The 144,179-nt window shown below is 31.5% G+C and overlaps 11 protein-coding genes, 2 long non-coding RNA genes and 3 pseudogenes across 18 annotated transcripts; 5 read left to right on the top strand and 11 right to left on the bottom strand.

The window, feature by feature from the left end:
• Nucleotides 1-1,795: 1,795 nt before the first annotated feature.
• LOC131171818 (putative receptor protein kinase ZmPK1) lies at nucleotides 1,796-4,285 on the top strand (annotated as a pseudogene).
• A 14,968-nt stretch (nucleotides 4,286-19,253) lies between these two features.
• LOC110650482 (cuscuta receptor 1-like) lies at nucleotides 19,254-26,807 on the bottom strand. The gene is made up of 7 exons (XM_058133025.1): nucleotides 26,511-26,807; nucleotides 24,180-26,062; nucleotides 23,876-23,989; nucleotides 23,238-23,354; nucleotides 20,508-20,578; nucleotides 19,760-19,957; nucleotides 19,254-19,527 (listed from the first exon to the last, which is right to left on the bottom strand). Exons 1-7 carry the CDS (start codon nucleotides 26,575-26,577, stop codon nucleotides 19,254-19,256), a joined length of 2,724 nt encoding a protein of 907 aa, XP_057989008.1. The 5' UTR covers nucleotides 26,578-26,807.
• On the bottom strand, nucleotides 26,774-29,735 carry LOC110665967 (cuscuta receptor 1-like). The gene is made up of 7 exons (XM_058133026.1): nucleotides 29,381-29,735; nucleotides 28,973-29,131; nucleotides 28,707-28,853; nucleotides 27,766-27,840; nucleotides 27,253-27,408; nucleotides 26,972-27,112; nucleotides 26,774-26,802 (listed from the first exon to the last, which is right to left on the bottom strand). The coding sequence occupies exons 1-7, from the start codon at nucleotides 29,733-29,735 to the stop codon at nucleotides 26,774-26,776; spliced, it is 1,062 nt and encodes a 353-aa protein (XP_057989009.1).
• Nucleotides 29,736-42,450: 12,715 nt separating this feature from the next.
• LOC131171819 (cuscuta receptor 1-like) lies at nucleotides 42,451-44,814 on the bottom strand (the record flags this gene model as incomplete). Its single annotated transcript, XM_058131798.1, has 1 exon — nucleotides 42,451-44,814. A coding segment is annotated over one exon (2,049 nt), but the record flags the coding sequence as incomplete, so codon positions are not given.
• A 364-nt stretch (nucleotides 44,815-45,178) lies between these two features.
• On the bottom strand, nucleotides 45,179-48,145 carry LOC110652923 (receptor like protein 21-like). Of its 2 annotated transcripts, none has more exons than XM_058131800.1 (7): nucleotides 47,638-48,145; nucleotides 47,198-47,356; nucleotides 46,938-47,078; nucleotides 46,679-46,810; nucleotides 46,414-46,560; nucleotides 45,725-45,871; nucleotides 45,179-45,580 (listed from the first exon to the last, which is right to left on the bottom strand). In XM_058131800.1, the coding sequence occupies exons 1-7, from the start codon at nucleotides 47,993-47,995 to the stop codon at nucleotides 45,402-45,404; spliced, it is 1,263 nt and encodes a 420-aa protein (XP_057987783.1). In that variant the 5' UTR covers nucleotides 47,996-48,145; the 3' UTR covers nucleotides 45,179-45,401. The 2 variants fall into 2 exon arrangements, with proteins under 2 accessions (XP_057987783.1, XP_057987782.1); XM_058131799.1 differs by having other exon boundaries at nucleotides 46,679-46,819; nucleotides 47,638-48,143.
• A 3,194-nt stretch (nucleotides 48,146-51,339) lies between these two features.
• On the bottom strand, nucleotides 51,340-53,722 carry LOC131171820 (cuscuta receptor 1-like). Its single transcript, XM_058131802.1, has one exon. It carries the CDS (start codon nucleotides 53,720-53,722, stop codon nucleotides 51,698-51,700), a length of 2,025 nt encoding a protein of 674 aa, XP_057987785.1. The 3' UTR covers nucleotides 51,340-51,697.
• Nucleotides 52,293-62,998, bottom strand: LOC131169105 (receptor-like protein 9b). 3 transcript variants are annotated; one of them, XM_058131804.1, is made up of 13 exons: nucleotides 62,859-62,998; nucleotides 58,831-62,192; nucleotides 58,313-58,471; nucleotides 58,043-58,189; nucleotides 57,774-57,920; nucleotides 57,494-57,640; nucleotides 57,322-57,396; nucleotides 57,058-57,228; nucleotides 56,614-56,688; nucleotides 56,094-56,249; nucleotides 55,835-55,975; nucleotides 54,312-54,462; nucleotides 52,293-52,430 (listed from the first exon to the last, which is right to left on the bottom strand). In XM_058131804.1, exons 2-12 carry the CDS (start codon nucleotides 59,183-59,185, stop codon nucleotides 54,365-54,367), a joined length of 1,671 nt encoding a protein of 556 aa, XP_057987787.1. In that variant the 5' UTR covers nucleotides 59,186-62,192; nucleotides 62,859-62,998; the 3' UTR covers nucleotides 52,293-52,430; nucleotides 54,312-54,364. The 3 variants fall into 3 exon arrangements, with proteins under 3 accessions (XP_057987787.1, XP_057987788.1, XP_057987786.1); XM_058131805.1 differs by lacking the exon at nucleotides 52,293-52,430 and adding an exon at nucleotides 53,613-53,757 and having other exon boundaries at nucleotides 58,831-62,172; XM_058131803.1 differs by lacking the exon at nucleotides 52,293-52,430 and adding an exon at nucleotides 53,613-53,757.
• A 185-nt stretch (nucleotides 62,999-63,183) lies between these two features.
• LOC131171821 (TPR repeat-containing thioredoxin TDX-like) lies at nucleotides 63,184-68,371 on the top strand (annotated as a pseudogene).
• Nucleotides 68,372-70,942: 2,571 nt separating this feature from the next.
• Nucleotides 70,943-72,765, bottom strand: LOC131172080 (ABC transporter G family member STR-like). Its single transcript, XM_058133027.1, has one exon. The coding sequence runs from the start codon at nucleotides 72,763-72,765 to the stop codon at nucleotides 71,137-71,139; it is 1,629 nt and encodes a 542-aa protein (XP_057989010.1). The 3' UTR covers nucleotides 70,943-71,136.
• An 823-nt stretch (nucleotides 72,766-73,588) lies between these two features.
• LOC131171822 (uncharacterized) lies at nucleotides 73,589-75,185 on the top strand. Its single transcript, XR_009142461.1, has 2 exons — nucleotides 73,589-73,966; nucleotides 74,732-75,185. It is a non-coding gene; the product is annotated as an uncharacterized LOC131171822 (long non-coding RNA).
• Nucleotides 75,186-75,961: 776 nt separating this feature from the next.
• LOC131172081 (uncharacterized) lies at nucleotides 75,962-76,621 on the top strand. The gene has a single exon (XM_058133028.1). The coding sequence runs from the start codon at nucleotides 75,962-75,964 to the stop codon at nucleotides 76,619-76,621; it is 660 nt and encodes a 219-aa protein (XP_057989011.1).
• A 12,066-nt stretch (nucleotides 76,622-88,687) lies between these two features.
• On the top strand, nucleotides 88,688-91,941 carry LOC110652125 (uncharacterized). Of its 2 annotated transcripts, XR_009142463.1 has the most exons (4): nucleotides 88,688-88,850; nucleotides 89,072-89,206; nucleotides 90,616-91,082; nucleotides 91,627-91,941. It is a non-coding gene; the product is annotated as an uncharacterized LOC110652125 (long non-coding RNA). The 2 variants fall into 2 exon arrangements; XR_009142462.1 differs by lacking the exon at nucleotides 90,616-91,082 and having other exon boundaries at nucleotides 88,692-88,850.
• A 373-nt stretch (nucleotides 91,942-92,314) lies between these two features.
• LOC131172082 (cuscuta receptor 1-like) lies at nucleotides 92,315-98,643 on the bottom strand. The gene is made up of 10 exons (XM_058133029.1): nucleotides 98,289-98,643; nucleotides 97,887-98,045; nucleotides 97,699-97,767; nucleotides 97,446-97,586; nucleotides 97,185-97,331; nucleotides 96,195-96,269; nucleotides 95,682-95,837; nucleotides 95,399-95,539; nucleotides 93,194-94,492; nucleotides 92,315-93,011 (listed from the first exon to the last, which is right to left on the bottom strand). Exons 1-10 carry the CDS (start codon nucleotides 98,641-98,643, stop codon nucleotides 92,446-92,448), a joined length of 3,108 nt encoding a protein of 1,035 aa, XP_057989012.1. The 3' UTR covers nucleotides 92,315-92,445.
• A 13,328-nt stretch (nucleotides 98,644-111,971) lies between these two features.
• LOC131171823 (cuscuta receptor 1-like) lies at nucleotides 111,972-118,792 on the bottom strand. 2 transcript variants are annotated; one of them, XM_058131807.1, is made up of 6 exons: nucleotides 118,223-118,792; nucleotides 117,813-117,971; nucleotides 117,553-117,693; nucleotides 117,292-117,438; nucleotides 116,545-116,691; nucleotides 115,451-116,439 (listed from the first exon to the last, which is right to left on the bottom strand). In XM_058131807.1, the coding sequence occupies exons 1-6, from the start codon at nucleotides 118,575-118,577 to the stop codon at nucleotides 116,261-116,263; spliced, it is 1,128 nt and encodes a 375-aa protein (XP_057987790.1). In that variant the 5' UTR covers nucleotides 118,578-118,792; the 3' UTR covers nucleotides 115,451-116,260. The 2 variants fall into 2 exon arrangements, with proteins under 2 accessions (XP_057987789.1, XP_057987790.1); XM_058131806.1 differs by having other exon boundaries at nucleotides 111,972-116,439; nucleotides 117,292-117,693; nucleotides 118,223-118,776.
• A 5,139-nt stretch (nucleotides 118,793-123,931) lies between these two features.
• Nucleotides 123,932-136,369, bottom strand: LOC110661196 (cuscuta receptor 1-like). Its single transcript, XM_058133030.1, has 12 exons — nucleotides 136,295-136,369; nucleotides 135,670-135,721; nucleotides 135,498-135,572; nucleotides 135,246-135,404; nucleotides 134,800-134,874; nucleotides 134,287-134,442; nucleotides 134,020-134,160; nucleotides 132,501-132,650; nucleotides 130,506-131,888; nucleotides 129,991-130,421; nucleotides 129,683-129,797; nucleotides 123,932-124,221 (listed from the first exon to the last, which is right to left on the bottom strand). The coding sequence occupies exons 1-12, from the start codon at nucleotides 136,367-136,369 to the stop codon at nucleotides 123,932-123,934; spliced, it is 3,102 nt and encodes a 1,033-aa protein (XP_057989013.1).
• Nucleotides 136,370-143,972: 7,603 nt separating this feature from the next.
• Nucleotides 143,973-144,179, bottom strand: part of LOC131172083 (receptor-like protein 15) — a 2,210-nt pseudogene continuing 2,003 nt past the window's right edge.

A 144,179-nucleotide genomic window follows, 5' to 3' on the forward strand; every position in this document is an offset into this window, starting at 1 on the left:
AAAAAAGATCGTAAGAGAGGTAGAGTTTAGTCTCAAGGAATAATAAAAAAATTAATCATCACCCTATGAAGATTGATTAGTAGAGTTAACTCTCAAGAAGAGCTTGAAGAGAAGATATAGGTTTTTAAAGCTGAATTTTAATAAATTTCTTGTGCATTTCAATTTTTTCCCTCCATTCTTGTTCTTTAAATTGCTAATTTTCATCTTAGCTTTCAAATTTTTAATTACAATTCAATTCACCCCTCTTGGATTATTTCAAGGGACAACATACATTTTAAATATAATAAATATAAAATTAAAACTATATTTAAATATATATTATATTTAAAATATATTTGGCAATAATTACTATACTTTATATATTTAAAATATTTGAATATTTTATATATTTAAAATATATTTTAAATTTTATGTTAACTATATTTAAAAATTTGGTGAAACAAAATTTAAATATATTGAACAAATTAAAAAAAATGCATAATATGAAAAATGGATTATTATGTAAATGAAAGATAGTTTAAATGCTTTTTTTTTCTTTATATTCTTTTATAAAACTATAATTTATCACTATAGTCTAAATTTTATTTTTCTTGAAATAAAAAATAAAAATTAACGTGATTGACATGTAAAAATAATAATAATATATTATATTGTAGATCTAATATGTATAATTATTAATTATAAAATATATTAACTTATAAAGTTTAAAGGAAGAGAATGAAGAGATTATTTTATTAATAAAATAAAATTTTAAAGATTTAAACGTTTTGATTGAAAATAGAATTAAGAATATTTTAATATTTTATTATAATTAATGATAAATTAATATGTTAATAAAATAAAAAAATGAGAATTAAATAATATAGCAATTAATATTTTTGAATAGGACAAACGTTACGTTGTTTAGCTGATTAGTAGCCTGTTTATATAAAAGTTCTTTACATAATAAAAGAATTTTTTGATAAATTCACTATCACATTATTTATAAACAAATTAAAAAAATTAAATATTTTATAATAATATACTATTTAATTTTTTTAACATTTCTATAATTATAAATAAATATAAATATTATGAAGTATTTGATTAGTTTAATTTATAAATATCATGATAGATTAAATTTACTTATAAAAGAATTAATTAAAAATTCCTTTTTTTTTAGTAGTATAGCAATAGTCATAATATAAATATTGTGACTTCATAGTGTTTTTTTTTTTTTAATAGGAAAAGTTTTTTTAGTGAAAGATATTGAATAAATAATTTGAATTAGTGATTTTGAAAGAGCTATATTTAATTAAAATTTGAGCTATGAATTAAATTCCTAACTTTTTTATATAATTTATTTATAAATTATTTCATTAATTTTTATGATTGAATTCTATCATATGTTTTAAACTCAAAATTTTACAGTTCTAAAATTAATTAGATAGTATTTTTATAAAATTTTTTTAATTTTAAAAAGGAAATTTATTATTATAAAAAAACCCATATTATTTCGTAAATTTTAAAATTATTGAATTATTTATGAAATTATATTTAAATTTAACCAAAATTAAATAGAAAACTAATTAAATCAAGGAATGAAAATCAATTAATCTCTCACTCTAGCCATAGGAAAAAGGCTAAAAAAAAAATTTTATATTAGGGAAAACTAAAATAAAATTTCCCTCTTTTGTTTATTGTTCAAGCACACCAATCCCCTTCATCAATTTCATTCCACAGTACATAAATGCCATTGACAAGGCAGATGAAGCACAATCTTCCTTTTCACATTTTTCACAGAAGTTCTGTACATATGGCTGCTCCTTTCATCTTGATTGTTTTCTGTCTGATTACATCCCCTCCGTCTGCATCTTCATCATCATCAACTCATCATAATGATTATATCACTTTAAATGAAGGATCATCTCTCTCCGTAGAGAGGCCAGATCATGTTTTGATTTCACCTAATGCCATTTTCACAGCTGGTTTTTACCCAGTTGGGGAAAATGCTTATTCCTTTGCTATATGGTTCACTGAACCCTATTGTTCTAACTGTCGCACGGTAGTCTGGATGGCTAACCGAGATGCACCCATTAATGGTAGAAACTCAAAGCTATCTCTGCTTAAAACTGGAAATCTCATATTGACTGATGCTGGTAAATCAGTTGTTTGGGCCTCCAACACTTTCTCACTCTCTTCATCTTCATTGCAGCTTTATGATACTGGTAATCTCGTTCTAATCACTACTACAAACCGCGTCATTCTATGGCAAAGCTTTGATGCACCTACAGATACCCTTCTTCCTCTGCAGCCACTCAACAGAGACTCACTTCTTGTTTCTTCAAGAAGCTTGACAAACTTTTCTTCTGGTTTCTACAAGCTAGCTTTCGATGACGATAATGTTCTTCGTCTTGTTTATGATGGTCCTGAAGTTTCAAGTGCTTTCTGGCCAGCCCATTGGCTTCTGAGCCGGGAAGCTGGGAGATCATCGTACAACAGCAGCAGAATCGCTTTACTTGACGCATTTGGCAATTTTATTTCATCAGATAATTTCACTTTCTTCTCTGCGGATTATGGAGTTCAACTTCAGCGAAGATTGACCCTTGATTTTGATGGTAATCTTCGACTGTACAGCAGAGAGAATGAGAACGGAAGCTGGGTAATTTCATGGCAAGCCTTTGCTCAACCATGCAAGATTCATGCAGCTTGCGGACCTAATAGTGTTTGCAAATATGTTCCTAGCTTTGGTAGGAAATGTTCTTGCCTCCCAGGATATAAAATTAAAAATCCTGCTGATTGGTCTTTAGGATGCGAACCAGAAATTTTGGTTTCTAGTGTTGAAACCGAGGTTATATTCATTCGATTACCTCACGTTGAAATGTATGGTTATGATTTTGGTTACTTTGAGAATTATACTCTGGAGATGTGCAAGGAAGTATGCCTACGAAGATATGATTGCAAAGGTTTCGCATTAAAATACGTCTTCCAGAACCACCTGACAACGTTCCTTATTGTTTCCCGAAGTTACAATTGCTAAATGGATATACTACGCCAAATTTCAGAGGAGATTTTTACTTGAAAGTGCCAAAAACAAGTCCTTACAAAGACTGGTCAGCTAAAGAACTCACTCTAGATTGTCCTGCTGAAGCTACTAAGCAGCTTGAGAGAAGGTATGTTAAAACTGATGGAAACAGGTCAGAAAAATTCTTGCTTGGTTTTGTTACTACAGTTGGGATAGTTGAGATTCTTGCCATGGTTTTGGTGTGGCTTTACTTCATTGTAAGCCGGCAAAAGAGAGATGCAACTTCTGAAGACTACTTTCTTGTTGCTACTGGTTTCAGAAGATTTACCTACTCAGAGCTTAAGGCAGCAACAAGAAATTTCAGTGAAGAAATTGGCAGAGGAGCGACCGGAATTGTCTATAAAGGGATATTAGATGATCAGCGAGTTGCAGCAATCAAACGACTACACGATGCTAGCGAAGGAAAAGCTGAATTTCTAGCAGAAGTAAGCACTGTTGGGAAGCTTAATCACATGAACTTGATAGAGATGTGGGGATACTGTGCAGACGAAAAGCATAGGCTTTTGGTCTACGAGAATATGGAGAAGGGATCCTTAGCTAAAAACCTCTCTTCCATGGAACTTGATTGGAAAAAGAGGTTTAAAATTGCATTGGGCACTGCTAAAGGCCTAGCTTATTTGCATGAAGAATGCTTGGAATGGGTTCTACATTGTGATGTAAAGCCACAGAATATACTTTTGGATGCTAACTATGAGCCTAAGCTATCAGATTTTGGTCTATCTAGGCTACTAAGCAGAGGTCATGAGCTTCACAAATCAAGCTTCTCAATGATAAGAGGAACAAGAGGTTACATGGCTCCAGAGTGGATATTTAATCTGCCCATCACTTCCAAAGTGGACGTCTACAGCTATGGGGTGGTGGTGTTAGAGATGGTGACCGGAAGGAGCCCGTCGATGGCTGATAATGGGGGAGAGGTGGAGCACAAGACGTTGGTCGAATGGGTGAAAGAGAAGAAACATGGAGCTTCTGCAAGGAGTAGTTACTGGGTTGAAGAGATCACAAATCCCGCCACTGGAACGGACTATGATAGGAAGAAATTGGAAGGTCTAATTGGAGTGGCATTGAAGTGCGTGGAGGAAAGCAAAGACGCTAGACCCACCATGAACCAAGTAGTTGAGATGCTTCTAGAGATTGAAAATCATCATTAGGCAAACTGAGAATTTTCTTCTACATTGTATCTACTTTGAATTCAAGATATATGATAGAAATTGATATTCAAAATCGGTAATATCGGCGAGACATTGATCCGTAAGTATGTTTTTCCCTAGCTAATCAACTATTATTATACATATATGTATGTATATATATAACTTCAAACACTTTTTCTTGCGTTTCTTTGTAAAGGCATAATGGAAGACTTTGCTGTTCATGAAAAATGATACCATTTTGATTATGAATGGCTAAATAATAATAATAATAAATTTTGTTTTAATTAAAATCTTTTAATTTCATATATAATTTTAATCTTAAAATTTTTATATATTTTTAATTTTAGTAATAAATTTAATTAAAACAATTAAATTCATCGATTAATAAAAATAATTCTAATCCTTTTGATTTTATTAATTTGTTCAATGATTTTTAATTCAGAAAATTTCGTATTGATAGAGAAGTATTTAATAATTAAGCAATATAAATGAAAAAGCTAAAAAAATTAAATATAAAATGAGTGTAAATAATATAATCAAAGAATCTAATTACAATATTCAAAATAATATGTGTTCATAAAATAAGTGTGTGTATAAGACGGAGAGAAATTAATTAAAATAAAATTTTGATTTGGTAAAATGATATTTTTTATCCTTTGAAAATGATTGCTAAAACTAGTAAAAAATTAAAAGGATTGACCAATATTGACAATGTAGATAAATATTTGAATTATTTTTATCAATTGAATCATCCCATTAAACTAACCACTAAAATTGAAATTAATATGAAAATTTGAGTATTAAATTGATAAAATTAAAAGGCTTAATTAAAATTGAAAAAGTTTACAAAAGGTTATAACTTTTCTAGTTATTTGGCCATTATGAATCTAAGGTAATAGCTCGTTGGTTGAGCACTAGCCTCTTATGTAAGAGATTTTGAGTCTAATCTTTCACAAATCTATATTTATTCTAAATATTTTCAAAGCATAAAAAGATAATGAGCAAAATCATATAAAATATATTATGAATTTACTATAGAAATAAGCATGATATTGAGAGATATTTTGTCGTCACTATAAATTCTACAGGTTGAATTTATTATATGATTCCAATACAAAATTTCACCTTTAACATCCTGTCGAGTTGGTCAAAGTTAATGCTTCAGTCATTGCAACTATGCTACAGTTGATCTCAAAAATTATAGTTTTAATCACAAAAATTTGTAATAATTAAAAAATTAAATATATTAATTATAAATATTTTTGAAATGATTAATTTTTAAAATTTATTTTTATTAACATTAAAATAATAATTTTTTTAAATGATTTTGAATTTCCAATTGCAATAATGTATGAAACTATAATATTTTCTTTTTATTTTGTGGAAGCCTAATTAATGGATTGAGTAAAAACGGATAGGTAGATGAAGAGACTCGAACTTAAGACCTCACCATCATCATTACCCCTACCTTAAAGATGAAGAAAAATCAATCAGACTGCTCTGATTGGGGTGAAACTATAATAATTAATTTTTAATTGTGTAATGAATATTGAGATGTGTCACCAAATCTATATGATTTTAAATGTATATTTCAGTTGGCAATCTCATTTGTCAGTATTTTATAGACCCAGGTTGTATAATAATTTGAGTTGAGCTTCCTAACTTGATCAACTACTTGGCAAATGTTGCACCACTCATCATGTCTTGAACTGCTTGCTTTAATAGAGTCAAGTCTTGTGTGGCCTGCCCAGAAACAATTTTTCTTGCCTTCTTTATAAGGCAAAATAAAGAAATTAGTTTGCTTTGTCTGAGTCAAGTCTTAAGTGGAAGTGTGAATCTAATACATACTGTCTAGCTACACTTTTTCTTGCCTTCTTTAAAAGGCAGAATAAATGACTTCTTGTTCATTGAAAATGATACCATTTTGGTTATGAATCTAAGATAATAGGATTGAACCATTGAGCTAATAGCTCGGTGGTTGAGCACTTGCTTGTTAGCTTGAAATCGGTTGGTTCAATTCGAAATCAAGCAAAAATAATCAATTAATTGAACTGAAAAAATATAAAAACAGAAACATGCTGAGGTAATGAAAGGAATCGAACTGAACTAATTCTATTATTTCAGCTTAGTTTTTCGATTTTGACATTCTCTTTTCACTTTTCTACATTTGCCTCACTTTCTTGGATATTCTCTCAAACCAACTAATTACATACCAAAATAGAAAACCTTTCTTTCAACACATATTCTTTCTCACGAACAGAAAAAATTATAGTATATATTAAGAGCACTAAAAAATAGAATTATTTTAACTATGCATTTTCAAATTCGATTAATTAAAACTAATTCAAATTCTAATATTTTACGAGTAGGGTCTGATTAGCACAAGGTTAGGTTGAATTATTTACAACTCTGATAATCAGTGCAAAGCATTGGAATCAGCATTTTATAATTATGCATATGCCCTCAACATTTTAAAATCACAAAATTATCTCTATATTTTATAAATTATTTTTAATATTTAAGGATAAATTATAATTTTATTATTTCAAAAAATAACTTTCCTTTCAATATTTCTTTTCTATATCCAAATATATATATATATATATTCCTTTTAATCGTTGTATTCTTTTATTTTTCTCCAATTATTTTCTTTCCTCTCATCCAAACATAGTGATTATTTCTTTTTATTCCAAATATGATTATTTTGTGATTACTTTATTAATATGTAGTTTTTGAATAGTTTATCTTATTAAAATATATTTTAATTAATAAAAATAAATTTTTACTATAAAGTTTCACTAAAAATAAATATAAAATATATTTTATATTATAAATATATTTTATATAATAAAAAAATATTTAAATATATAATTTAAATCAATAGACAATTTTGTTAATCAAATAAAATTTTAAGGACTATTTTATTAATTAAATAAAACTTTAGAGATTATGTTATAATTTATCGTTAACTTTCTCGAATCTAATTTAGTCATTTAATTACAATTGTGACAATTAATTATGATTAAGCTATAATACATACAAAATAAAATTTTGACCATAATCATGAATACTCTAAAAATTTTAGATTTTTTTTATCCAATATGCCTTTCTAAAATAATATATATATATATATATATATATATATATATATATATATATATATATATATATATATATATATATGGGGAAAATTTCAGCATAACAGTAGAATACCATTCTATTTCCTTTAGTTGAGCTTCCTACCTTCATCAACCACTTTTTTTTTAAATTTTTTTTTCTTTTTATTAGCTAAAAATATTATTATAATGATAAAAAGAAACCGAAGGTGCAATGACCACCAACTTTTCATCAATTGTTGCACCACTCGTCATATATTAAAATTAGCATAATGCCGATGTATGAATAATTTATAATTTTTATTTTTTTATTTAATTTTTAATCACATTCTAAATAAGATAAATTATTATTATTATTATTATTATTATTATTATTATTATTATTAAATTAATTTTTAATTAAAATTTCTCTCTTATTTAATTTAATTTGAATTAATTTTTATCTGTTATAATAATAAAATTTTAGTTAATTTATGGTGTCAATAATTAAAATACCTATTTAATTCTTTTTATACATATATTAATAATAGTTTCTATAATTACTTCATTAAAATATAATAAAATTACTTTATTCAAACAATAATTTAAATTTCATGAAATTTTTATATATTATCTTATAATTTATAAAAATTAATTTTTTTAGATTACAGAAAATATATTAGATTAGTGAAAAAATAATGTTATTTAAAAAAATATATAAATATAAATTTTTAATATTAATATGATAAAAAATATATTAAATTACTAACAATGAATTGAATTATTTAATTTAATAATAATAAAAATATATAACATTATTATTAATTAAAAATAACATTTTATTATATTATTTTTTAAAAATATTATATGTTTAAATTTTTATAAAGTAAATTTTTTTTATTAATTTGATATATTTTTCATAAAATAATTCTTTCAAAAAATATTATCGTTTTACATAAATTTATGATATAAGATAAATATAGTTCATAAAAATTAAAATTTTAAAATATCATATTTTTTATTAAAATAATAAATGTTAAAATACATATTATTTTTCAAAAGATAGATTCTGTAATTTTAATATTGTAACTTTATTTTTTTAATCATCTTTACTTAAATTCAATTTTTATAACAGTAAAATATTTTATTTATTTAGCCGTTTCAATTCAATAATTATAAGTTAGTTATAATGATGATAATAATAATAATAAGTATTACTTAATTTTAGAAAAATAAAATAAAAAATATTAAATTATTAACATAAAAATTAATACATACTAATTAAAAATAAGTCAAATTTTTATATTTTATTTTTATAACTTTTTATTTAGACTACACTTTTTGTCTTTCAAAATTTTTAACAAAGATTTCACAATAGAAAATATAACAATATAATAATAATATTTATTAAAAATATGAAATAATTAAATATTAATTAAATTATATGAAAGTTGATTATTGATACATACATTTTGCATAGTCATTTAGATTTAATTTCATAGATATTTTATTTGATTATTAGTCACTTTTAGCTAATTTCATTAGTTATTTAGTTAGTTTTTCATAATTGTTAATTTTGGATTAATTTGTAATTTTTACTTTGTTTTGTAGGAAAAATGGTGCTTTTGAAGGACTAAAAAGAAATTTTACTTTTGAGGAGTGATTTCTACAACCAATAAATACAGAAAGCATTTGATTTGACTTATAAATTAATTAATTTTATTTATAAGTAGAAAGTTAAACATATATTAATATTTGATTTGATTTATAAATTAAAAAATATATTTAAAATAAGTAAGAAATTTACTTATGATTTATCTATTTATTTTGAAAGCACTATTTGATTAATAGTAAAAAAATTATATTATTTTAATAATTTTTATAAATATCAATATTATCCTCATTTTAATAATTGCAACACTTAATTACATATCATTTATATAAATTTAAACAATTAAATTACTTTTAAACATATTTTAACTAAACATTTAAAGCTATTATTAAGTAATCTTACAATACAATTAACTACTTATTTTTTTTAATTTAACTTATATATTAAAAAATTTATTTTAAATAAAAAATTAAAAATAAGTAGTAAAATCGAACATGTTCATAATTGACAATAGTGGTAATAATTAATGAGAATTTTTGGGCCCTAGCAGCCTCAAAATCCAATTTTCAAACACTGTCAAGCCCAGGGGCGAAGCTTGGGGCCGCAAAGGAAGTTTGGCCCTCAAATTGTGAAGTTTTGGCGTGTGGATAGCTTTTTTTCTTTCTTCTTCTTCTTCTTCTTCTTTTTTTTTTTTTCGCAAGTTTTAGAGATTTCCTTTTTCATCTTTCTCACACATATGATCACAGGGTGCAACTACTTGGCAATTACTTTCTTCACCTCACCAATGACTTACAGTCAATAAATATAAAAAAATTTGAATAAATTTTTACCTTTTATAATAATAAATTTTTAATTAATTTATAATGTAATTAATTAAAATACCTATTTAATTCTTTTATACATATATTAATAGCAGTTTCCATAACTATTTCATTAAAATTTATAATAAAAGCACTTTATTCAAAAAATAATTTAAATTTTATGAAATTTTTATATTTTATCTTACAATTTTTGTAAATCAATATTTATTTTTGTAAATTACAAAAAATATATTAGATTAATAAGAAAATAATATTACTTTAAATATATATAAACATAATATTTTTTTGTTATTAATATAATAAAAAAATTAAATTACTGATAATGAATTGAATTATTTAATTTTAATAATAATAAAATAGATACATTATTATTAATTAAAAATAACATTTTTATTATATTATTTTTAAAAAAATACTATATTAAAGTGTAACTTTTTTATTAATGTAATATATTTTTATAAAATAATTCTTTTGAAAAAAAAGTCATAACTTTGCATAAATTTATAATATAAAATAAATATATTTCATAAAAATTAAAATTTTAAAATGTTGTCATTTTCTATTAATATAATAAATATTAAAAATACATAATATTTTTCAAAAGATAAATTTCATAATTTTTAATACTGTAACTTTTATTGGTTTTAATCATCTTTATTTGTATCTAAATTTTTGATGCTATCATATTTGTAATTTATTTTTTAAATTTTGCTTCTATATAGAAATATAGTTGAGAAATAATTTATGTATAAAAATATAGATATTTAATTAAAATTTAAAATAATTCTATTAAAAATTAATGATAATAAAATATAGATAATCAAAATATTAATTATAATTACATTCAATATATAATTATAATTAAATAAAATGTTTAAAATTTAAGAAATATTAAATAAGAAATTTATAAAAAAATAATAATTAAAGAAATATTAATTAAATATATTTAAATAAATAAATTTTGAGAAATGATAACTATTGACTTTAAAAGAAATAATAAAAAAAAGTGCAAATAAAAAAATATTTTAGAGTATTTAGGTAAAATGAAAATATTTGATCAGAGAAGAGCGTGTGATGTGTGTTAAATGTCTCTTATGACATATTATATATACACAAATAAATAAAAATCATTTAAATAAAAAATTAATTTATAATTAAAATTATTTAATTAAATAACGATAATAAAAGCATTCAAAATCAAATTTTATAATAATCAAATGTTTCCTATTTATCAGGCCATTTCAATTAAATAGCTATAAGTTCGCAATAATAATAATAATAATAATAATAATAATAATAATAATAATAATAATAATTAATATTGCAAAACTAAATAAAAGAATATTAAATTATTAACATAAAAAATAATATAATTATAAATAAATCAAATCTATATAATTTATTTTTATAATTTTTATGTAGACTACACATTTTTGTCTTTCAAAATTTTTAACATAGATTTCATAATAAAAATATTAATTAAAGATATAAAATAATTTAAAGTTGATCAAATTATGTGATAGTTGATCATAAGATCATAAACTAATGGTCAATTTTCTTTAAACTAATAGCCATCAGTGATCTTTCATTATTATTATTATTATTATTATTATTATTATTGAGGGTAGCATATAGCAAATAATATTTTTAAATAAATGAATTTATAAAAAAAAGTATAAATAATTTTTAAATGTTACATTTAATCATAAAAGGTCTTAATTTTTAAAAATTAAAATTTAAAAATAATAATAATTTAAATCATAAATATTAAGGTAGTATTGTAAATAATAGTGATAATTAAAAGAAAGTAAAAAAATTAAATAATAATTAGTATTTATAAAATGATATAAATAATTTTTAAACATTATATTTAATTACAAAATATCTTAATTTTTAAAAATTAAATTTAAAAAAATAATAATTTAAATTATAAATGTTAAGATAGTATTATAAATAATAATAATAATAATTAAAAATGAATAAAAAAATTAATATAAAAAAGAGTATGTACTAAAGGTGATGCGTGATAAGTTTTTTAATGAAAGTGTTACGTGGCATCTCCTTGAAAATACCACTATACTTTATATATATGTATAGATTTTGTTTCACCGAGTCAAGTCTCCTCCCTCTTTCCTTCTCCTTTTCTAGCCTTTCTCATATGGCAAAATAAATGACCAATGTGAATTATCATCAATGTTGCACATATTTCATGTAAAATAATAATAATGCAATTATAATGAATAAAATTTAATTTAATATAACACATTTTTTCAAAATTCACAATTACTGAGTATGCAGAATCACAAACTCTTAAAATAAAGTGTTATCTTCGTGTTTGAGGCTTGAGATTATGATTGAAAGGTTAAAAATGTATTTTTATAAAATATTCTTTTTAATATTGTTGAAAAAATGGTTTAATTATTTTAGAATTTTATAATTAGAATATATTGAATTTAATTAATTTCAAATCAAATTTTAATATTCATTATATGTATTAAATTCATGTTCTCAACAATAATCTAAATACCATGTTAAATAAATTTTTATGCATTTGATACGTGTTGAAAATATTTTCACACGCCAAAATTTTTTAAAATTATTTAATTTTAACAAACGTCTTTTTTATTTTTATTTTTTTTACAATATTTATTATTTCTCTTGAATTAATTAACGAAGCAATATCCTAACACTTTGAGCTTTTTATGGACCGGGGTTGTATAATAATTTGAGTTGAGCTTCGTAGCTTCATCAAGTAAATGTTCCAACACTCATCGTGTCTTCAACTACTTGCTTTAATATAGTCAAGTAAACAATTTTTCTTGCGTTCTTAATGAGGCAGAATAAATTATTTTATTGTTCATGGAAAATGATGCTGTTTTGAGTGGGAATATAAGATAATAGGATTGAATTGTTGGGCTAATAACTCGATCTTAAGCACGCACTTGTTAGTTTGAAACCGGTTGGTTTGATTAAGAATTAAACAAAAATAAACAATTAATTGAACCTTTTGTCGAGTAAGAAAATCGAGCATGTTTAATATATTAATAAATTTTATTTATATTTTATATATATATTTTTTATATTATTTATTATTTATTAATTTATAATAAAATTATTTATTAATTTATATTTCTATTTATTATTAATTTAATTTATTTCTATTTTAATTTAATTTATTTCTATGTATTATTAATTTTATTATTATTTTATATTAAAATTATGCAAAAATATAAAATCTGAAATACGTTGAGATTATGAAAGGAATCAACCCAAATCAAATCGATTATTTCAGTTTAATTTTTCAATTTTAACCTTCTCTTCTCACTTACCTACATTTTCCCTCACTTTTTTAGATATTCCCTCAAACTAACTAACCCCAAGCTAAAATAAAAAAACCTTCCATTCATATTCTTTCCCACCAACAGGAAAAATTATAGTACATATCTGGAGCACTAAAAAGTAGTATTATTTTGTCCACATATTTTTAATTTTTTTTTAAAAGAAAATAAGACTCATATATTTATAAAAAGAAAGCATGTGGATTTAGAGCAATGTCCAGATCGAGCACTGTCCACAACGACTTAAGGTAACTTTCTTTTAAACTGATAGTTAATGCTCCCATGTCCGTATCTACTTTATTTGTGATTTCCATTCCATCCCTTTAGAATGTGTTTGGATTGAAGGAAGATGAGAGAGGAAATTTTGAGAGGAAAATAGTTCTATTATCCATTCAATTTATGTTTGTTAAGAAGAAAATAGATAAAAAAGAAAATTTTGAAAGGAAAATAAATGTTAGAATCCACTTCCATTTTCTTTTCAAATTGAAAGAAAGTGGGAAAAAATGTTTAAAATTACAAAATTATCTCTATATTTTGTAGATTATTTTTGAATATTTAAGGATAAAATTACAATTTTATTATTTAAAAAAAAAAACTCCTCTTTCAATAATTTTCTTCCTATATCCAAATATAAAAAGAAAAAAAAATAAAAAATATATATATATATATATATATATATATATATATATATTTCCTCTTAATCATTGTATTCTTTAATCTTCCTCTAATTATTTTCTTTCCTCCCATCTAAACAATCTTAATTTCTTTATATATTAAAATAAGAAAAATTACTATTTAAACTCTCTATTTTAATAAAATTAATTATTTAATCTCTTATTTTCAAAAATATATTAGTAGTTGTATTTTTTTTCGTCTACTCTTTAGTCTTTCAGTTTATTAAATAAAGTTTTTTGATTGTCAATATATTTAAAAAAGAGATAAATTACCATTATGAGAACTAAATAGTTCAAGATTTAGAAAATAGTATATAATTGTATTTTTCAAATTCAAATTATAGAAACTGAATGAAAAAATAACCTAACGCCTTTGGGCTTTTTTTTTTTTTTCTTTTCTTTATATTAATAAAAATATTATTATAATGATAAAAAGAAACAAAGGGTGCAACAACCACCAAATTTTCATCACCAGTAGAAGTTATTATAATGAAATATGTTATGCATATTTCATGTAAACTAATGGCCACGCAATTATAATAAATCAAATTTAATTTAATATAATATATTTTTTCAAAATCTAGATTACTAGGATGTAGAATCACAAATATTTAAAATAAAGTGTTTTATCTGTATTTCAACCTTGAGATTACGATGAAAAGGCTTTTTAGAAAATATAATTTTAAATATTATTGAAAAGTTTGTTTAATAATTATTTTAGAATTTTATAATTAAAATATATATTAAATTTAATTTCAAATCAATTTTTATTATTCATTATAATTAATTTATTTAATGAATTGCTTTTAACAATATTAAATAATTCTAACCTCTTGGTCGTGATCCGATAAGCTCCTCTCACTCATCACAATATATATATATATATATATATACAGAGAGAGAGAGAGAGAGAGAGAAGTTGGAATTGTTCAACCATCAAAAGAGGGAAACTCAAGTTGAAACCAGAATGCTAATGGAAATGGGCACTTCCAAGTGATTTTATTAATGGGTAAGGGAAATTCGAGAATACTCACGACAAGAAGTAAATGTGCTGAATAAGGAAAAATTATTAAATAGAATGATTATATGTTGATACTATTATATTTTAACTATTGATCATGGTGGATTTGACTTTGTTTAGAGTGTATGTGTTTTACGTATAATTATTGCATTGAATAAGCCAACCCAAATTTTTGGGATAAAGTCTTTAGTTGAATTGAGTTGTTGCATTGAATAAATTCGTTTTTTGTTCTAACTTGTTAAAATTTCCGCTTGTAGCCATACTATAGAGGAAACCTGCATTGTCGATTAAATTCAGGGTCCATGCTAATTATGCACCTCTCTTGGAGGTGAAGAGAACTTCATTAAAAGTCTAGATCAGAGTATCAGAGTACAAACCATCCCCCAGCTAAGGTAACAGAGCCTTAGCTAACCAATCTGCAAATTTTTCTTGTTTGCACTATCAATTTTACAAAAAGAAACAGATACGAAAAGGGTACAAAACTGGGAGATGATTTTAACACTAGCTTGAATGTCCTTAAGGGTATTGTCTTTGCCGTGAAAAATATATTATAAATGACAAAATAATCAGAATTTAACATTGTCAGGAACTGTGAATTTTCAGGGACGACCACCACATGTTTGATAAAATGCTTCAAAGATTTCATGCACTGAAGTAGCTCAATTTGTACATATTTTCCTTATTCAAATGTTCAGCAGATGGGTTTGCTGATTAGAAAATGACTATACAAAACCAAATGTAAAAATCCCAACATTAAAAGGTCTTCAAACAATTAAACACGCAAGTCTCTTCTAGTTGGATGACTAAATCGCAAAAATTCAAAATTTATGATTGCAATGAAAATAATACAAATTTTAGTGACAATGTTTTCAATTATAGTTCAAATACTATCATTTTGTTGGGGTTTAGAAACTTAATGACATGTATATATTTAAAAATTTGTTAGACACTTAATTTTGGTGATTTTTTTTTCTCCATTATGCATCTATAACATCTTTCTTTCTCTTTATGTGAAGTTGATAAGTTATGAGTGAAAGCAGAGAAGAGAAGAGAATTAGGGAGGGATGAAAGAGATAGATGGGGACATTTCTAGATGTATTGCTTTCCAAATTTCTACTGCCTAATTCACTTTGTTTGAGTGTTTGTTTTTTCCTCCATTTAGTCTCTTATGCTTTGAAGTCAACAAAAAAATGGTAAGAAAAAAATTTTGGGTATCCCTTTGACTTTGATGAAAGTATATGTAATATGACTGCACAATTGGCAATACTCCCCTTCCAGGGTCCAACAATGAGGGCATTGGATCTGTTAGAGCTGTAAGAGTTTCCTTAGAGACTCAAAAGTCAAAGATATTTTGTATATTTACTTTAGTTAGTATAATGTTTGGTGTAAAGGAGTGCAAATGCAGAATTTATGGAGTAAATTCTGAAAAGTAATTCTGCAGTAGGTATGGCTCATGTACTGCTTTTATAATGTGTCTCCTATACAAGGAGCTTTATGTTAATGAAATTGTGTGAGTGCAGATGTTCCATTTCAAAAAACTTATGTTTAGTTCTCTCTTTTTATGCTCAATAATTTAACAGGATCAATAACATAGTGTTAAAAGCTTATGTATCATGATATAAAATATCAAGCACCTATCTGATCATGTAAAAGTTACCATAATATAAGGTCTCGTATAAAGGTGAAGAAATGGCTAATCCGTTCAGGTTGATTGAATTCTTCACCAAAAAGGATGTTCAAAGTATTATCAGGATTAGCTTATGTTTTGTGCTTTATCTTATGTTTTTTTTTTCTCTGCCAGGTTTTTTCACTTAATATGATGCATTTGGAACTGGGTGTATGGGGAAGCGTGATGGCTGGGATTAGCTTATTGGAATGATTTCCATTAGCACTAAAAATATCTGTATCTCTACCATAGTTGTTGAATGATTCAACAGCAGCTGATTAGAATTGAATCCATCTCACACAAGAAATAGGAGGATTTTTGTATCTATTTATTCTAATTGCCATATTTGCTGAATATAATTGTGACTTTATGTCGGTTATGTCAGATGATATGGAACCGTTGTTGACGGTAATAAAACTCATAAATTCTGTTTTAGAGTTTATTTAATAACTTTTACCTTGGCATGCCTATGAAGCACAAAGGTTTACAATTGTCTTTGTTCTGTCAGTCAAACTAATTGAAGTTACAATATGATTGGATCATTTTTATGAAAAAGGGTTATGATGAGGAGCCACCATTAGACTTCAAAATTGATCATGAAGGTATTTGGTCATCATTTGGATGTTTCTCATTCATGTGTTATATCTATTCATTATATTGGCAGATATCCCACCTCTGTGGTTAAATCTTGCTCTTCTTATAGTTGTTTGTGCGTAACAATGGATGGCGAAATAAACAGCATCAATGGCATTCTTAGAAGTACTGCATCGGATTCCTTGCAAACCTATTGTGCAATGTAAGGCCGTATGCAAGCGTTGGTGCCCTCTATTTCCAGCCCCTTATTTCCTTAGTCGCTTCCATAGCCACCAACAAATGATCCCCACTAAAACAAGATTGTTCTCAAACTCTATAAGCAGCTGATGCTCTTGATTCCTCCTTTTTGGAGTTCCACATTGACAAGTTACAAGATGTTAAGAGAGAATATAAGTAAGGGGGAGCCAAGCCTAATTAGCTTAAGCCATTTTGATGGAGACAATCCTGAGCTCAACGATAGAATCGTGCCAACAGCCTTCAACACTCTCAGGATCAGAATCTTACACCCCTCAATATCGAATTCTCTCTCATTTTCTTCCCAAAAGATCACATGGTTGTGGGTTATTGCTATGGCTTACTCTTGTGCACCACAGGTATATTACATCTGCAATCCTACCACCAAGCATTGGGCTGCACTCCCTCCGGTCCTCGCTGCCATGATTTGGTACACGTTGGCTTTGTATGCAATCCCTACTACCAAACAGATAATAAGGGATGTGCCACTTTGCAACACAGCATTCTCCATGGCCGTCAATGGCTAAATCCATCCTACTGGTTCTTCAGACAAGTTCTAGCTATCCATCCTTATGATCCCATCATCTTGTATATTGGTTTGCCTATCTCAGCATACATAGTTCTTTCTTGCAATTTCGCAACTAAAATCTAGGAATTAGTTCTTGAGTGTTCATTTTGGAAGAACAAGACATATATATATATATATACATATATATATATTATGGATTGACTTTAAGCATATGCGGTGGGTGGTACAAATTGTTTGGATGGAAGAGAGAGAGAGAGTCTTGCAATAGGGAATTGTCTGCAAATCTTATGATTTCCTTGCTTCTTTATACCTCTAAATAATGGAGAAAAGCTTCCATTGACAATGGTAGTCTTTTCCTATATAATTCAGTGGAAGTTTAATAAATTGGAATAATAAATAAAAATGAAATTTATTTACATGATTATTAAATATATTAATTAGGTATACTAATAAGCTTTAATTAACTTAGCAGTACTAGAATTGTCTATAGAGTTATGAGGTCTCAAGTTCGAATTCCAATCGAAGCCAATTGTAAAGAAATATATATATATATATATGTAAAATGAATTTAATATTAAACATATAATTTTCCTATATATCAAAATTATTTATAAATAAATTTATTAAATTAATTTAATTAAATTTTATTAATTAACTTATTAATTTACATTTAATTAATATGAGATTGACTGAATCAAAATCATTAATTGAAGATGTGATGAGAAATTATGACAGTTAGAATTCTTGCCGACATATTTTGATTAAATATCGCAAATTATAACTTCTTAATGATATATGTGTCTAGGTAATTCTATAATCCCATCTGAAGAGAACGCAGAAGAGTAACATTGAATTATAGTGTATCGTTTAAACGTTGTACTTTGTGATTGAATTCGAAAGAAAACTGAAAGTGAACTTCTCATTCAAGAAATGAACACCATATAGGAAGCTGCTACAAACTCAACAATCTCTGTTTATAGCTCATCTAACTAACTCACAAAAAGAAGTAGTAAATTATCTATGCAATCAGCTCCAGCTCATTGTTCTGCAACCATCCCACTCAAACTAATAGCATCTAAACACAAAAGGAATATTGTCCTCCTGAAAATAGTAGAAGTTGGTGAGGCTCAACTCTATCATGTAGGACCATGCTCTTCGCAATATGGATTTATGTACAAAATGGCAGCTATGGTCAGCAAAACTATGGCATAAGAAATCACAGAACTCACATAGAAAGCATCCATGTCCATAAAGCCACCATCCTTTATATGATCTTTTTTATCCTCCTTTGAAACTCCTGGCACTATTGATGAAGAAAAGCAAATTCTAGATAATGGAGGTCCGCAAAGGAAAGGGTTCCCCTTATAGCTATTATTCTTGAATGTCGCAAATTGTGCAGCCATCTCAGGTGTCTCGCTAGATAAGTTGTTGTGCTACATTGAAGACAACTAAAAAATTTAGTTGAGAAGCTGAGGGATGTTGCCATTCAAGTTGTTGTGGGAAAGATCCAAGCTCTCAATTTGCTTCAGGTTTGAAAATGATTGCGGAATCAATCCAGTCAACTTGTTATGGGAAAGGTTTAATAGCTGGATTATGTTAAAATTTCCTATTTCAGCTAGAATTTTACTTGTCAGATTGTTGCAGGACAGATCGAGTCCTGATATGAGGTCGAGAATGCTTCTTTGGAAATAACGCAATGCATTCTTTGTTGTAAGCTCCAAACGTTGAGTCCTAGAAGTTATAGAAGGAACAATTAATGCATCTGGACAACTTTTAGCAAGGTTTATGCAAGGGAGGACATGACTAGAAAGATTGTTAATTATTAGAAAGATCAACCGAACTTAAGTGGAATAAGTTGCACAACTGAATTGGTATTCCACCTTCAAGTTTATTATAACCCAAAAGAAGACACGTCAATTCTGAAAAATTGCCAATCCATTCTGGAATCCTTCCAGTGAAATACTTGTGACTAAGATGCAGCACTGTTAATTCAGAACAATTGTAAAATGCATTCATCAATGGTCCTCGTAGCCTATTTTTTGATAGATAAACTTCACAGATCCATGGAGGGCCAAAGTCAGATGGTAAGTTTTTAAAGAAATTATTCTCCGACAGATCCAAGACTTCAAGATAAGTCACATTCCTTATCCAACCAGGGATGCTACCAAAGAGATGATTATCACTCACATCCAACATTAACAACATTGTACAATTAATTATGCTATATGGGATACTTCCAATGAATTGATTGCCATCCAACAATAATTCAATCAATTCTTTACAATTATCTTGTTTTGGGAATATTTGGCCTTGCAAATTGTTATTTGAAAGAATGAGATGACCTAATGAAATGCATCCAACAATCAAGTCTTAGGGTATTATGCCTGATAGTCGATTGCTGGACAAGTCTAATTTTGTCAATTGACTCATTTTGCCAAATGATAAAGGAATACCACCAATGAGACTATTTCTAGACTAAGTGTAGAGAATGTAAACTCGGAAAACGTACTCCAATTTCTGTTGGAATAGAACAACTGAAGCAATTATGAGGCATATATAATTCTGAAAAATGCACATGGGAATGAATTGGCAAGTGGAGAGGCTCCAAAAGAGAACAATTGGCCAAGCAAACAGCGTCTAATTTCATGTTATTCCCAATCAACCAATGAGGAAACTTGCCCTTCTTATTAATATTTGACATATCAACATACCGTAAGTTATGCTGATAGTAAAGGAACTTCGGAAACACTCCACCATGTCCTTGACCTGACAAATTTATGGTCTGTAATTGAAATTTGGGTGTCAAATTAGCCACATCTATGTCTGCATATATTTTATTCCCAAGACAATCCAAGTGCTTGAGCTTTGAATGTTTAAAGAATGGCAAGAGCGAGATTAGGATTTGGAATAGGTTGCTTGAAAGTTGTAATATATGCATGGATGTGAGAGTCCCCAGGGGAGAAAAGGGGATATTTCCAATAAAGCGATTGGAAGATATATCTAATCATTGAAGGGATGTTAAATTTGCTGGACACAAAGGTAATGTGCCACTGACATCATTGCTGCTCATATCTAACTTTTGAAGATGTTTTAACTCGCATAAACCTAAAATTATTTATTTGTGAAAAATATTTGTACAAATCTAAAATGTGCTACCAAATGTCAATGTGTGATTTTATTTGTCATTTCCTTTCCACCGCTTAGACTGTGTTTGTTTTGAAGGAAAATAATTTTATTAGCCATTCAATTTATGTTTGTTTAAGAAGAAAATAGATAGAAAAGAAAAAAAAACTATTTAAATTAAATAAGAAGTTTACTGATAACTTATTTATTTATTTTAAAATTATAATTTGACTAAGTAAAAGATTATATTATTCTAATAATTTTTAAAAATATCAATATTATCTTTATTTTAACAATTACAACACTTAATTGCATATCCTTTTAGGTAATTTTAAATAATTAAATTACCTTTAAACACATTTTAACCAAACATTTAATTAAATTACTTTTATTATTAAGTAATTTTACAACATAATTAACTACTTAATTTTTTTAATTTAACTCATAAATTAAAAAATATATTTTAAACCAAAAATTAAAATTAAGAAGCCAAAGCCCAACGTCTTCATAATTGACGTAGTAGTAACAATTAACGAGAACTTGGGCCTATCAGCCTCAAAAACCCAATTTTCAAACACTGTCAAGCCCAGGGGCGGAGCTAGGGGCTGCAAAGGAAGTTTTTCCTTTTTCATCTTTTTCACACATTTGATCACAGGGTGCAACTACATTGCAATTTCAGCTTAAGCACTTTATGCATTTTGTGCCAAATAGCTTGATACCACTGGTAACAAATTTTTGGTGCATATGGTGCAGAAGGTGAAGTGCTGGTGCAACCACTTATGAGAACCTTGAGAGGGAGCTTTGATTTAGCGAATTTGAAGTTGATAGCTGGTACTAGCAAGCTACTGTTGGTGTACTGGTTAGTTCTCTCATCTTTCTTTCTTCCTTTGACAGTTGAAAATAAGGTGTTAGAACTCTTATTAATTGCTATGAGAATGTTGGTGTTAAATTTGTCAGGGGACTAATCTTATTTAAATAAAACCTCTGACATTGAACTTGTTTAGGACTAATCTTAAATAGAGTATTGCTTTTATTGATAATTCCTCTCTATGTGATATCTTCTGTTTTTATTATTTTCATTTACTTAATTTCTAGAAACACTTTTTATGTTTACTCTGTAGTTTTGTAAGTAATGCCCTGTTGTCTTTGAGTAGCTCATGAGCATCTTGCAGACAATTAGTTCAGAATTTTTTTTTTTTTTGGATTTTTCCATTTGGAGATTATGAATAATAAGTCGCTAAATTGCACAGATTTTTTTATAAGCTAATTTTTATTAAATTTATCTAAATTACATAGTATGCTAATACCTCTTCTTTTGCAGTGTCAAGAAATCTCTAGACTGCAGTGCCACTGAATGTGACTGTGTGAGCTTCATCTTCTCCCAGCCATCAATCAGTAGTCAGGGACTGAGAAGATTCAAATCCAATACTATGCACTCTACAGATATAAAGGAAGAGATTTTTCATCAACGTCTATTCTTTGTTCTTAATTGTAAGCTCAATTCTTTTCACTTAAAATTTTTAGGTTTCTTCAATGTCTTTGATATATTTTTCTTACTATCAGTACCAATTTTTTAAATTTTAACTTAAAATATGTTATAGAAAAATATTATTTTTCACATTGGAAGATGCATTTTCCCTTTATTTCTATTCATAGACGAGCACATTCACAATGGAAGTGTTTTTCTGGTAAGAATTTCTGGTGCTGTGCATGGGAGTTCTTCCATCTTTTCTGGCTGATGATATGTTTTGAACTTAGTGCTGATTTTGGAAGGATATATCTGCTATTGTCATAAATAATTAACTATTTCTCAATTTTGGTGTAGAATGGAGCTTGATATTATCAATGGGTGAGGGGAATTCAGGAATACGGACCACAAGAAGTAAATGGGCTGAATGGGGAACAATTATTACATGCCATTGTTGTACGTTGAAACGATTTTATTTTGACTATTGATCATGGTGGGTTCGACATTGTTTAAAGTGTAAGCGTTATAAAGCTCTTGAACCTTGATTCCCTTTTTCTGGAATTGACCTTCTTGTTTCTCCTCAGTCCACTAAATCCTGGACTAAACCTTTGAGAACTCGCCCACATGCTATTTGGACCTCACTGCCTCCTCCGTGTCCAAAATGGAATGTTGATGGTTCTGCATTGGGAAAGCCAGGAGTATGTGCAATTGGAGGGGTGCTCAGAGATCACTCTGGAAAATTCTTGTGTATTTTCTCATGTCCGGCAGGCTGCAATGATTCGAACGGTGTTGAATTAAAAGCAATCTGTAAAGCTTTAGAGCTGTTGATTTTATTCCCAAACCTACTCACTGGTATTGACTCTGTTATTGTGGAATCTAATTCCCAAAATGCAATTGCTTGGGCACAAATTTCAGGCCTGGTTCCCTGTCGTCCACTATCAACTCTATCACCAATCACCTGTGCCTTCTAAGAAATATCTCATTTTGTCATGTGTTGAGAGAGGCAAAGTCATGTGCAGATATATTGGCAAAACAGGGTCTTAGTAGAACCTCAAACTTCGTTGCACTCTTGTGGCTTCTGGTCTTGGAGTGCGCTCTTTTTTTTTTTTTTTTTTTTTCTGCTCTTTTGTTCTGGTTGTAGTTGGTGTTCCTTAGGTTGGGTGTAAGGGGGGTTGCCTATCGGCAAAGTTTTAGTCAGTAGCCCTTCCACAACCTCTCTCATTTTCATCATCTTAATAAAATTCTACTGCTTATCAAAAACACACACACACACACATATATATGTATAATGATTGCTCCGAATATATTTGTTTTTGTTCTAACTTATTAAAATTTTCATTTCTTCTCATTGTGTGTGTGCATACATAAACTTGAAAGCATTGAATTATAACTTTCCATAAGTTTTGTACACAAAGTGACTACTCATTCATGAAATGAACAGTATACAAAGTCAACAATGTCTGTTTACAGCTCATCTAACTAACTGACAAAAACAAGTAATAAATTATACTCTGCAATCAGTTCCAGCTCAGTATTCTGCAACCATCCTAGCTTACTGAAACTACAACATAAACTCAGCTCACTCATCAAGATTGAATGCTTCTAAAGAACATAGCAGACCCAGACTTCAATAGCATCTAAACAAAAAAGGAATATTGTCTACCAGAAAATAGTAGAAGTTGGTGAGGCTCAACTCTATCATATAGAACCATGCTCTTCGCCAATATGGATTTATGTACAAAATGGCAGATATGGTCAACAACACTATGGCATAAGAAATCAGGAAACTCACATAGAAAGCATCCATGTCCATAAAGCCATCATCTCTTTTATGATCTTTTTTATCCTTCGCTGAAACTCCTGGCATTGATGAAGCAAAGCAACTTTTGGACAATGGAGGTCCACAAAGGAAAGGGTTTCCCTCATAGCTACTGTTGTCGAATGTCGCAAATTGTGCAACCATCTCAGGTGTCTGGCCAGATAAATTGTTGTGTGCTACACTGAAGACAGCTAGCCAATGTAGTTGAGTGAGTTGAGGGATTTTGCCGTTCAAGTTATTGTAGGAAAGATCCAAGCTCTCAATTTGCTTCAAGTTTGAAAATGATTGTGGAATCAATCCTGTCAAACTATTATGGGACAGGTTTAACACCTGGATCACGCTAAGATTTCCTAATTCAGCAGGAATTTTACCTGTCAAATTGTTGCAGGACAGATCGAGTCCTGAGATGTGCTTGAGAACTCTTCCTCGAAAATAATATGATATTCTCTTTGTTGTAAACTCCAAAGGTTGTTCCCTAATATAAGTTCTAAAACTATCATCTACATCTTGAATTCCCCTAACCCAATTGCTATCAATGCTTATGCAAGGGGGGACATGACCAAAAAGATTATTATTAGAAAGATCAACCAACCTTAATTGAGTTAAGTTGCACAACTGAATTGGTATTTTACCTTCAAGATTATTATAACCCAAAAGAAGATAGGTCAAAGCTGAAAAATTGCCAATCCATTCTGGAATTCTTCTCGTGAAATTGTTGTGTCCAAGATCCAATATCATTAAACTAGGACAATTGTAAAATGCATTCATCAATGGTCCTTGTAGCCTATTTCTTGATAAATAAACTTCACAGATCGATGGAGGGCAAAAGCTGGATGGCAGGTTTCCAAAGAAATTATTCTTTGAAAGATCCAAGATTTGAAGAGAAGTCATATTCCCTATCCAACTAGGGATGCTGCCAAAGAGGTGATTATCTCTCACGTCCAACACTTCCAACCGTGTGCAATTAATTATGCTATATGGGATACTTTGATTGAATTGATTGCCATCCAACAATAATCGAATCAATTCTTCGCAATTAGCTTGTTTTGGGAATATTTGGCCATGCAAACTATTGTTTGAAAGAATGAGCTCAGATAACGAACTGCATCCAACAATCAACTCTTGGGGTATTATGCCTGACAAATGATTGCTGGACAAGTCTAATTCTGTCAGTTGACTCATTTTGCCAAATGACGAAGGAATGCCACCAGTGAGACCATTTCCAGACAAGTCTAGAGAATTTAAACTTGGAAAACGTATTCCAATTTCTGTTGGAATAGAGCCATTGAAGTAGTTGTCAGAGATGTCTAAGTCTGAAAAATACACATGGGAATGAATTGGCAATTGGAGAGGCCCCGAAGGAGAACAGTTGGGCAAGTGAAGTGTATCTAATTTTGTGTTGTTCCTGATCAACCAATGTGGAAACTCTCCCTTCATTTTCATATTTGACATATCAACATATTCTAATTTATGCTGATAGTAGAAGAACTTGGGAAACACTCCGCCATCTCCTTGACCTGACAAATCTAGGGTCCGTAGTTGAAATTTTGGTGTCAAAGTAGGCACATCTATATCTGCACATATTTCATTCTCATCACAATTCAAGTGCTTGAGCTTTGAATGGTTGAAGAACGGAAGAAGAGAGATTGGGATTCGAAACAGGTTGCTTGAAAGTTGTAACGTATGCATGGATGTGAGACTCCCCAGGGGAGATAAGGAGATATTTCCGATGAAGTGGTTGAAAGATAGATCTAACAGTTGAAGGGATGTTAAATTTGCTAGACATAAAGGTAAAGTGCCACTGAGATCATTGTTGCTCATATCTAGCTTCTGAAGATGTTTTAACTCGCATAAACCTAAAATTATTTATGTGAAAAGTGTTAGTACAAATCTAAAATGTATCTATCAAATATCAATTTGTGAGGGTTAATTATGGTAAAAAAGACATTCTAAGCTTTGCTTTCAAATATGTTTTCATTTTTAGAAATGTATAAATAAGTAATTTGAAATTTTTGAAAGACTAGTAAGGGTCTATGTTTATTTTTTATTTATTTATTTATTTTTTATAAAATGATATACTAAACTTTATTAAAATGTTTTAAGTCCGCAAATAATATAAAAATTTTAAAAATTATTTTATTTATTGCATACTACTACATCAATATAATTATTAACATAAAAACAAATGTCTATTAAAATTGATATCATTTTGTCAAATATTCAAGTGAGTATAAAAAAAATTCATAAAATTCCTTTTTGTAATAAACCATGAGTGTGACAAAAAGAGGGTTAAAAGAAAATTACCTTTGGCTGTAGGTATGGTGCCGTTTAGTCGACAAAAGGACAATAATAAAATCTTAAGAGAGGGCATCTTTTCGATGTCTTTTAAGAAGTTGTTGTGGAGAGTAGACCATCTCAAATCCAAATGCTCCAAATTTTTGAAATTCGGCAAGCCTATTAAAAAATAATATTGCTGTTTTTATTAAAAAAATAATAATTCAATTATGTGTTTAATAACACAATTAAAGAATGAAAAATGATATTTTAATATAATGATAAAGGTGAGATTATTTAAAAATGGAAATCATAGATAAACCTTAATATTATGAAAATATTATTCATCAAATATAGTCATTAAATAAATAAATAAATAAATAAATAAAAGAGCTTAACAGATAAATCTTGACATGTATATTGTATAGCTCAAATGAAGTTTTTTAGGCTATAAATGAGCTTCTTTTTTTTTTTAAATCTTATCGAATTACCTTGACTAGGTAGGTCAGCATTGGGCCCTTGCATAGATAAAAATTTAAGAGAGGGCAATGCTCTAAGGCTCTTAAAAGACTCTTCATCCAATGAGGAACCATCCAGGGACAACTCTTCCACGCTTGAAAAATTACCCATCTCTACTTAATGAAAAAAAATAAAAAAAAGGTCAGAGCTCCAATGAAACTAGGCAAATTAATCACAAGTATTGCGGCATATATGCAAGTAATGACTAATGAGAATAACTTGAAGGAGTTTTGGGCATATCTCAAAAACCTACCTTGAGCAAATATTCCTCCTTTGAAGCTGTTATTCATTAGAGAAAGGGTCTTGAGAAATGGGTATGCCCCTAATAATTCTAGCTGAATGCTGCTTCTTCCATCCCCATTATTGTCATCAAGGAAAAGAGAGCTCAAATTCCTAATGATTTTGATATCTGCAAGTGAATGAACAAAATATAGTATTCAAACATGTGTTTTTATATCTTCGATCATGCTCAATGCCATTATACCAATTGGCAAGCCAATGTGATCTTTGGACATCTTAGCAAAGGAGGGTTGTATTTTATTGTTCATATTAGCCTACAGGGCTTAAGGCTAGTCTATATGCACACACACTTACTTGTAACAAATTGCTTAACTAGTGAATACAATTATGTTTTGTGATATAATAGAGAAAATATGTAATATTTAATTTATGGAAATGGAATCTATATTGAAAATACAATAAAAACCAACAACCAGGACCACCCAACTATTAATGCATGTATCAAACTTTGTTTTAACTGGCATACCTCTTGAGTCCACAACTTTGGTAATTTGATTTCTTCGTAGGCTCAGTACCTTTAAGTTGCCCAAAGCATCCAATTCTAGATATAAGAAGAAGAAGTAAAACAAATCCTATATAATTAGCATGTTCATCTAATAATTGTGGAATGTTATTGAGTTCGTAAGAGAACTAGAAATAATATTTTATAAATAAATAAATAGAAAGAAAAAGAGAAAGTGAAACTCACTTTGAATATCGAATGTTCCTCTCAATCCACATCCATCCAGATGTAATTCTTTTAAAGATGAAAGATCACCAATGGATGATAGGGTACTATTGCCGAAGTCATTAAAACTTAAATCAAGAAATTCCAAATTGCTAAGTTTTGATAGTCCTTCAATTGTGCACCAAAGCAGTTCTAGTTAGTGACTTTACATGTAATTTTCTTTTTTCTTAAAAAAAGTGTGTGTGTGTGTGTGTGTGTATATATATATATATATATATATATATATTATACTTTTAAATTTTTTAATATATATTATTTATTTATTTTATAATATTAAATTTTTATTATTGTAAAATAAATATTTTCTTAAATAATTATTCAATTTTAGTCATAGAAAGTTATAGTATAGCTTTGTTTATAAAAAAAAAAAAAAGAAGGTCATTATTTTTAACGGTTGAAAAAGAGTAATTTTATTATGATGGAAAACTTAAAATTTATCTCTTCAAAGGTTTAATTAAATTATTTTTCAATTTTCTTAAAAAGTTCTTTTTGCAAATTACCTTAAATTTTCACAAGTGAATAACTCAAGAATCTGCAAATTTTCAAGTCTCTATAGTCCTCCACAAGCAAAATAAAAAAAAAAAAAAAAAGGTTAAAATTTGTGCTTGCATAAGATTGAAAAATAAATAAAAGGAGACCTTGAAAAATTGTAATATAAAAATATCACAATTTGAGCTAACCTTGAAAATTAGTTATATTTTCCAATCTGTTGTCGATCAATGTTAAAGATTTTAAAGATGAAAATACACTTAGAAGTGGTATGATGCTATTGTTGAAATTGTTGGATGACAAATCAAGAAACTCCAAATTTTGAAGACTTGATAGTCCTTCAAAAGTCATAAAAGAGTGTTAGTCAAGTTTGTGCTTGAAAATTGAAATATAAGTACATAAATTAATGGAAAATCCTCAAAAATTAGAACAAGGAAACATTTTAAGTTGAGCTAACCTTGAATATCAGTTACACTTTCCAATCTATTGTCGGCCAAATTCAATGATTTTAAAGATGAAAGATGGCCAATAGATGATACAATGCTCTTGTTGTTGAACCAGTTATATTCTAAATCAAGAAACTCTAACTTGCTGAGCCTTTCTAATCTTTCAAAACCTGCATCATAAGAGGTAGATACCTAGTTAGATTTATTTATTATTTATTGTTTTCGAGTTGTCAAAAAAAAAACTTAATTATGTTTCAATCATAAAACTATGAAAATATCTAAATAATAGTTTCAAACTACTTTTTGTTATTAGCAGCTTTTATCAAATATTAGAAAAAAAAACTTAAAATATTATGAAACAAAAGATGTATTAGTTTTTGCATAATTATACGATAATGCAAGACAAATTAATATTCTACCTTCATTCTCAACACAATCAATAATATGATTGTTTCGTAAGCTAAGACTCGTCAATTCTTGAAAAGGAAGAAACAAAGAGGCATTGAAGCACCATTCAAAGGCCCAATAATCGCGCCGAATACTGAGTTTGGAAACTCGTCCAGTGGTGGAGCTGCAGTGAATATTTTCCCATTTACAACAGTCATCGGTAAGTAATCCCCAAGAAAAGAGTGACATGCGTTCAGGATAATTGAAAGAAGCCTTGAGTTGCAAAAGAGCATTTCTCTCATTCTCCAAACAACCATCACAGCTCCACCATCCCTCTAATAATGAAGCTATTACTAAAGCAACCAACAGCTGCTTAATTAGCCTCATTTCAGTACTTGTATGCGAAATATAAACAATTATTTCTCTTCAATTACGCAATGAGGCAACAGCCTAGCACCTTTGGGCTTTTATAGACCCATGTTGTGTAATAATTTTAGTTGAGCTTCCCTGCTTCATCAACTATTATATTATTATAATAATGAAAAGAAACCGAGAGTGCAACGACCACCAGCTTTTCATCAACTGTTTAAAATTGGAGAAAATAGTGCAATCATATACAATTGTTTTTATTCTAACTATTGATCATGATAATCACATTATATAATCAACGGTTAAAGTGCAATTATTGCACATATAATCACAAGATAATTATTCTGAAAACAGGGCCATATTATTCTATTGAAATAATTTTTTTTTTCACCCAATCAAGTCTCCTCCCTTCTTCTCCTTTGTATGGGCTTTTGAGTAAAATAGCATAAGAAGATTGGCAAGTCTCTGAAATTTATTTTCTTTTATCCACAAAGCTTTTTCTGGCCTTTTTTATACAGCAAAAATAAAAAGACAAAAGTGGAAAAAAAAATTATCACCAACGTCACGCATATTTCATGTAAATCAACAGTTATGCAATTATAATGAATCAAATTTGATTTAATATAATATATTTTTTCAAAATCTACAATTATTTTAATTGAAACCGTGTTTGAGGTTTGATATTATAATGGAAAGGTTAAAAATGTATTTTTAGAAAATATTATTTTAATGCTGTTAAAAAAAAGGTTTAATTATTTTAGAATTGTATAATTAAAATATATTGAATTTAATTAATTTCAAACCAATATATATATATATATATATATATATATATATATATATATATATATATATATAATGAATTGTTGTTCCAAATAATATTTTAAAAGCCATATTAAAATATATAGAATTTAATTAATTTCTAATATTTTACGAGTAGGGTTTGATTAGCACAATGGTAGGTTGAATTATTTACAACTCTGATAATCAGTACAAAAAGTTGATCCATGCTCAGTTATTTTATATCTTATAAATCAAAGCCAATTTCTGCAAATGTTCATGTTTTGCTGCTTTCTGTGGTCCATAAGTTGGGGAATGGTCGCTGACTTGCAGGTCTTGATTTGAAATGGAACCACCATATTTTAATGCTCTCATGTTTGTATTTACTTTATTTGTGATTTCCATTCCACCCCTTAGACTGTGTTTGTTTTGAAGGAAAATAATTTTACTATCCATTCCATTTATGTTCGGCTAAGAAGAAAATAGATAGAAAGGAAAATTTTTAAAGGAAAATAAATGTTAGATTCTACTCCCATTTTCTTTTCAAATTGAATGAAAGTGGGAGAAAATGTTTAAAATTGCAAAATTATCTCCTTATTTGTAGATTATTTTTTAATATTTAATGATAAAATTACAATTTTATTATTTAAAGAAATAACTTTCCTTTCAATATATATTTTCTTTCCTCTTTTCCTTCCTTCCTATTATTTTCCTTCCTTTCAATATATATAATCATTGTATTCTTTTATCTTCTTCCAATTATTTTCTTTCCTCTCATTCAAACACAATGTTATTTCTTTCTATATTAAAACAAGAAAAATTATTATTTAATCTCTCTATTTTAACAAAATTAACTATTTAATTTTCTTATTTTCAAAAATATATTAGTAGTTGTATTTTGTTACGTGTACTCTTTAGTCTTTTCATCTATTTTAAATCAAGTTTTCTTGTCAATGTATTTAAAAGAGAGATAACTTAGAAAATAGAAAGAGAATATGTAATTATATTTTTTAAATTACAGGAATTAAATGAAATTACAAACGGATGCATAAAATAGCCGTAAGGAGTTAGCAGTAAATGGAAAAAAAAATGGTAAGCAGTTGAGCTTCCTAGCTTCGTTAACTACCAACTTCTTTTTTTCTTCTTATTAGCCAAAAATATTATCATAATGGTAAAAAAGAAAGAGGGGGTGGAACAACCACAAGTTTTCATCACCACTCATCATACTTTAAAATTGGAAAAAATAGTGCAATCATATAAAATAATTTTATTTTAACCATTGATCATGGTAATCACATTATAATCAACGGCTAAAGTGCAATTATTGTACGTACAACAATTACGCTAGATAATTATTCTGAAATTTGGGCCAAATTATTCTATTGAAATAATTTTGTTTCACCAAGTCAAGTCTCCCTCTCCCCTTTTTCTCCTTTATATGGGCTTTTGAGTAAAATAGCTTAGGAAGATTAGGAAGGTTGGCAAGTCTTTGGAATTTGTTTGCTTTAATCCACAACACTTTTTCTAGCCTTTCTTATACGGCAAATTAAAAGACTAATGTGAAAAAGCGATTATTACCAACATTACACACATGTCATGTAATTAAAATAAATTTAACAATAAATTTAATTAAAATAATTGAAGTCATCAAATCCTTTTAATTTTATTAATTTATTCAAAAATTTTTATTATTTTCATTAGTTTCAGAAAATTTCGTACTGATAGAAGATTTTTTAATAATTAAAAAAATATCTAATGTTGTCTTAATTTTTAAAATTTATCTCCTTGCTTACATTTTTAAATAAATGAAAAAACTAAAAAAAAAATATAATCAAAGAAATCTAATTGCAACTTTCAAAATAACATGTATAAGAGAGAGATGAATTAATTAAAATAAAATTTTTGATTTAGTAAAATGATATTTTAATCATTTGAGAATGATTGCTAAAACTAATTAAAAAAATTAAGAGAATTAATTAATATTAACAATATAGATAAATATTTAAATTATTTTTATGAATTGAACCATCCCATTAAACTAACTGCTGACATTGAAATTAATATAAAAGTTTCAATATTAAATTGATAAAATTAAAATTGAAAAGGTTTACAAAGGTTGTGAACTTTTCTAATCATTGGGTTAATAGCAGTTGCTTCTTATGTAAGAGTTTTGAGTTTAATCTTTGACATTTCTATATTTATTCTAAATATTTTCAATGCATAATATATAATGAGCAAAGCCGATAGCTCCATCATTGAGCACTTTCCTCTTATGTATGAGGTTTTGAGATATCCTTATACATCAATTAAATATAAATTTTTTTCTGATATTTTATCATCGCTATAAATTCTACTAAAATTATATATATATATAATTTTATTTTCAGTACAAAATTGGTCAAAGCTAATGCTTCACTCATTGCAACTATGCTACAATTGATCTCAAAAATTAAAGTTTTAATCTTAAAAATATGTAATAATTTTAGAAAAATTAAATATATTAATCATAAATATTTTTGAAATAATTAATTTTTAAAATTTATTTTTATTAACATTTAAGATAATAATTTTTTAAATGGTTTTGAACTTCCAATTGTAATATTATATGAAATTATATATTTTTTTATTTTTAATTTTATGAAGGTCTAATTAATAGACCAATTAATAATTGATGGTGTAAATAATTAGAAATAATTGTCTCTTTTTCTCGCTATGATGGTGAATTATCTTAGAATAAATAAATGGAGAGACTCGAACTCAAAACCACACCATTCTCTCTACCTCAAAAGTGAAGAAAAACCAATCAAACTACCCTTAATATAATTGTTAATGTTTAATTTTGTGTAATGAATGTTAACCTATGTCACCAAACCATATGATTTTAAATATATATTTCAGTTGGCGATAGGCTAGCACCTTTGGGCTTTTTAGACCCAAGTTGTGCAATAATTTCAGTTGAGCTTCCCAGCTTTATCAACTACTTTTTCTTTTTCTTTTTTCTTTCTTTATATTAATCAAAATATTATTATAGTGATAAAAAGAAACAAAGGGTGCAACAACCACTAATTTTTCATCACCAATAGAAGTTAGTTGCACCAATCATCATATGTTAAAATTGGAGAAAATACTACAATCATGTATAATCAATGGTTAAAATAGAATTATTGTACATACAATAATTACACTAAATAATTATTCTGAAAACAGGGCCATATTATTCTATTGAAATAATTTTGTATCACCAAGTCAAGTCTCATCTCTCTCTCTCTCTTCCCTTCTTCTCCTTGGTATGGGCTTTTGAGTAAAATGGCATAAGAAAATTGGCAAGTCTTTGGAATTTATTTACTTTAATCCACAACACTTTTTGTAGCCATTTTTACACGGCACAATAAAAAGACAAATGTTCCACCTCTCATCATATGTCAAAAATGGAGAAAATTATTGAGTGCAACTATTGTATGTACAATGGAATTATTCTAACGATTGATCATGATGGATCACTTTATAATCAATGGTTAAAGTGCAATTGTTGACTATTATATGGGTTTTCGAGTCAAATAGGAGTTTGGCAAGTTTATGGAATTTGAGTAAAACGATTGTCACTAATATTACGCATATTTCATATAAACCAACGATCACGTAATTATAATGAATCAAATTTAATTTAATATAATATATTTTTTTTCAAATTCTACAATTATTGCATGCCATGTCTCGGGTTTGATATTATGATGGAAAGGTTAAAAATGTATTTTTATAAAACATTATTTTTAATATTGTTGAAAAAAATGGTTTAATTATTTTATAATTTTATAATAAAAATGTATTGAATTTAATTAATTTCAAATCAATTTTTAATATTCATTATATATTGAATTCATGTTCTCAACAATAATCTAAATACCATGTTAAATAAATTTTATATATTTGATACGTATTGAACATATTTTCACACGCCAAAATTTTTTAAAATTATTTAATTTTGACATTCTTCATTTTTATTTTTATTTTTATTTTTTTACCATACTATTTCTCTTGAATTAATTAATGAAACAACATCCTAACACTTTGAGCTTTCTCTAGACACCCAGTTGTATAATAATTTGAGTTGAGTTTCGTAGCTTGATCAAGTAAATGTTCCAACACACATCATGTCTTGAACTACTTGCTTTAGTCAAGTCTTGTGTGGCCTACCCATAAACAATTTTTCTTGCCTTTTTCATGTGGAAAAGTAAAGGAATTAGTTTGCTTTATCTGAGTCAAGTCTCGAGTGGAAGTGTGAATGTAATATGTACTGCCCAGCAACACTTTTTCTTGCTTTCTTTATAAGGCAGAATAAGTGACTTTATTGTTCATGGAAAATAATGCCATTTTGATTATGAATCTAACATAATAGGATTGAACCATTGGGCTAATAGCTCGATCGTTGAGCACTTGCTTGTTAGTTTGAAATCAATTTATTTGATTCGGAATTAAACCCAAACGACTAATTAATTGAAATGCAAAAATATAAAAACTGAAATAAGCCATAGTTACGAAAAGAATCGAACAAAATCAAATCAAGTCTCCTCTCTCTTTCTCACTCTCTTTCCTTCTTCTCCTTTATATGGGCTTTTGAGTAAAATAGCATAGGAAATTTCGCAAGTCGTTGGATTTTGTTTGCATTAATCCACAACACTTTATATAAACTAATGTTAACGCAATTATAATGAATCAAATTTAATTTAGTATAATATATATTTTTTCAAAATCTATAATTACTGAGTAGAATCACAAACACTTAAAATAAAGTGTTTTCTCTGTACTGCAAACTTGAGATTATCATGAAAAGGTTTTTTAGAAAATATTTTTTTAAATATTATTGAAGATTTTGTTTAATAATTATTTCACAATTTTATAATTAAAATATATCAAATTTAATTTCAAATTAATTTTTATTATTCATTATAATTAATTTATTTAATGAATTGCTTTTAACAATATTAAATAAATTTTTATGCATTTAAAATGTGTTGAACACATTTTCATACACGTCAAATTTTTTTAAAATTATTTAATTTTGACAACATGGTTGGAACACGACGTCCTCTTTTTTCTGTTTATTTTTATTTTTCTTATCATATTAACTATTATATATATATATATATATATATATATATATATATATATATATATATATATATATAATTTATAAGATTAGTTATTAAGTAGTTGTTATTATTCATAAAAATATAATTTTAAAATTTGAAATAATTAATTTATATTTTTTTATACATTGGAAAGTAATAATGTTTAATTCAAGTTTATTTATTTATTTACTTTAAACCCTTTTTCTTGCCTTTCTTTGTAAGGCATAATGGAAGACTTTGCATTACAAAATTTCATCTTAACATCCCTAACGATTGGGTCAAAGTTAATGCTTCAGTCATTGCAACTATGCTACAGATGATCTCAAAAATTAAAATTTTAATCATAAAAATTTGTGGTAATTTAAAAATTAAATATGTTAATTATAAATATTTTTGAAATGATCAATTTTTAAAATTTATATATTTTTATTAACATTAATAATAATAATTTTTTAAAAATGATTTTGAATTTCTAATTACTATACAACTCAACTCAACTCAACTCAACTAAGCCTTTATCCCAAAAATTTGGAGTCGGTTATATGGATTCGTTTTCTCCACTCTAAACGATTTTGGGTTAAATCCTCAGAAATGTGTAATGCTTCTAGGTCATGTTGTACTACTCTCCTCCAAGTCAATTTTGGTCTACCCCTTTTTTTCTTTCTATCCTCTAACCTAATGTGCTCTACTTGTCTAACTGGAGCCTCCGTATGTCTACGCTTCACATGACCAAATCACCTCGATCTCCGTTCTCTCAACTTATCTTCAATTGGCACCACTCTTACATTTTCTCTAATACTCTCATTACGGACTTTATCTAGTCTAGTATGGCCACTCATCTACCTTAACATTCTCATCTCTGCAACTCTTATCTTAGACGCATACGACTCTTTCAGTGCTCAACACTCACTACCATATAACATAGCCGATCGTATGGCTGTACGGTAAAATTTTCCTTTCAACTTATTGGGAATCTTACGATCACATAAAACTCCCGTGACACGTCTCCACTTCAACCATCCGGCTTTAATCCTATGACTAACATCCTCCTCACATCCCCCATCTACTTGAAGGACTGAGCCTAGATATTTAAAGTGATTACTTTGGGACAGTACCACTCTATTCAAACTAACTCCTTCCCTATCACCAGTTTGGCCTTCACTGAACTTGCAATGCATGTATTCTGTCTTCGTTCTACTTAACGACGAGACCTCATTAGGTAGATAAAAAGACTTGAACTCGAGACCTCGTTATTCCCTCTACCTTAAAGATTAAAAAAAATCAATCAGATTGCCCTTGATTGGCATGAAACTATAATTTTATATGTCACCAAATCTATATGATTTTAAATGTATATGTCAGTTCGCAATCTCATTTTTCAGTATTTTATAGACCCAGGTTGTATAATAATTTGAGTTGGCAATATATATATATATATATATATATATATATATATATATATATATATATATATATTTGGATATAGAAAGGAAATCTTGAAAGGAAAGTTATTTTTTGAAATAATCGTTGTATTCTTTTATCTTTCTCCAATTATTTTCTTTCCTTTCATCTAAATATAGAGATTATTTCTTTCTATATTAAAACAAGTAAAATTACTATTTAATCCTTTTATTTTAATAAAATTAGCAATTTAATCCTCTTATTTTCAAAAATATATTAGTCGTTGTATTTGTTCCATCTACTTTTTAGTCTTTCCATTTAGTTTAAATTAAGTTTTCTATTTGTCAATTTAAAAGAGAGATAAATTACTATTATGAGAACTAAATAGTTCAAGATTTAGAAAATAAAAAGAGAGTATATAATTGTATTTTCAAATTACATGAATTGAATGAAATTATAAACCGACACCTAAAATTACTATAACGACTAAGCAATATATGGAACAAAAATATAGAGAATAACTAATATATTTTTCAGAATAGAGAACCAAATTGTAATACCCTCATCATAGGTAGTCCATACGTTCTACTGTTCCGATAACTAACATCTGTTCGGACAACCAGAATGTCTGAAACTACACTTAAACTAGGGTAAGAAGACATAAATTGATGAAATAATGACCAAGAAAAATTAAGGGAAAATAAAAGGAATAAAATGTAACTAGGTTAAAGGAGCCGGAACCACGGCGATGGGTGACCGTACCGGGAAGTTACTGCATAGACAATTGACGATCCCAAACCTACGAGAAACCCTAGAAAATAATTTTCGAGACTTAATTAAAGGTGTACTGAGGTACAAATGACATTGAAAATATCAAAAAAATTTAGTTAATTGGTACAGGTAAAAATAAAAATGAAATAGACAATATAAAATTAAAGGAACCGTCGGATCAGGGATTTAGTCGGTATTACTGAAAAAGTTTGACTATAACCCAAGAGAGGCATTTTGGTCATTTGACACCTAGAGTTGACTTTTGACCTAAATGTCCATTAAAATAAGTGATATTTAAATTTTGAAAATCCCACAAAAATATGAAACTATATGTAATGTAATTAAAAGAAACATAAGGGGGAATTATTAGGAATATTAAAACTTTAAGTATTGAAATGAATAAATTAATTTTAGCAGAGCATAAATAGGCATAAGATGACAAACTTAACCCACTCAACTTCATCTTCTTCCTAAGCTCTCTCTCATGGCCGAATTCTTCTTCCATTCTTGCTCCATGAATGTTCATCTTTCAAGCTTATAATTCCTTTCATTTTCAGCATAAAACCATAAGTTCACTTGACTAAAATTAGTCACCACACATTGGGAAGTTTATAGGCAGCCAAGAAAAGAAGAAATTTTGAAGTTTTTACAAGGTTGAGAAGCTGCCATTAAAGGTTAGTGCAAGTTTTCTTCTCCTTTTCTTGTTAAATCTTAAATTGAGGTTGAAATGAGTGAGTATGACATGAAATTGGAAGAAAATGATTAGTAGTTTAGAACCCTAGATTTCGACAGCTTTGAAAATATGAGAGTTTAATGTTTTCATGCATGTAAATGGTGTTTGGTGATGTTAATGGATGTTTAGATGAAGTTATATATGTGAGAAATTGATTGCATGTGTATATTGTGATTGACAAATTGGAGTTAGGGTTTTGACCTAACTATTGGAGACTTTGTGTAATTGTTGAAATTTGATTGTGTTGAGATGAATTGATGATGTTAGAAGTGCCATGAATGTCAATTTGTAGTTTGGGAGTTGGAGGAAATGAAATTTGGAAGTGTACTTTTCCATGTAGGTTGAGACTTTGAAAATCTAGTGAATATTTTGAGCCATAACTGAAATTGTGTTGCTCCAATTGGTATGAGGCCAATTGGAGATGAAACTAGACCTAAAATGCTCCATTTTCCATGAAGAAACCATGCCCAAAGTCTGCCCAGAACTTGACCAAATTATTGTTCCAATCCGAATGACCAAATAGTGAACCGGGAAAAATGACCAAATGAACAGTACACATTCATTTGGCCATAACTCCCTCTAAACAGGTCCAAATGACTTGAATTTTATACCATTGGAAAGCTTAGATATAGGACTACAACTTTCATGAGGACTACAGAGCCCAGAAATGCCTTAAACCTAACCAAATTGTTGGCCCAAGTTAAGTCACCAAAACTGTCCAGAACCATATTACCCAGAAATTACTAGACATAGGCTTACTTGACCAGTTTTGGCAAAGAGGTCATAACTTGGTCTACAGAAATCCAAATGCAATGAAATCAGTGGCAAAATTTCCATAAGACATCAATCTACAATATTGGTATTTTGATCAAAACCCAGAAAGCAAGGGAACTAGATCAATTGGCTAGGTCAATTTAGTATGCAAATTCTGGAAATTGCCTAAATGACCACTCGACCCCAGAATGGTCTTTTAGTCATATCTCCCACTAGAAAACTCCAATTGGGATGAGCCATAGTGATCTGGAAACCTAAGAAATAGGGCTGCAAAGGAAGTTTGGGCCCTCAAAATGTGAACTTCTGGCATGTGGATGGCCATTTTTTTTTTTCACAAGTTTTAGAGATTTCCTTTTTCATCTTTTTCACATATTTGATCACAGGGTGCAACTACATTGCAATTTCACCTTAAGCACTTTATGCATTTTGTTCCAAATAGCTTGTGATACCACTGCTAACAAATTTTTGATACATATGGTGCAGAAGGGGAAGTGCTAGTGCAACCACTTATGAGAACCTTGAGAGGGAGCTTTGATGGCTTTTTTTTTTGGTAATATATATGGTGGTTTTGTTTATTTTTCCGTTAGTCCTAGTTTAGTGCATTAATCAAGCTTTAAGAATTTTTTTTTTAAAATTAGAGCACTATGGTTCTTCTCATAGTTGTCCAATAGTTTTTATGTCTGCAGAATCAGAATTTTTGAAGATATTAGTTAGAGAAAATAATGTTGGCAATTTCCTGAGCCAATACAACATTGTTAGACACATAATTTTGGTGATTTTTTTTTTCTCCATTATGCATCTAAAACATCTTTCTTTCTCTTTATGTGAAGTTGATAAGTTATGAGTGAAAGCAGAGAAGAGAAGAGAATTAGGGAGGGATGAAAGAGATAGATGGGGACATTTCTAGATGTATTGCTTTCCAAATTTCTACTGCTTAATTCACTTTGTTTGAGTGTTTGTTTTTTCCTCCATTTAGTCTCTTATGCTTTTAAGTCAACAAAAAAATGGTAAGAAAAAAATTTTGGGTAGCCCTTTGACTTTGATGAAAGTATATGTAATGTGACTGCACAATTGGCAATACTCCCCTTCCAAGGTCCAACAATGAGGGCATTGGATCTGTTAGAGCTGTAAGAGTTTTCTTAGAGACTCAAAAGTCAAAGATATTTTGTATGTTAACTTTAGTTAGTATAATGTTTGGTATAAAGGAGTGATAATGCAGAATTTATAGAGTAAATTCTGAAAAGTAATTCTGCAGTAGGTATGGCTCATGTACTGCTTTTGTAATGTGTCTCCTATACAAGGAGCTTTATGTTAATGAAATTGTGTGAGTGCAGATGTTCAATTTCAGAAAACTTATGTTTAGTTCTCTCTTTTTATGCTCAATAATTTAACAGGATCAGTAACATAGTGTTAAAAGCTTATGTATCATGATATAAAATATCAGCATCTATCTGATCATGTAAAAGTTACCATAATATAAGGTTTCGTATAAAGGTGAAGAAATGGCTAATCCGTTCAGGTTGATTGAATTCTTCACCAAAAGGATGTTCAAAGTATTATCAGGATTAGCTTATGTTTTGTGCTTTATCTTATGTTTTTTTTTTCTCTGCCAGGTTTTTTCACTTAATATGATGCATTTGGAACTGGGTGTATGGGGAAGCCTGATGGCTGGGATTAGCTTATTGGAATGATTTCCATTAGCACTAAAAATATCTGTATCTCTACCATAGTTGTTGAATGATTCAACAGCAGCTGATTAGGATTGAATCATCTCACACAAGAAATAGGAGGATTTTTGTATCTATTTATTCTAATTGCTGTATTTGCTGAATATAATTGTGACTTTATGTCGGTTATGTCAGATGATATGGAACGGTTGTTGGCGGTAATAAAACTCATAAATTCTGTTTTAGAGTTTATTTAATAACTTTTACCTTGGCATGCCTATGAAGCACAAAGGTTTACAATTGTCTTTGTTCTGTCAGTCAAACTAATTGGAAGTTACAATATGATTGGATCATTTTTATGAAAAAGGGTTATGATGAGGAGCCACCATTAGACTTCAAAATTGATCATGAAGGTATTTGGTCATCATTTGGATGTTTCTCATTCATGTGTTGTATCTATTCATTATATTGGCAGATATCCCACCTCTGTGTTAAATCCTGCTCTTCTTATATTGGCAATTGATCATGTTGGATTTGACTTGTACAGAGTGTATGAGTTTTACGTACAATGGTTGCATCTAATAAATTCGTTTTTTGTTCTAACATATTGTAGGTTCCATTTGAAGAAGGAAACCTGGATTGTCAATTAAATACCTAGTCCATGCTAATTACGAACCTTTCTTGGATCTGAAGAGAACTTTATTGAAAGCGTAGAGCAGAGCATCAGAATACAAAATATCCCCTAGCTAGCTAACAGAGCTTAAGCTAACCAATCCTCGAATTTTACAAAATGAAACAGATATTTGCAAAAAGAAACAGATATGAAAAGAGTATAAAGCTAGGAGATGATTGTCACATTAGCTTGAATGTAGACTAAGCTTGTAGATGCAGACTTACACTTAAAGATTGACGCCATAGACAAGGAGAATTCGACATATGACTACTCTGTGATGGCAGGTGATCCTGCCATTGATGTATCTCTTTTCAGATTAAGGTTGAAAGCTGCCTGATGGAGGATCCATCTTCAAGCGCAGCAGCAAGAGTTACACTATTGATGGTGCTGAGGCGAATAAAGAGGAAATTAAGGCTGGACAAGAAAAGGCCATGGAAGCCTTTGTAGGAATATTCAGGCTATGATAGATTGAGGGCTCAAACGCCAACGCTCCAATAATAAAAATTTAAATTTTTAACACAATGTTTTATATTTAAATTGTGCAAAGATCGAAAATTTGAGATTATAGAAAATACAGAGCTATTCAAATTTTGATTTACTACAAGGAATTTTCCTGCGACATGAGAATTAATTTCAAGCAAATTATTATTTATAGCTGGGTGTATGGCCTCATCTCATACACCCAACCATTCAAAAACTTCCACAAGCAAACATTTATTTTATTTTCATGATCAAATTTCATTTTATCATCAAATAATTAAGAATTAAAGTTTGAATATTGCAGAATGAGTTTAAAAAAAAATGCTAAATGTAATTTATCTTAATTTCATTTTTAGACAAATATTCAAACTTACAGTACTATAAATCTTGAGCAGGCTTGCAGAGTGACTACTTCTCATTCAAGAAATGAACAGCACACCAGAGTACATAGGAAGTTGCAAAGTCAACAAGCTATGTTTATAGCTCATCTAACTGACTGACAGAAACAAGTAATAAATGATGATCTGCAATCAGCTTCAGCTCATTATTCTGCAACCTTCCCAGCTTACACAACTACAACACAAACTCAGCTGACTCATAGCAGACCCATGGTTTCTAAAGTACATAGCAGACCCAGGCTTCAATAGCATCTAAACACAAAAGGAATATTGTCCACCAGAAAATAGTAGAAGTTGGTGAGGCTCAACTCTATCATATAGAACCATGCTCTTCGCCAATGTGGATTTATGTACAAAACGGCTGCTATGGTCAACAACACTATGGCATAAGAAATCAGAAAACTCACATGGAAAGCATCAATGTCCACAAAGCCACCATCCTTTTTATGATATTTTTTATCCTCCTCCGAAAATCTTGGCATTATTGATGAAGAAAAGCAACTTTTAGACAGTGGAGGTCCACAAAGGAAAGGGTTTCCCTCATAGCTACTATTCTCGAATGTCGCAAATTGCGCAACCATCTCAGGTGTCCTGCCAGATAAATTGTTGTGCGCTACACTGAAGACTGCTAGAAAATTTAGTTGAGTGAGTTGAGGGATTTTGCCATTCAAGTTGTTATAGGAAAGATCCAAGCTCTCAATTTGCGTTAGGTTTGAAAATGATTGTGGAATCAATCCCGTCAACTTGTTATGGGACAGGTTTAACAGCTGGATTTTGTCAAGATTTCCTATTTCAACAGGAATTTCACCTGTCAAATTGTTGCAGGACAGATCGAGTCCTGACATGAGCCTGAGAATGCTTCCTTGGAAATAACGCAATGCATTCTTTGTTGTAACCTCCAAAGGTTGAGTCATAGAACCTATAGGAGGACGCAAGTACCTAATTCCGTCACCAGAATACCTACGAAGGCTTATGCAAGGGGGAACAGGACCAGAAAGATTATTATTAGAAAAATCAACCAATCTTAATTTGAACAAGTGGCACAACTGAATTGGTATTTCACCTTCAAGTCTATTATAACCCAAAAGAAGATAGGTCAATGTTGAAAAATTGCCAATCCATTCTGGAATCCTTTTAGTGAAATCGTTGTGACTAAGATCCAATATTTTTAATTCAGAACAACCATAAAATGCATTCGTCAACGGTCCTTGTAGCCTATTTTTTGATAGATAAACTTCACTGATCCATGGAGGGACAAAGCTAGATGGCAGGTTTCCAAAGAAACTGTTCTCTGACAGATCCAAGATATTAAGAGAAGTTATATTCCCTATCCAACCAGGGATGCTACCAAAGAGACGATTATAACTCACGTCCAACATTTTCAACATTGTGCAATTACTTATGCTATATGGGATACTTCCAGTGAATTGATTGCCATCCAACAATAATCGAATCAATTCTTTGCAAGTAGCCTGCTTTGGGAATATCTGGCCTTGCAAATTGTTGTTTGAAAGAATGAGATGACCCAATGAATTGCATCCAACAATCAAGTCTTGGGGTATTATGCCTGATAGTCGATTGTTGGACAAGTCTAATTCTGTCAGTTGACTCATTTTGCCAAATGATGAAGGAATGCCACCAGTGAGACCATTTCCAGACAAGTTTAGAAAATTTAAACTTGGAAAACATACTCCAATTTCTGTTGGAATAGAGCCATTGAAGTAGTTGTCAGAGATGTCTAAGTCTGAAAAATACACATGGGAATGAATTGGCAATTGGAGAGGCCCCGAAAGAGAAGAGTTGTGCAAGTAAAGTGTGTATAATTTTGTGTTGTTCCTGATCAACCAATGTGGAAACTCTCCCTTCATTTTAATATTTGACATATCAACATATTCTAATTTATGCTGATAGTAGAAGAACTTGGGAAACACTCCGCCATCTCCTTGACCTGACAAATCTAGGGTCCGTAGTTGAAATTTTGGTGTCAGAGTAGGCACATCTATATCTGCATATATTTCATTCTCATAACAATCCAAGTGCTTGAGCTTTGAAAGGTTGAAAAATGGCAGAAGAGAGATTGGGATTTGGAGCAGGTTCCATGAAAGATCTAATGTGTGCATGGATGTGAGGTTACCCAGGGGAGACAAGGAGATATTTCCGATGAAGTGATTGGAAGATAGATCTAACAGTTGAAGGGATGTTAAATTTGCTAGACATAAAGGTAAAGTGCCACTGAGATCATTGTTGCTCATATATAGCCTTTGAAGATGTTTTAACTCGCATAAACCTAAAATTATTTATGTGAAAAGTGTTAGTACAAATCTAAAATGTGTCTATCAAATATCAATTTGTGAGGGTTAATTATGGTAAAAAAGACATTCTAAGTTTTACTTTCAAATATATTTTCATTTTTAGAAATGTATAAACAAGTAATTTGAAATTTTTGAAAGACTAGTAAGGGACTATGTTTATTTTTTATTTATTTTTTTTTTTATAAAATGATATACTAAACTTTATTAAAATGTCTTAAGTCTGCAAATAATATAAAAATTTTAAAAATTATTTTATTTATTGCATACTACTGCATCAATATAATTATTAACATAAAAAAAATATCTTTAAAATTGATATCAATTTGTCAAATATTCAAGTGACTTTACATGTAATTTTCTTTTTTCTTAAAAAAAGTGTGTGTGTGTGTGTATATATATATATATTATACTTTGGACATCTTAGCAAAGGAGGGTTGTATTTTATTGTTCATATTAGCCTACAGGGCTTAAGGCTAGTCTATATGCACACACAGTTACTTGTAACAAATTGCTTCACTAGTGAATACAATTATGTTTTGTGATATAATAGAGAAAATATGTAATATTTAATTTATGGAATTGGAATCTATATTGAAAATACAATAAAAAACAACAACCAGGACCACCCAACTATTAATGCATGTATCAAACTTTGTTTTAACTGGCATACCTCTTGAGTCCACAACTTTGGTAATTCGATTTCTTCGTAGGCTCAGTACCTTTAAGTTGCCCAAAGCATCCAATTCTAGATATAAGAAGAAGTAAAACAAATCCTATATAATTAGCATGTTCATCTAATAATTGCGGAATTTTATTGAGTTTGTAAGAGAACTAGAAATAATATTTTATAAATAAATAAATAGAAAGAAAAAGAGAAAGTGAAACTCACTTTGAATATCGAATGTTCCTCTCAATCCACATTCATCCAGATGTAATTCTTTTAAAGATGAAAGATCACCAATGGATGATAGGGTACTATTGCCGAAGTCATTAAGACTTAAATCAAGAAATTCCAAATTGCTAAGTTTTGATAGTCCTTCAATTGTGCACCAAAGCAGTTCTAGTTAGTGACTTTACATGTAATTTTCTTTTTTCTTAAAAAAAGTGTGTGTGTGTGTATATATATATTATACTTTTAAATTTTTTAATATATATTATTTATTTATTTTATAATATTAAATTTTTATTATTGTAAAATAAATATTTTCTTAAATAATTATTCAATTTTAGTCATAGAAAGTTAGAGTATAGCTTTGTTTATAAAAAAAAAAAAAAGAAGGTCATTATTTTTAACGGTTGAAAAAGAGTAATTTTATTATGACGGAAAACTTAAAATTTATCTCTTCAAAGGTTTAATTAAATTATTTTTCAATTTTCTTAAAAAGTTCTTTTTGCAAATTACCTTAATTTTTCACAAGTGAATAACTCAAGAATCTGCAAATTTTCAAGTCTCTATAGTCCTCCACAAGCAAAATAAAAAAAAAAAATGGTTAAAATTTGTGCTTCAATAAGATTGAAAAATAAATAAAAGGAGACCTTGAAAAATTATAATATAAAAATATCACAATTTGAGCTAACCTTGAAAATTAGTTATATTTTCCAATCTGTTGTCGATCAATGTTAAAGATTTTAAAGATGAAAATACACTTAGAAGTGGTATGATGCTCTTGTTGAAGTTGTTGGATGACAAATCAAGAAACTCCAAATTTTCGAGTCCTGATAGTCCTTCACAAGTCATAAAAGAGTATCGGTTAAAGTTTTACTTGAAAATTGAAAATAAATAAATAAGTAAAAGGAAAATCCTGATCAATTATAATAAAAAGATATCACAATTAGAGCTAACCTTGAATACCACTTTCCAATCTATTGCCGGCTAATTTTAATGATTTTAAAGATGGAAAGATGCGTAAAAATGGTATGATGCTATCACCGAAGTTGTTGAATGACAAATCAAGAAACTCCAAATTTTCAAATCCTGATATTTCTTCACAAGTCATAAAAGAGTATCAGTCAAAGTTCTACTTGAAAATTGAAAATAAATAAATAAGTAAAAGGAAAATCCTGATCAATTATAATAAAAAAATATCACAATTAGAGCTAACCTTGAATGCCACTTTCCAATCTATTGCGATCTAAATTTAATGATTTTAAAGATGGAAAGATGTGTAAAAATGGTATGATGCTATTGTTGAAGTCGTTGGATGACAAATCAAGAAACTCCAAATTTTGAAGACTTGATAGTCCTTCAAAAGTCATAAAAGAGTGTTAGTCAAGTTTGTGCTTGAAAATTGAAAAATAAGTACATAAATAAATGGAAAATCCTCAAAAAGCAGAACAAGGAAACATTTTAAGTTGAGCTAACCTTGAATATCAGTTACACTTTCCAATCCAGTGTAGGACAAATTTAATGATTTTAAAGATGAAAGATGGCCAATAGATGATACAATGCTCTTGTTAATGAACACGTTACTTTCTAAATCAAGAAACTCCAACTTGCTGAGCTTTTCTAATCTTTGAAAACCTGCATCATAAGAGGTAGGTGCCGAGTTAGATTTATTTATTATTTATTGTCTTCGAGTTGTTAAAAAAAAAAAACTTAATTATCTTTCAATCATAAAACTATGAAAATATCTAAATAATAGTTTCAAACTACTTTTTGTTTTCTTAACAATAACTAAAATTAAAGTGTCATTAGCAGCTTTTAACAAATATTAGAAAAAAAAAACTTAAAATATTATGAAACAAAAGGTGTATTAGTTATTGCATAATTATACGATAATGCGAGACAAATTAATATTCTACCTTCATTCTCAACACAATCAATAATATAATAGCATCGTAAGCTAAGACTCGTCAATTCTTGAAAAGGAAGAAACGAAGAGGCATTGAAGCACCATTCTGTAAAGTACCAAATATCGCCCCGAATACTGAGTTTGGAAACTCGTCCAGTGGTGGAGCTGCAGTGAATATTTTCCCATTTACAACAGTCATCGGTGTATAATCCCCAAGAAGAGAGTGACATGCGTTCAGGATAATTGAAAGAAGCCTTGAGTTGCAAAAGAGCATTTCTCTCATTCTCCAAACAACCATCACAGCTCCACCATCCCTCTAATAATGAAGCTATTACCAAAGCAACCAACAGCTGCTTAATTAGCCTCATTTCAGTACTTGTATGCGAAATATAAACAATTATTTCTCTTCAATTACGCAATGAAGCAACAGCCTAGCACCTTTGGGCTTTTATAGACCCATGTTGTGTAATAATTTCAGTTGAGCTTCCTTGCTTCATCCACTAGTTTTTCTTTTCTTTTTTCACCCAGTCAAGTCTCCTCCCTTCTTCTCCTTTATATGGGCTTTTGAGTAAAATAGCATAAGAAGATTGGCAAATCTCTGGAATTTATTTGCTTTTATCCACAACGCTTTTTCTGGCCTTTTTTATACGGCAAAAATAAAAAGACAAATGTGGAAAAAAAAATTATCACCAACGTCACGCATATTTCATGTAAATCAACAGTCACGCAATTATAATGAATCAAATTTGATTTAATATAATATATTTTTTCAAAATCTACAATTATTTTAATTGAAACCGTGTTTGAGGTTTGATATTATAATGGAAAGGTTAAAAATGTATTTTTAGAAAATATTATTTTAATGCTGTTAAAAAAATGGTTTAATTATTTTAGAATTGTATAATTAAAATATATTGAATTTAATTAATTTCAAACCAATATATATATATATATATATATATATATATATATATATATATATATATAATGAATTGTTGTTCCAAATAATATTTTAAAAGCCATATTAAATAAATTTTTATGCATTTGATACTTGTTGAACATATTTTCACTCGCCAAAACTTTTTAAAATTATTTAATTTTGACAAATGTCTTGTTTATTTTTATTTTTATTATTTTTTATAATATTAACTATTTATCTTGAATTAATTAATGAATGCAACATCCTAACACTTTAAGCTTTTTATAGACCCAGGTTGTATAATAATTTGAGTTGAGCTTCCTAGCTTGATCAACTACTTGGCAAATGTTGCACCACTCATCATGTCTTGAACTGCTTGCTTTAATAGAGTCAAGTCTTGTGTGGCCTGCCTAGAAACAATTTTTCTTGCCTTTTTTTTACGGCAAAATAAAGGAATTAATTTGCTTTTTCTAAGTCAAGTCTCTAGTGGAAGTGTGAATCTAATACATACACTTTTTCTTGCCTTCTTTATACGGCAGAATAAATGACTTCTTGTTCATTGAAAATGATGCCATTTTGATTATGAATCTAAGATAAGATAATAGGATTGAACCATTGGGCTAATAGCTCGATGGTTGTGCACTCGCTTGTGAGTTTGAAATCAATTGGTTCAATTCAGAATCAAACAAAAATAACCAATTAATTGAAATGAAAAAAATATAAAAATTGAAACATGCCGTGGTAATGAAAGGAATTGAACTGAATCAATTCTATTATTTCAACTTAATTTTTTGATTTTGACCTTCTCTTTTCACTTCCCTACATTTGCCTCACTTTCTTGGATAACTCTCCTATCAATATTTTCTTTCTATATCCAAATATATATATATATATATATATATATATATATATATATATATATATATATATATATATATATATATATATATTCCATTTAATTGTTGTATTCTTTTATCCTTCTCCAATTATTTTTCTTTCCTGTCATCCAAACGTAATGGTTATTTTCTTCTATTCCAAATATGATTATTTTGTGATTACTTTATTAATATATAATATTTGAATAGTTTGTTATATTAAAATATATTTTAATTAATAAAAATAAATTTTTAGTATAAAGTTTCAACTAAAAATGAATATAAAATATATTTTATATAAAAAAAAAAACTAAATATACAATTTAAATTAAAAGACTATTTTGTTAATTAAATAAAATTTTAAAGACTATTTTATTAATTAAATAAAACTTTATAGACTATATTATAATTTATCGTTAACTTTTTTAAATCCAATTTAATACTTTAATTACAACTGTGATAGCTAATTATGATTCAGCTATGATACATACAAAATAAAATTTTGACTATAATCATGAATACTCTAAAAATTTTAAGTTTTTTTTTTTTTTAATTTTAGATTTTTTTTATAAGATATATCTTTCATCAACCACTTTTTCTTTTTCTTTTTTTTTTCTTTTTATTAGCTAAAAATATTATCATAATGATAAAAAGAAACCGAAGGTGCAACGACCACCAGCTTTTCATCAACTGTTGTACCACCCGTCATATGTTAAAACTAGCATAATATCTACACTATTTATGAATAATTTATAATTTTTATTTTTTAATTTATTTTTTAATTATGTTTTAAATAAGATAAATTGTTATTATTATTAATATTGATCATGATAATCACATTATATAATCAACAGTAAAAATGTAATTATTATACATATAACAATTACACTAGATAATTATTCTGAAAACTGGGCCATATTATTCTATTGAAATAATTTTATTTCACCAAGTCAAGTCTCCTCTCTCTTTCCCACTCTCTTCCCTTCTTCTCCTTTATATGATCTTTTGAGTAAAATAGCATAAGAAGATTGGCAAGTCTTTGGAATTTATTTACTCTAATCCACAACACTTTTTGTAGCCTTTTTAATACGGCAAAATAAAAAGACAAATGTTCCACCTCTCATCACACGTTTAAAATGGAGAAAATTATTGAGTGCAACCATTGTATGCACAATGGTATAGTTCTAATCATTGATCATGATGGGTCACTTTATAATCAACGGATAAAGTGCATTTGTTGACTATTATAGGGGCTTTTGAGTAAAATAGCATAGGAAGATTGGCAAGTCTTTGGAATTTGTTTGCTTTATAACCGAGTCAAGTCTCCTATGGAAGGGTGAAGCTGATATGGACTGCCCAGCATCACTTTTTCTTGGATCTTTAACACGGCAAAATAAAAGAATTTGTTTGCTTTAACTAGGTCAAGTCTTGTGTGCAAGTGTGAATCTGATATGGATTACCAACAACACTTTTTCTTACCCTTCTTATAAGGCAGAATAAAAGACTTTGTTGTTTGTGGAAAATAATGCCATTTTGATTATGAATCTAAGATAACAGGATTCAATCACTGGACAAATAGCTCCATAGTTGAGCACTTGCCTCTTAATATAAGAGGTTTTGAGTTTATGTAATTTCTAACAACTCTATTTATTTTAAATATTTTCAATGCATAAAAATAATCATGAGGAGCAAAATCATATAACATATATTACGAATTTACTATTGAAATAAGCATGATATTGCAAGATATCCTATACATCAATTAAATATGAATTTTTATTTAATATTGTGTCATCACAATTCTAGAGATTGAGTTTATTATGAATTATATATATATATATAGAAATTCAGCAGAAAGAATAAAAAAAAATAAAAAAAAAAGATGAAGAAGGAAGAAGATTAGAAGAACCAGAGAGCCTTGAGCAAGAAGAGAGTTATTATTCAATCATAGATAGCATATTACAGAAGGTTCAATCCCTTGCATAAAGATTACAATCAGCTCCTCTCTCTAACTGTTTAACAGCTCAACAACTGCTCTAACAGCTTAACAACTACACTAATCAATATATTTATCCCCAAAAAAAAAAAAAAAAATCCACCACCAATCAACATTAGACTGAAACAAGCTCTCAATGGAATCTCTGCTAATTGAACTGAACTCTGCAATCAGCTCCAGCTCATTATTCTGCAACCATCCTAGCTTACTCAAACTAGGACATAAACTCAGCTCACTCATCATGGTTGAATGCTTTTAAAGTACATAGCAGACCCAGACTTCAATAGCATCTAAACCAAAAAGGAATATTGTCTACCAGAAAATAGTAGAGGTTGGTGAGGCTCAACTCTATCATATAGAACCATGCTCTTCGCCAATATGGATTTATGTACAAAATGGCAGCCATGGTCAACAACACTAAGGCATAAGAAATCAGAAAACTCACATAGAAAGCATCCATGTCCATAAAGCCACCATCTCTTTTATGATCTTTTTTATCTTCCTCTGAAACTCTTGGCATTATTGATGAAGAAAAGCAACTTTTAGACAATGGAGGTCCGCAAAGGAAAGGGTTTCCCTCATAGCTACTATTGTCAAATGTCGCAAATTGTGCAACCATCTCAGGTGTCTTGCCAGATAAATTGTTGTGTGCTACACTGAAGACAGCTAGCCAATGTAGTTGAGTGAGTTGAGGGATTTTGCCATTCAATTTGTTGTAGGACAGATCCAAGCTCTCAATTCGCTTCAAGTTTGAAAATGATTGCGGAATCAATCCTGTCAAACTGTTATGGGACAGGTTTAACACCTGGATCATGCTAAGATTTCCTATTTCAGCAGGAATTTTACCTGTCAAATTGTTGCAGGACAGATCGAGCCCTGATATGTACTTGAGAATGCTTCCTTGGAAGTAATACGATATACTCTTTGTTGTAAACTCCAAAGGCTGTTTCATATAAGCTGGAGATGAAGCCATATACGGATTTGTGCCAACTTCTTCTTGCCTAACCTTATTGCTAGCAGCGGTTATGCAAGGGAGGACATGGCCAGAAAGATTATTATTAGAAAGATCAACCAAGCTTAATTGGCCTAAGTTGCACAACTGAATTGGTATTTCACCTACAAGATTGTTATAACCCAAAAGAAGATAGCTCAATTTTGGAAACTTGCCAATCCAATCTGGAATCCTTCTAGTGAAATAGTTGCGACTAAGATCCAATGTCATTAATTCAGAACAATTGTAAAATGCATTTGTCAGTGGTCCTTGTAGCCTATTATTTGATAAATAAACTTCTCTGATCTGTGGAGGGACAAAGCTAGATGGTAGGGTTCCAGAGAACTTGTTCTCTGATAGATCCAAGACTCGAAGAAAAGTCATATTCCTTATCCAACCAGGAATGCTACCAAAGAGATGATTATCACTCACATCCAACATATTCAACAAGGTGCAGTTAAGTATGCTATATGGGATACTTCCAGTGAATTGATTGCCATCCAACAATAATTGATCCAATTCTTTGCAATTAGCCTGTTCTGGGAATATTTGGCCTTGCAAATTATTGTTTGAAAGAATGAGATTAAATAATGAAATACATCCAACAATCAAGTCTTGGGGTATTATGCCTGATAGTCGATTGCTGGACAAGTCTAATTTTATCAATTGGCTCATTTTCCCAAATGATGAAGGAATGTCACCAATGAGACCATTTCCAGACAAGTTTAGAAAATATAAATTTGGAAATTGTACTCCAATTTCTGTTGGAATAGGACTGTTGAAGCTGTTGTCAGAGATATCTAAGTCTGACAAATACACATGGGAATGCATTGGCAAGTGGAGGGGCCCTGAAAGAGAACAACTAGGCAAGTAAAGTGTGTATAATTTTGTGTTGTTTCCAATCAACCAATGTGGAAACTCTCCCTTCATTTTAATATCTGACAGATCAACATACTCTAACTTATGCTGATAATCGAGGAACTTGGGAAACACTCCACCATCTCCTTGACCTGACAAATCTAAGGTCTCTAATTGAAATTTTGGTGTCAAATTAGGCACATCTATATCTGCATATATCTCGTTCTCATGACAATCCAAGAACTTGAGCTTTGAATGGTTAAAGAACGGCAGTAGTGAGATTGGAATTTTGAAAAGGTTTCTTGAAAGTTGTAATTTATGTAAGGATGTGAGAGTCGCCAGGGGAGATATGGAGATATTTCCAATGAAGTGATTGGAAGATATATCTAATTGTTGAAGGGATGTTAAATTTGCTAGACACGAAGGCAATGTGCCACGGAGATCATTGTTGCTCATATCTAACTTTAGAAGATGTTTTAACTCGCATAAACCTGAAATTATTTATTTGTGAAATGTATTAGTACAAATCTAATATATGTCTATCAAATGTCATTGTGTGAGTGGTTAATTCAAAAAAAAAAAATTTTTTTAATTGAAAATATTTTAATATCGATAATTATGTTAATAGGACAATGCAATCTAATAAGATAAAAATGTCTAAAATGACTTGAGTTTGCAAATAATACAAAACCTAAAAAGAAAAAAATTAAATTTAACAATTTTTAGTAAAAAAATAAAAAAATATATATATTTCATTTACTGCAAACAGTTACATCAACACAACATTGCTTAGATTCAGTTCATCATGAATCCAAAACACATACATATGGAACCCATATATTTAATAAGTGGGTCACATCATACTTCTTATATTTTGGGTTAACGGTGGACAAGGTCTAGTAAAAAAAAATTCAAAAAATTAAAGCATTTATCTTTAAAGTGCTTATCATTTTATCAAATATTAAAGTAGGTATAAAAAAAATTAAAAAAATCCATTTTTGTAATTAACCATGTTTGTGACAGAGAAGGATTAAAAGGATCTTACCTTTGGCAGCAGGTATGGTTCCACTTAGTTGACATCCCGACAATAATAAAATCTTAAGTGATGATATCTTTCCAATGTCTTTCAAGAAGTTGTTGTGGAGAGTAAAAAAAACTCAAATCCAAATACACCAAATTTTTGAAATTCAGCAAGCCTGTTAAAAAATAATATTACTCTTTGATTTTTTTTTTATATTAAAAAATAATAAATCAATTGTGAGCTCAACAACACAATTAAAGCATGAAAATTAATTCATACCTTGACAATAAGAAAATAAAAATAAAAGTTTAACAGATGAACCTCATTATGTATGTTGAAGGGCTCAAAAATGGATTTTTCCTAACACCACAAATGAGGCAATCAACCAACTCATAAGATACCCTATGCTCAACTTGATAAAAGCTCATTGCATCTCATTCTTTATATTTAGCAAAGCCAAGTTTAGGCTTACAAAAAAGGTTACTTTACTGAATGAGTCAAGTCTGAAGAGTTAAGAGGGCGTTTGACCTAATTTATGAAAATCAACTTTTAAACACTATATGCTTATAAGTTAATTTGAACTTATAAATATTTAAAATTTTGAACAGTTATATATTTATTTAAAGTGTTTATAAATGACTGATAAATAATTAATGTGTTTGATAAAAAATAGCTTATAAGTATATTTATTTTTAAAATAACAAAAAAATATATTAATGAGATTTATGATGAAATTTTAAAAATTAAATGAAGATTATATAATAAAATACTTAGTCAAACTAATTTATAAGCACAGAGCATATAAGCATCAAAATCAAAGGTTAGGTCTCCTAGCTTAAATTTTTTTAGCTTATAAACTCAATTTATAAACCTAAAAATTATTATAAACAAATATATCAATCTAATTTTTAGAGTTTATAAGTTAAGACAAATATCCTCTAATAAGTAAAATTGAATCGTTTAATTTGTTGAGGTGGCAAATAGATCACACAGATTTGAATTTGGATTATTGTCGAGGAGGTTCAAATTTGGCCATTTCAAAGTTACACATTGATATAGATTGCCTACAGGTCAATATAAAAAAAAAAAAAAAAAAGTCATTTTTTAGTCAATTCAGATAAAAATATTAATTTTATCAAAAAAATATATTTTTAATCAATTTAATAAATGGGTGGACTCAAATATAATTTTATTAATAAATAATTTAAAATTTTTTAGTATATATATATATACATACATACACAGATGTATACTTATTTAAAATTTTTTGTTATAAATTATATATGAAAAATACTTTTTTCTTAATTTTAATGATATATTTAAAAATTTATATAATTTATTTATCACACAAATATTATTAAAATAATAATTATTGCTAATAAATGAGCTAATTAAGTTTCAAATGATCAAATCTCACTGATAATTTCATTTCCAGCTCCAATTTTTCCTATAAGAAAAGAAAACTAAGCTCAATTATATTTAAAACAAACAACACTTTACTTTAATTTGTTTTTTTTTTTTTTAAAAAAAAAATCTTATTGAATTACCTTCAGTGGGTAGGGTAGCATTGAGGGCATACATAGACAAAACATTAAGAGAAGGCAACGCTCCAAGGCTCTTAAAAGACTGTTCATCAAGTGAGGAATAATCCAGGAACAACTCTTCCACGCTTGTCAAATTACCCAGCTCTACATAAAAAAAAATACAAAATACAAAATTTCAATGAAACTAGGCAAATTAATCACAATTATTGCAGCATATATAAAGTAATGAGAATAACTTGAACCTATTATCTAAAAAACCTACCTTGAGCAAATATCGCTCCTTTGAAGCTATTATGCGTTAGAGAAAGGGTCTTGAGAAATGGGTATGCTCCCAGTAATTCCAGCTGAATGCTGCTTCTTCCATGGGTAGTAACGTTATCAAGGAAAAGAGCACTCAAATTCCTGACGACTCTCATATCTGCAAGTGTATGAACAAATTGCTTTGATTATGCTTAATGCAAATGTATCAATTGGGAAGATTTTATTGTTCATATCAACTTAGGGCTACCCACTTATTTGTAACAATTGCTTTTATTAGTGAATACAATTATGTTTTGTTTAAAATAAATAAATAAATAAAGGCTTCACTTGTTTTATGCGATATATTAGAACAAAAAATTATAATATTTGTTTTATGGAATTGGAACGCAGATTTATAATAAAAATATAATAGATTGAAAACTAAAACATAAAGGAGAAAAACCAACAACCTTTACTATGAAATAATTGTTCTGTTATTTGTATGGTACTGCATGAATCAAACTTTGGTTTAAATGGCATACCTCCTGAGGCCACAACTTTAGTAATTTGATTTCCTCCTAGGCTTAGTACCTCTAAGTTGCCCAAAGCATCCAATTCTAGATATAAGAAGAAGCAAAACAAATCATCGAATTCTGGTTAAAAGATGCTGAAATTATAAGACTATACAAAGCATGTTCCAGTTTATCTAATTAATAACACAAAAATGGATCCCACATGTTGTGGAATGTTTGTAAAGGAACTACAGCATATCCATTAACCCGGTCTATGTAAGAAAAATCCATCCCATGGGAAATTTTTGCTGAGACATGATGCAACATGGACCCAAGACACAATCACGTGGGACCTATGCATTTAATAAATGGGTACCATCACATATTATGTCTTGAGTCCACAGCGAATTTGAGTCTAGGCTATATATGTGTGTGTGTATGCGCGCGTACGTGTGACAATGTCACATATCTGACCTTCCATATTTATTAATCCTTCTAATAGATTGTATTCCATATTCAAAAACTTGAGAGATGAAAGTGTCCTGAGAGATGATAGACTGTTGTTATCCAGGCGATTATAGCTCAAATCAAGATATTCCAAATTGCTCAGCTTCTGTAACTCTTCACCACCACCATCTCCACCACCTATAGAAACGTTATTTCTAGCTAGTTATATGATTTTCAACATATATATTTATTTGAAACAAATAAAATAATAGAATTAAGTTCAAGTTATACCTTGGAAGGATTTAAGGGATTCAATTTCATTGCCCGCTAAATTCAAGAACTTCAAGCTTGTTCCATTACTTAATTCTGCCCAAGAGCAATATAATTCATTGTGAATGCATGAACATCCTTTGTTTGAGATAACAGTTAAAGAAAGTGAACAGAAACAGAAACTGAAACTCACTTTGAATATCGATTGCTTCTCTCAATCCACATTGAGACAGAATAAATTTTTTTAAATATGAAAGATCACCAAAGGATGGTAGGAAACTATTCCCGTAGTTGTCATGACTTAAATCAAGAAATTCCAAATTTCCAAGTTTCGATACTCCTTGACATTGTGCATCAAAGGAAGTTCTAGTTAGTGGCTTTATAGTCAGTGAAATATATGCTTTATGAAAAAGATCATGAACCACATTTGATTTTCTAAATGGTGTGAAAAAAATAAAGAAAGTCTATCTTACTTTTAATGTCAATCGTTCCTGTTAGTCCATTGTCCCATAGATATAATGATCTTAAAGATGAAAAGTCAATACAAAATGGTGTGATACCACTGTTGAACTTGTTGCATGACAAATCAAGAAACTCCAATTTTTCAAGTTCTGATAACCCTTCAAAAGTCATAAAACAGCATTAGTCAAGTTTGTGCTTGAAAATTGAAAAATAAATAAATAAATCAATGAAAGCAAAAACTGATAAATTATAATAAAATGATATCACAATTTGAGCTAACCTTGAAAATCAGTTACACTTTCCAATCTGTTGTAGGCTAAATTTAATGATTTTAAAGATGGAAAGACACTTAAAGATGGTATGATACTATCGTTGAAGTTGTTGCCTGATAAATCAAGAAACTCCAAATTTTCAAGTCTTGATAGTCCTTCGAAAGTCATAAAAGAGTATCGGTCAAAGTTTATGCTTGAAAATTGAAAAATAAATAAATCAATAAATAAAAGGAAAATTTTCAAAATTAGAATAAGAAGATTTAACAAGTTGAACTAACCTTGAATATCAGTTACGCTTTCCAATCCAATGTAGGCTAAACTTAATGATTTTAAAGATGAAAGATGGCCAATAGATGATAATATGCTTATGTTGTTGAACCAGCTTCTATCTAAATCAAGAAACTCCAACTTGTTTAGACTTTCTAATCTTTCAAAACCTGCATTTTAAGAGGATCGTCGGCATATATTATTCTTAGATTTGTTAAAAAAATAAAAAGAAAAACTTTCTTCAACATATTGATCAAGGTTAGTACAATTTAAAAAAAAAATAAATAAAATTGACATATTTTAATCATAAAAATTCAATAAATAGTTTCACTCATTTTTTTTTAGCAATAACTAAAATTGCAGTGTGTTATTTGCGGCTTTTATCAAACATTAGGAAAAAACATACTTAATATTATGAAAAAGATAATAAAAAGGTGAATTAATATTGCCTAATGCAAGACAAATATTCTATCTACTTAAAAAAATAAAATAAAATAGAGAGAGAGAGAGAGAGAGAGAGATATTCTACCTTCATTCTCAACACAATCAATAAAACCGTGTGGTAAGCTAAGACTCGTCAGTTCTTGAAAGGGAAGAAACAAAGAGGCATTGAAGTACCTATCTGTTACATACCAACCATAGCTCCAAATAGTGAGTTGGGAAACTCGTCCTGTGGTGGAGTTGCAGTGAATGTTTTCCCATTTACAACAGTCATCAGTGTCTATACCCCAAGAAGAGAGTGATCTATCAAGAGGATTATTGAAAGAAGCCTTGAGTTGTAAAAGAGCATTTCTCTCATCATCCAAACAACCATCACAGCTCCACCATCCCTCTAATAATGAAGCTATTACTAAAGCAACCAACAGCTGCTTAATTAGCCTCATTTCAGTATTTTTACGCAGATATTTCTCTTGAATTAGGCACTGAAGCAACAGCCTAGCCCCTTTGGGCTTTTATAGACCCATGTTGTGGAATAATTTGAGTTGACCTTCCTAGCTTGATCAACTACTTGGCAAATGTTCCACCACTCATCGTATGTTTAAAATGGAGAAAATTATTGAGTGCAACCATTGTATGCACAATGGTATTAGTCTAACCATTGATCATGATGGGTTACTTTATAATCAATGGATAAAGTGCATTTGTTGACTATTATATGGGCTTTTGAGTAAAATAGCATAGGAAGATTGGCAAGTCTCTGGATTTTGTTTGCATTAAGACGGAGTCAAGTCCCCTGTGGAAGGGTAAAGTTGATATGGACTGCCCAGCATCACTTTTTCTTGCATCTTTTACACGGCAAAATAAAAGAATTTATTTGCTTTAACTAAGTCGAGTCTTGTGTGAAAGTGTGAATCTAATATGGACTGCCAACAACACTTTCTCTTGCCATTTTTATAAGGCAGAATAAAAGATTTGTTGTTTGTGGAAAATGATGTCATTTTGATTATGAATCTAAGATAATAGGATTGAACTATTTGGCTAATAGCTGGATGGTTGAGCACTTTCCCCTCTAAGGAATCTCAGCTAATTGAACTGAACTCTTGCAGGGCACAATTGCACTTCATCCTGCATTTGATCCTACTCAAATGCCCAGTTGAATCTCCACTGAACATTTGTTTCATCTTGCACTTAATCTTCTCATTATCGATCAGTTTCTTTTTCCTTTCGCCACTGAACACAGATAATCCAAAATCAGTGGCCTTCAACATGGCTCCCTCATCCTTGCTAGCCAGCAAGAAATTCTATGGCTTGAGATCACGGTACATCACATTTTAAAAAATCCACCTTCATCAACAGGCATTGAGCTTCTCTTCTTCTGCAGACTGCCTACAGAATCCATCATAACCTCATCCAAATCATTCCATTTTATTAAACCTTCATTATTCATGGAATTTAGCAATGAACCACTGGTCCTTTATTGACATTCATCATTCCTATTGTAATCCCCCTGAAAGTCCTCATTCATTACCGCCATTTCAGGTTCATTACTCTTCTGTGTCTCCTCTACACACACTGAAGACACTTCATTATCTTTCTCTTGAACAAGCTCCACATTTCCATTTATTTTCCCTCTCAAAAGATTTCGAGAGAACTAATTCGATCAAGCCAACCTTTGGCTCCTCATCTCCACTTCCCAATTCCCCCAAATCCTTCACTTTTCAACTTTCTTGGCCTCCTTTGATTCTGTATTTCCAGCAGACCCCTCTTCTAACTGCATACTATCAACTGAATCCAGTGTCATAACATCAAAAAGAAAAGATTCACAAGTTTCAATAGCTATAAATTGAGATTCAGACTTAAGTTTGACTGGATCCGAAATCACAGCATTCACTTTTTCTGCAATCTCTAGATGCTCATCTTCTTTTTCACAAGTTTCAACAGCTACAAATTGTGATTCATTTGATTTTCTTTCTCACTTGCACCTTGAATTTGTACAAACTCCTGTTGATCTTCTTCTTCGTTAATGATGGTCACAAATAATGGGGCCTTAGAATGATTGTGGCTCACTGAATAAGTTTCCTCACACTACAAACACAAACCCTTGCATCTTCTATCATTCAATTCCGACAATGTTCTTGTGATTTCAAAAGGAAAATGGTCCATGGTTCTTGTTGCAGATGAGAAATGGAACAACAGGGCAAGATGAAAGAAAATGGAACTAAGGAAAGGTTCAAGAAAAGAAAGCTGAAGGAAGAATTGTCTCAAGAAATTCCATAGAGAACAAGAAATTCAATAAATTTAGAGATGGAAAAGAGAGAGAAATTTCAGGGAAAGAAACCAAAAAAACCTGTAATTCCATTCTTGAGAGCAACTTTCAATCCATGGCCAAGAATCAACCTGCTCTGATACCTGTTGCAGATCTCATAGAAATGAAGAAAGGAAGACAGAGAGAGAATCAGAGAAGAAAGAAAGAGAATCTCAGAGAGAAAAAGAAGAGTCTTAAGTCTCTAATTCTATTCATATCCCTCATTCTACACACTCTGCTCCTTATATCAAGAAGCTTTACATGTTTAACAACTAATCTTTACAAACTAACTTGTAACTGCTCTTATCAATACATGCCACATATACATCTTATTCACCAAGTGATCTTAACACCCACCCACCATTGCACGTTGCCACGTAAACATTTGCATCAGCTTTGTATCAATACCCCCCATCAAAGTTGCTTATCCTCAAGAAAGAAATCTGGAAATTGCAGGTGAAGGTCATTAGCAAATAACTGAGCAGCAGCAGCATCATGCTGACATTCCACCTTACAACAACCCCAAATTGCTTGAAGAAAAGCACAAACAAGACCATAGTTGCCTTAGCCTGGCCCCATAAATGCTTGACTTGCAAGCTGCAGCTGTTACATTTATTCTTCTTTTGTTTCCACCAACTTTATCAAAGCACAAACTTCTCAATTGACAAAGAATTGAATTCAGTGGCAGTCTTACAAACACCTGCTGAGCATCCTTTCTCCAACCATTTAACTTCATTTTAATTCTCTGTTTTCTCCATTTTTCGTATTCATTTTGTTTTAAGAGTATAACAGCATCCTTGGCAATTTCCCTAGCCCTCCACTCATCAGCTTCATAATGATCTTGATCAAATTGTTCATTCTCCATTGCCTGCATTTCTGCAACACGTTTTCTTTCTCTTCCTCCAAAGTTTGTTTCACTCAGACTCTAGCATTTCGTCAGACAATCTAATTGCTGCTAATTTTTCCTTCCAAGGCCCATCAATTTTATTCTTTGCTGCATTATCTAACACAATGCCCTGACAACTGCACGTAAGGTTGCTCTTAAAGATCAATCGAGCTTGCCTTAGTTCCTCCATGTCATTCCGCAATTCCAGTAACCCTTGTTTCACCAGACTATGAAATACTCTGCTATTTGGAAGAAAAGTCTGAAATGATCAATTATCAATATCAGATATACTTCTTGCAAAGCAGAGACAGTTATATTCAATCATAGCATGCATATTATAGAAGGTTCAATCCCTTGTATAGAGATAACAATCAGCTCTTCTCTGTTCTCTCTAACTGTTTAACAGCTCTATAACTGCTCTAACAGCTTAACAATTACACCAATCAACATTAGACTAGTATCAATACATTTGAAAGAAAAATAGATAGAATTATCACTGACGTTTTAAGTGAAAAATCATAACATATGATCATGGCATGGCCAAGTTAAGGATGAATGAGAGTAACCTAAGTGGCCGCGGCCAAGTCCAGTCAAGAACTAGATTGTGTAGCCACAGTAATATGATGTGATCAAGTCAAGGTTCTCAAAATCATGAACACTTGTAGAGTCACAAATGCTATTAATGGTATCAACAAGACCACAGAATAATGATATTACTTTGATCTACATAATCTAACATTAACTCCAATTTTAACTATTTTTTGCCTCCAAACCTAGCAACCCAAATAGCTTAAAACTTGACATATAAATGAATCAAACACCAAACCCAGCAATCCAGACATTGCATAACAGAAACCCCAAAAACTAAAGATTGCGATTATTTATTGAGAGAGAGAGAGAGAGAGAGAGAGAGAGAGAGCTGTACCCTGAAGGAATTGAGGATTTGAAGAGAAAGAGAAAAATCTGTGTAGAAAGAGAGCTAAAGATATGTACGTGTGCGTCTTCAGAGAGAGAATGCGCAGGAGAACGGTCTCGGGCTTTGATGCCTCTGTTACTACCTGGTACGGTGGTACCTCTGTCAGAATAAAAGAGAAGGTGGGTAGCTATTAGCAATTTAGCCGAAATTTGAGCCCCTAAGGCCCAAGCCCAAGAACAGAGAATTTGATTCCAGAAGCCGAACTGCCTCCTGCTGAATTCTTCAAGCTTCTAGCCCCCTCTAGACTCTGTAGATTCTTCCCTTAGAAGAAAAGAGAGAGAAAACAGTGCATATTTATTCAATGGATGCGGCTAAGATAGCAGACCTTAAGCAATTTGTTGATCACTGCAAGTCTAACCCTTCTATACTCCACGACCCATCTCTTACTTTCTTCAGAACCTATCTGTACAGGTACTTATATGGCTAAATAATTTCTCGTAAATCATTTTTTGTTTTCTCTTCTTTTTTATTTTCCTTTTCATTGATTATGAATTTTTTTGGCGTTTGCAGCCTGGGTGCTCGAATTCCACCTCAAAATAAATCGGTGAGAAATAATTTCCCTGCAACACTTCCTGCTGTTCTTTATAGAGAATTTGGGTTATTTGGCTTGATGTTATTCTTTGCTTTTATATCAGCTTTTGGGTTTGCAGTTACTAGTAAATAATTGAATCTTGTGATGTTTCATGGAACTTAACTGTGATATTGTCACAGAAATGGTGTGGTTGGATTTGACTATTTGATGTGCCAATTCTTTAAAGAGTGGTTCTGAAAACTAGTTCATAGATCCCTGTATTACTAGGTGGCTGAAAGCCTGAAATTTTACAGTATACTATTATATAGTTTATAGAGTTAAGGCTTTATGCAAGCTTAAAAATTGACAGGCTTCTAAAAAAGAACAAGTTTCCAGAAATTAATAGAAAGTAATATTCAACCTTGGGAAAGTTGGAATTATTGAACCATCAAAAGAGGGGAACTCAAGCTGAAACCAGAATTCTAATGGAAATGGGCACTTCTCCAAGTGATAAATTTTAGCAAAGATTTTGTAAATTTCGAATTGGTTTTAATTGTTTTGTGCATGTAAAAGATTGGTTTTCCTTTTAGTTGATAAGTGATAGTTCATCTTTCACTTAACTTATGTAAGATTGAAGATTTTCAGATTATTTCTATGAAAATCATAAAAAATAAGAAAAAATAAAATTTATAGAAAAATTTTAACTGGGGGGGACTGGAAACTTGCTGACATTTAGTACTGGAGCCTTATCTATGGAGATGGCTGAAATGTTGTCTAGCCTATTACCTTTGTGAAGGTAGACCTTACGTCAATTCATTTACTTAATTTCTAGAAAAAATGTTTTTGTTACTTCGGCAGATTGGATGTCAATATAACTATTATTAGCCATTTTGCTAATTAATTTGTATGTTCACAGAGACAGAGGATTCTCCCCTCTATCACCTTTTATCTTTACCTTTAAAAGTAATGCTCTGTTGTTTTGTTCTATACTGCTTTCTTTGAGTAGCTCAATAGCATTTTGCAGGCAATTAGTTTGTGGATTCTGAATTATGAGTGGCTATATTACATAGAATGCCAGTGCCTCTCCTTTTGCAATGCTAAGAATTCTTTTTACTATTGTATTGAACTATGTGTTTTGTTTTTAGTTACTCCTTTTATAAGTTGCAAAGCATTTTAGTGTTAACTGTGGTCCATTTTGTTTGTTCATTTTGCTGTTAATATCTGCTGCTAACAGGATTTTCGTTGCAGGAGAAAGGTGATATTGACATGTCCAACTCTAATGAAGACTTTAATGACCACAGATCAAGTGAAGACGGTGATAACATAATAGAGTCTGACATTGAATTAGATGATAGTGACATTGTGGAACCTGACAATGATCCTCCCCAAAAGGTGGAAACAATTGATGGAATCCTGAATTTGCATTTGTTAGGTAAAAGAGGACACGAATATAATTTATATTTTGGCTTAATACATTTTTTTGTTTCTGAATTGCAGATGGGAAACCCTGCAATTGAAGTTACAGAAGAAAAGCAGGATGCTGCACAAACAGAAAAATTAAAAGCCATGGAAGCAATCTCTGAAGGTATGTCTATCATGATTCATGTGTGCATGGACTACTGGCCTAATAATTGGGTGGATTTGGGTCTAACCACATGTCCAAAAGTCAACCTCTGGATGTTAGTAATAGTTCACTAAGATTGTTATTAATAGCACTCAAATCCCTGACATTCTCACTAGGGCTAGACCGTAACCCAATAGTCCAGAATCTTGGAGCACTCGGTGAGTCACGAGTTTTAGAAGTGGCTCCCACTGACTTCCCAAAGTGTAGCACTTAGTTTCACACTTAGTCTGTCAGGTTGCTCTAAAAGCATTGTCAGGACCCAAGCCCATGCAGACTACTAATCTAACAATTGGGGTGTATTAAATTCAAAAAGAGTACTGGTCAAATTATAATTTAATTCATTTTAATTTGAGCTTATATATAAATGATTAGATTGCTTTACACATCAAAATGACTATTTAAGTTAATGTTGCAACTCAACCACTTATATATTACCCTTTAACTTCATATTCTTTCAATGTGGGACTTCGATGTGGAATTCTAACACTCCTCCCTCAAGTGTAACTACATGGTTGTTATTTAATAATTAGTTTGTATTTTTATTTTTAATCCAATACGGGCTCAATTATATAGCCTTATAGGTGGATAAAACCTATAATCTGGTCTGAGCTCTAATACTATATTAAATTTAGAGAGAGTGTTGGCCAAATTACAATTTAATTCATTTTAATTTAAACTTATATAAATGATTAGATTGCTTTATACATCAAAATGACTAGTCAAGTCAATGTTGTAACCTAACTACTTATATATTGTCCTTTTACTTCATATTTTTTCCACGTCGGATTCCGACAGGGTGGGGCTGGCCTAACCACATGGCCTGTCTTGTGTCTTTATTTCTTTTGAATTGAGATTTCCACCTTTTTTTTTTTTTTGTTTTTTTACCAATGTTTTCTAGTTTTCTAGGCAAGCTTGGTGATGCAATAGATCACCTAACAGAGGCTATCACGTTGAATCCCGCTTCAGCAATATTATATGCAACTAGAGGTAAGTTCTTATTTTATATATATATGTTATTCATTAAATTTCTGTTCATATCTTAATGTCCCTGTTTTCAACTAGTGTCTTGTTTGCTTAATGTGCTTTTTTTCAGCTAGTGTTTTTGTTAAACTGAAGAAACCAAATGCTGCAATACATGATGCTAATGCTGCTCTAGAGGTTAGTCCTGGGAGGCTGGGTCCTTTCTACAACTGAGCTTGTACAGGCAGCAATGAAGTTTCAGATTCATTAGCAATGATGCATGTGTTTATTTTATGACATTTGACAGACATGATAAGTTAATTGCATATGTTCTAGATCAACCCGGACTCTGCTAAAGGATATAAAGTACAGGGAATAGCAAGGGCCATGCTGGGCCAATGGGAAGAAGCAGCAAGTGACCTGCATGTAGCATCAAAGTTGGATTATGATGAGGAGATTGCTTTGGTTCTAAAAAAGGTTGCTTTCCTTCATTTATTATGAGGAATAAAATCAATTGTTTTCACCCTCTATCCATTTCGATCAACAGGTTGAACCTAATGCACGTAAAATTCGAGAGCATCATCGAAAATATGAACGCTTGAGAAAAGAAAGGGAGCTAAAGAAAGCTGAACGGGAGAGACAACAGCGAGTTGAAGCCCAAGTAAGTAGTGTTAATTTTATTACTTTTAGGTAGTATTGATGTTATATGATCATCACGGTTGGAGACCCTCAACCCCACAGGTTTATTCTCATGCAAATATTTGTGCACTCATTTTATAAAGCTCTATTGTGGGGGAAAATGATACAATAATGGTCCGTGTTGTTAAGGCTAGTAAGTTTATTCTTGTGCAATTGTTTTCAATTGCAATGTTTTTTGTGAATTCATTCATAAAGCTCTATACTAGGTGAAATATGATAGTGCAATAGGAAATCCCTTGGGGTTCAGAGGGGACTTGCAATTAAATGGACTGATTTCTGACATAGGGGCTACGCAGTTGATGCAAGTGCAATTACACACAATTCTTCAAAGGCTATTCTAAATGTTTTAAGAATTTATATTTGGGGGAGCTATGGTAATTGTTGCATGTGCATGGCACAATATCTCAAAGTCTATTTTTAATTTCTTTCTTTTTTAAGAATTATGGGGTTAAGGCTATCCTTTATATTTTGATCTGGAATGATGGCAGTTCATGAGCATTCTTTGTGTCATTTGTGGCTTACAATAGTTCCAAAGAATTGATATGGTACTAGGAATTTCATTTGGGATGACGAGTTTCTTTAGGAATGTTTAAAAATTGTGGCTAGCTGTTGGCATAGTCATTTGTTAAATTTTGTTATTTGGAACGTGTATCTGTCATTCAATAGTGCTGTCGAGTTATATTGAATTATGCATGCAGCTATTGCTACTGCTACAGATACAGAGCTACCACTGCTGCTACTGCCTGTGTACCGTGATGTTATTGGCATCATCATCATACTTGTCATAATCATCATCATCATCATCATCATACTTGTTTTGACATCATAGGATTTGCATGCTTCAATAAATACTATGTAACGAACAGAGAACTATGTTCTAAAGTTCTCTTACAATTTTATGCAGGGACAAGAAGCTTTATCTGCTTTAAAGGAGGGTATGACCACTGTTTTCTCTCTCTATCTCTCTCCTCTTTTTATTTTTTGTTTTTTATCACAATCATATGCTTGCGCACACATGCAGCAGGTCTCAAAAGACAGTTTTTATCTTTGTTGAAGTGAGGCTCAACTGAATTCTTGGAACAATGGGCTGTTGGTATAGGACAAAATTAAGTTCTTATGTAGGTATCATACTGCTCTTTTGGTATTGACAGGGCAAGCAATAGGCATCCATTCTACCAGTGAGTTGGAAACCAAATTGAATGCTGCTTCAAGAACATATCTCGCCTTGCAATCCTGTATTTTACAGCAACATGGTGTGGGCCTTGTCGTTACATTTCTCCTCTTTTTACAAATTTAGCTACAAAGTACCCTAAAACTGTATTCTTGAAAGTTGACATCGATGAGGCAAGGGATGTGGCTGCGAAATGGAATATTAGCAGTGTTCCTACATTTTTCTTCATAAAGAATGGCAAGGAGATCGACAAAGTTGTGGGTGCTGATAAAAATGGACTTGAGAGGAAGATTGAACAATATGCATCCTAGGCCTGAGTTAAATATCTGTAAGAACCTCATAACTTGTGTTTCTTCCGTCCTTTAGGCTCTGTGAGCATCACTAGTCTTACAAATGGGATAAACTTGTGAGAAGATTTTCTTGTTTCATAATAAAATGACCTGCCCTAAGGTATGTTGTATGGATGAAAATAAGCTAATTTTACTCTGCATTTTGTATTTTGAATCTATAATAGATCAAGCGTAGACAATATTTGTTTTATTTTTCTTCACGTCCTAGTATTTGCCAACTTCTGGCCAGGGCATAAGAATTGTGCTGGCAATTTGGCATTTGCTGTTAATTACAATATTGTTGGTGTCTTTTGCCTTTGAAACATAATTGGGCCTCCATTTCTTGTACTGCATAAGCATATTCCCTAGTTAATACCTTTGCTGGTGACCTTCTAATAAATTCAAAATTCAATTGATATTTACCTGAATTCCTGAACTAGAATCTTCAAGCTTTTCAAGATTGTTTTCCAAGAACTTGATAAACAACAGAATATCTTTTTTTTTTCTAATTTAACGGTTTAAATAATTGTATTTTATATTCTTTTTACAATTAGTTAGTGCAAGAAATTTCCTTTCAAGTGGCTATTTTTACATTCAGATGTATGTAGAAATTTCTCATATTGAGAAGCCATATGTGAGAAAATAATTCAAACTTAAGTGACAGGATATGTAAAAAATTATTTCCATTATAGTTGTGGATTAAAGAGGTTGGCTTGATTTTTGTGCAGAAAATACAGTTGATTATTATTATTTTTTTTTTTTTTAGAAGTGCATGTGATTAATCTCCAAGAACAAGAAATCTTCACCATTTACTAATCTTGATCATTCGTGGACTGATGAGTGGATTCAACGTCTCCAACTTGATTGCTTCAATTAGAACATGCTTGAATTACAGCACCGGCCTTAAGTCAATTAAAAGAGTATTCCAGCGAATGATAAAACACATACGATAAGGATGCATTTTCGCTCGCCTTCGCCATCTTTCATTGATTGAAAATCATTTCAAGATTGGGCTCGATGATCTTCACTTCCAAATGCTTATTATTTTTTATGATCATTTTCCCTTTCATCTTCTTTGAAGGACTCGAAAATGTTTGCTTCTTGGGCATCGACAAACGACTGTGACCATCCTCTGCATCAATTTCAATCTTTTTCCTGAATTCTTGAGGCGGGTCTGGTAGTGGTGGGATTAGGATTTTCTTGGATCTTGAACTACCCTTTTGTTTCACCTTTTCCTCCCACTTCCTGGAAGCAACTTCTATTGTCAGCAACAAAGCTTCAAACTTAGTAGCCTCCTTATTAATATCTACATTACTAGCCTTCATAACTTCTTCAAGAGTTAAAAGCCCAGTGTCCTCCTTCCTTTCTTCAAGATTGGACACTGGTGTCGAGGAAAATTTTTGCTTCTTGAGCATCGACAAACGACTATGACCATCCTCTGCATCAATTTCAATCTTTTTCTTGAATTCTTGAGGCGGGTCTGCTGGTGGCGGTGGGGTTGGGATCTTCTTGAATCTTGAACTACCCTTTTGCCTCGACAAACGACAATGACCTGCATCAATTTCAATCTTTTTCTTGAATTCCTGAGGCGCGTCTGCCGGTGGTGGTGGGGTTGGGATCTTCTTGAATCTTGAACTACCCTTTTGCATCGACAAACGACTATGACCATCCTCTGCATCAATTTCAATCTTTTTCTTGAATTCTTGAGGCGGGTCTGCAGGTGGCGGTGGGATTGGGATTTTCTTGAATCCTAAACTACCCATTTGTTTCTCCTTTTCCTCCCACCTCATGGAAGCAACTTCTGTTGTCAGAGACAAAGGTTCAAACTTGGTAACCTTCTTATAAATATCTACATTACTAGCCTTCGTAACTTCAAGAGTTGAAAGCCCAGTGTCCTCCTTCCTTTCTTCAAGATTGGAGACTGGTTTGGAGGAACCCATTACTGTTGAAAGGAATTTGGATTTCCCTTCTCTAATAATCTCTGTGTATAGCAACAAGAAATAGTAGACTGGTTGAGAACTTCAGTAAATCCTAGTAGTAGGAGAGGGGAGTTCTTACCCATATTATGGTTTACAAATTCATATATATAGCCAACTAATTAAAATTTAAAAATTATATATTTTGTAAAAGAATTACTATATTTTTTTGAAAATTTATCATATTTTTAATAATATATCAATTATTTATTAGATTTATTTTTAAAATAAAAAACAAATATAACTGTTTGACCTTTTTTATTTTTAAAAAATTCGCTTTAGTCTCTTTTTATTATATTATATTGTATTTATTTATTTTTAAGTGAAACAATTTTTTGAATGAATCATTTTGTTAAAGAAATAGCATTTACATCTCTCGTATTTTAGTTATTTAGAAATTTAAAAAGAAAAATCATTGGATAATTTAGACTAATTAAAATTTATATTAAAAAAATAGATTTTTTTTAATTAAATAATTAGAATATTATAAATTAAACATTCACGAAGCATTTAACTCATATTTTACAAATTAAAATAGAAAGTACATATAAGTTTAGGTGACTTTTGTCATTTACTTCGAAGAGAATTAAATGATATCATGAAAAAGAGAGTACAATCCACCTATCAAATTTTTATTTTAATATTTATTAACAATTTTTAAATTTTTATTTTAATTTATATTTAATATATTTTAATCATAAAAACTTCAAAATATAAAATAACTTTTCAATTATTTTTTTCAGCTGTAGCTAACAGGGTGCTTTTTTAAAAAACAATTAGAAACTAATTTTTGGCTTTCCCAACAACAATCCCCCAAGTATCAAGAACAGAAGGCTAAATCTCATCATTAGAACTTCCAACATTCATTACATGCTACTAACATCTATATGTATGGATACTGTCTTCACTTAGCCGACAAACTTGGATTTGAAAGAGAAGCAAATGCAAAGAGGATATTTATTTCCTCTCATTCTTGGAATAAAATCTGAGAACCACGTAGAAGAAGAGCCTGTAAAGAACTCCCCAAGCTAGCAAGATTGCAATGTCATACCAAAGATTGTCCATCTTAATATCCATTGTGGTTAGAATATCTTCTCCTATCAGCGGGCAGGTCGTTCCATTTGTGTAACTAGTATGCAGTTTGCTAGGTTTTATGTCTCCTAGAGGACCAGGTGAAAGGTCTGCAGGAGCCCCATTATAGCACCTTGTTCCCTTGAACTCATTTGATAACATCGCTTCAAATGGATATTTGATTGCAGATATATAATGCAGCCACCTCCAATAGACTGGTATCTGGGTCCTCTTCAGGAAGAACCCACAAGTCAGGAAGAAAAGTGCTGTGGTGGCTATCACAACTGCATAGCCTGTGATGTAACTGGGGACAAGTGCACTAACAAGCATAACATAAGCATTCGTAGTAACTAGAGAAGCGTAGAGTATTATCCAAAAGTTTAAGAGACTGCTTTTCAGATGCAGCAGGAATCTGGTTATGGCAGCAAAGGTTAAACCTTGAATGGCAAAAAATGGGAGATAAACTATAAGAGAGGAGATGACATAAGAGGAAGCACGGTATGCGTTGTGGGAAGTTTCTCTGATGAAGATGAATCTTTCCTGGATGAATGTTGGGACAGCATCATTGGATGAAAAGAAAACCAGGCAAACTGCAAAGATGTAGAAATTCAGAAGCCGGTTCACTGTTTTGAATATTGGTTCACTCAGGTTCTTGAAAAGTGAGGAAAGAATTAGTGCCATAACAGTTAATACGATTTCTCTCGACAGGAAAAGCTCAGGAGTGCGAACAACATTGAGTGCTGTGCGCCATGAGAGAACTGCAACCTCTCGGAGCCATGGGTTAGCAAATTTAGGACCGTGTGCTGGCTCATCAAGCACTTCTTCTTCTTCCATGTCAAAATCCTCATAAGAAGCAGCATATGAGTCCTCCACTGAGGAGCTAAAGACCACTGGAGTTTTTGGGCGAGAAGGGATCTGTTGTGGGGTTGTATACCGGCTTGAGACTTGACTTCTTGCTCCAGAAATTTGCGATTTTCCTGGAGTCGTTCCTGGAGTTCTAGCGGGAGTCCAAGAGGGTGCACGGCGGGGAGTTCCCTTGACACCATGGTAGAGCCAGACTGAAAAATCTTTGTAGAACTGTGATGCCAAACGTGGTTGATAGACACCACTTTGCTTATGCATTGGCGTAGGCATAGTTCCACGCTCAAGGGAATTATCAAAGTTATCACCGTCATCATCATCAAAATCAAATTGTACAGAGTCAGTTCTAGATGTCATATTTCCATTAATTGAAAATGCTTGGCTCCGAAGGCTAAGTGCATGCTTGGATCCAGGGGTATTCATATATGGAGTTCTTGGCGTTTTGGGGGTCTTTGGTGTCTTGGGAATAGGCGTCCTGGCAACTGGATCCGGTTTGATTCCATCTCTTTGGTAAAGAACAAGAGGCTCAAGTCCAATAGTGGACTCATCATACTCTTTGATTACATCAAGAAGATACTCCAGGCTGTTTTCACCATCAGGAACGGGCCTTCCAAATCCTGAGAGATGAGCAGGAAGAGCACCTGGACTTCCCATATATATCAGATTTCCCTGTTTATAGATTTTGATATCTTTATCAATCTCAAGCTATCTGAATGTGCCCAATTTGAAGGTTATGGCTATACAAATCATCATGAATTTCTATCTTACCTTGCAAGAATTGTGATGCGGTCCAAGAGCATTTGAATCCTGTAAGAAGGCTGGTGGATGGTCATCAAGACAATACTGCCACCCCTAGCTATGTCCTCCACCTTTTCCACCACACTAAAAGCACTTGTAGAATCAAGACCTGAGGTGGGTTCATCAAGGAACAGCAGTGATGGCTTGTGAATTATATCAATTCCTATAGACACCCTTCGCCTTTCCCCACCTGAAACTCCTCTCCTTCCTTCATCACCAATATATGTGTGTGTCGCACTCTGCATATATAATCAGTCATATATCAAAAATTTACCCACTTGGCCTTCTTATATATCTATAACTTGGAGAAGCAAGAAACAAGAGGGAAGAAATCTTTTTGTTTTGTACTGTTACCCACTAACACCCACCCCTCAGACTCAAAGTGGTAGCACGGGTGCCAAACTTGAGTTTGCTTAAGAGATCCTGAAAGCGAGCGGAGGATGCACTTTGGTGAATATATCAGTGGTTTGGCTGACAGAGGAGACAAGAATCAAACATATGGTGCCATGAGCTCTTGTTTAGAAGTGATGTGCTCTTTTTATTAATTGTTTACTCTTCTGCATAGGCTAAGGCCATTATGCTGTTGGCTAGACATGGCCTTCAGTAACCCAGAATCAGGCAGTGCCCCCAATTCAAGTGCAGACACCAATATCTAGGCCTTCTGCTAGTGATGGTTTTGTTGGGAACAAAATCCATACCGCATCTCCATGCTCAGGCCTTCCAAGCCCTATTTCTGTCACCTCCAGTAGCACCAATGAATTGACAACAGTGAAATCGGTAGGAGCTTTAGCATCCGCAAATAACCAAATTGAAACCTCAAAGACAGTTAGTTCAGTAGCACCTGGTTCTGCAATTCTGATTTCAGCCGGTGTGTCTCTAAGTCTAAGCTTATATGTGACTTCTAAAATTATAAAGTTTTCTTTTTCTGAATAATTATGGAGTTGATCTAGTATGCATATATAATGTCATTGTAACAAAATGATGGTTGGCTCGCCGGGGCCGTACCTCAGGCTTGTAAAGCATCATTGGCTCTGTTTCTGGAGAAGCGCAAGGAAAGGTATGTAGTAGTCTTTTAATTTGATGGAAATAATATGAATTTTATATAGAACCATCCTTGACTTTTATGGATTGGGCTTTTTAATTTATTTGCAATATGTGGATGTATGACATTGAAAGTTAAGTTTATGCTTTTAGGATTTCGATTGCTTTAGGACACGAAATTCTGCTGTCATGGCATAATATGTAGTTTCAATTTTGTGTGAACTGAGTTTCTTCTTAACTAGCATGGTGACATTCCATCTTCTATGATGGATATGTGCTTCTTAGTCCTTTGTACACATCAAAAAGATAACATTGTTGCACTGAATAGTGATTATACATGCTGGAATCCCTCATTGAATCCTAAAAGCTGAAAAAAAAAAAAAAAACTTAATAGATGTTACCAAATGCTTAGTGGTGGATTCAGTTTTACATAAATTGTTGAAGAATCTTTTTGTTCTGGTAAATGTTGGAAATGTCTATTCCTGATCTCCATCTACCAAGATCAGATAATTTTGTCAAAAGACTATCTCTCCTTGAATAAAAGAAAGGCCTGAGTTCACTGTAGGTGTGGGGTTTGGAGAGTGCCTATCTTGAGCTTGTTAGGAGAACTATAAGGGGGAAAAGAAAAAGAAAAAAAAGGAACAAGAAAAGAGGCAGATGCCACAGATATTTTGGCGCTTGAGGAGTTGATTATAGTTAAATGATGAACTTGTTTATTTGTTTGTTCTTCAATTGGTTCCAACTCAAGTTAATGATCTTAAATTTTTCTGTACGCATTCAGAGTGATGAATACATCGCCACACAACGTAAGCAAGAAATCCCTAGATTGCAGTGCCACTGAATGTGATGGTGTGAGTTTATCCATCAATTCTCTATCTTCTCCCGGCCATCAATGAGCAGTCAAGGACACAGAAGATTCAAATCCAATACCATGCACTCTACAACTATAAAGGAAGAGAGATCTTCATCAACGTCTATTTTTAGTTCTTTAATTGTAAGCTCAATTCTTTTTACTTAAAACTGTTAGGTTTCCTCAATGTCTTAGATATATTGCTCTTACTATCAGTACCAATCTTTTGAATTTTAACTTAAAATATGTTGTAAGAAGTATAATTTTTCACATGATGCATTTTTCCCTTTATTTCTATTCATAGACTACCACATTCATAATGGAACTTTTTTCATGGAAGAATTTACTGTGCTGTGCAGGGGAATTCTTTCATCTTTCTGGCTGATGTTATGTTTTGAGCTTAGTAATTTCTTGAAATCCACATATTAGTCTTTGATATGTTTTTTAGTAAGAATTTGATCCTCAAAGTTTAATTTAGTTAATAAATTAGTCCCTAAAATTTTGTTTTATTAATAAAATAGTTCATTAGCAAAACAATCTTTACATCTAAATTTTATATTCAAGTAATTATTTATTTTATATTTAAATAATTGCATGAACTTATTTAAACATTAAGGACCAACTTGTTATGCAAAAACATAGTAAAGATTAATTTTTGGGTTTTACTATATTTCAAGAACTTAATTATAAATTACCCATAATAATAATAATAATAATCTCTACTTGTAGCAATCTAATGTGCAAGATAAATTCGGCCAATTATATTCCTATTTGTTTGTAATCTCAAACTCGGCCAATTATATTCCTATTTGTAATCTCAAATTCGGCCAATAATCTCAAACTCTATAAGCAGCAGATGTTCTTGATTCCCCCTCAATATCCTGGTTTCGAAATTCTCTCTCAGTTTCCTCCCTAAAGATCACATGGTTGTGGGTTAGTGCAACGGCTTACTCTTGTGCACCACAGGTATATTTGATCAGGTCATATACTACATCTGCAATCCTATCACCAAGCAGTGGTCTACACTCCCACCAGAGCCTCGCCGCTATTATTTGGTACCCGTTGGCTTTGTATGCAATCCTTACTACCAAATAGATAATAAGGGATGTACCCACTATTGATTCCAACCTCCAGTACAAGGGGGTTCGTATTCCTGTCCGCATGGCAGCCAAGTGTGAGTTTGAAGTGGAGGTATTTTCATCTGAGACTGGACAATGGACAGATTCCGTATTGTCATCTCCAAAACCCATTTATTGGTCCACTCCGCTAACCAATGCTATAGTCTACAATGGATTGCTGCATTGGTTGACTAGAGGCAATGAGATTCTTGTTTATGATATTTACAGTAGCAGGGTTGTACTACTTATTGATAAACCAGAAGGCATACCAGATCCATGGTTACAATTGCATTGCCTTGGTTTGTGTCGTGGCTCATTGCATATTTGTGTAGTGTATCGCATGAATTTGCTGATTTGGCAACTCCAGGACTGTAACAAGTGGAGTTTGAAATGTCAGGTTAATCTTACTTTGCAACACAGCATTCTTCATGGCCGTCAGTGGCTAAATCCATCTTACTGGTTCTCTGGACGCGTTATTGCTATCCATCCTTATGATCCCAACATCTTGTATATTGGTTTGTCTATGTCAACACACAGGGTTCTTTCTTGCAATTTGGCAACTAAAACCTCGAAATTAGTTATGGTGTTTTCGTTTCCTTCTAATTATGGTTACTTCTATCAATCAGAAGATGTATTTACGCTCATGCTTCCATGGTGGCTTTACGCTCATGCTTCCATGGTGGCTGTGGGGAGGGGGGCGTGAGGCGAAATATCATCCATTAGACTTATATAAAATGCACCAGGTAATACCCAGGAAAGATGGTGGAGTCACAATGGTCTTATTTAAGTACCACCTCCTTAGACAGTATTTCCTAGACATGCACTTCATACAATTCTAATAGAATCAAATCACTGGTAAGTACCGTCTTCCCACAACACTATCACGGTACTAAGGATTTATGCCACGAAGGCATAGATAGACAGGAGTCGCCACCCGGGTAATAATCGGGACATATTCAGTGTTTCTTTCGAGGGTCATGGATGGCAACTTACTCCTTGCAGAGTTTCCACAACCGTCATTACTATAGCCCAATGTCTAGATTCGGGATAGTGGATACGTAAGGGGAAGGTATTAGGCACCCCTTACGCCTGGTCTAACCTCGTTAATTCGAGTGCTAGTCCTCTACTAATGTTTCTAAAAGTCTTGTTTATCATTCTTTATTAAACTTTATCCTAAAAAATGCAATTCTAATTCTACACACGCAAGTAATTCACAAAAGGGTTGTTGTTTACACACAATTTTCATGCATAAGTTATTCCTATCTATGGGGTTGCTAATTATTTAAATGATATTTACCATATGACTAAAATTAATTTATTATTGAGAATTTAATTTACAAACAAATTCAATTTCAAATAATCCTACGTTTCTATTTAACCTAATTAATTAATTTTCACCAAGTTACCCTAAGGATAATTGAACTAAGTTAATTATGTACATGTGTAATTTATTCTAATATCACACAAGGCCCAAACAATCACAACCTAATAAAGATTTTTAACATGCAAATTTATTTTACAATTACCAATATTAAATTAAATTTATTTACATGCCAATGTTAGTTTAATTTACAAACAAGGTTAATTTTAATTTACAAAGTATTTATTTAAACTAATTACATACAAAAGTTAGTTAAATTAAAAACAAAGTTAATTTTAATTTACCAAATAAAAGTTCTATTATTACTATAATTTCATGCCAATGGTTATTCGAGAAGTCTAGAGCTACTTACCTGTTGGTAAATGCAGTTGCCATTGGGGCAAGCTACCCTTAAAAAAGGGTCTTTTCTTCTAGTATGGCAATGATATCCCTGACTTACTCCCGTTTAGCTCCATATAAGCTTCATGCAAATGCCCTCTTTGGTACTTACTTTAGGGCTACTTACCAATTTTGTTTGTAATAAAAAATAATGAAACTAAAGAAAATAAAAGAAATAAAGAAAATATTAATAACAATTTACATTAGATTCTAACTCTAGTCTCCTAAATGTTAAGATTCCTAATTAGTTACAACTAACTAATGGTCTAAGTCTTCTAACATGATCCAAACACTTCATAACACTTCTTGAATTAAAAGAACACAGAAAATAGATTAAATATCAATTAAAATCTAAGAAAATACAAGAACATGCATAAATATACAATTTCTAAATTCTGGCAAATTAATAGTAGCAAGAAATCTGATTTTTTAAAAATAGTTAGACATGCCTAAAAATCCTAAAAAAAAATACAGAAGATAGCCTACATATCATACAAGATCATAAAATTTATAAATCAAACAAAACCCTAGCCGAATGGTCTACATAAATCGTAACTTTTCTAAGTGACAGAATCGCACTATTTTTTTATAAAATTCATAACTCATTAATCACAGCAGATATGAATGCAAAACCAAATGGAAAAGATTCATAAGATTCTGAAGTTAATTTTAGACACTAGATTTACACAAAAATATTAAGGAACAAGGGAGATATGGGCTCCACAAGTCGAATATCCTGCAAATCAGATTTTACAGGAACGCTAACTTCAAACAGCCATAATATATAAAATATTAAAGCTTTTTTAGTGATTCTTGAGCCTAAAACTAATGGAATTTCGTGTAAAATATGAATATAATTTTTACAAATTTTTTACAGATTCAGAAAATAAAGAAAAATAATAAAAATACGAGAGATAGAAACTAAACATGTGCAGAGTTGTGTATCCCCTCAAATTAAACATGATTACATGATCTATATGAACATATAAAATAAATTGAAGACAAAGAGCATAGAATTAAAATATTGTGTGGCATAGATCTTGAAAAGAAAACAATAAAAACTGACCTTCCAGAAATCTTGTATGAAAATCTTCTTGAAGAAAAGAAAAAATAAGGAAGAACTCAAAGAGTCTTGAATATCTCTAAATTTCCTATATCTCTGAATTTTCTCTTCCTCTTTCCTCCCATCTCCCCCTTCTCTAGTAGGGTATTTATAGGGTTTTGGGAGAGAGGTGTGATAGGGTTTGGAGTCTTAGGGTGATAAAGTTTAGATGACTTAAACAACTACGATTGCAGAATTCGAATAAGACTGAGATATGGGTGAGGTGTTTCAACCAATAGGAAGACAGGAAAAAATGGAAGACACCAATAGGGAGTGAGGAAGAGGTGTGGTAGGATTTGAAGTCCTAGTGTGATAAAGTTCAGATAACTTAAATGACTAGGATTGATGAATTTGGATGAGACTGGAATATAGATGAGGTGTTCCAACCAATAGAAAGAGAGGGAAAGGGGGTGACAACAATAGGGAGTGAGAAAGAGAGTGGGGCCAATGAGGAGAGAGATATTTTGTTATTTTAATTTTCAGAAAATAATTAAATGGGTCCCATTTAAAATTTCCTAACTAGGCTTTCTTAGGCCTATGGAGCCCAATTAAACTTAATTAGATCCATTTAAGAACTACCCATATTAAATTTAAACAAAATAAAATTTTATTTAAGTTTAATTAAATTAATTTTCCCAAAACTTTATTATTATTATTATTTTTTCAAGATCATGCCATGAAATTAATAATTCAGCTCCATGCCTCCAATTATATCTTACAGTCATATAATTTTTCATCATCGGGTTTCCCACGGCCTCAATGCACATACTCATCACAAAATAAGGGTCTACAGTTTGCCCCCCACTTTGGCGAATGTTGAAATCAATGCGAAAGCATTGCTTAAGTTTCGTCAAAGTGAAACTCAAATTTCTAATAACTATGAAATATTGGCTATGAGGATCAAGTATTAAGTTTCGTCAAAGTGAAACTCAAATTTCTAATAACTATGAAATATTGGCTATGAGGATCAAGTATATCTTGCTCGGTTGACATACTCTATGTTATGAGACTAGCTATGGTCTCATAACAGTAATAACTGCGTCATGTGAAAAATGAGTGTATCTTGCTCTGTCGATACACTCTGCGTCATGAGACTAGCTACGGTCTCATAACAGTGATAACTGTGTCATGTGAAAATTGAGTGCATCTTGCTCTGTCAGTACACTCTGCGTCATGAGACTAGCTACGGTCTCGTCTCATAACAGTGATAACTATGTCATGTGAAAATTGAGTGCATCTTGCTCTGTCCGTACACTCTGCATCATGAGACTAGCTACGGTCTCATAACAGTGATAACTGTGTCATATGAAAATTGAGTGCATCTTGCTCTGTGGATACACTCTGCGTCATGAGACTAGCTACGGTCTCATAACAGTGATAACTGTGTCATGTGAAAATTGAGTGCATCTTGCTCTGTCAATACACTCTGTGTCATGAGACCAGCTACGGTCTCATGACAATGGCAACTGTGTGATTTGAAATGTTATGGATTCGTGTTTAGGACCGCAGTCCTAAACTACCTACGTATCCCTCTCATTATCCTGAGGAAGAATCAGACCCACTAGTAGTTCGACACTTAAAACTGTGGTGATGCATATTCTTCTATGCCTTATACACCTACAGGTGACATGTTGATGCGTGTTCTTCTACGCCTTACACAACTATGCCATATGCCCTAAACAACGTCTAAGGACTTACCAAAAAATATCTGTCATGAAATGTTGTGGGTTCGTATTTAGGACCGCGGTCCTAAACTACCTACGTATCCCCCTCGCTATCTTGAGGAAGAATCAGACCCCCTCGTAGTTCGACACTTGAAACTGTGGTGATGCATGTTATGCTACGCCTTACACACCTACAGGTGACATGTTGATGCATGTTCTTCTATGCCTTACACAACTATGTCGTGCACCCTAAACAATGTCTAAGGACTTACCAAAAAATATCTATTTCATGATTTGAAAAAAAATTGAGATGACTGGGTCTCAAAACTCTTTTTGTGATTTTTGTGCTTCTTATATGCTGCTTCCTATCATGGGCATGCTGATTTTGCTAGAGATTCTAAAAAAAAATTAGTCCTCTGAGGGACCTCTTTTTGCAAAAACTTTCTTTTAGCCTCAAAATTTTTAAGAAAAACCATTCACTAAAAAGACTTCCTTAAGGTCACAATACAATTTCTCTCTGATTTTTCTTTTTTCTTCTCTCCCCCCATGGTTCATTATTCTAAAGCCATTTCAAAATCTTGTTTTGCCTTGACTCCTTTCTCTTCCATGAACTCAATTCTTCGTGCCCTAACTTTTGCCTGAAATGCCCTTTTGGGTTTTCATCTCAGCGGGCTTGCTCTAACTTTTGCCTAAGCGGCCCTTTTGGGTTTTCCTCCTAGCGAGCTCTTTTTTTTTCTCTTTTTTTTTTTTTGAAATTGGACAATTGCCAGGGCATTCATATCAAGCATCTATTCTATCATGCTCACAAGACAATAGGTTAAATCAAAACAATGCAGTTTAATTACTTAATCTTTTGATGTATCCCTCAAGACACAAAACATTCACAATCATAATTAAATAAAACCTATTCCTGGTTAATGCAATAAAAACTTCTTCATTTATTCAGGTACACCATTACTCCCTCTTACATTTAGTTTTACCAAATTTTCAACCTTCCAAAGTTAGAAATAAGCTTTATAACCTGCTGAATGGCCTTTTCAAGTTTTCCATCCAGATCTTCTCTCATCTCTCCTTTTGCCTAAACCACCTTTTGCAGATTTTCAATCTAGCATTTTTTTTTGCTTTTTTTCTTTTTCTTTTTTTTTTTTCCTTTACTTTTGCCTAGACTGCCTTTTGTAGGTTTTCAGCCTAGCGAGCCTATCTCACACAAAGTACCATTTGAGCCTGTCTAAATTGACTTGTTCTTGAAATTCATTCCCATCCAAGTCTAATATTCTTACCGTAGCAAGATCTTTTTGACTATGTATGGACCATCCTAGCTTGGGTTAAACTTTCCTCTTAAATCAAAAGGGACGGGCCGAACTTGTTTCAAAACCATGTCTCCCTCTTTGATCTTTCTTTGCTTCACCTTCCTCTGATAAGCTTGCATATGATATAAGGCTCACATCCTCTTTTCATCAATCAAAGCTAGTTCTTCATATCTCTTCTAGGCCCCACTCATTTTTTAGGATCTTAGCTTTTAGCATCACTCTTAAGGATCTGACCTCTTACTTAATGGATAGCATTGCTTTAGTCCCCTACACTAAAGAGAATACGATTGCCCTCGTGGATGTCCTTGTAGTACTACGATAACCTTAAAGAACATAAAGGAGTTTTCAAGCCATTCCTTATATGTTTTGAACATTTTTTTTTTCCAACTAGAACCTTTCCATTCATATGGGGAGCACACATTCCTGCATCTACTTCTTTCATTATTTGCTCAATCTATTTTTCTATCACACATAAGAGTTTGTAGAATTGCCCCCCAGCTAAAGTAAGTTGAGTGGCTAATCTATGAATTGTTGCTCTATCTCTTTTGTTGGCTGATTACTAGTAATCTCTTACTTCCAGAGACCTCCTTATGTTTTCATACCATTTTGCTTCTCCTTCTAGGTCCACATGTGTTGCTACTAATCCTTCATAGCATGAAATTTTACTCTTCATTAGGATAACTAGCTAAGTCAACTTTTGATCACCTTTTCCTATGGGGACATCAGCTTGGCTTGGGAATCGGCTATCTGATTTTAAGCTCGAGGCATGTGCTTCTTAGTACTTTGTTAACAAAGCTATAAATTTATCTCTTTCTTTTTGGGTTAAATCTTCAGCTAATTTAATATCTTTAGGATTATTTGGTGTACCCAAATTAATAGAGATCGATTTTGATGCATTAATAGAAACTGATTCTAAATAATTATAAATGCTATGCATATGCCCATTAAAATAAACATCAAACAAGTAAGCAAAAGGACTGGTCATGTTATTGATCTTTGCTTCAAAATCTTTATCAAGTATACCAAAATTGAAAACATCAGTATCACTACTATGAGCATTACAAAAAATAAACTCAAACTTAGGAGTGTAGTTTTAGGTGCTTAGCTTTCCATGCAATCCTTAGATCAATGGTCCTGATTTTCTGCTTTAGCCCTTTCACATCTAGTAACTCCTAATCATATGTCTAGGTAATTGCCCCTCTCTTTCAAGAACTTAGGAGGTTTTTACTCTTTTTCCTCTTTAGTTGGCTCATAGCCCAAACCATACCTTGTGATCTACCCCTTCATCTCAAGAAAAACCACTAGGCCATCTATACTTTCTCCTAGGCCTATGCTAGGAAAATACTTCATCCCTTTCTTCATAGTAGCCACTTTTAGATCCATCTAATTTTCATAGATCCCAACAACTTGAAAATCAGACACTAGTGGAACTGAACCATCTAGTTGTAACGTAACTATGTCCTCATCAGAATCAGTCTAGACATCCAAAGGACCCTCATCATAGCTAGAATTATCACAAATGTCAACAACTATTATAGACTGAGGTTCGCTGGGCTTTTGGATGGGTTGGATAGGTTCACTGGGCTTTTGGATGGGTTGGATAAGTTCATTGGGCTTTTGGATGGGTTGGATAAATTCAATAATTCTGTTAGGGTTATTTGGGGTGATGGAGATCATGTAGAGACTTGGTGTAGGTAGAAATTTTGGCTAGGCATGGGGCTTTTGGGTTGATTTTCTGGGTCAATTATCCTTTTGGCATCAATTAGGTCTTAGATATCATGCTTAAGTTGAAAACATCAGTCGATGTCATGACTGTGGGCTTGGTAGAACCGGCAACATTGGTTGATATCATAGCTAGGTGGGAGTGGATTTGTTAGTGGTCTGGGTGCTAAGAGCTACAGGAGGTCTTGAACTTTGAGACGCTCCAAAACTTCAGATAAGGGTTGGCTGAATTGGAAAAAAATCTCCTTGGGGTGTGAGACACAATTTGAACCTCAACAACTTTAATGCCACTTAATTGGCCTACCTCGGGGCCTCTTTCTAAAATTGACCACAATTTTCTCTTCTAGCTCAAACATCTTGGCATTCAATATTTCATCAAGTACGGCTATAGTTTCTTCCATCTTAAGTAGTGCAGGTGAATCCTTACTAGTCTCTTTCCTTCCCTAACCCAAGTGACCTAATTGGAAGTCTCTTTTGTGTGTTTTGAGGCTATGTTTACTATAAAAAAAAAGGATTTAAAGGTTAATCTAAGTATGCTATGTACATGAATGCAATGCATGAATGGACCATTTTTTTTTCTTTTTCTTTTTTTTTTCTTTTTTTTTTTTTTTTGCCTTTACTTTTACAAAACCAAAACTGAACCATACCAATAGAACCAAAACCAGACCATATAAACTAAACTAAGATCGAACCAAAGACCGAATTAAAACAAAAAAAAAAAAATCTTAAGAACTGAATCTTCGGCTCCTTATACCTTCAACTCTCACGTGCAGGGTAAAAAAAAAAAATTTATCCTAGGCTACGGTACACTAGACACACCAACAGGGGGTGGTCCAAAATGATCTTCCCCTTACAAACAAATGATTTATATCCTTAAATTTTAACCATAAGTAAGCATCCTCTAGCTTAGCATGGGTTTTGAAATGGACTTGGGCCTATACACACATTGGGCCTATGCATAGGCCTAGGTTCATCTCAACTGCCACTAGAACTTATGGTTTGAATAGTAAGGTTATAAATCTAGCACAACAAAAATCTATGGGGTACCTAGGGTTGAAATCTATGGCTCATGGGCTTCATTGGGTAGGAAAAGAGTCACCCATGCGAGAGCTTATCCATTAAGCACAACGGCCAGAGCTGTGGCTCTTTTATATACTCGAAGGTACGGGCATGGGGTGTTAGCATTCGCCAATTCGTCATAGCTCGAGTAGAACTATGGTATCCTTGGCTAGTATTAACGGGGCTAAAAAGGGTAAGGGTGATCCGTGTGATAGTGTAGTGCAATGCAAAAAGTTTAACAGATGAATAATATTAGACTAATAGAAACATGTTGGAGTAACTATCCATTTGGTCCCCAGTGGAGTCGCCAAACTGTGGGGAGGGGGGCGTGAGGTGAAATATCATCCATTAGACTTATATAAAATGCACCAGGTAATGCCCAGGAAAGATGGTGGAGTCACAATGGTCTCACTTAAGTACCACCTCCTTAGACAGCATTTCCTAGACATGCACTTCATACAATCCTAATAGAATCAAACCACTGGTAAGTACCGTCTTCCCATAACACTACCACGGTACTAAGGATTTATGCCACGAAGGCATAGATAGACAGGAGTCGCCACCCGGGTAATAACCGGGACATATTCAGTGTTTCTTTCGAGGGTCATGGATGGCAACTTACTCCTTGCAGAGTTTCCACAACCGTCATTACCATAGCCCAATGTCTAGGTTCGGGATAGTGGGTACGTAAGGGGAAGGTGTTAGGCACCCCTTACGCCTGGTCTAACCTCGTTAATTCGAGTGTCAGTCATCTACTAATGTCCTCTACTAATGTTTCTAAAAGTCTTGTTTATCATTCCTTTATTAAACTTTATCCTAAAAAATGCAATTCTAATCCTACACACGCAAGTAATTCACAAAAGGGTTGTTGTTTACACACAATTTTCATGCACAAGTAATTCCTATCTATGGGGTTGCTAATTATTTAAATGATATTTACCAGATGACTAAAATTAATTTATTATTGAGAATTTAATTTACAAACAAATTCAATTTCAAATAACCCTTCGTTTCTATTTAACCTAATTAATTAATTTTCACTAAGTTACCCTAAGGATAATTGAACTAAGTTAATTATGTACATGTGTAATTTATTCTAATATCACATAAGGCCCAAACAATCACAACCTAATAAAGATTTCTAACATGCAAATTTATTTTACAATTACCAATATTAAATTAAATTTATTTACATACCAATGTTAGTTTAATTTACAAACAAGGTTAATTTTAATTTACAAAGTATTTATTTAAATTAACTACATGCAAAAGTCAGTTAAATTAAAAACAAAGTTAATTTTAATTTACCAAATAAAAGTTCTATTATTACTATAATTTCATGCCAATGGTTATTCGAGAAGTCTAGAGCTACTTACCTGTTGGTAAATGCAGTTGCCATTGGGGCAAGCTACCCTTAAAAAAGTGTCTTCTCTTCTAGTATGGCAATGATATCACTGGCTTACTCCCGTTTAGCTCCATATAAGCTCCATGCAAATGTCCTCTTTGATACTTACCTTAGAGCTACTTACCAATTTTGTTTGTAATAAAAAATAATGAAACTAAAGAAAATAAAAGAAATAAAGAAAATATTAATAACAATTTACATTGGATTCTAACTCTAGTCTCTTAAAGGTTAAGATTCCTAATTAGTTACAACTACCTAATGGTCTAAGTCTTCTAACATGATCCAAACACTTCATAACACTTCTTGAATTAAAAGAACACAGAAAATAGATCAAATATCAATTAAAACCTAAGAAAATACAAGAATATGCATAAATATACAATTTCTAAATTCTGGCAGATTAATAGTAGCAAGAAATCCGATTTTTTAAAAATAGTTAGACATGCCTAAAAATCCTTAAAAAATTACAGAAGACAGCCTACATATCATACAAGATCATAAAATTTATAAATTAAACAAAATCCTAGCCGAATGGTCTACATAAATCATAACTTTTCTAAGTGACAGAATCGCACTACTTTTTTGTAAAATTCATAACTCATTAATCACAGCAGATATGAATGCAAAACCAATTGGAAAAGATTCATAAGATTCTGAAGTTAATTTTAGACACTAGATTTACACAAAAATATTAAGGAACAAGGGAGATATGGGCTCCACAAGTCGAATATCCTGCAAATCAGATTTTACAGGAACCCTAATTTTAAACAGCCATAACTTACAAAATATTAAAGCTTTTTTAGTGATTCTTGAGCCTAAAATTAATGGAATTTCGTGTAGAATATGAATATAATTTTTACAAATTTTTTACAAATTCAGAAAATAAAGAAAAATAATAAAAATACAAGAGACAGAAACTAAACATGTGCAGAGTTGTGTATCCCCTCAAATTAAACATGATTACATGATCTATATGAACATATAAAATAAATTGAAGACAAAGAGCATAGAATTAAAATATTGTGTGGCATAGATCTTGAAAAGAAATTAATAAAAACTAAACTTTCAAAAATCTTGTATAGAAATCTTCTTGAAGAAAAGAAAAAATAAGGAAGAACTCAAAGAGTCTTGAATATCTCTAAATTTCCTATATCTCTGAATTTTCTCTTCCTCTTTCCTCCCATCTCCCCCTTCTCTAGTATGGTATTTATAGGGTTTTGGGAGAGAGGTGTGATAGGGTTTGGAGTCTTAGAGTGATAAAGTTTAGAATTGCAGAATTCGAATAAAAATGCAGAAATTCAAACCCATGTCGTGGAAGCCTTGACGTGAATTCATGAAAGAGAGTCCTTCCTTCGTCGGTTCCATTGACATGCACCTTACTCCTTCCCCTTCGACGTGCCATCGACTTCTCATTATTAATTAGTATAAATTAAGGCCATTGTATTTTCAATTTGTTTCATGTAACTAAGATCTCAATTCTTCAAGTCAATCCTCGAATAACGCAAGAAAATGGAATACCCTCTCGCACGCATCCACCCACCCAAGCCAAGCCCGCCATCGCCCTGCCTTTTTCGAAGCAGAAGTGGAGCTGAAAATAATTTAACCTCGACAAACACCAGTCAAAGATTCACTAGCCGCTCAAAATCTACCACGAGGTCAAGAAACATCCCAAACGAGGAGAATATAATTCCTTCGTCAACTGGGCACAAGAAGGATACTAATCATGACAATTGTAGCAGAGATGGGTTTGTTAGATTCTTGCAGCGTGGCAGTCCAACTCCCCGTGATTCCCCAGCAACTAATACCTTCAATTTCACATATCAACTCCAAAAATTGAGTTTTTGGATATTTTTACTTCTTTATTTTGGAAGGATATACCTGCTACAGCGAAACAATCAACAATTAATTTCTCAAGTTTGGTGAGGAATGGAACTTGGTTTCGTATAATCGTTGCATGTTGATAGGATTTTATTTTGGCAACTTGTTCAGAGTGTGTAAGTTTTACTTACAATGGTTGCATCGAATAAATTCGTTTTTTGTTCTAACATATTGTAGGTTCCATTTGAAGAAGGAAACCTGCATTGTCAATTAAATACCTAGTCCATGCTAATTACGAACCTTTCTTGGCTCTGAAGAGAACTTTATTGAAAGCGTAGAGCAGAGCATCACAGTGCAAAATATCCCCTGGCTAGCTAACAGAGCTTAAGCTAACCAATCCTCGAATTTTACAAAAACTGGCAAAGTCGTTGGATTTTGTATGCATCAATCCATAACACTTTTTATAGCCTTTCTTATATGGCAAAATAAAAGACCAATGTAAAAAAGCGATTGTCCCCAACGTTAGGTATATTTCATGTAAACTAATGGCCACGCAATTATAATAAATCAAATTTAATTTAATATAATATATTTTTTCAAAATCTACAACTACTTACTAGGATGTAGAATCACAAATATTTAAAATAAAGTGTTTTATCTGTATTTCAACCTTGAGATTATGATGGAAAGGCTCTTTAGAAAATATAATTTTAAATATTATTGAAAAGTTTGTTTAATAATTATTTTAGAATTTTATAATTAAAATATATATTAAATTTAATTTCAAATCAATTTTTATTATTCATTATAATTAATTTATTTAATGAATTGCTTTTAACAATATTAAATAATTCTAACCTCTTGGTCGTGATCCGATAAGCTCCTCTCACTCATCACAACATATATATATATATATAGAGAGAGAGAGAGAGAGAGAGAGAGAGAGAGAGAGAGAGAGAGAGAGTTAAGCTACAATACAACATTATATTCAACCTGGGAAAAGTTGGAATTGTTCAACCATCAAAAGAGGGAAACTCAAGTTGAAACCAGAATTCTAATGGAAATGGGCACTTCCAAGTGATTTTATTAATGGGTAAGGGAAATTCGAGAATACTCACGACAAGAAGTAAATGTGCTGAATAAGGAAAAATTATTAAATAGAATGATTATAGGTTGATACTATTATATTTTAACTATTGATCATGGTGGATTTGACTTTGTTTAGAGTGTATGTATTTTTCGTATAATTGTTGCATTGAATAAGCCGACCCAAATTCGTTTTTTGTTCTAACTTGTTAAAATTTCCGCTTGTAGCCATACTATAGAGGAAACCAGCATTGTCAATTAAATTCAGGGTCCATGCTAATTATGCACCTCTCCTGGAGGAGAAGAGAACTTCATTAAAAGTCTAGATCAGAGCATCAGAGTACAAAATATCCCCTAGCTAAGGTAACAGAGCCTTAGCTAACCAATCTGCAAATTTTTCTTGTTTGCACTATCAATTTTAGAAAAAGAAACAGATACGAAAAGGGTACAAAACTGGGAGATGATTTTAACACTAGCTTGAATGTCCTTAAGGGTATTGTCTTTGCCGTGAAAAATATATTATAAATGACAAAATAATCAGAATATAATGTTGTCAGGAACTGTGAATTTTCAGGGACGGCCACCACATGTTTGATAAAATGCTTCAAAGATTTCATGCACTGGAGTAGCTCAATTTGTACATATTTTCCTTATTCAAATGTTCAGCAGATGGGTTTACTGATTAGAAAATGACTATACAAAACCAAATGTAAAAATCCGAACATTAAAAGGTCTTCAAACAATTAAACACGCAAGTCTCTTCTAGTTGGATGACTAAATCGCAAAAATTCAAAATTTATGATTGCAATGAAAATAATACAAATTTTAGTGACAATGTTTTCAATTATAGTTCAAATACTATCATTTTGTTGGGGTTTAGAAACTTAGTGACATGTATATATTTAAAAATTTGTTAGACACTTAATTTTGGTGATTTTTTTTTCTCCATTATGCATCTAAAACATCTTTCTTTCTCTTTATGTGAAGTTGATAAGTTATGAGTGAAAGCAGAGAAGAGAAGAGAATTAGGGAGGGATGAAAGAGATAGATGGGGACATTTCTAGATGTATTGCTTTCCAAATTTCTACTGCCTAATTCACTTTGTTTGAGTGTTTGTTTTTTCCTCCATTTAGTCTCTTATGCTTTGAAGTCAACAAAAAAATGGTAAGAAAAAAATTTTGGGTAGCCCTTTGACTTTGATGAAAGTATGTGTAATGTGACTGCACAATTGGCAATACTCCCCTTCCAGGGTCCAACAATGAGGGCATTGGATCTGTTAGAGCTGTAAGAGTTTCCTTAGAGACTCAAAAGTCAAAGATATTTTGTATGTTAACTTTAGTTAGTATAATGTTTGGTGTAAAGGAGTGATAATGCAGAATTTATGGAGTAAATTCTGAAAAGTAATTCTGCAGTAGGTATGGCTCATGTACTGCTTTTGTAATGTGTCTCCTATACAAGGAGCTTTATGTTAATGAAATTGTGTGAGTGCAGATGTTCCATTTCAGAAAACTTATGTTTAGTTCTCTCTTTTTATGCTCAATAATTTAACAGGATCAGTAACATAGTGTTAAAAGCTTGTGTATCATGATATAAAATATCAAGCATCTATCTGATCATGTAAAAGTTACCATAATATAAGGTTTCGTATAAAGGTGAAGAAATGGCTAATCTATTCAGGTTGATTGAATTCTTCACCAAAAAGGATGTTCAAAGTATTATCAGGATTAGCTTATGTTTTGTGCTTTATCTTATGTTTTTTTTTTCTCTGCCAGGTTTTTTCACTTAATATGATGCATTTGGAACTGGGTGTATGGGGAAGCCTGATGGCTGGGATTAGCTTATTGGAATGATTTCCATTAGCACTAAAAATATCTGTATCTCTACCATAGTTGTTGAATGATTCAACAGCAGCTGATTAGGATTGAATCCATCTCACACAAGAAATAGGAGGACTTATGTATCTATTTATTCTAATTGCCGTATTTGCTGAATATAATGGTGACTTTATGTCGGTTATGGCAGATGATATGGAACGGTTGTTGACGGTAATAAAACTCATAAATTCTGTTTTAGAGTTTATTTAATAACTTTTACCTTGGCATGCCTATGAAGCACAAAGGTTTACAATTGTCTTTGTTCTGTCAGTCAAACTAATTGAAGTTACAATATGATTGGATCATTTTTATGAAAAAGGGTTATGATGAGGAGCCACCATTAGACTTCAAAATTGATCATGAAGGTATTTGGTCATCATTTGGATGTTTCTCATTCATGTGTTATATCTATTCATTATATTGGCAGATATCCCACCTCTGTGTTAAATCTTGCTCTTCTTATATTGGCAATTGATCATGTTGCATTTGACTTGTTCAGAGTGTATGAGTTTTACGTACAATGGTTGCATAGAATAAATTCCTTTTTTGTTCTAACATATTGTAGGTTCCATTTGAAGAAGGAAACCTGGATTGTCAATTAAATACCTAGTCCATGCTAATTACGAACCTTTCTTGGATCTGAAGAGAACTTTATTGAAAGCGTAGAGCAGAGCATCAGAATACAAAATATCCCCTAGCTAGCTAACAGAGCTTAAGCTAACCAATCCTCGAATTTTACAAAAAGAAACAGCTATTTGCAAAAAGAAACAGATATGAAAAGAGTATAAAACTAGGAGATGATTGTCACATTAGCTTGAATGTAGACTAAGCTTGTAGATACAGACTTACACTTAAAGATTGATGCTATAGACAAGGAGAATTTGACATATGACTACTCTGTGATGGCAGGTGATCCTGCCATTGATGGATCTCTTTTCAGATTAAGGTTGAAAGCTGCCTGATGGAGGATCCATCTTCAAGCGCAGCAGCAAGAGTTACACTATTGATGGTGCTGAGGCGAATGAAGAGGAAATTAAGGCTGGACAAGAAAAGGCCATGGAAGCCTTTGTAGGAATATTCAAGCTATGATAGATTGAGGGCTCAAACGCCAACGCTCCAATAATAAAAATTTAAATTTTTAACACAATGTTTTATATTTAAATTGTGCTAAGATCGAAAATTTGAGATTATAGAAAATACAGAGCTATTCAAAATTTGATTTACTACAAAGAATTAATTTCAAGCAAATTATTATTTATAGCTGGGTGTATGGCCTCATCTCATACACCCAACCATTCAAAAACTTCCACAAGCAAACATTTATTTTATTTTCATGATCAAATTTCATTTTATCATCAAATAATTAAGAATTTAAGTTTGAATATTGCAGAATGAGTTTTAAAAAATAAATTGCTAAATGTAATTTATCTTATTTTCATTTTTAGACAAATATTCAAACTTACAGTACTATAAATCTTGAGTAGGCTTGCAGAGTGACTACTTCTCATTCAAGAAATGAACAGCACACAAGAGTACATAGGAAGCTGCAAAGTCAACAAACTCTGTTTATAGCTCATCTAACTGACTGACAAAAACAAGTAATAAATGATGCTCTGCAATCAGCTTCAGCTCATTATTCTGCAACCTTCCCAGCTTACACAACTACAACACAAACTCAGCTCACTCATCAAGGTTGAACGCTTCTAAAGTACATAGCAGACCCAGGCTTCAATAGCATCTAAACACAAAAGGAATATTGTCCACCAGAAAATAGTAGAAGTTGGAGAGGCTCAACTCTATCATATAGAACCATGCTCTTCGCCAATGTGGATTTATGTACAAAACGGCTGCCATGGTCAACAACATTATGGCATAAGAAATCATAAAACTCACATAGAAAGCATACATGTCGATAAAGCCACCATCTTTTTTATGATCTTTTCTGTCCTCCTCTGAAACTCTTGGCATTATTGATGAAGAAGAGCAGCTTTTAGATAGTGGAGGTCCACAAAGGAAAGGGTTTCCCTCGTAACTTCTGTTCTCGAATGTCCCAAATTGTGCAACCATGTCAGGTGTCTTGCCAGATAAATTGTTGTGCGCCACACTGAAGACAGCTAGAGAATATAGTTGAGTGAGTTGAGGGATTTTGCCATTCAAGTTGTTATAGGAAAGATCCAAGCTCTCAATTTGCGTTAGGTTTGAAAATGATTGTGGAATCAATCCCGTCAACTTGTTATGGGACAGGTTTAACAGCAGGATTTTGTCAAGATTTCCTATTTCAACAGGAATTTCACCTGTCAAATTGTTGCAGGACAGATCGAGTCCTGACATGAGGCTGAGAATGATTCCTTGGAAATAACGCGATGCATTCTTTGTTGTAACCTCCAAAGGTTGAGCCATAGAATCTATAGGATAACTCCTGGAAATGTTTGGTTGATAAGGATACCTAAGAAGGCTTATGCAAGGGGAACAGGACCAGAAAGATTATTATTAGAAAAATCAACCAATCTTAATTTGAACAAGTGGCATAACTGAATTGGTATTTCACCTTCAAGTCTATTATAACCCAAAAGAAGATAGGTCAATGTTGAAAAATTGCCAATCCATTCTGGAATCCTTTTAGTGAAATCGTTGTGACTAAGATCCAATATTATTAATTCAGAACAACCATAAAATGCATTCGTCAACGGTCCTTGTAGCCTATTTTTTGATAGATAAACTTCACTGATCCTTGGAGGGACAAAGCTAGATGGCAGGTTTCCAAAGAAAGTGTTCTCTGACAGATCCAAGATATTAAGAGAAGTTATATTCCCTATCCAACTAGGGATGATACCAAAGAGATGATTATCGCTCACGTCCAACACTGCCAACCCTGTGCAATTACTTATGCTGTATGGGATACTTCCAGTGAATTGATTGCCATCCAACAATAATAGAATCAATTCGCAAGTAGCCTGTTTTGGGAATATCTGGCCTTGCAAATTGTTGTTTGAAAGAATGAGATAACCTAATAAATTGCATCCGACAATCAAGTCTTGGGGTATTATGCCTGATAGTTGATTTTTGGACAAGTCTAATTCTGTCAGTTGACTCATTTTGCCAAATGATGAAGGAATGCCACCAGTGAGACCATTTCCAGACAAGTTTAGAAAATTTAAACTTGGAAAACATACTCCAATTTCTGTTGGAATAGAGCCATTGAAGTGGTTGTCAGAGATATCTAAGTCTGAAAAATACACATGGGAATGAATTGGCAATTGGAGAGGCCCCGAAAGAGAAGAGTTGTGCAAGTAAAGTGCGTATAATTTTGTGTTGTTCCTGATCAACCAATGTGGAAACTCTCCCTTCATTTTAATATTTGACATATCAACATATTCTAATTCATGCTGATAGTAGAAGAACTTGGGAAACACTCCGCCATCTCCTTGACCTGACAAAGCTAGGGTCCGTAGTTGAAATTTTGGTGTCAAAGTAGGCACATCTATATCTGCATATATTTCATTCTCATAACAATCCAAGTGCTTGAGCTTTGAAAGGTTGAAGAATGGCAGAAGAGAGATTGGGATTTGGAACAGGTTCCTTGAAAGATGTAATGTGTGCATGGATGTGAGGGTCCCCAGGGGAGATAAGGAGATATTTCCGATGAAGTGATTGGAAGATAGATCTAACAGTTGAAGGGATGTTAAATTTGCCAGACATAAAGGTAAAGTGCCACTGAGATCATTGTTGCTCATATCTAGCTTTTGAAGATGTTTTAACTCGCATAAACCTAAAATTATTTATATGAAAAGTGTTAGTATAAATCTAAAATGTGTCTATCAAATATCAATTTGTGAGAGTTAATTATGGTAAAAAAGACATTCTAAGCTTTGCTTTCAAATATATTTTCATTTTTAGAATTGTATAAACAAGCAATTTGAAATTTTTGAAAGACTAGTAAGGGTCTATGTTTATTTTTTATTTATTTATTTTTTTTATAAAATGATAGACTAAACTTTATTAAAATGTCTAAAGTCCACAAATAATATAAAAATTTTAAAAACTATTTTATTTATTGCATACTACTACATCAATATAATTATTAACACAAAAAAAAATATCTTTAAAATTGATATCAATTTGTCAAATATTCAAGTGAGTATAAAAAAAATTCATAAAATTCCTTTTTGTAATAAACCATGAGTGTGACAAAAAGAGGGTTAAAAGAACATTACCTTTGGCTGCAGGTATGGTGCCGTTTAGTTGACAAAATGACAATAATAAAATCTTAAGGGAGGGCATCTTTTCGATGTCTTTTAAGAAGCTGTTGTTGAGAGTAGACCATCTCAAATCCAAATGCTCCAAATTTTTGAAATTCGGCAAGCCTATTAAAAAATAATATTACTGTTTTTATTAAAAAATAATAATTCAATTATGTGTTTAATAACACAATTAAAGAATGAAAAATGATATTTTAATATAATGATAAAGGTGAGATTATTTAAAAATGGAAATCACAGATAAACCTTAATATTATGAAAATATTATTCATCAAATATAGTCATTAAATAAATAAATAAATAAATAAATAAAAGAGCTTAACAGATAAATCTTGACATGTATATTGTATAGCTCAAATGAAGTTTTTTGAAGGCTATAAATGAGCCTTTTTTTTTTTTTTGTTTAAATCTTATCGAATTACCTTGACTAGGTAGGTCAGCATTGAGGCCTTTCATAGATAAAAATTTAAGAGAGGGCAATGCTCTAAGGCTCTTAAAAGACTCTTCATCCAATGAGGAACCATCCAGGGACAACTCTTCCACGCTTGAAAAATTACCCATCTCTACTTAATGAAAAAAAAAAAAAAAAAAAGGGCAGAGCTCCAATGAAACTAGGCAAATTAATCACAAGTATTGCGGCATATATGCAAATAATGACTAATGAGAATAACTTGAAGGAGTTTTGGGCATATCTCAAAGACCTACCTTGAGCAAATATTCCTCCTTTGAAGCTTTTATGCATTAGAGAAAGGGTCTTGAGAAATGGGTATGCCCCTAATAATTCTAGCTGAATGCTGCTTCTTCCATCCCAATTAATGTCATCAAGGAAAAGAGAGCTCAAATTCCTAATGATTTTGACATCTGCAAGTGAATGAACAAAATATGGTATTCAGACATGTTTTTTTATATCTTCGATCATGCTCAATGCCATTATACCAATTGGCAAGCCAATGTGATCTTTGGACATCTTAGCAAAGGAGGGTTGTATTTTATTGTTAATATTAGTCTACAGGGCTTAAGGCTAGTCTATATGCACACACAGTTACTTGTAACAAATTGCTTCACTAGTGAATACAATTATGTTTTGTGATATAATAGAGAAAAAATGTAATATTTAATTTATGGAATTGGAATCTATATTGAAAATACAATAAAAACCAACAACCAGGACCACCCAACTATTAATGCATGTATCAAACTTTGTTTTAACTAGCATACCTCTTGAGTCCACAACTTTGGTAATTTGATTTCCTCCTAGGCTCAGTACCTTTAAGTTGCCCAAAGCATCCAATTCTAGATATAAGAAGAAGAAGTAAAACAAATCCTATATAATTAGCATGTTCATCTAATAATTGTGGAATGTTATTGAGTTTGTAAGAGAATTAAAAATAATATTTTATAAATAAATAAATAGAAAGAAAAAAAAAAAGAAAGTGAAACTCACTTTGAATATCGACTGTACCTCTCAATCCACAATTATCCAAATGTAATTCTATTAAAGATGAAAGATCACCAATGGATGATAGGGTACTATTGCCGATGTCATTAAAACTTAAATCAAGAAATTCCAAATTGCTAAGTTTTGATAGTCCTTCAATTGTGCACCAAAGCAGATCTAGTTAGTGACTTTACATGTAATTTTCTTTTTTCTTAACAAAAGTGTGTGTGTATATATATATATATATTATTATTATTATAATTTTAAATTTTTTAATATATATTATTTATTTATTTATTTTATAATATTAAAATTTTATTATTGTAAAATAAATATTTTCTTAAATAATTATTCAATTTTAGTCAAAGAATGTTATAGTATAACTTTGTTTATAAAAAAAAGAAGGTCGTTATTTTTAACGGTTGAAAAAGAGTAATTTTATTATGATGGAAAACTTAAAAGTTATCTCTTAAAAGGTTTAATTAAATTTTGAGAAAATGAAAAATTTTCAACTCTTAATTTGGAAAATTGGCGCAAATGAACATAATACTTTATTTTTCAATTTTCTTAAAAAGTTCTTTTTGCAAATTACCCTAATTTTTCACAAGTGAATAACTCAAGAATCTGCAAATTTTCAAGTCTCTATAGTCCTCCACAAGCAAAATAAAAAAAAAAATATTGGTTAAAATTTGTGCTTGAATAAGATTTAAAAATAAATAAAAGGAGACATTGAAAAATTATAATATAAAAATATCACAATTTGAGCTAACCTTGAAAATCAGTTATATTTTCTAATTTGTTGCCGATCAATGTTAAAGATTTTAAAGATGAGAATACACTTAGAAGTGGTATGATGCTCTTGTCGAAGTTGTTGTCTGACAAATCAAGAAACTCCAAATTTTCAAGTCCTGATAGTCCTTCACAAGTCATAAAAGAGTATCAGTCAAAGTTTTACTTGAAAATTGAAAATAAATAAGTAAAAGGAAAATCCTGATCAATTATAATAAAAAGATATCGCAATTAGAGCTAACCTTGAATGCCACTTTCCAATCTATTGCCAGCTAAATTTAATGATTTTAAAGATGGAAAAATGCGTAAAAATGGTATGATGCTATCAGTGAAGTTGTTGAATGACAAATCAAGAAACTCCAAATTTTCAAGTCCTGATAGTCCTTCATAAGTCATAAAAGAGTATCAGTCAAAGTTTTACTTGAAAATTAAAAATAAATAAAAGGAAAACTCTTATTAATTATATAATAAAAATATATCACAATTTGAGCTAACCTTGAATATCACTTTTGAATATGTTGAATGACAAATCAAGAAACTCCAAATTTTGAAGACTTGATAGTCCTTCAAAAGTCACAAAAGAGTGTTAGTCAAGTTTGTGCTTGAAAATTGAAAAATAAGTACATAAACAAATGGAAAATCCTCAAAAATTAGAACAAGGAAACATTTTAAGCTGAGCTAACCTTGAATATCAGTTACACTTTCCAATCTATTGTGGGCCAAATTCAATGATTTTAAAGGTGAAAGATGGCCAATAGATGATACAATGCTCTCGTTGTTGAACAAGTTACCTTTTAAATCAAGAAACTCTAACTTGTTGAGCCTTTCTAATCTTTCAAAACCTGCATCATAAGAGGTAGATACCTAGTTAGATTTATTTATTATTTATTATTTTCGAGTTGTCAAAAAAAAAACTTAATTATGTTTCAAACTACTTTTTGTTTTCTTAACAATAACTAAAATTAAAGTGTTATTAGCAGTTTTTATCAAATATTTAGAAAAAAAAAACTTAAAATATTATGAAACAAAAGGTGTATTAGTTATTGCATAATTATACGATAATGCAAAACAAATCAATATTCTACCTTCATTCTCAACACAATCAATAACATAATTGCGTTGTAAGCTAAGACTCGTCAATTCTTGAAAAGGAAGAAACAAAGAGGCATTGAAGCACCATTCAGAGGCCCAATAATCGCCCCGAATACTGAGTTTGGAAACTCGTCCAGTGGTGGAGTTGCAGTGAATATTTTCCCATTTACAACAGTCATCGGTGTATAATCCCCAAGAAGAGAGTGACATGCGTTCAGGATAATTGAAAGAAGCCTTTAGTTGCAAAAGAGCATTTCTCTCATTCTCAAAACAACCATCACAGCTCCACCATCCCTCTAATAATGAAGCTATTACTAAAGCAACCAACAGCTGCTTAATTAGCTTCATTTCAGTACTTGTATGCGAAATATAAACAATTATTTCTCTTCAATTACGCAATGAAGCAACAGCCTAACACCTTTGGACTTTTATAGACCCATGTTGTGTAATAATTTCAGTTGAGCTTCCTTGCTTCATCAACTAGTTTTTCTTTTCTTTTTTCACCCGGTCAAGTCTCCTCCCTTCTTCTCCTTTATATGGGCTTTTGAGTAAAATAGCATAAGAAGATTGGCAAGTCTCTGGAATTTATTTGCTTTTATCCACAACGCTTTTTCTGGCCTTTTTTATACGGCAAAAATAAAAAGACAAATGTGAAAAAAAAAAATTATCACTAACCGTGTTTGAGGTTTGATATTATAATGGAAAGTTTAAAAATGTATTTTTAGAAAATATTATTTTAATGCTGTTAAAAAATGGTTTAATTATTTTAGAATTGTATAATTAAAATATATTGAATTTGATTAATTTCAAACCAATATATATATATATAATGAATTGTTGTTCCAAATAATATTTTAAAAGCCATATTAAATAAATTTTTATGCATTTGATACTTGTTGAACATATTTTCACTCGCCAAAATTTTTTAAAATTATTTAATTTTGACAAATGTCTTGTTTATTTTTATTTTTATTTTTATTATTTTTTATAATATTAAATATTTCTTTTGAATTAATTAATGAATGCAACATCCTAACACTTTAAGCTTTTTATGGACCCAGGTTGTATAATAATTTGAGTTGAGCTTTCTAGCTTGATCAACTACTTGGCAAATGTTGCACCACTCATCATGTCTTGAACTGCTTGCTTTAATAGAGTCAAGTCTTGTGTGGCCTGCCCATAAACAAATTTTCTTGCCTTTTTTATACGGCAAAATAAAGGAATTAGTTTGCTTTGTCTGAGTCAAGTCTTAAGTGGAAGTGTGAATCTAATACATACACTTTTTCTTGCCTTCTTTATAAGGCAGAATAAATGACTTCTTGTTCATTGAAAATGATGCCATTTTGATTATGAATCTAAGATAAGATAATAGGATTGAACCATTGGGCTAATAGCTCGATGGTTGTGCACTTGCTTGTGAGTTTGAAATCAATTGATTCAATTCAGAATCAAACAAAAATAAGCAATTAATTGAAATGAAAAAAATATAAAAATTGAAATGTGCTTAGGTAATAAAAGGAATTGAACCAAATCAATTCTATTATTTCAACTTAATTTTTTGATTTTGCCCTTCTTTTTTTACTTCCCTACATTTGCCTCACTTTCTTGGGTATTCTCTCAAACCAACTAATCACATACCAAAACAGAAAACCTTCGACACATTCTTTCTCACGAACAGAAGAAATTATAGTATTTTCAAATTCGATTTATTAAAACTAATTCAAAGCATTGGACTCCGTGATCCGTGCTCAATTATTTCATATCTTGCAAATCAAAGACAACTTCTGTAATGGTCTATAAGTTCGTGAATAGTTGCTGACTCGCAAGTCTTGATTTGAAATGGAACCAGTATTTTATAATTATGCATATGCACTCAGCATTTTAAATTCACAAAATTATCTCTATATTTTATAAATTATTTTTGATTATTTAAAGATAAATTATAATTTTATTATTTCAAAAAATATCTTTCCTTTCGATATTTTCTTTCTATATATATATATATATATATATATATATTCCTTTTAATTGTTGTGTATTCTTTTATCATTCTCCAATTATTTTCTTTCCTGTCATCCAAACGTAATGATTATTTTCTTCTATTCCAAATATGATTATTTTATGATTACTTTATTAATATGTAATTTTTGAATAGTTTGTTACATTAAAATATATTTTAATTAATAAAAATAAATTTTTAGTATAAAGTTTCAACTAAAAATGAATATAAAATATATTTTATATAAAAAAAATTAAATATACAATTTAAATTGAGAGACTATTTTGTTAATCAAATAAAATTTTAAAGACTATTTTATTAATTAAATAAAACTTTATAAACTATATTATAATTTATCGTTAATTTTCTTAAATTCAATTTAATACTTTAACTACAATTGTGATAGCTAATTATGATTTAGCGATGATACATACAAAATAAAATAAAATTAAATTTTGATCATAATCATGAATACTCTAAAAGTTTTAGATTTTTTTTATACCATATATATATATATATAATCAACCACTTTTATACGATATATATATATACATAATTTTTTCTTTTTTTATTTTTTTTCTTTTTATTAGCTAAAAATATTATTATAATGATAAAAAGAAACCGAAGGTGCAACGACCACCAGCTTTTCATCAACTGTTGTAGCACCCGTCATATGTTAAAACTAGCATAATATCTACACTATTTATTTATAATTTATAATTTTTATTTTTTAATTTAATTTTTAATTATATTTTAAATAAGATAAATTATTATCATTAATAAATAAATTTTTAATTAAAATTTTCTCTCTTATTTAATTTAATTTGAATTAATTTTTATTTATTATAATAATAAATTTTTAATTAATTTATAGTATAAATAATTAAAATACTTATTTAATTTTTTTATACATATATTAATAATAGTTTCGATGATTACTTCATTAAAATATAATAAAATTACTTTATTCAAAAAATAATTTAAATTTCATAAAATTTTTATATTTTATCTTATAATTTATATAAATTAATTTTTTTAGATTACATAAAATATATTAGATTAATGGAAAAATTATGTTATTTAAAAAATATATAAATATAATTTTTTATTATTAATATAATAAAAAATATATTAAATTACTAATAATGAATTGAATTATTTAATTTTAATAATAATGAAAATATAAAATATTATTATTAATGAAAAATAACATTTTATTATATTATTTTTAAAAAATATTATATCATTAAATTTTTATAAATTAATTTTTTTTATTAATTGGATATATTTTTCATAAAATAATTCTTTGAAAAAATGTTATCGTTTTATATAAATTTATAATATAAGATAAATATAGTTCATAAAAATTAAAATTTTAATATATCATCATTTTTTATTAAAATAATAAATATTAAAATTACATATTATTTTTCAAAAGATAGATTCTATAATTTTAATATTGTAACTTTATTTTTTTAATCATCTTTACTTATATTTAAATTTTTGATATAATCATATTGGCATTCTATTTTTGAAATTCTACTATTATATAAAAATATAATTTAGAGATAATTTATGCATAAAAATTTAGATATTTAATTAAAATTTGAAAATATTTCAGTTAAAAATTAATGATAATAAAATATGGATAGTTAAAATATTAATTATACTTGTATTCGGTATATAACTATAATGAAATAAAATATTAAAAAATTTAAGAAATATTGGATAAGAAATTTATAAAAAAAAATAGTAATTAAATAAATATTAATTAAATATATTTAAATAAATATATTTTTAGAATGATAACTAATAACTTTGAAAGAAATAATAAAAAAACATAGTAAGTTTAAAAAAGATTTGAGAGCACTTAGGTGAAATGTCTCATATGACATACTATATATGGACAAATATATAGAAACAATTAAAATAAAAGTTTAATTTTATAATTAAATAAAATTTAATTGAAAATCAGTAATAAAAACACTTAAATTTAATTTTTGTAATAGTTAAATGTTTCTTATTTATTTAGTCGTTTTAATTCTTTCAATAGTTATAAGTTAGTCATAATAATAATGATAATAATAAGTATTAATTAATCTTAAAAAAGTGAAATAAAAAAATATTAAATTATTAACATAAAAATTAATACATATTAAATATAAATAAGTCAAATCTCTATATTTTATTTTTATAACTTTTTATTTAGATTACACTTTTTGTCTCTCAAATTTTTTAATAAAAATTTCATAATAGAAAATATAATAATACAATAAAAATATTTATTAAAAATATAAAATAATTTAAAATTAATTAAATTATATAACAATTGATTATGTGATCACAAATTAATAACCATCACTGACATTTTATTATTGTTATTGTTGCTGTTGTTAAATTATTATTATTATTATTATTATTATTATTATTATTATTATTATTATTATAATAGAGGGTGATATATGGTAAATAATATTTTCACATAAATAAGTTATAAAAAAATAAATATAAAAAATTTTTAAATAATACATTTAATAAAAAAGGTTTTAATTTTTAAAAATCAATTTTTAAAGAAAATAATAATTTAAATCATAAATGTTAAGGTATTATATTAAATAATATTGATAATTAAAAGAGAAATAAAAAAAATTAAATAATTATTATTATAATAGAGTATAAAAAAAAATTATTAAAGGAAAATGACACGTAACAAGTTTTTTAAAGAAAGTATCACGTGACATTTTTTTGAAAATACTATTCTGCTTTATATATATATATATATATATATATATATATATATATAAAGAGAAAATAGTGCAATTATATACAATAATTTTTATTATAACAATTGATCATGATAATTACATTATATTGTCACGACCCAACCTATGGGCCAGACCGGCACTAGGACCTGGGCCAGCCTAAAGCCCTCGAGGCTCGTAGTAAGCCTAACTATTCATTAATTCAACTCTAAGGCCCATTTGGGCCCAATTTCAAGAAATCAACCAGACAGAATCCGGCCATAAAGTGGACCTTTCAACGGGGAGTTTTTGACTCACCCGACCTGTAAACAAAATATATCATCATTTGGGGAGCTCAGCTCACCCTCCACATACTCATATCAACATAAAGATAAATGGGAGCTCAGCTCCCTCATCCAGTCCATCAAACATGCATATAAAAATTTTACAGGTCCACATAACAATTTATATTACAGACCCGAATCATTTAAACATTTCTAACACATGCGGAAATTCTAGGAGTAAATAAAATTACACAAATATTGATAAACAACCTGCGAAGGAGAAAAACAGATTAACCACAATAAAATCCTCCTGTAGCCTGAAAAAATATTGAACAGGAGTGAGCGTTCGACTCAGAGAGTAAAATATCAATTTTAACCATAATCTCTATAACCATCTAAAACTAATGCACCCTATGGAGTGAAATGCAGCATCAGCAATAAATTCACATCATAATAGCAAAAAGGTAATTTGGAGCACTCACACACCCAATAATATCAATCATAATATATAGGAGCTGATCCCCTATACAGCTCTCTTAAATCCAACCTGGTGCCAGCGAAGAACTCAAGCCGGACTTTCGCTTAATAAACCAAATCGAGGTCCCAGCGAAGAACTCAAGCCGTGACTACCCCCGAAGGATCGGGTCCCAGCGAAGAACTCAAGCCGTGACTACCCGTCCTATCCATAGTCCACACCACATCACAAGCACGCCAACGCACGCACACTGCTCCAAATTACCACAACAACATACATAGCACTTTCACAGTTATGAATGCAACATAAATCATGCCTAGGATTTATCTACATAGATATATGCATATAAGTGATGCATGAGCATGCTTAAACATATAATAATATCGAAATTACAATTAAAATTAATATTTTACTCACAGACTTGACAACGGTCACTATGGCAGCTGGGCGGAGGAAGAAGGCTGTCCCGGCTCACCTGACAATTACATTACAATTATTTAATACAATTGACTCAATACAAATCATGAAAAGACCAAATACGTCCTAAGTCGTGCCGAAAATCCGGCAGAGTCTCCCCTATACCTAGGACCTACCCAACCTGTAAAATGGCTCAAAACACACTTCTATATTCACAATCCATATATCCACAACTCAATCACATCACACAGCCCCTCCTGGGCCCATCAAATCAGTCATCCATCACAGTATGTAAAATTTCAATTTAGACCTTATAATTGATCATTTTTGCAAAAACTGCCCAAATAAGCTCTAAAAATTCTAAAACTTTGCCCCGCGGTCCTTAGCAATATCACTAGGCTATTGCAAAAAGAATCATAATTTTCTGAGCTACCACGAATATTTTATGGATTTTTAATCCTATTTAAGCACTAGAAAATTACGAAAAAGCAAGGTTCGGGTTTACCTTTTCCGATTCCGACTCCGGGGACGTGCTCGGGACGTCTGACAATGGGGGGGGTAGCCAAAACCTCGGTCCAATTCGGAGACTTTTCCGGTAACGGGTCTGTCTAGCCGGAAATTCACAGACCTGGTCAACTGTCGAATTTCCGCGAATTGAGGATACCTACACGAAGCCCACAACACGGGGGTTAGTAAATAAATTTTTCAGAATTTTCTAAGCTCATTTAATGCTCGGAAAGACATTGCGAAGTTTCGTAGGACCCATCGAAAAACGGTGTCAGAAAAATTCGAAATTTATGTCACCGCGAAGCTCTCGACGAGTGGAGCGCTCTGGTACTCTCGGTTTTCTCGTGGGATTCACGGTTTGCGAGAAATCTAGCACGAAAGTCAAAATGGGCTAAAACTTTCTGGGCAAAAATAGAACAAACCGCTCGATGAATTTCGGTGTTCTTAGTGTCTATGGAAAGCTCTCGACGAGTAAATGAATTTAGACATAAGACCCGGTCCGATTGGTGGCCGGATTTTTGATCGGGAAGTCGAACGGTCGCTCGCGCGTCGCTCCACTTCGGGCGCCGTTTTCCGGCGTTCCAGGCGGCAGCCGGTGGGCTGGGACGGCTGGGGGTCGGCGCCGGCGAGCTGGGGTGGCAGGGGAGGTGGCGGCGCGGCAAGGGGAGGAGGGAGGAGAGAGAAAAAGAGAGAGAAAGGGAGAGGGGTCGGGACGCGGAGGGAGGAAGAAGGAAGAAAAAGAAAAGGCCGGTCCGATTCGACCGGTCCGATCTGGTCCGGTTTGATTCGGCCGGTTCGATTCAGGATATAAAATTTTGAATTCTTACTCTGCCTCGGGATCGAAAACGAGGTCCAAAATTCCAAAAAAATTTCAGAAAACTCAGAAAAATTTGTAGACTCCAAATATATTTTTAGTTTTGCCACGTGGTCTTTAAATAAATTTTTAAAAATCATTAAAGTTTATATTTTCGAAAAATCGAACCCGATTTTTAAAATTCGAAAAATCTCAAATAATTTCTTAAAATTTAAATAAAATTAAAATATCAATAATACTCATAAAATAATAAAAATTTAAAATTTTTGGGGTGTTACATTCTTCCCCCCTTACAGAAAATTCATTCTCGAATTTTACACAAGGCAAAATAAAGTACATGATTACACATTGAACAGGTAAGGGTACTTGCTACGCATGTCCCATTCTGACTCCCAGGTGCACTCTTCCACCGACTGACTCCTCCACAAAACCTTAACCATAGGGATCTGTTTTGATCTTAGCTGTCTCACTTGGTAGTCCACTATGGCTACAGGTTGCTCCTCAAATGTTAAGTTCTCTTTTAGCTCTATTACATCTGACTGTAGTACATGAGAAGGGTCTGGAATTTATTTCCTGAGCATGGAGATGTGAAACACAGGATGAACATGAGAAAGGTTGGGTGGTAGCTCCAACCGGTAGGCAACTGCTCAAACTCTATCAGTAACCTCAAAAGGTCCGATATACCGAGGTGCCAACTTGCCCTTCTTTCCAAATCTCATGACTCCCTTCATTGGAGAAACCTTCAGGAATACATAGTCGCCTACTGCAAACTCCACATCCCTCCGTGCGGGTGCATAACTCTTACGCCTCTTGAAAAGTTTTTCAATCGTTCCCTGATTAAAGGAACTACCTCTGAAGTGTACTGCACTAGGTCTACATTATGCACCTTCGCTTCTCCCATTTCCGTCCAACACAGAGGAAACTTACACTTTCTTCCATATAGTGCCTCATAGGGTGGCATCCCTATGCTGGAATGGTAACTGTTATAGTAGGCAAACTCCACCAAAGCTAACTGATCATCCCATTGACCTCCAAAATCCAAAACACTCATGCGAAGCATGTCTTCCAGTGTTTGGATTGTCCTTTCGGACTATCCGTCTGTCTGAGGGTGAAAAGCAGTACTAAAGTTCAACTGTGTGCCAAGTGCCTCCTGCAACTTTCTCCAAAATCGAGAAGTGAACTGGGGCCCTCTGTCAGATATTATGGAAGTCGGAATTCCATGCAATCTGACGATTTCTCGAATATAGAGTCGGGCGTACTGAGCAACAGAATATGTAGTCTTCACAGGCAAGAAGTGAGCTGATTTGGTTAGGCGGTCTACAATTACCCATATCGAATCATATCCTCACGTGGTACGAGGCAACCCAGTCACAAAATCCATAGTGATCATTTCCCACTTCCATTCTGGGATAGGGAGCTCTTGCAGCTTCCCTGACGGTCTCTGGTGTTCAAACTTCACCTTCTGACAAGGTAAGCACTTGGACACAAAGTCAGCTATGTCTCTCTTCATGCCATTCCACCAGTAGCTATCTTTCACATCATGGTACATCTTGGTGGAACCTGGGTGGACATTGTACAGTGTATAGTGTGCCTCTCGCATGATTTCATCTCTGAGATTGTCCACATCGGGCACACATATCCTAGAACCTTGCATAAGGGCGCCATCATTGGCAAACCCGAACTCACCACCTTCACCTTGCTGTACTCTTTCTATGATCTTCATCAATTGTTGGTCTCTGTGCTGGGAAACTCTAAGTCTGTCCCGCAAGTCTGGCCTCACTGAAAAATGAGCCAACAATACCCCCTCATCTAAAAGATCTAGGATTAAACCTTGATCTATTAACTCATGTACTTCCCGAATCAATGGTCTTTTCTCTACTGAAATGTGCGCCAAACTGCCAGAAGATTTTCTGCTCAAAGCATCTGCTACTACATTGGCCTTCCCAGGGTGGTACTGGATAGTGCAATCATAGTCTTTCAGAAGCTCCATCCATCTCCTCTGTCTCAATTTTAAATCCCTCTGTTGGAAGATGTACTTCAAACTCTTGTGGTCGGTGTATATCTCGCACACTTCACCATACAGGTAGTGTCTCCAGATTTTTAGTGCAAAGACTACAGCCGCCATTTCCAAATCATGGGTGGGGTAGTTCTGCTCATGCTTCTTCAGCTGTCTTGAAGCATAAGCCACTACTTTTCCATTCTGCATCAAAACACACCCTAGGCCAACTCTGGAGGCGTCACAGTACACGGTGTATCCTTCACCACTCATAGGTAGTGTTAACACAGGGGCAGTGGTTAGACACTCCTTAAGCTTCTGGAAGCTCTTCTCACAGTCATCTGTCCAAATGAATGGAACATTCTTCCGAGTTAACTTAGTTAAGGGAGCTGCTATCCTGGAAAAATCTAGCACAAAACGCCTATAGTAGCCCGTAAAAACTTCGCACCTCGATTATGCATTGTAGGCCTAAGCCAATCGATTCTGACTTCAATTTTCTTGGGATCCACTTGAATACCTTCCCTAAAAACCACGTGTCCCAAGAATGAGATGCTTTCTAGCCAAAATTCACATTTTAAAAATTTGGCATATAGTTGGTGCTCCCTCAAAGTCTGCAACACCATTCTCAAGTGCCACACGTGTTCTTCCTCGGTCCGAGAGTATACCAAAATGTCATCTATGAATACGATGACAAAACGGTCCAAAAATGGCTTGAACACCCGGTTCATCAAGTCCATGAAGGCTGCTGGTGCATTAGTGAGTCCAAAAGACATCACCAAGAACTCATAATGACTATATCTTGTCCTGAATGCCATTTTGGACACGTCCTCATTCCTGATTCTCAACTGATGGCAGCCTGATCGCAGGTCTATCTTGGAAAAGAATCTAGCCCCTTGGAGCTTATCAAATAGATCGTCGATCCGAGGAAGTGGATACTTGTTCTTCACAGTCACCTTGTTCAGCTGTCTATAGTCAATGCACAACCTCAATGACCCATCCTTCTTTCTCACAAATAGAACAGGAGCACCCCAGGGTGAAGTGCTCTGACGTATGAAACCTTTGTCCAACAGCTCGTGTAGTTGCTCCTTTAACTCTTTCAATTCTGCTAGGGCCATCCTGTAAGGTGGCATTGATATGGGGTTTGTACCCGGAACAACATCAATGCAGAACTCTATTCCCCTTTCTGGTGGCAACCCTGGAAGCTCTTCAAGGAAGACATCCATGAATTCTCTGACAATAGGAACATTTTCCATGTTGACACCTTCTACAGATGTATCTCTCACCAATGCCAAATACCCTTGGCATCCACGCCTCAATATTTTTCTAGCACTAATTGCTGACACCAAGTTATATGGAGCCACGCTCCTGTCACCATCAAAGCTAAACTCTTCCACACCGGGTATGTGGAAATACACCTTTTTGTTCCTACAGTCTAAAGTGGCATAATGAGTTGCCAACCAATCCATCCCCAAGATTACATCGAAATCCATTACTGGTAGAGGAACTAAGTTTGCTGGGAGAATCTTTCCATCTACTGGGCTACCCGGAAAAACCATATCTACATCTATGTTGTCACTAAGTGGGGTAGCTACCGACAAAGGGCATTCTAAAGTTGTAGGATTTCTACCCAATCTCATGGCAAACACAGGGGAGACAAATGAGTGCGTAGCACCCGGATCTATCAAAACACGAGCCTCATAGAAACAGACTAGTAGAATACCTGCCACAACTGCATTGGAAGCCTAAGCATCCTGGTGGGTCAGAGTGAAAACCCAAGCTTGACCCCTACCCTGAGTGGCAGAACCCTGATACTGACTTCTACCTCCTGATCTGCCTCCAAATCCACGTCCCCCTTGTCCTCGGCCTCACATCGAATCGATCGCCTGCCATCTTTGGAAGCACCGGATACAATCGACGAGGAACATTTGCAATGTAACCTGTGACCCCATCTGTGGCTCGCTGAACACGGGGCATTCCCTAGCAAAGTGACCTGGTTGGCCACACCTGAAGCATACTCCTGAACCCATCATATAAGGTCCTGAATGTCCTCTTCCACACTGCGCACAAGGTGCCAAAGAGGATCCTGAACTGGACCTGTAATCGGCTGCATTTTGAATCGTGACCACTGCTGGATCCGTATCCTGGTCTGAACCCTCGAGGTTTGTGTCTAAAACCACTCTTCTTGTTCCTACTTCTTCCTCTGTAATTACTCTGGCCGCCACTATCTGGAGCACCCAAATGGGGAGCACCTAAAGAACCCTCTGCTCTGTTTTTCTTTGCTCTTCCGCTGTCATCCGCAGCATAGCTAATCTCTATCTGTCTGGCTCGATCAACTACACATCAAACGACTGATCAGACATCATGGCCAGGTTTGCATACCTCCTGTCAAGCCCCTTTAGGAACCTCTTCACCTTCATAGTTTCTGTAGCAACTGCTGTAGGGGCATACTTGCTCAACTCAAGAAATTCTGTAGCATATTCATCTACAGACCTGCCATTCTGTCTTAAGGCCTCAAAGGCCCACTGCTTTTGATCCCTAAAGCTTTCTGGCACAAACTGATTGATGAATAGTTCCACAAACTGAGTCCACGACAAACCCTCCATCCGAGGTAATATGTAGTCATTCATCCATTGTCTAGGCATAGGCCCCATGACATGCTGCATACACTCTATTAGTCTTCTATCAGTCAACTGCAATTCTGTTCCTGCCTGTCTGCAGGAATCCAAAAACCGATATGCATCATCTGACACATCATAAGTACCAGGCACTAACTTCTTGAAATTGATGATCTGTTTGTAAGGTTCCCCTCTTGGTGCGGTGGACTGCTGCTGCTGTGGAGGGTGGACCATATACTGTGCCATCATGTCGATGGTTCTCTGCAACCCAGCTAGAGTAGCTGCCATGGGGTCCATGGGACCCTGTGCCATAAAAGATTGATCCTGAACTGGTGGCAGCTGCTCTTCTACTTGAGCAGCTCTTGGCCTCCTACCCCGCCTCCTCGGGGCAGGCGCCTCATCCTGTGCCGACACCTCGTCAGGCACATCTGGTTCTGGTGCAGTGGCAGCTCTCCTGCTTCTAAACATTTTCCTGAAATTCAGCAGCATTAGCCCACAAAATTCAAAACTGCACGTTACACAGCTCTATGACTCATATTTACACACAATATATAAAGTAGAAACTAGAAGCAAAGATGACAATGCAAGACGAATGTGGACCCTATTTTTCCGCATGTGACTCCTAGTAGACTCTTTTTAACACTTTAGACAAACAATCCCAAAGAATCTGGAGCCTAAGCTCTGATACCACATTTGTCACGACCCAACCTAGTGCCGGTCCGGCCCATAGGTTGGGTCGTGACATATATAATCAACAGTAAAAGTGTAATTATTTTACATATAAGAATTACACTAGATAATTATTCTGAAAACTGGGCCATATTATTCTATTGAAATAATTACACTTTCACCAAGTCAACTATCCTCTCTCTTTCTCACTCTCATCCCTTCTTCTCATTTATATGATCTTTTGAGTAAAATAGCATAAGAAGATTGGCAAGTCTTTGGAATTTATTTACTCTAATCCACAACAATTTTTGTAGCATTTTTAATACGGCAAAATAAAAAGACAAATGTTCCACCTCTCATCACACGTTTAAAATGGAGAAAATTATTGAGTGCAACCATTGCATGCACAATGGTATAGTTCTAACCATTGATCATGATGGGTCACTTTACAATCAACGGATAAAGTGCATTCGTTGACTATAATAGGGCTTTTGAGTAAAATAGCATAGGAAGATTGGCAAGTTTTTGGAATTTTTTTGCTTTATAACCGAGTCAAGTCTCCTGTGGAAGGGTGAAGCTGATATGGACTGCCCAGCATCACTTTTTCTTGCATTTTTAACACGGCAAAATAAAAGAATTTGTTTGCTTTAACTAAGTCAAGTCTTGTGTGGAAGTGTGAATCTGATATGGATTACCAACAACACTTTTTCTTACCCTTCTTATAAGGCAGAATAAATGACTTTGTTGTTTGTGGAAAATGATGCCATTTTGATTATGAATCTAAGATAACAGGATTCAATCACTGGACAAATAGCTCCATAGTTGAGCACTTGCCTCTTAATATAAGAGGTTTTGAGTTTATGTAATCTCTAACAATTCTATTTATTTTAAATATTTTCAATGCATAAAAATAAACATGAGAAGCAAAATAATATAACATATATTACGAATTTACTATTGAAATAAGCATGATATTGCAAGATATCCTATACATCAATTAAATATGAATTTTTATTTAATATTGTGTCATCACAATTCTAGAGATTGAGTTTATTATGAATTTTATATATATATATATATATATAGAAATTCAGCAGAAAGAATAAAAAATAATAAAAAAAAGATGAAGAAGAAAGAAGATTAGAAGAACCAGAGAGCCTTGAGCAAGAAGAGAGTTATTATTCAATCATAGATAGCATATTACAGAAGGTTCAATCCCTTGCATAAAGATTACAATCAGCTCTTCTCTCTAACTGTTTAACAGCTCAAAACTTCTCTAACAGCTTAACAACTACACTAATCAATATTTATCCCAGAAAAAAAAGAAAAAAATCCACCACCAATAGACTGAAACAAGCTCTCAAGGGAATCTCTGCTAATTGAACTGAACTCTTGCAAGGCACAATGTCACTTCATCCTGCTTTTGATCCTGCTCAAATACCTGATTGCATCTACACTGAACATTTGTTTTATCTTGCATTTGATCTTCTCATTATTGATTATTCCCTTCTTCACTGAACACAGATAATCCAAAATCAGTGGCATTCAGCATGGCTCCCTCATCCTTGCTAGCCAGCAAGAAATTCTATGGCTTGAAATACATTTTTGAAAAATCCACCTTCATCAACAGGCATTGAGCTTCTCTTTTCCGCAGACTGTCAACTGAATCCATCATAACCTCATCCAAATAATTCCTTTTTACTAAACCCTCATTATTCATGGAATTTAGCAATGAACCACTGATCATTTCTTGAGATTCATCATTCCATTGTAATCCCCCTGCAAGTCCTCATTCGTTACCGCCATTTCAGGTTCATTACTCTTCTGTGTTTCCTCTACACACATTGAAGACACTTCATTATCTTTCTCTTGAACAAGCTCCACATTTCCATTTATTTTCCTTCCCAAAAGAGGAACTAATTCGATCAAGCCAACCTTTGCCTCTTCACATCTCCACTTCCCAAATCCCTCACCTTTTCAACTTTCTTTGGATATTTTCGCTCCTTTATTTTGGAAGGATATATCTACTATTGTCATAAATAATTAACAACTTCTCAATTTTGGTGTGGAATGGAGCTTGATTTTATTAATTGGTAAGGGGAATTTGAGAATACTCACCACAAGAAGAAAATGGGCTGAATAGGGAAAAATTATTATATACGATTGGAGTATGTCGAAATGATTTTATTTTGACTATTCGATTATGGTGAGTTTGACATTGTTTAAAGTGTATGCGTTATATATATAATGGTATGATTGTTTCGAATATATTTGTTTTTGTTCTAACTTATTAAAATTTCCCTTTGAAACCATATTGTAGGTTCCATTTGAAGAAGGAATTAAGAATTTAACCATGAAAGCATTGAATTATAACTGACAAAGTTAACTTGAAAGTATGAACAGTATACAATTGTATACAAAGTTAACAATGTTTGTTCACAGCTCACCTAATTAACTGACAAAAACAAGTAATAAATTATACTCTGCAATCAGCTCCAGCTCATTATTCTGCAACCAACCTAGCTTACTCAAACTAGGACATAAACTCAGCTCACTGATCATGGTTGAATGCTTTTAAAGTACATAGCAGACCCAGACTTCAATAGCATCTAAACCAAAAAGGAATATTGTCTACCAGAAAATAGTAGAGGTTGGTGAGGCTCAACCCTATCATATAGAACCATGCTCTTCGCCAATATGGATTTATGAACAAAATGGCAGCCATGGTCAACAACACTAAGGCATAAGAAATCAGAAAACTCACATAGAAAGCATCCATGTCCATAAAGCCACCATCTCTTTTATGATCTTTTTTATCTTCCTCTGAAACTCTTGGCATTATTGATGAAGAAAAGCAACTTTTAGACAATGGAGGTCCACAAAGGAAAGGGTTTCCCTCATAGCTACTATTGTCGAATGTCGCAAATTGTGCAACCATCTCAGGTGTCTTGCCAGATAAATTGTTGTGTGCTACACTGAAGACAGCTAGCCAATGTAGTTGAGTGAGTTGAGGGATTTTGCCATTCAATTTGTTGTAGGACAGATCCAAGCTCTCAATTTGCTTCAAGTTTGAAAATGATTGCGGAATCAATCCTGTCAAACTATTATGGGACAGGTTTAACACCTGGATCATGCTAAGATTTCCTAATTCAGCAGGAATTTTACCTGTCAAATTGTTGCAGGACAGATCGAGTCCTGAGATGAGCTTGAGAACTCTTCCTCGAAAATAATATGATATTCTCTTTGTTGTAAACTCCAAAGGTTGTTCCCTAATATAAGTTATAAAACGATCATCTACATCTTGAATTCCCCTAACCCAATTGCTATCAATGCTTATGCAAGGGGGGACATGACCAAAAAGATTATTATTAGAAAGATCAACCAACCTTAATTGAGTTAAGTTGCACAACTGAATTGGTATTTTACCTTCAAGATTATTATAACCCAAAAGAAGATAGGTCAATGCTGAAAAATTGCCAATCCATTCTGGAATTCTTCTAGTGAAATTGTTGTGTCTAAGATCCAATATCATTAAACTAGGACAATTGTAAAATGCATTCATCAATGGTCCTTGTAGCCTATTTCTTGATAAATAAACTTCACCGATCGATGGAGGGCAAAAGCTGGATGGCAGGTTTCCAAAGAAATTATTCTTTGAAAGATCCAAGATTTGAAGAGAAGTCATATTCCCTATCCAACTAGGGATGCTGCCAAAGAGCTGATTATCTCTCACGTCCAACACTTTCAACCGTGTGCAATTAGTTATGCTATATGGGATACTTCCAGTGAATTGATTGCCATCCAACAATAATCGAATCAATTCTTTGCAATTAGCTTGTTTTGGGAATATTTGGCCATGCAAACTATTGTTTGAAAGAATGAGCTCAGATAACGAACTGCATCCAACAATCAAGTCTTGGGGTATTATGCCTGACAAATGATTGTTGGACAAGTCTAATTCTGTCAGTTGACTCATTTTGCCAAATGATGAAGGAATGCCACCGGTGAGACCATTTCCAGACAAGTCTAGAGAATTTAAACTTGGAAAACATACTCTAATTTCTGTTGGAATAGAGCCATTGAAGTAGTTGTCAGAGATGTCTAAGTGTGAAAAATACACATGGGAATGAATTGGCAATTGGAGAGGCCCCGAAAGAGAACAGTTGGGCAAGTGAAGTGTGTATAATTTTGTGTTGTTCCTGATCAACCAATGTGGAAACTGTCCCTTCATTTTAATATTTGACATATAAACATATTCTAATTTATGCTGATAGTAGAAGAACTTGGGAAACACTCCGCCATCTCCTTGACCTGACAAATCTAGGGTCCGTAGTTGAAATTTTGGTGTCAAAGTAGGCACATCTATATCTGCATATATTTCATTCTCATAACAATCCAGGTGCTTGAGCTTTGAAAGGTTGAAGAATGGCAGAAGAGAGATTGGGATTTGGAACAGGTTGCTTGAAAGATGTAATGTGTGCATGGATGTGAGGGTCCCCAGGGGAGATAAGGAGATATTTCCGATGAAGTGATTGGAAGATAGATCTAACAGTTGAAGGGATGTTAAATTTGCTAGACATAAAGGTAAAGTGCCACTGAGATCATTGTAGCTCATATCTAGCTTTTGAAGATGTTTTAACTCGCATAAACCTAAAATTATTTATGTGAAAAGTGTTAGTACAAATCTAAAATGTGTCTATCAAATATCAATTTGTGAGGGTTAATTATGGTAAAAAAGACATTCTAAGCTTTGCTTTCAAATATATTTTCATTTTTAGAAATGTATAAACAAGTAATTTGAAATTTTTGAAAGACTAGTAAGGGTCTATGTTTATTTTTTATTTATTTATTTTTTTTATAAAATGATATACTAAACTTTATTAAAATGTCTTAAGTCCGCAAATAATATAAAAATTTTAAAAATTATTTTATTTATTGCATACTACTGCATCAATATAATTATTAACATAAAAACAAATATCTTTAAAATTGATATCATTTTGTCAAATATTCAAGTGAGTATAAAAAAATTCATAAAATTCCTTTTTGTAATAAACCATGAGTGTGACAAAAAGAGGGTTAAAAGATGTAATTCTTTTAGATGAAAGATCACCAATGAATGATAGGGCACTATTGCCGAATTCATTAACACTTAAATCAAGAAATTCCAAACTTCTAAGTTTTGATAGTCCTTCAATTGTGCACCAAAGCAATTCTAGTTAGTGACTTTACATGCAATTTTCTTTTTTCTTAAAAAAAGTGTGTGTGTGTGTATATATATATATATTATACTTTGGACATCTTAGCAAAGGAGGGTTGTATTTTATTGTTCATATTAGCCTACAGGGCTTAAGGCTAGTCTATATGCACACACAGTTACTTGGAACGAATTGCTTCACTAGTGAATACAATTATGTTTTGTGATATAATAGAGAAAATATGTAATGTTTAATTTATGGAATTGGAATCTATATTGAAAATACAATAAAAACCAACAACCAGGACCACCCAACTATTAATGCATGTATCAAACTTTGTTTTAACTGGCATACCTCTTGAGTCCACAACTTTGGTAATTCGATTTCCTCCTAGGCTCAGTACCTTTAAGCTACCCAAAGCATCCCATTCTAGGTTCATCAAATAATTGTGGAATGTTATTGAGTTCGTAAGAGAACTAGAAGTAATATTTTATAAATAAATAAATAGAAAGAAAAAGAGAAAGTGAAACTCACTTTGAATATCGAATGTTCCTCTCAATCCACATTTATCCAGATGTAATTCTTTTAAAGATGAAAGATCACTAATGGATGATAGAGTACTATTGCCGAAGTCATTACGACTTAAATCAAGAAATTCCAAATTGCTAAGTTTTGATAGTCCTTCAATTGTGCACCAAAGCAGTTCTAGTTAGTGACTTTACATGTAGTTTTCTTTTTTCTTAAAAAAAGTGTGTGTGTGTGTGTATATATATATATATATATATATATATATATTATACTTTTAAATTTTTTAATATATATTATTTATTTATTTTATAATATTAAATTTTTATTATTGTAAAATAAATATTTTCTTAAATAATTATTCAATTTTAATCATAGAAAGTTATAGTATAGCTTTGTTTATAAAAAAAAAAAAGATCATTATTTTTAACGGTTGAAAAAGAGTAATTTTATTATGATGGAAAACTTAAAAGTTATCTCTTAAAAGGTTTAATTAAATTTTGAGAAAATGAAAAATTTTCAACTCTTAATTTTGAAAATTGGCACAAGTGAACATGATACTTTTTTCTTGTAATTTTCTTAAAAAGTTCTTTTTGCAAATTACCCTAATTTTTCACAAGTGAATAACTCAAGAATATGCAAATTTTCAAGTCTTGATAGTCCTCCACAAGTCAAAAGTTCTTGAATAAGATTGAAAAATAAATAAAAGGAGACCTTGAAAAATTATAATATAAAAATATCACAATTTGAGCTAACCTTGAAAATCAGTTATATTTTCCAGTCTGTTGTAGATCAATTTTAAAGATTTTAAAGATGAAAATACACTTAGAAGTGGTATGATGCTCTTGTTGAAGTTGTTGAATGACAAATCAAGAAACTCCAAATTTTCAAGTCCTGATAGTCCTTCACAAGTCATAAAAGAGTATCAGTCAAAGTTTCACTTGAAAATTGAAAATAAATAAGTAAAAGGAAAATCCTGATCAATTATAATAAAAAGATATCACAATTAGAGCTAACCTTGAATACCACTTCCCAATCCAGTGTAGGCTAAATTTAATGATTTTAAAGATGGAAAGATTCGTAAAAATGATATGATGCTATCATTGAAATTGTTGAATGACAAATCAAGAAACACCAAATTTTGAAGACTTGATAGTCCTTCAAAAGTCACAAAAGGGTGTTAGTCAAGTTTGTGCTTAAAAATTTAAAAATAAGTACATAAATAAATGGAAAATCCTCAAAAAGCAGAACAAGGAAACATTTTAAGTTGAGCTAACCTTGAATATCAGTTATACTTTCCAATCCATTGTCGGCCAAATTCAATGATTTTAAAGATGAAAGATGGCCAATGGATGATACAATGCTCTCGTTGTTGAACAAGTTATATTCTAAATCAAGAAACTCCAACTTGCTGAGCTTTTCTAATCTTTCAAAACCTGCATCATAAGAGGTAGGTACCTAGTTAGATTTATTTATTATTTATTGTTTTCGAGTTGTCAAAAAAAAAAACTTAATTATGTTTCAATCATAAAACTATGAAAATATCTAAATAATAGTTTCAAACTACATTTTGTTATTAGCAGCTTTTATCAAATATTAGAAAAAAAAAACTTAAAATATTATGAAACAAAAGGTGTATTAGTTATTGCATAATTATACGATAATACAAGACAAATTAATATTCTACCTTCATTCTCAACACAATCAATAATATGATTGTTTTGTAAGCTAAGACTCGTCAATTCTTGAAAAGGAAGAAACAAAGAGGCATTGAAGCACCATTCAACGGGCGAAAAATCGCCCCAAATACTGAGTTTGGAAACTCGTCTAGTGGTGGAGCTGCAGTGAATTTTTTCCCATTTACAACAGTCATCAGTGTATAATCCCCAGGAAAAGAGTGACATGAGTTCAGGATGATTGAAAGAAGCCCTGAGTTGCAAAAGAGCATTTCTCTCATAATCCAAACAACCATCACAGCTCCACCATCCCTCTAATAATGAAGCAATTACTAAAGCAACCACCAGCTGCTTAATTAGCCTCATTTCAGTACTTGTATGCGAAATATAAACAATTATTTCTCTTCAATTACGCAATGAAGCAACAGCCTAGCACCTTTGGGCTTTTATAGACCAATGTTGTGTAATAATTTCAGTTGAGCTTCCTTGCTTCATCAACTAGTTTTTCTTTTCTTTTTCCACCCAGTCAAGTCTCCTCCCTTCTTCTCCTTTATATGGGCTTTTGAGTAAAATAGCATAAGAAGATTGGCAAGTCTCTGGAATTTATTTGCTTTTATCCACAACGCTTTTTTTGGCCTTTTTTATACGGCAAAAATAAAAAGACAAATGTGGAAAAAAAAAATTATCACCAACGTCACGCATATTTCATGTAAATCAACAGTCACGCAATTATAATGAATCAAATTTGATTTAATATAATATATTTTTTCAAAATCTACAATTATTTTAATTGAAACCGTGTTTGAGGTTTGATATTATAATGGAAAGGTTAAAAATGTATTTTTAGAAAATATTATTTTAATGCTGTTAAAAAAATGGTTTAATTATTTTAGAATTGTATAATTAAAATATATTGAATTTAATTAATTTCAAACCAATATATATATATAATGAATTGTTGTTCCAAATAATATTTTAAAAGCCATATTAAATAAATTTTTATGCATTTGATACTTGTTGAACATATTTTCACTCGCCAAAATTTTTTAAAATTATTTAATTTTGACAAATGTCTTGTTTATTTTTATTTTTATTTTTATTATTTTTTATAATATTAACTATTTCTCTTGAATTAATTAATGAATGCAACATCCTAACACTTTGAGCTTTTTATAGACCCAGGTTGTATAATAATTTGAGTTGAGCTTCCTAGCTTGATCAACTACTTGGCAAATGTTGCACCACTCATCATGTCTTGAACTACTTGCTTTAATAGAGTCAAGTCTTGTGTGGCCTGCCCATAAACAATTTTTCTTGCCTTTTTTATACGGCAAAATAAAGGAATTAGTTTGCTTTGTCTGAGTCAAGTCTTAAGTGGAAGTGTGAATCTAATACATACACTTTTTCTTGCCTTCTTTATAAGGCAGAATAAATGACTTCTTGTTCATTGAAAATGATGCCATTTTGATTATGAATCTAAGATAAGATAATAGGATTGAACCATTGGGCTAATAGCTCGATGGTTGTGCACTTGCTTGTGAGTTTGAAATCAATTGGTTCAATTCAGAATCAAACAAAAATAACCAATTAATTGAAATGAAAAAAATATAAAAATTGAAATGTGCTTAGGTAATAAAAGGAATTGAACCGAATCAATTCTATTATTTCAACTTAATTTTTTGATTTTGCCCTTCTCTTTCTCACGAACCAAAACAGAAAACCTTCAACTTAATCAATTCTAATCACATACCAAAACAGAAAACCTTCGACACATTCTTTCTCACGAACAGAAGAAATTATAGCATTTTCAAATTCGATTTATTAAAACTAATTCAAAGCATTGGATCCCGTGATCCGTGCTCAATTATTTCATATCTTGTAAATCAAAGACAACTTCTGTATTTTATAATTATGCATATGCACTCAACATTTTAAAATCACAAAATTATCTCTATATTTTATAAATTATTTTTGATTATTTCAAGATAAATTATAATTTTATTATTTCAAAAAATATCTTTCCTTTCAATATTTTCTCTCTCTCTCTCTCTCTCTCTCTCTCTCTCTCTATATATATATATATATATTCCTTTTAATTGTTGTATTTTTTTATCATTTTCCAATTATTTTCTTTCCTGCTACGTAGTGATTATTTTCTTCTCTTCCAAATATGATTATTTTGTGATTACTTTATTAATATATAATCTTTGAATAGTTTGTTATATTAAAATATATTTTAATTAATAAAAATAAATTTTTAGTATAAAGTTTCAACTAAAAATGAATATAAAATATATTTTATATAAAAAAATTAAATATAGAATTTAAATTAATAGACTATTTTATTAATCAAATAAAATTTTAAATACTATTTTATTAATTAAATAAAACTTTATAGACTATATTATAATTTATCGTTAACTTTTTTAAATCCAATTTAATACTTTAATTACAACTGTGATAGCTAATTATGATTCAGCTATGATACATACAAAATAAAATTTTCTCTATAATCATGAATACTCTAAAAATTTTAAGTTTTTTTTTTTAATTTTAGATTTTTTTTATAAGATATATCTTTCATATATATAATCCTATTTCCTTTCGTTGAGCTGCCTACCTTCAACAACCACTTTTTCTTTGTTTTTTTTTTTTTTCTTTTTATTAGCTAAAAATATTATTATAATGATAAAAAGAAACCGAAGGTGCAACGACCACCAGCTTTTCATCAACTGTTGTACCACCCGTCATATGTTAAAACTAGCATAATATCTGCACTATTTATTTATAATTTATAATTTTTATTTTTTAATTTAATTTTTAATTACAACCTAAATAAAATAAATTATTATTATTATTAATAAATAAATTTTTAATTAAAATTTTCTCTCTTATTTAATTTGATTTGAATTAATTTTTATTTATTATAATAATAAATTTTTAATTAATTTATAGAGTAAATAATTAAAATACTTATTTAATTCTTTCTATACATATATTAATAATAGTTTCGATGATTACTTCATTAAAATATAATAAAATTACTTTATTCAAAAAATAATTTAAATTTCATAAAATTTTTATATTTTTATCTTATAATTTATTTATATTAATTTTTTTAAATTACATAAAATATATTAGATTAATGGAAAAATTATGTTATTTAAAAAAAATATATTAAATTACTAATAATGAATTGAATTATTTAATTTTAATAATAATGAAAATATAAAATATTATTATTAATGAAAAATAACATTTTAATTTATTATTTTTTAAAAAATATTATATCATTAAATTTTTATAAAGTAAATTTTTTTTACTAATTGGATATATTTTTCATAAAATAATTATTTCAAAAAATATTATCGTTTTATATAAATTTATAATATAAGATAAATATAGTTCATAAAAATTAAAATTTTAATATATCATTTTTTATTAAAATAATACATATTAAAATTACATATTATTTTTCAAAAGATAGATTATGTAATTTTAATATCGTAACTTTATTTTTTTTTAATCATCTTTACTTATAATTAAATTTTTGATGTAATCATATTTGCATTTTATTTTTGAAATTCTACTGTTATATAAAAATATAATTCAGAGATAATTTATGCATAAAATTTAGATTACACTTTTTGTCTCTCTAATTTTTTAACAAAGATTTCATAATAGAAAATATAACAATACAATAAAAATATTTATTAAAAATATAAAATAATTTAAGGTTAATTAAATTATATGACAATTGATTATGTATCACAAATTAATAACCATCATTGACATTTTATTATTGTTATTGTTATTGTTGCTGTTGTTAAATTATTATTATTATTATTATAGAGGGTGATATGTGGTAAATAATATTTTCACATAAATAATTTATAAAAAAATAAATATAAAAAATTTTTAAATATTACATTTAATAAAAAAGATTTTAATTTTTAAAAATCAATTTTAAAAAAAAATAATAATTTAAATCATAAATGTTAAGATAGTATATTAAATAATATTGATAATTAAAAGAGAAATAAAAAAAGAATTAAATAATAATTATTATAAATAGAGTATAAAATTATTAGAGGAAGATGACAGGTAACAAGCTTTTCAAAAAAAGTGTCACGTAACATTTTTTTGAAAATACTATTTTGTTTTATATATATATATATATATATATATATATATATATATATATATATATATATATATATATATATATATAAGAGAAAATAGTGCAATTATATACAATAATTTTTATTATAATCATTAATTATGATAATCACATAATAATCACATTATATAATCAACGGTGAAAGTGTAATTATTGTACATATAACAATTACACTAGATAATTATTCTGAAAACCAGGCCATATTATTCTATTGAAATAATTTTGTTTCACCAAGTCAACTCTCCTCTCTCTTTCTCACTCTCTTCCCTTCTTCTCCTTTATATGATCTTTTGAGTAAAATAGCATAAGAAGATTGGCAAGTCTTTGGAATTTATTTTCTCTAATCCACAACACTTTTTGTAGCCTTTTTAATACGGCAAGATAAAAAGACAAATGTTCCACCTCTCATCACACGTTTAAAATGGAGAAAATTATTGAGTGCAACCATTGTATGCACAATGGTATAGTTCTAACCATTGATCATGATGGGTCACTTTATTATCAACGGATAAAGTGCATTTGTTGACTATTATAGGGGTTTTTGAGTAAAATAGCATAGGAAGATTGGCAAGTCTTTGGAATTTGTTTGCTTTATAACCGAGTCAAGTCTCCTATGGAAGGGTGAAGCTGATATGGACTGCCCAGCATCACTTTTTCTTGCATTTTTAACACGGCAAAATAAAAGAATTTGTTTGCTTTAACTAAGTCAAGTCTTGTGTGAAAGTGTGAATCTGACATGGATTACCAACAATACTTTTTCTTACCCTTCTTATAAGGCAGAATAAATGACTTTGTTGTTTGTGGAAAATGATGCCATTTTGATTATGAATCTAAGATAACAGGATTGAATCACTGGACAAATAGCTCCATAGTTGAGCACTTGCCTCTTAATATAAGAGGTTTTGAGTTTATGTAATGTCTAACAATTCTATTTATTTTAAATATTTTCAATGCATAAAAATAATCATGAGGAGCAAAATCATATAACATATATTACGAATTTACTATTGAAATAAGCATGATATTGCAAGATATCCTATACATCAATTAAATATGAATTTTTATTTAATATTGTGTCATCACAATTCTAGAGATTGAGTTTATTATGAATTATATATATATATATATATATATATATATATAGAAATTCAGCAGAAAAAATAATAATAAAAAAAGATGAAGAAGGAAGAAGATTAGAAGAACCAGAGAGCCTTGAGCAAGAAGACAGTTATTATTCAATCACGGATAGCATATTACAGAAGGTTCAATCCCTGGCATAAAGATTACAATCAGCTCTTCTCTCTAATCGTTTAATACTCAACAATCGCTCTAATGACTTAACAACTACACTAATCAATATTTATCCCAAAAAAATCCACCACCAATCAACATTAGACCGAAACAAGCTCTTAATGGAATCTCGCTAATTGAATCGAACTCTTGCAGGGCACAATGTCACTTCATCCTCGCTTTTGATCCCGCTCAAATACCGATTGAATCTACACCGAACATTTATTTTATCTTGCACTTGATCTTCTCATTATTGATCATTCCCTTCTTCATCGAACACAGATAATCCAAAATCAATGGCATTCAAAGATGGCTCCCTCATCCTTGCTAGCCAAAGAAGAAATTCTATGGCTTGAAATACATTTTTGAAAAATCCACCTTCATCAACAGTGCATTGAGCTTCTCTTTCTCGCAGTATCACAATCGAATCCATCATAACCTCATCCAAATAATTCCTTTTTACTAAACCCTCATTATTCATGGAATTTAGCAATGAACCACTGATCATTTCTTGAGATTCATCATTCCATTGTAATCCCCCTGCAAGTCCTCATTCGTTACCGCCATTTCAGGTTCATTACTCTTCTGTGTTTCCTCTACACACATTGAAGACACTTCATTATCTTTCTCTTGAACAAGCTCCACATTTCCATTTATTTTCCTTCCCAAAAGAGGAACTAATTCGATCAAGCCAACCTTTGCCTCTTCACATCTCCACTTCCCAAATCCCTCACCTTTTCAACTTTCTTTGGATATTTTCGCTCCTTTATTTTGGAAGGATATATCTACTATTGTCATAAATAATTAACAATTTCTCAATTTTGGTGTGGAATGGAGCTTGATTTTATTAATTGGTAAGGGGAATTTGAGAATACTCACCACAAGAAGAAAATGGGCTGAATAGGGAAAAATTATTATATACGATTGGAGTATGTTGAAATGATTTTATTTTGACTATTTGATTATGGTGAGTTTGACATTGTTTAAAGTGTATGCGTTATATATATAAGGGTATGGTTGTTTCGAATATATTTGTTTTTGTTCTAACTTATTAAAATTTCCCTTTGCAACCATATTGTAGGTTCCATTTGAAGAAGGAATTAAGAATTTAAGCATTGTAGAAAGAGATGATTCTCATTGATTTCAATTAATCTGTACATGGATATATATATACAATTGATTCCTATAATTGTGTTCTACTAATTAGGAAGAAATCCTAAATAAGAAATCCTAAATAGGAATACAGAATATACAGATAAATAATATAGTGATTGACTTTCCATAACACTCCCCCTCAAGTTGGAGCATAGATGTTAATCATGCCCAACTTGTTACAAATGTAGTCAATCCTAGCTCCATTCAGAGCTTTTGTGAAAATATCTCCTAACTGCTCTCCAGTTGTGATGTGTCCCGTTGAGATGATCTGTTGTTGAATCTTTTCACGAATAAAGTGACAATCAATCTCAATATGTTTGGTCCGCTCATGAAACACTAGATTAGAAGCAATATGAAGAGCAGCTTGATTATCACACCACAATTTCGCAGGCAGGGCGGTCTTAAAACATGTCTCATCTAGTAATTGAAGTATCCACATTACCTCACATACTGATTGTGCCATGGCTCTGTATTCAGATTCAGCACTAGATCGAGAAACTACACTCTGCTTCTTGCTTCTCCAAGACACCAAATTTCCTCCAATAAAAACGTAATATCCAGTAGTTGACCTCCTGTCAACCTTAGATCCAGCCCAGTCGGCATCTGAAAAATATTCAATATTCAAATGCCCATGATTACCATATAGCAAACCTCTTCCTGGAGCGCCCTTCAGATAACACAAGATTTGTTCCAAGGCTTCCCAATGAGCAACAGTTGGGGAAGACATAAACTGACTTACCACACTAACGACATAAGCAATGTCAGGACGAGTGACTGTAAGGTAGTTCAATTTTCCTACCAATCTCCTGTATCTCTCTGGATCTTCAAACAACTCAGTATCCCCTGCTAACAGTTGTAAAGTTGGAGTCATTAGTGCGCTACAAGGCTTAGCACCTAATTTTCCTGTTTCTGTCAATAGATCGAGGACATATTTTCTTTGAGATAAGAAAATACCCTTCTTACTTCTCATAACTTCGATACCCAAGAAATACTTTAACAATCCCAAGTCTTTGGTCTGAAACTGAGTTTGGAGGAAGGTTTTAAGAGATGAAATACCTGCAGAGTCACTCCCAGTGATGACAATGTCATTCACATAGACTACCAAGAGAATTAGACCAGCCTCAGATTGCCTATAAAATACTGAGTGATCACACTTACTCTTTTGCATACCAAATTCCTGTACTGCTTCACTGAATCTCCCAAACCATGCCCTAGGACTTTGTTTCAAGCCATAAAGAGATTTCCGAAGCCTACAAACTTTACCCAACTCCCCCTGAGCAACAAACCCAGGTGGTTGCTCCATATACACCTCCTCCTGAAGATTACCATGAAGGAAGGCATTCTTGATATCCAATTGATGTAGGGGCCAATCATATGTAGCTGCTAAAGAGATAAACAAGCGAATAGAAGTAAGTTTAGCTATAGGAGAAAAAGTATCAGAGTAATCAACCCCATATGTCTGAGCATATCCTTTTGCTACAAGGCGTGCTTTTAACCTAGCCACAGACCATCAGGATTGACCTTTACTGTAAATACCCATTTGCAACCAATAGCTTTCTTACCAGTGGGCAAAGGCAATAGTTCCCATGTACCATTAGCATCTAAAGACTCCATTTCCTCTTTTATAGCATCACACCAGCCAGGATGAGACAGTGCCTTACCAACAGTATTAGGGATAGGAACAGAGTCTAAAGAAGTAACAAAACACCGAGAACAAGAAGACAATTGATTATAAGAAATAAAAGAAGAGATAGGGTAAGTACATGAACGTTTACCTTTACGAAGAGTAATGGGTAAGTCTAGATCAGAATCATGATCAGTATGAGGTACAGGATCTCCCAACGAAGTAGCTGGTGGAGGATCTGAGTCAGGAATCTCCAATCTCCTGGAATAAACATGAACAACGGGAGGTCGAGTAGGTCCAGAGACAGAAGGAACAGGCTGTGGGAGAGGACTAGATATTGGTTGGACAGTATATATTAAGAGATCATCCTCCTCCCCCTGACTCTCATACATAGATGATGGAGGAAAAAATGGAGTGGACTCAAAAAATGTGACATCTGCAGAAACAAGATAACGATTAAGAGTAGGAGAGAAACAACGGTACCCTTTTTGGAGCCGGGAGTACCCAAGGAAGACACATTTGAGAGATTTTGGATCTAATTTAGTAACCTGTGGACTAACATCACGCACAAAACAGGTACAACCAAAAATACGGGGTTCAATAGGGAACAAAGATTTTGTAGGAAACAAAGCAGTATAAGGAATATCCCCATTAAGGACAGAAGACGGCATACGATTGATAAAAAAACATGCCGTAGAAACTGCATCCGCCCAAAAGTGTTTAGGTACTTTCATCTGAAAAAGAAGAGCACGAGTTACCTCAAGAAGATGCTGATTTTTTCTTTCGACCACGCCATTTTGGGATGGGGTATCCACACAGGAAGACTGGTGAAGAATGCCATTTTGTGTCATATAAGACTGAAATTGTGCTGAAAAGTATTCTTTGGCATTGTCACTTCTTAATATTAAATTGAGTTTTGATTTCATTACAAAAGGCACAAAAGATAGAAAACAACTCAGAACGATTCTTCATTAAATATAACCAGGTAACACGAGAGTAATCATCAACAAAAGTAACAAAATAACGAAATCCAGTTTTAAAAGTAACAGAACAAGGACCCCAAACATCAGAATGAACTAACTCAAAAGGGAATGAAGCCCGTTTATTGACTCTAGACACAGAAGGCAAACGATGATGTTTTGCAAATTGACACGACTCACATTCTAGTACTGATAAAGACTGAAATTGAGGACACAGCTTCTTCATGGTAGACAAAGAAGGATGACCCAATCTACAATGAGCTTCAAGATGTGTTAAGGTACTGGAGCAAACAAGCGACCGCGGTACATGATTTTCCAGAATGTAGAGACCACCTGACTCGCGTCCTCTACCAATAATCTGCTTCGTTATAAGATCCTGAAACAAACACTGGTCAGGAAAAAAGGAAACAGAACAATTTAAGGTACGAGTAAGTTTACTCACAGAAAGTAGATTAAAAGAGAATTTTGATAGACACAAAACAGAAGACAAAGAAATTGACGAAGTCGGGTTCGTAGTTCCAGAATCCATGACACAAGAAGTAGAACCATAAGCTAAAGTAACAGTAGAGGAAGTGAGATTAGACTGAAAAGCAGATAGAAGACTAGAATTACCTGTCATGTGATCATCGCACTGTAATCAATAACCCATTTGGATGAGGAAGACACAAGGCATGTAGTGGATTTACCTGACTCAGCGATCGTAGTGACAGGGGAACTGGTAGGCTTTAGAGATGCCTGATACTGGGAAAATTGTGCAAAATCCTCTGCAGATACCAAAATAGTTTTCTCAGAGGAAGTTATCAGAGAATTCTCATCGCCATATTTGCCATCTGTGATCGCTGATTTTTCTTCTGAAGTTGCGGACAATTATATTTTGTACGGCCAGGCTCATGGCAATAATAACAAATGACTCCTCTTGAGTCCTTATTAGAACTAGCCTCTCCATTACGCTGATTACTTCTGTTGCCTGTAATTCCTCCTCTACTTCCTCTTCTATTACCCTGTTGTCCATTTGGATTACGGCTAATAAGAGCACTACTGGCAGGCTGTGAAGATTGAGTACTCTCTGTACGAAGGACCCGTGTGAACGTTTCATGCAAAGAGGAAATCTCAGAACTGGAGAGAATCTGAGATTTAGCAGTCTCATACTCTGAAGGAAGGCCTGCAAGAAAACTCATAACAGCCAGTTGCTCCCATTGGGCCTGCTGAACTTTCACATCAGGACTAAAAGGCAATAATACATTAAGTTCCTCATATACCCGTTTAAAATCCATAAAATAAGTCGTGAAAGACTTATCCCCTTTCTCAGCACGGTAGAATGTCTTACAAACATCATAAATACGGGAGAAATTCCCTTTACCAGAATACAGAAAATCTAAGTAATCCATCACTTCCTTAACAAATTCACAGTGATTAATTAAACTAATTACCTCACTATGAATCGAGTTCCGAAGCTGCAAAAACAACCGAGCATCCTCCCTTAGCCAAGTTTGTCGTGTATCATCAGTGGGTGGATCTTTAGTAAGGTGATCATCCTTATCAATGCTACGCAAATAGACCCTAACAGTCTTACTCCACTCCAGGTAATTCGAACCATTAAGTTTGTGTTCCGTGATCTTAGTCATCACCGGAATCACATCAGAAATAACATTCTTATTGTCTGCCATTTGTTGAGACAAAGAAAACTAACCGAAACGCTAATCCAAAGTGCTTATAGTAGCAAAATAACCCAAAATCACAAATCAAGCAAATACCGAAATAGGATCTGAGAGCCAAACCTCAGAAGTCCTTTAATGGTGTAATCGGATCGAACAAAGACACAGTGGTGGAATGAGGGGGTTGAGGCGACGCCGGCGATATTGATCGGGGTCGAAACGGCTGGTCGGCGGCCAAGGTCTCTCTTGAGCTGGGTAGTGAGAACAAATAGTCACCCTAGATTGATGACCTGCTCTGATACCATGTAGAAAGAGATGATTCTCATTGATTTCAATTAATCTGTACATGGATATATATATACAATTGATTCCTATAATTGTGTTCTACTAATTAGGAAGAAATCCTAAATAAGAAATCCTAAATAGGAATACAGAATACAGAATATACAGAGAAATAATATAGTGATTGACTTTCCATAACAAGCATGAAAGCATTGAATTATAACAGACAAAGTTAACTTGTAAGTATGAACAGTATACAATTGTATACAAAGTTAACAATGTTTGTTCCAGCTCATCTAACTAACTGATAAAAACAAGTAATAAATTATACTCTGCAATCAGCTCCAGCTCATTATTCTGCAACCATCCTAGCTTACTCAAACTAGGACATAAACTCAGCTCACTCATCATGGTTGAATGCTTTTAAAGTACATAGCAGACCCAGACTTCAATAGCATCTAAACCAAAAAGGAATATTGTCTACCAAAAAATAGTAGAGGTTGGTGAGGCTCAACTCTATCATATAGAACCATGCTCTTCGCCAATATGGATTTATGTACAAAATGGCAGCCATGGTCAACAACACTAAGGCATAAGAAATCAGAAAACTCACATAGAAAGCATCCATGTCCATAAAGCCACCATCTCTTTTATGATCTTTTTTATCTTCCTCTGAAACTCTTGGCATTGTTGATGAAGAAAAGCAACTTTTAGACAATGGAGGTCCACAAAGGAAAGGGTTTCCCTCATAGCTATTATTGTCGAATGTCGCAAATTGTGCAACCATCTCAGGTGTCTTGCCAGATAAATTGTTGTGTGCTACACTGAAGACAGCTAGCCAATTTAGTTGAGTGAGTTGAGGGATTTTGCCATTCAATTTGTTATAGGACAGATCCAAGCTCTCAATTTGCTTCAAGTTTGAAAATGATTGTGGAATCAATCCTGTCAAACTATTATGGGACAGGTTTAACACCTGGATCATGTTAAGATTTCCTATTTCAGCAGGAATTTTACCAGTCAAATTGTTGCAGGACAGATCAAGCCCTGATATGTACTCGAGAATGCTTCCTCAGAAGTAATACGATATACTCTTTGTTGTAAACTCCAAAGGTTGTTGCATATAATAACCTGGAGATGAAGCCATATACGGATTTGTGCCAACTTCTTCTTGCCTAACCTTATTGCTAGCAGCGGTTATACAAGGGAGGACATGGCCAGAAAGATTATTATTAGAAAGATCAACCAAGCTTAATTGGCCTAAGTTGCACAACTGAATTGGTATTTCACCTACAAGATTGTTATAACCCAAAAGAAGATAGCTCAATTTTGGAAACTTGCCAATCCAATCTGGAATCCTTCTAGTGAAATAGTTGTGACTAAGATCCAATGTCATTAATTCAGAACAATTGTAAAATGCATTTGTCAGTGGTCCTTGTAGCCTATTATTTGATAAATAAACTTCTCTGATCTGTGGAGGGACAAAGCTAGATGGTAGGGTTCTAGAGAACTTGTTCTTTGATAGATCCAAGACTTCAAGAAAAGTCATATTCCTTCTCCAACCAGGAATGCTACCAAAGAGATGATTATCACTCACATCCAACATATTCAACCCGGTGCAGTTAAGTATGCTATATGGGATACTTCCAGTGAATTGATTGCCATCCAACAATAATCGACCCAATTCTTTGCAATTAGCCTGTTTTGGGAATATTTGGCCTTGCAAATTATTGTTTGAAAGAATGAGATCAAATAATGAAATACATCCAACAATCAAGTCTTGGGGTATTATGCCTGATAGTCGATTGTTGGACAAGTCTAATTTTATCAATTGGCTCATTTTCCCAAATGATGAAGGAATGTCACCAATGAGACCATTTCCAGACAAGTTTAGAAAATATAAATTTGGAAATTGTACTCCAATTTCTGTTGGAATAGGACTGTTGAAGCTGTTGTCAGAGATATCTAAGTCTAACAAATGCACATGGGAATGAATTGGCAAGTGGAGAGGCCCTGATAGAGAACAACTAGGCAAGTAAAGTGTGTTTAATTTTGTGTTGTTTCCAATCAGCCAATGTGGAAACTCTCCCTTCATTTTAATATATGAGAGATCAACATGCCCTAAGTTATGCTGATAATAGAGGAACTTGGGAAACACTCCACCATCTCCTTGACCAGACAAATGTAAGGTCTCTAATTGAAATTTCGGTGTCAAATTAGGCACATCTATATCTGCATATATCTCGTTCTCATGACAATCCAAGAACTTGAGCTTTGAATGGTTAAAGAACGGTAGTAGTGAGATTGGAATTTTGAATAGGTTTCTTGAAAGTTGTAATTTATGTAAGGATGTGAGAGTCCCCAGGGGATATATGGAGATATTTCCAATGAAGTGATTGGAAGATATATCTAATTGTTGAAGGGATGTTAAATTTGCTAGACATGAAGGCAATGTGCCACGGAGATCATTGTTGCTCATATCTAACTTTAGAAGATGTTTTAACTCGCATAAACCTGAAATTATTTATTTGTAAAATGTATTAGTATAAATCTAATATATGTCTATCAAATGTCATTGTGTGAGTGGTTAATTCAAAAAAAAAAAGTTTGTTTTCAAATATATTTTCAAAATTTTTGATAAAATGATACACAGAACATTGCCCATTAATGTTTTAATTGAAAATATTTTAATATCGATAATTATGTTAATAGGACAATGCAATCTAATAAGATAAAAATGTCTAAAATGACTTGAGTTTGCAAATAATACAAAACCTAAAAAGAAAAAAAATTAAATTTAACAATTTTTAGTAAAAAAATAAAAAAAATATATATTTCATTAACTGCAAACATTCACATCAACATAACCTTGCTTAGATTCAGTCCATTATGAATCCAAAACACATACATGTGGAAACCATATATTTAATAAGTGGGTCACATCATACTTCTTATATTTTGGGTCAATGGTGGACAAGGTCAAGTAAAAAAAACATCAAAAAATTAAAGCATTATCTTTAAAGTGCCTATCATTTTATCAAATACTAAAGTAGGTATAAAAAAATTAAAAAAATCCATTTTGTAATTAACCATGTTTGTGACAAAGAAGGATTAAAAGGATCTTACCTTTGGCAGCAGGTATGGTTCCACTTAGTTGACATCCCGACAATAATAAAATCTTAAGTGATGATATCTTTCCGATGTCTTTCAAGAAGTTGTTGTGGAGGGTAAAAAAACTCAAATCCAAATACACCAAATTTTTGAAATTCAGCAACCCTGTTAAAAAATAATATTACTCTTTGATTTTTTTTATATTAAAAAATAATAAATCAATTGTGAGCTCAACAACACAATTAAAGCATGAAAATTAATTCATACCTTGACAATAAGAAAATAAAAATAAAAGTTTAACAGATGAACCTCATTATGTATGTTGAAGGGCTCAAAAATGGATTTTTCCTAACACCACAAATGAGGCAATCAACCAACTCATAAGATACCCTATGCTCAACTTGATAAAAGCTCATTGCATCTCATTCTTTATATTTAGCAAAGCCAAGTTTAGGCTTACAAAAAAGGTTACTTTACTAAATGAGTTAAGACTGAAGAGTTAAGAGGGCGTTTGACCTAACTTATGAAAATCAACTTTTAAACACTATATGCTTATAAGTTAATTTGAACTTATAAATATTTAAAATTTTGAGCAGTTATATATTTATTTAAAGTGTTTATAAATGACTGATAAATAATTAATGTGTTTGATAAAAAATAGCTTATAAGTATATTTATCTTTAAAATAACAAAAAAAATATATTAATAAGATTTATGATGAAATTCTAAAAATTAAATGAAGATTATATAATAAAATACTTAGTCAAACTAATTTATAAGTACAGAGTATATAAGCATCAAAATAAAAGGTTGGGTCTCCCAGCTTATTATTATTTTTTTTTAACTTATAAACTCAATTTATAAACAAAAAAATTATTATAAACAAACATGTCAATCTAATTTTTAGAGCTTATAAGTTAAGACAAACACGATCTAAGTAAAATTAAATCGTTTAATTTGTTGAGGTGGCAAATAGATTGGACAGATTTGAATTTGGATTATTGTCGAGCAGGTTCAAATTTGGCCATTTCAAAGTTACACATTGATATAGATTGCCTACTGGTCAACATAAAAAAAAAAGGGGTCATTTTTTTGTCAATTCAGATAAAAATATTAATTTTATCAAAAAAAATATATTTTTAATCAATTTAATAAATAGGTGGACTCAAATATAATTTTATTAATAAATAATTTAAAATTTTTTAGTATATATACATATATACACACATGTATACTTATTTAAAATTTTTTGTTATAAATTATATATGAAAAATACTTTTTTTCTTAATTTTAATGATATATTTTAAAATTTATATTATTTGTTTATCATAAAAATATTATTAAAATAATAATTATTGCTAATAAATGAGCTAATTAAGTTTCAAATGGTCAAATCCACTGATCAATTAATTTTCAGCTCTAATTATTCCTATAAGAAAAGAAAACAAAGCTCAATTATACTCAAACAAAAAAAATACTGATGCTTTAATTTGTTTTCCTCTTTTTCAAAAAAAAAAAAATCTTATTGAATTACCTTGAATAGGTAGGGTAGCATTGAGGGCTTTCATAGACAAAAATTTAAGGAAAGGCAATACTCCAAAGCTCTTAAAAGACTCTTCATCAAGTGAGGAATGATCCAGAAACAACTCTTCCACGCTTGACAAATTATGCAGCTCTACTTAAAAGAAAAAAAAAAGTGCAGAATTTCAGTGAAACTAGGCAAATTAATCACAATTATTGTAGCATATATGAAAGTAAAGATTAATGAGAATAACTTGAAGCTATTATCTCAAAAACCTGCCTTGAGCAAATATTGCTCCTTTGAAGCTATTATCTGTTAGAGAAAGGGTCTTGAGAAATGGGTATGCTCCCAGTAATTCCAGCTGAATGCTGCTTCTTCCATGGGTCGTAATGTTATCAAGGAAAAGAGCACTCAAATTCCTGACGAGTCTCATATCTGCAAGTGTATGAACAAATTGCTTTGATCATGCTTAATGCAATTGTATCAATTGGGAAGATTTTATTGTTCATATTAGATTAGGGCGTAACGCTATATTCCCACTCATTTGCAACAAATTGCTTTTATTATTGAATACAATTATGTTTCGTTTAAAATAAATAAATAAATAAAGGCTTCACTTGTTTTATGTGATATATTAGAGCAAAAATATATAATATTTGTTTTATGGAATTGGAACACATGAAATAATTGAAAACTGAAACATAAAGGAGAAAAACCAGCAACCAATGCTATGAAATAATTGTTCTATTTGTGTAGTACCGCATGAATCAAACTTTGGTTTAAATGGCATACCTCTTGAGGCCACAACTTTAGTAATTTGATTTCCTCCTAGGCTTAGTACCTCTAAGTTGCCCAAAGCATCCAATTCTAGATATAAGAAGTAAAACAAATCATCCAATTCTGGTTAAAAGATGCTGAAATTATAAGACAATATAAACCATGTTCCAGTTCATCTAATTAATAATATAGCAGTGGATCTCACATGTTGTGGAATGTTTGTAAGAGAACCAGAGCATATCCATTAATCGGGTCTAGGTAAGAAAAATTCATCCTATGGAAAATTTTTGCTTAAACCTGATTCACTATGGTCCCAAGACATAATCATGTGGGACCCATGTATTTAATAGGTGAGCACCATCATATATTTTGTGTGTTGAGTCCACAGCGAATTGAGTCTAGGCTATATACACAAGCGCGTGCGTGTTTGTGTGTGTGTGTGACAATGTCACATATCTGGCCTTCCATATTTATTAATCCTTCTAAGAGATTGTATTCCATATTCAAAAACTTGAGAGATGAAAGTCTCCTGAGAGATGATAGACTATTGTTATCCAGGCGATTATAGCTCAAATCAAGATATTCCAAATTGCTCAGCTTCTGTAACTCTTTACCACCACCTATAGAAACATTATTTCTAGCTAGTTATATGATTTTCAACATATATATTTATTTGAAACAAATAAAATAATAGAATTAAGTTCAAGTTATACCTTGGAACGATTTAAGAGATTCAATTTCATTGCCAGCTAAATTCAAGAACTTCAAGCTTGTTCCATTACTTAATTCTGCCCAAGGGAAATATAGTTCACTGGGAATGCATGAACATCCTTTGTTTGAGATAACAGTTAAAGAAAATGAACAGAAACAGAAATTGAAACTCACTTTGAATATCGATTAGTCCTTTCAATCCACGTTGTGGCCATGGTGAAAAATCCTGTTTTTCATGGAAAGACAAAGCATATAAAAATCAAGTATCATTTCTTGAGGGAAGTTGAAAGAGAAGGTGAAGTTCAGCTCATCCATTGCAGCTCTAAAGATCAAGTTGCTGATATACTAACCAAAGGTTTGCAGAAGTCCAGATTTGAAGATTTGAGATAAAGGCTTGGAGTTCAAAGCAGCATCAGTGTCAAGGAGGAGTGAAGATGCAGCAGCAGTGACACTAATGTTGTCACATTAAAAATATTTTGTTTAGATTTTTGTTGCTATAAATCTGTTGTACTTTTTGACAGAAAAGTATGTTCAAATTTTGAACTAGTGAACCAGTTTGTTTTAGGCATGGTCTTAAGTAACATGTTTGCTTAATTTAAGGGAAGTTGGTGTTGACTGTTTATAAAAGCAAATTTTTTGTATTGTCTATATAAAGCAATGAAAATATAGAGATTTTGATCTCTTCTTCCAAAAAATCTTTCTGCTCTGTATTTTTTCTACAGTCCAACAGTCTACACTCCCTCCAGACCCTCGCCGCTATTATTTGGTACCCGTTGGCTTTGTATGCAATCCTTACTACCAAATAGATAATAAGGGATGTGCCCACTATTGATTCCAACCTCCAGTACAAGGGGGTTCGTATTCCTGTCCGCATGGCAGCCAAGTGTGAGTTTGGAGTGGAGGTATTTTCATCTGAGACTGGACAATGGACAGATTCCGTATTGTCATCTCCAAAACACATTTATTGGTCCACTCCGCTAACAATGCTATAGTCTACAATGGATTGCCGCATTGGTTGACTAGAGGCAATGAGATTCTTGTTTATGATATTTACAGTAACAGGTTTGTACTACTTATTGATAAACCAGAAGGCATACCAGATCCATGGTTACGATTGCATTGCCTTGGTTTGTGTCGTGGCTCATTGCATATTTGTGTAGTGTATCGCATGAATTTGCTGATTTGGCAACTCCAGGACTGTAACAAGTGGAGTTTGAAATGTCAGGTTAATCTTACTTTGCAACACAGCATTCTTCATGGCCGTCAATGGCTAAATCCATCTTACTGGTTCTCTGGACGCGTTATTGCTATCCATCCTTATGATCCCAACATCTTGTATATTGGTTTGTCTATGTCAACACACAGGGTTCTTTCTTGCAATTTGGCAACTAAAACCTCGAAATTAGTTATGGTGTTTTCGTTTCCTTCTAACTATGGTTGCTTGTATCGATAGGAAGATGTATTTACGCTCTCGTGGTGGCCAACTCCTATACCTTCAATTTCACATATCAACTCCAAAAATTGAGTTTTTGGATATTTTCACTTCTTTATTTTGGAAGGATATACCTGCTACAGCGAAACAATCAACAATTAATTTCTCAAGTTTGGTGAGGAATGGAACTTGGTTTCGTATAATCGTTGTATGTTGATAGGATTTTATTTTGGTAACTTGTTCAGAGTGTATAAGTTTTACGTACAATGGTTGCATCGAATAAATTCGTTTTTTGTTCTAACATATTGTGGGTTCCATTTGAAGAAGGAAACCTGGATTGTCAATTAAATACCTAGTCCATGCTAATTACGAACCTTTCTTGGATCTGAAGAGAACTTTATTGAGAGCGTAGAGCAGAGCATCAGAGTACAAAATATCCCGTAGCTAGCTAACAGAGCTTAAGCTAACCAATCCTCGAATTTTACAAAAAGAAACAGATATGAAAAGAGTATAAAACTGGGAGATGATTGTCACTTTAGCTTGAATGTTCTTAAGGGTATTGTCTTTGTTGTGAAAAATATACTCGTAATGAATAAATAATCAGAATATAACATTCTGTTTGGGAAGAGTTTTGTAAGGTTCTAAAATCGTAGATTTGCATTTGGGAGTCTCCATTGCCTTTTAGATTTGTGGTTTTCAATTTTTTTAACCAGTCAAATTGATGAGTTGAGAATGTGTTCCCTTCGAAACATTCAAATATTGTAAAAAAAAAAAAAATCTTCAGTTCTTAAAAAAAATGTAAGTGTATATTACTATTAATTATTAATAATTAAATAAAAAAATTTGATAAAAATGAAGGGAGGATGAAAGTGTATGTTACTACTAATTATTATTAAGACTTGAGGGCGTTAGTATTAAGCTTTCTCACTTTGAAACATAACTCAGTCAGTACCTGTAGCCCAAGGTGGCCACCACAGTCCCCCCATCCAAAATGATCAAGACGTTTCCCATGGACTCTGAAATCCTCCTCCCCAAGGTACTGCCCCACGCTATTAAGAGTGTTGTTATTCTTGAAGGAGGTGGAGGAGCTTGCACCATCAAGCAAGTTAACTTCAATGATGGTCTTACTTACACTCCATTCCATATTTATATTTATGTGTGTGCTCACGTATGCATATGATTCTAATTCAAGCCTAAAATTAGATTGATTTAATATCAGATTTAAATAATTTCCCTCTCGTTAATGGAAAATGATGCTATTTTGAGTAGGAATCTATGATAATAGGATTGAATTGTTGGGCTAATACCTCGATCGTTAAGCACTTGCTTGTTAGTTTGAAATCGGTTTGTTTGATTCAGAATTAAACAAAAATAACCTATTGATTGAAATGCAAAAATATAAAAATTGAAATAAGCTGAGGTTATGAAAGGAATTAAACCAAATCAAATCGATTATTTCAGTTTAGTTTTTCAATTTTAACCTTCTCTTTTCACTTTTCTACATTTTCCCTCACCTTTTTGGATATTTCCTCAAACCAACTAACCCCAGGCTAAAATAAAAAAATTTTCCATGCATATTCTTTCCCACGAACAGGAAAAATTATAGTACATATCAGGAGTACTAAAAAATAATATTATATTAACCACACATTTTTAATTTTTTTTAAAAGAAAATAAGACTCATATATTTATAAAAAGAAAGCATGTGGATTTAGAGCAATGTCCAGATCGAGCACTGTCCACAACGACTTAAGGTAACTTTCTTTTAAACTGATAGTTAATGCTCCCATGTCCGTATCTACTCTATTTGTGATTTCCATTCCATCCCTTTAGAATGTGTTTGGATTGAAGGAAGATGGGAGAGGAAATTTTGAGAGGAAAATAGTTTTATTATCCATTCAATTTATGTTTGTTAAGAAGAAAATAGATAAAAAGGAAAAATTTGAAAGGAAAATAAATGTTTGAATCCACTTCCATTTTCTTTTCAAATTGAAAGAAAGTGGAAAAAAATGTTTAAAATTACAAAATTATCTCTATATTTTGTAGATTATTTTTGAATATTTAAGGATAAAATTACAATTTTATTATTAAAAAAAAAAAACTCCTCTTTCAATAATTTTCTTCCTATATCCAAATATAAAAAGAAAAAAAAAAAATATATATATATATATATATATATTTCCTCTTAATCATTGTATTCTTTAATCTTCCTCTAATTATTTTCTTTCCTCCCATCTAAACAATCTTAATTTCTTTATATATTAAAACAAGAAAAATTACTATTTAAACTCTCTATTTTAATAAAATTAATTATTTAATCTCTTATTTTCAAAAATATATTAGTAGTTGTATTTTTTTCCGTCTACTCTTTAGTCTTTCAGTTTATTAAATGAAGTTTTCTGATTGTCAATATATTTAAAAGAGAGATAAATTACCATTATGAGAATTAAATAGTTCAAGATTTAGAAAATAGTATATAATTATATTTTTCAAATTCAAATTATAGAAACTGAATGAAACAATAACCTAGCACCTTTGGGTTTTTTTTTTTTCTTTATATTAATAAAAATATTATTATAATGATAAAAAGAAACAAAGGGTGCAACAACCACCAAATTTTCATCACCGGTAGAAGTTAGTTGCGCCACTCATCATATGTTAAAATTGGAGAAAATAATGCAATCATGTACCATAGTTTTATTATAATCATTGATCATGGTAATCGCATTATAATCAATGATAAAAGTACAATTATTGTACATTTAACAATTACACTAGATAATTATTCTAAAAATAGGGCTATATTTTTCTATTGAAATAATTTTGTTTCACCAACTCAAGTCTTCTCTCTTTCTTTCCTTCTCGTTTATATGGGCTTTTGGGTAAAATAGCATAGGAAAACTGGCAAAGTCTTTGGATTTTGTATGCATCAATCTATAACACTTTTATAGCCTTTCTTATATGGCAAAATAAAAGATCAATGTAAAAAAGCGATTGTCTCTAACGTTACGTATATTTCATGTAAACTAATGGCCACGCAATTATAATAAATCAAATTTAATTTAATATAATATATTTTTTCAAAATCTACAACTACTAGGATGTAGAATCACAAATATTTAAAATAAAGTGTTTTATCTGTATTTCAACCTTGAGATTACGATGGAAAGGCTTTTTAGAAAATATAATTTTAAATACTATTGAAAAGTTTGTTTAATAATTATTTTAAAATTTTATAATTAAAATATATAAACTCAACTCAACTCAACTAAGCTTTTATCCAAAAAAATTTGAAGTCGATTATATGAATTCGCTTTCTCCACTCTAAACGATTTTGAGTTAAAATTTGGGGTCGTGATGTGATAAGCTCCTCTCACTCATCACAATATATATATATATATATATATAGAGAGAGAGAGAGAGAGAGAGAGAGAGAGAGAGAGAGAGAGTTAAGCTACAATACAACATTATATTCAACCTGGGGAAAGTTGGAATTGTTCAACCATCAAAAGAGGGAAACTCAAGTTGAAACCAGAATTCTAATGGAAATGGGCACTTCCAAGTGATTTTATTAATGGGTAAGGGAAATTCGAGAATACTCACGACAAGAAGTAAATGTGCTGAATAAGGAAAAATTATTAAATAGAATGATTATATGTTGATACTATTATATTTTAACTATTGATCATGGTGGATTTGACTTTGTTTAGAGTTTATGTGTTTTACATATAATCGTCAAATTTTTTAGATAAAAGCTTAGTTGAGTTGAGTTTGGTTGTTGCATTGAATAAATTCGTTTTTTGTTCTAACTTGTTAAAATTTCCGCTTGTAGCCATACTATAGAGGAAACCTGCATTGTCAATTAAATTCAGGGTCCATGCTAATTATGCACCTCTCCTGGAGGTGAAGAGAACTTCATTAAAAGTCTAGATCAGAGCATCAGAGTACAAAATATCCCCTAGCTAAGGTAACAGAGCCTTAGCTAACCAATCTGCAAATTTTTCTTGTTTGCACTATCAATTTTACAAAAAGAAACAGATACGAAAAGGGTACAAAACTGGGGGATGATTTTAACATTAGCTTGAATGTCCTTAAGGGTATTGTCTTTGCCGTGAAAAATATATTATAAATGACAAAATAATCAGAATATAACGTTGTAAGGAACTGTGAATTATCAGGCACGACCACCACATGTTTGATAAAATGCTTCAAAGATTTCATGCACTGAAGTAGCTCAATTTGTACATATTTTCCTTATTCAAATGTTCAGCAGATGGGTTTGCTGATTAGAAAATGACTATACAAAACCAAATGTAAAAATCCCAACATTAAAAGGTCTTCAAACAATTAAACACGCAAGTCTCTTCTAGTTGGATGACTAAATCGCAAAAATTCAAAATTTATGATTGCAATGAAAATAATACAAATTTTAGTGACAATGTTTTCAATTATAGTTCAAATACTATCATTTTGTTGGGGTTTAGAAACTTAGTGACATGTATATATTTAAAAATTTGTTAGACACATAATTTTGGTGATTTTTTTTTTCTCCATTATGCATCTAAAACATCTTTCTTTCTCTTTATGTGAAGTTGATAAGTTATGAGTGAAATTAGAGAAGAGAAGAGAATTAGGGAGGGATGAAAGAGATAGATGGGGACATTTGTAGATGTATTGCTTTCCAAATTTCTACTGCCTAATTCACTTTGTTTGAATGTTTGTTTTTTCCTCCATTTAGTCTCTTATGCTTTGAAGTCAACGAAAAAAATGGTAAGAAAAAAATTTTGGGTAGCCCTTTGACTTTGATGAAAGTAATGTAATGTGACTGCACAATTGGCAATACTCCCCCTTCCAGGGTCCAACAATGAGGGCATTGGATCTGTTAGGGCTGTAAGAGTTTCCCTAGATACTCAAAAGTCAAAGATATTTTGTATGTTAACTTTAGTTAGTATAATGTTTGGTGTAAATGAGTGATAATGCAGAATTTATGGAGTAAATTCTGAAAAGTAATTCTGCAGTAGGTATGGCTCATGTACTGCTTTTGTAATATGTCTCCTATACGAGGAGCTTTATGTTAAAAAAAGTGTGTGAATGCAGATGTTCCATTTCAGAAAACTTATGTTTAGTTCTCTCTTTTTATGCTCAATAATTTAACAGGATCAGTAACATAGTGTTAAAAGCTTATGTATCATGATATAAAATATCAAGCATCTATCTGATCATGTAAAAGTTACCATAATATAAGGTTTCGTACAAAGGTGAAGAAATGGCTAATCCGTTCAGGTTGATTGAATTCTTCACCAAAAAGGATGTTCAAAGTATTATCAGGATTAGCTTATGTTTTGTGCTTTATCTTATGTTTTTTTTTCTCTGCTAGGTTTTTTCACTTAATATGATGCATTTGGAACTGGGTGTATTGGGGAGCCTGACGGCTGGGATTAGCTTATTGGAATGATTTCCATTAGCACTAGAAATATCTGTATCTCTACCATAGTTGTTGAATGATTCAACAGCAGCTGATTAGGATTGAATCCATCTCACACAAGAAATAGGAGGACTTATGTATCTATTTATTCTAATTGCCGTATTTGCTGAATATAATGGTGACTTTATGTCGGTTATGGCAGATGATATGGAACGGTTGTTGACGGTAATAAAACTCATAAATTCTGTTTTAGAGTTTATTTAATAACTTTTACCTTGGCATGCCTATGAAGCACAAAGGTTTACAATTGTCTTTGTTCTGTCAGTCAAACTAATTGAAGTTACAATATGATTGGATCATTTTTATGAAAAAGGGTTATGATGAGGAGCCACCATTAGACTTCAAAATTGATCATGAAGGTATTTGGTCATCATTTGGATGTTTCTCATTCATGTGTTATATCTATTCATTATATTGGCAGATATCCCACCTCTGTGTTAAATCTTGCTCTTCTTATATTGGCAATTGATCATGTTGCATTTGACTTGTTCAGAGTGTATGAGTTTTACGTACAATGGTTGCATAGAATAAATTCCTTTTTTGTTCTAACATATTGTAGGTTCCATTTGAAGAAGGAAACCTGGATTGTCAATTAAATACCTAGTCCATGCTAATTACGAACCTTTCTTGGATCTGAAGAGAACTTTATTGAAAGCGTAGAGCAGAGCATCAGAATACAAAATATCCCCTAGCTAGCTAACAGAGCTTAAGCTAACCAATCCTCGAATTTTACAAAAAGAAACAGATATTTGCAAAAAGAAACAGATATGAAAAGAGTATAAAACTAGGAGATGATTGTCACATTAGCTTGAATGTAGACTAAGCTTGTAGATACAGACTTACACTTAAAGATTGATGCTATAGACAAGGAGAATTTGACATATGACTACTCTGTGATGGCAGGTGATCCTGCCATTGATGGATCTCTTTTCAGATTAAGGTTGAAAGCTGCCTGATGGAGGATCCATCTTCAAGCGCAGCAGCAAGAGTTACACTATTGATGGTGCTGAGGCGAATGAAGAGGTAATTAAGGCTGGACAAGAAAAGGCCATGGAAGCCTTTGTAGGAATATTCAGGCTATGATAGATTGAGGGCTCAAACGCCAACGCTCCAATAATAAAAATTTAAATTTTTAACACAATGTTTTATATTTAAATTGTGCTAAGATCGAAAATTTGAGATTATAGAAAATACAGAGCTATTCAAAATTTGATTTACTACAAAGAATTAATTTCAAGCAAATTATTATTTATAGCTGGGTGTATGGCCTCATCTCATACACCCAACCATTCAAAAACTTCCACAAGCAAACATTTATTTTATTTTCATGATCAAATTTCATTTTATCATCAAATAATTAAGAATTTAAGTTTGAATATTGCAGAATGAGTTTTAAAAAATAAATTGCTAAATGTAATTTATCTTATTTTCATTTTTAGACAAATATTCAAACTTACAGTACTATAAATCTTGAGTAGGCTTGCAGAGTGACTACTTCTCATTCAAGAAATGAACAGCACACAAGAGTACATAGGAAGCTGCAAAGTCAACAAACTCTGTTTATAGCTCATCTAACTGACTGACAAAAACAAGTAATAAATGATGCTCTGCAATCAGCTTCAGCTCATTATTCTGCAACCTTCCCAGCTTACACAACTACAACACAAACTCAGCTCACTCATCAAGGTTGAACGCTTCTAAAGTACATAGCAGACCCAGGCATCAATAGCATCTAAACACAAAAGGAATATTGTCCACCAGAAAATA

The sequence above is a fragment of the Hevea brasiliensis genome, chromosome 13 (assembly GCF_030052815.1).
Source record: "Hevea brasiliensis isolate MT/VB/25A 57/8 chromosome 13, ASM3005281v1, whole genome shotgun sequence".
NCBI classification, from domain to species: Eukaryota; Viridiplantae; Streptophyta; class Magnoliopsida; order Malpighiales; family Euphorbiaceae; genus Hevea; species Hevea brasiliensis.

Excerpts from the sequence above, each read along its gene's own strand:
- LOC131171823 (XM_058131806.1), bottom strand. The coding sequence starts at position 115,427 with ATGAGCTACAATGATCTCAGTGGCACTTTACCTTTATGTCTAGCAAAT.
- LOC131171820 (XM_058131802.1), bottom strand. The coding sequence starts at position 53,722 with ATGAGCAACAATGATCTCCGTGGCACATTGCCTTCGTGTCTAGCAAAT.
- LOC131172082 (XM_058133029.1), bottom strand. The coding sequence starts at position 98,643 with ATGAAGCTAATTAAGCAGCTGTTGGTTGCTTTAGTAATAGCTTCATTA. Across the intron at positions 97,332-97,445 it reads ATTGGAAAGTGGCATTCAAG|GACTATCAGGACTTGAAAAT; the intron begins GTTAGCTCTAAT and ends TGACTTGTGAAG. Across the intron at positions 93,012-93,193 it reads TTCTAATAATAATCTTTCTG|GTGAAATTCCTGTTGAAATA; the intron begins GTCCTGTTCCCC and ends ACAATTTGACAG.
- LOC110661196 (XM_058133030.1), bottom strand. The coding sequence starts at position 136,369 with ATGCGGACAGGAATACGAACCCCCTTGTACTGGAGGTTGGAATCAATA. Across the intron at positions 132,651-134,019 it reads TGCTACCCTACCTATTCAAG|GGTTGCTGAATTTCAAAAAT; the intron begins GTAATTCAATAA and ends ATTTTTTAACAG. Across the intron at positions 130,422-130,505 it reads GTATATGGCTTCATCTCCAG|GGCTTGATCTGTCCTGCAAC; the intron begins GTTATTATATGC and ends AGTACATATCAG.
- LOC110650482 (XM_058133025.1), bottom strand. The coding sequence starts at position 26,577 with ATGCCCTCTCTTAAGATTTTATTATTGTCCTTTTGTCGACTAAACGGC. Across the intron at positions 26,063-26,510 it reads CACCATACCTACAGCCAAAG|GTTTATGCGAGTTAAAACAT; the intron begins GTAATTTTCTTT and ends AAATAATTTTAG. Across the intron at positions 23,355-23,875 it reads ATAATTTATTACTTGTTTTT|AAGGCACAGGTGATTGGTGA; the intron begins GTCAGTTAGTTA and ends GATATTTCTTAG.
- LOC110652923 (XM_058131799.1), bottom strand. The coding sequence starts at position 47,995 with ATGAGGCTAATTAAGCAGCTGTTGGTTGCTTTGGTAATAGCTTCATTA. Across the intron at positions 47,357-47,637 it reads TGATTGTGTTGAGAATGAAG|GTTTTCAAAGATTAGAAAAG; the intron begins GTAGAATATTAA and ends CTTATGATGCAG. Across the intron at positions 46,561-46,678 it reads ATTGGAAAGTGGTATTCAAG|GACTATCAGGACTCGAAAAT; the intron begins GTTAGCTCTAAT and ends TGACTTGTGAAG.
- LOC110665967 (XM_058133026.1), bottom strand. The coding sequence starts at position 29,735 with ATGAGGCTAATTAAGCAGCTGTTGGTTGCTTTAGTAATAGCTTCATTA. Across the intron at positions 28,854-28,972 it reads AAGTGTAACTGATATTCAAG|GACTATCAAGTCTTCAAAAT; the intron begins GTTAGCTCAACT and ends TGACTTTTGAAG. Across the intron at positions 27,841-28,706 it reads AAATATAACTAATTTTCAAG|AATTGGATGCTTTGGGCAAC; the intron begins GTTAGCTCAAAT and ends TCTTATATCTAG.
- LOC131169105 (XM_058131804.1), bottom strand. The coding sequence starts at position 59,185 with ATGAGGCTAATTAAGCAGCTGTTGGTTGCTTTAGTAATAGCTTCATTA. Across the intron at positions 58,472-58,830 it reads TGATTGTGTTGAGAATGAAG|GTTTTGAAAGATTAGAAAGT; the intron begins GTAGAATATCTC and ends CTTAAAATGCAG. Across the intron at positions 56,689-57,057 it reads AGGATTAATAAATATGGAAG|AATTGGATGCTTTGGGCAAC; the intron begins GTCAGATATGTG and ends TCTTATATCTAG.
- LOC131172080 (XM_058133027.1), bottom strand. The coding sequence starts at position 72,765 with ATGGGAAGTCCAGGTGCTCTTCCTGCTCATCTCTCAGGATTTGGAAGG.
- LOC131172081 (XM_058133028.1), top strand. The coding sequence starts at position 75,962 with ATGGCAGCCAAGTGTGAGTTTGAAGTGGAGGTATTTTCATCTGAGACT.